This window comes from Magnolia sinica, chromosome 7, assembly GCF_029962835.1.
Source record: "Magnolia sinica isolate HGM2019 chromosome 7, MsV1, whole genome shotgun sequence".
Taxonomy (NCBI): Eukaryota; Viridiplantae; Streptophyta; class Magnoliopsida; order Magnoliales; family Magnoliaceae; genus Magnolia; species Magnolia sinica.
Window position 1 is genome coordinate 79,669,776 of NC_080579.1, and position 118,290 is coordinate 79,788,065.

General features: G+C 40.3%; 4 protein-coding genes and 2 long non-coding RNA genes across 21 annotated transcripts; 4 read left to right on the forward strand and 2 right to left on the reverse strand.

Moving 5' to 3' along the window:
• Nucleotides 1-13,018: 13,018 nt before the first annotated feature.
• LOC131251497 (aldehyde oxidase GLOX-like) lies at nt 13,019-14,617 on the reverse strand. Its single transcript, XM_058252247.1, has one exon. The coding sequence runs from the start codon at nt 14,552-14,554 to the stop codon at nt 13,019-13,021; it is 1,536 nt and encodes a 511-aa protein (XP_058108230.1). The 5' UTR covers nt 14,555-14,617.
• A 5,894-nt stretch (nt 14,618-20,511) lies between these two features.
• On the forward strand, nt 20,512-25,361 carry LOC131251499 (uncharacterized). The gene is made up of 3 exons (XR_009173893.1): nt 20,512-20,687; nt 22,458-22,537; nt 25,008-25,361. It is a non-coding gene; the product is annotated as an uncharacterized LOC131251499 (long non-coding RNA).
• A 100-nt stretch (nt 25,362-25,461) lies between these two features.
• LOC131251498 (probable hexosyltransferase MUCI70) lies at nt 25,462-26,764 on the forward strand. The gene is made up of 3 exons (XM_058252249.1): nt 25,462-25,666; nt 25,929-25,996; nt 26,070-26,764. Exons 1-3 carry the CDS (start codon nt 25,488-25,490, stop codon nt 26,300-26,302), a joined length of 480 nt encoding a protein of 159 aa, XP_058108232.1. The 5' UTR covers nt 25,462-25,487; the 3' UTR covers nt 26,303-26,764.
• Nucleotides 26,765-45,906: 19,142 nt separating this feature from the next.
• On the forward strand, nt 45,907-51,169 carry LOC131251500 (uncharacterized). 9 transcript variants are annotated; one of them, XR_009173895.1, is made up of 6 exons: nt 45,907-46,104; nt 46,487-46,581; nt 46,761-46,838; nt 46,958-47,222; nt 48,281-48,406; nt 49,291-49,426. XR_009173895.1 is itself a non-coding variant. In XM_058252250.1 (4 exons), the coding sequence occupies exons 2-4, from the start codon at nt 47,443-47,445 to the stop codon at nt 49,534-49,536; spliced, it is 306 nt and encodes a 101-aa protein (XP_058108233.1). In that variant the 5' UTR covers nt 46,845-47,222; nt 47,438-47,442; the 3' UTR covers nt 49,537-49,949. The 9 variants fall into 9 exon arrangements, 2 of the variants coding, with proteins under 2 accessions (XP_058108233.1, XP_058108234.1); XR_009173900.1 differs by lacking the exons at nt 45,907-46,104; nt 48,281-48,406 and adding exons at nt 47,438-47,604; nt 49,433-49,949 and having other exon boundaries at nt 46,308-46,581; nt 49,291-49,335; XR_009173899.1 differs by lacking the exon at nt 45,907-46,104 and having other exon boundaries at nt 46,308-46,581; nt 46,958-47,057; nt 47,151-47,222; nt 48,287-48,406.
• Nucleotides 51,170-87,230: 36,061 nt separating this feature from the next.
• Nucleotides 87,231-94,966, forward strand: LOC131251502 (uncharacterized). Of its 8 annotated transcripts, none has more exons than XM_058252254.1 (7): nt 87,234-87,331; nt 88,410-88,593; nt 90,139-90,309; nt 91,023-91,112; nt 94,099-94,348; nt 94,453-94,554; nt 94,634-94,966. In XM_058252254.1, the coding sequence occupies exons 2-6, from the start codon at nt 88,420-88,422 to the stop codon at nt 94,521-94,523; spliced, it is 756 nt and encodes a 251-aa protein (XP_058108237.1). In that variant the 5' UTR covers nt 87,234-87,331; nt 88,410-88,419; the 3' UTR covers nt 94,524-94,554; nt 94,634-94,966. The 8 variants fall into 8 exon arrangements, with proteins under 8 accessions (XP_058108236.1, XP_058108237.1, XP_058108238.1 ...); XM_058252255.1 differs by having other exon boundaries at nt 94,490-94,554; XM_058252256.1 differs by having other exon boundaries at nt 94,099-94,218.
• Nucleotides 94,967-95,794: 828 nt separating this feature from the next.
• Nucleotides 95,795-97,434, reverse strand: LOC131251503 (uncharacterized). The gene is made up of 2 exons (XR_009173901.1): nt 97,303-97,434; nt 95,795-96,435 (listed from the first exon to the last, which is right to left on the reverse strand). It is a non-coding gene; the product is annotated as an uncharacterized LOC131251503 (long non-coding RNA).
• Between the last annotated feature and the right edge of the window lie 20,856 nt (nt 97,435-118,290).

Genomic DNA, 118,290 nt, shown 5'->3' on the forward strand with positions numbered 1-118,290 from the left:
ACTTGATTTTTGGATATGCCTCAATTATTTGGATCAAGCACTGTGTGGCAGACCCGAATTTCTAAGCCACCTATTCTCAATTAGCAGATCCAAACCTGATTACTGCAATGTAATCTATTTGAAGAAGAGTTAATACTGCCACTGCAAGCCTTATGTAGATATAGCAGCAAATCATTGTCCAAAACATATTGCAACTCAATTTTCATAGTCTATCACACTAATAAACCTATAGAAATCATTATCCAAAACATATCCAAAAACGTCCACAAAAACAGAAAGTAAAACCAGCTAGTAAAGTGACCACTGTATCCGGTAAGCATGATCTTAGCGCCACGAGATGAAATAAATGGCGAGGATAAAAATCAAACAACCGAATATAATCCTTATCAGGGCCTCAAGTGAATGCGGTGTGTCTGCAACGCCATCTCCCGGTGTGTCGTTGCCACCACTGTAATGACAGTAATATGATGGTGATCTTGAGCTCCCTACAGGATGGGTGCTGCAACTGGCAATGCAATGCCGTCCATGCGTCGATCCGCTGTTCTCGTAATCCTCTTCCAAACCGCCCACTGCTGCATTCTGATGCGATGAAACCTCGTAGAAAGCAATCCATTGAGTAAATGCCTCCGACGCCGATTTGTAGCCACGAAAGCGGGCTGAAGAATATCCCTCAACCTATTGACGACACTCCTCCCACGTATAATAGATCCCGAGTCGGCGACCATTGAATACAATGTACATCTTTTTACCCATCTGCACATTACGAAATGTTATGTACAACGTCAAACCATTTGTATTAATAATGGAACATATTAAGATAAAGATGACTATTTGTATATAACCACATCAGATAAGCGAAGATATAACGATTCTTAGAGCATACCTAAAGCGATAACTGAAAGTGTTAAATCTGTGTAGTTATCCTATACAGAGTGCAAATATGAGCAGCATAGTCATAGTTAAAACGAATTTTCTAGCAGATTAAAACAGGTAATGCAGGTTAATAGGCATCAATGGATGGATCATTAAATACACATCATAATCCAATATATATATATATATATATATATATATATATATATATATATATATATATATATATATATATATATATATATATATATATATATATATATCATCCAAAATAACCCACATTCATCCAACTAGTCAACACAACTAGCACGTGTAGCCAAAAAAAGTTTTGTCCAAAAAATCACTTGGCTGATCAGCCAATGAAAACAGAAACCCATACAGTCAGGTGAAGGGGACTATGCTCAGTCAGACGACTGATCTGGAGCAAGCAGCATCAGCACAAACTCCAACCTCCTATGCTCAGGGAGAGAAAGGAATGAAACATATTGTTGTTTATCTTTCGATAGTATCCTTGTTGTGCGTAGGATCTCATGACCTATAAGGCCCTCAATCTGCTCCAGAGCTGGTATAACCTGTGACATATGTACCATGTCCTTTCCTTGATGTATGGTAAGAGCCAGTGACTTGACAGCTTCAGCAACGTCACTCATTCCTTTGCCTATGATATCACAAGGACGATTAATTCTAGCTCTCTTTCTTAAATTGGTTGTGCTTCCTATGTTGACCGAGTTGTTCTCATTCACAGTCGGACTTCGGTTTGCAATATGAGTACCATTACAACTTTGATACGACCACTGGATATTAGGCGCACTATCCCCTACATCGTCACTTGATAACACGAGAGTATCGTCATTCAGATCGACCGACGTTGTCGGTGAAATATCAGGATCCCTGGACCTTCTCAATGGCTGAGTATTACACATGTTTCCTGTGGAAGCATGTAATCTAGTTGCTCTGTCATTACCGAATAAGTATGTTAGGTCATCGTACCTTCGCACCACTTTCCCCTAAACATGTTATGTGTAAGGATGTGACTAGTGACAACAACGAAGAAAAATCAATATAAGTAAACATACATGAGAAGATAAGTATAACTTAGAAAGAAAAATAATTGCTGAATTTATATAAAATTTTATTTCAAAAATAGTCTTACCCGTATGTAATCCTCCTAAACATCGTCCGGAGCGGTCACTATCTTCAAGTCATCGTCCCATCCAAACCTACTAGCGTTTAGGGTGTCCCGAACCTCGAAATACAGCCTCTTCAATGTGTGGAGGCTATTCCCAACATGTTTCTCTTGAACTGATATTCCTATTGTACTCATCACAGTCTCCATGACTATTTTGTAGGTCTCCTTCTTAAAACCATTGGCACTCTTTCGGCCATTTGCAACAACATCTATCAGCGTATCAATAAGACAGTCATCCATTTCATCTGTCCAGCGCATTACACCACTTGACGATCCATTTCCATCAGGTGATTTTAATTTATATTTCCTCGACGTCCTTCGTGGTGTAACACACGGGTCTTGATCAGTTTGTTTTGTTGGGGTGGATTGGTTGTTTAATTTGTTTGGTGACATTTTCCTATCACTAACTTCAATTATTTACAAATAGTGATATGAACAGATTTAACAAGCATTATATCCTTGCATACAAGTCATATAATAAAGGCAAAATTCTCACTAAGATGAAGGGAGATACATACATTTCAGACATGATACAAAAGTTGAAAGAGAGAATAATCATATTTTCAAACATCCAAAATGATGCTAATCTAGACACATGCTTATAGATAACTAAGATTACAATCACATATTTCTATTACCTACTACAAAATGATAATTTAGCATGCGATTATCATACTTTACGACTCACAGGAAGAGATTCATTCCGCATCCTCTCAGCAATATTGTCTCGAAACATCACCCATTCATCCTTTTCACGTTGTGTGACATTACCCTCACATGGTGACAGATCTACACTCTCTGTTACATTCATTGAGGTGACCTCATCTTCGAGTAAACCATCTCCTCTAAATAAATGGATAAAGTTGTGTAACACACAACATGCGATCACTATCTTCACTTGTGTTATAAAGTTGTATGGTAGAGCTAATTTGAGGATCGAAAACCGAGCTTTGACTACTTCAAATATCCGCTCAATAACATTTCGTAATTAAGCATGTCAGTAGTTGAAAAGTTCTTTCTTATTCAAAAGATTGCGTGTCACGCCCCAAATTCAGAAACCAGGCTCACAGAATTTTCGATCTCCGAATCCGGTGCCGACAGCCTCCGTAGTACCCCATTCTCGGCTCCCGACACCCATATGCCGGATTCCTATCCTGGGATCCTATAAGGAGGATTTTTAGTATGATTTTTTTTGAACGGTTGATCTGTTTAGGCGATTACACATTTTGTACATGATATCAAGGTGATGAACCTGTTTGATATATCACACATATTATGGTGCACTAGCTCAATATTAATGAGGGAAACAATAGCAACTCCAACAGCTCTTGCATGCATCCAAAAAAAGTGTAAGTCATCTATATGAGCAAACCACAGCTCGTGAGTCTACTGCGTGCCGGGAGTAAAACACGGCTTATCAGGGCACTCCCGTAAAGACATCCAAAACAACCATAGACATGTTATCAACCGAGCATGTTATCATATGTGAGCAGTTTGTCAATTAAGAATGTCATATAACTGCATAGGTTATTATGAACATGACATCTATAATAGGCATATCACTCAACAAGTGACCATGAATCATTAAAATAGTCAATCATTATGAACAAGATAATAAAATTTCATTTTCTACTCTATGGCGTACAATGGAAAGGCAATGGCAAAGCTGGCATGTGGAGTCATAGTAAGCCAAATGTCATATGCTGAGGATGCAATGCAATATGCAATTCAAAAGAACTAACAAGCTGGAGTGTGTAGTCGGGATGATAGTACGTGGTATCACAAGCTGTGGGGTTCATCACAAGGGACTTCTATCCAAACCAGTCCCATACCTAAATTTGGATAGCTAGACTCAATGTGGCAAACTCCTGATCTCAGGTTGGTCGCGCGCCCCAACCGAAATCTTGGCCATTGCGAAGATACACATAATGATTTGGTTGCGCACCACCAGCCCGAGTGGATAGTGGATGGATGAATGAATGAGTCAAGTACTGAGTATGCAACTGCTGCACAGTAGCCCGCTAACCACTGGTAGCTCGCCTAGGCCCTTAGGCCCCGCCCACATCAGTGTCCACCCACATGTGCTCACTCACGTGAGCAACAGTGACGGGATGTCATCATATCAATACCATACATCTCTGGGATCATCACCGGGGTCTAGTACAATGCTGTCAGCTATACCAAGGTTATACAATGCAAGGCATGAATGCTATCTGCCGTATCAAGGCTATGCGATGCAAGGCATGAATGCTATCTGTCGTACCAAGGCTATGCGATGCAAGGCATGAATGCTATCGGCCACACCAAGGCCATACGATGCGATGCAAGGCCTACATAGCCAATGTCATATGCAAGATGCAGCTCAAGCATACCAATCCACATATCAATCCAGCTCATCTCTGGAGCATCATATATCAGTACAGTTCTCTCTGGATAATCACCGGGGTCTAATACACTATACACCACATTGCCGCCCTACACTGGACACACAACCGTGCAAGTGGAAGAGACCTCACTATCCTCCTGACTAGTAGTCTGCCAATATCTACCCGTCACGTCGGTAGCGGACTCATTTACGAGCTGGTCAGACTCAGCCTAGCAATTGCCCCCACCCTCAGGCGGGTAGGTCCATACCCCCTTCCAACCGACCAAGACACAGTGGGAGACGGGGCATCTTGGTATTCGACCCTCATGAGCTCATGCATGCACTCGGTCTAAGCATTGGAGCATCCTCCATTGTACCATAAGGGTTTGGGGACTTTCACCCTGGGACATCCATTCGATGTTCAATCCTGCCATTCACGTTATATCTGCAGAGGCTATAACCCTGATGTCACTAGGGCATACAGTAATCATAATCACATAATACAAGATGCATGAGTCACTCAATCCAAACATGCATCAATCCTACGCATACCGTGCGCTCATGTGGGACAACTCTGCCTATTAGGGAGTCTCATAAACAACTTGCCCAATGACATATGCAATGATCAACCACATCTCATATCAAGCATGCAGATGATGTGCCTAATAATTATGAGGGCCCAATGATTTGGGTTAGCCCACTAAGAGGAGATGAGAATGGGCCTAACAACGGGCCTTAGGGAGGGGTACAATGCGGATATTTAACCATCATTGCCCTTACAATGTGGACATTTAACCATCATTGCTCCCAAGGCATTGCCCATTTTAATACCAACTAGGAAGACGAATGGGCATCATAAACATCTTTACATACATCATGGAGGAATCACACATCACAATTGGGCCTCATATGCATCACATTGAGCCTCACACAAGGGCCTCACATACGTCACATTGGGCCTCGCTCACGGGCCTCATATACATCACTTTGGGCCTCACACAAGGGCCTCATATACATCACATTGGGCCTCACTCATGGGCCTCATATACATCACTTTGGGTCCATTGGGTACCATTTGGACAAAATCCAAATCAAACAAGAGCTAAAGCAATGAAAAGCAGAACATCCATATTGGAGACTGCAATACTTGAAAATGAAGCACGGGCACCTAAAATTAAGCAAACAGATTTAAATGTTAAAAAGCCAAAAACACCAAGCTCTTTTGCAAAATGACCAAAAACCACTAAACTGCATGAAGATATAGCCAAATGCAAAGGCAGTCTGAATCTAAGACAAATGATTGGTGCTCATCTTTTCTTGGGCAATAAGAACCTTCTCACTCCCATTGATAATAAAGTATCCGCCTTAGTCATATCATATGGACATTCCCCAAGTTCTGTTAGATCTTTTTCTGAGTTTTGGGTACAACGTACAATAACTAGACCGCACAACATTATAGGAACCCGAAACATAATACCAGTATAATAAAGGAAACAATAAGCATATAGAATATGCATGAGATAAATGTGAAGCATGTGAAGCATCTTCCTCTTCCTCCAGTTGACCTTCCATTTTAGTTATATTTGAAGCATCTTCCACTTCGAACTCTTCTGCTTCCTTCGGCTGTCCGTCCATTTCAATCATATTAAAATTTCGTTGGTCTAAAATATTCCTGCAAAATGATAATAGCCTGGCAACAGATATAACTGTATCAGCAACTTGATGAAGACCTAAATCATTTTGTTTAATATACTTCATCAACAGAAAAAAAATAAAAAAAATAAAAAAATCAACGAACATGGAAGCATGTGAAGGATGCCATCTTGTACTAAAAGCAGAATTGAATGGATTTTCAAACTAATCACAAACACAATATAAAGATATAGACGCTTTTTTTAATCTTTTTTTGGGAACAGTAACATGAATTGCACTTTAATTGCAAATCTCAAAAGAAAAGAGATAGTGTGTGTGTGGCAAGAAAAACACATGTTGCTGCTCCTTGAAATGAAAGGAACACCTCAAATATTCAAATTCCAAAATAGAAACGTGTTAACCAATACACACACATGTGTGTGTGTGTGTGTGTGTGTGTGTGTGTGTGTGTGTGTGTTAGCAAGACAGAATAGGAAACAGCACCTCTCTCTAGCTTCATTGCAATTATGTACGTTAGACCTAGGCCCAACCTGCATGTTAGAGAGAGAGAGCGACAAAGCATATCCTCAGTAAAACATCATAAAATTCCAAGCAAAGCAAATCCGTAACAAGAGACACCTACTTGGGCATCTTGCTCTTCTTTTACAACAGGATTTAGCACTTGGGTCTCCCATACACTTTTCAATCTTCTTATTGTCGAGTCCTACGCAAATGCAAAAAATACCATCAAAGTACTTCCATTAATCATAAATGACATACATAAAAGTGAAAAGGGGAGAAACAATATCTATAGAATCTGTTTCTTACCCATCAAACGATATTAAACTTACCAAGAGATTTGATGACAACATCTGCACATTCTCTATTGTACTTTTTCTGCATCTTGGGGCATCTTATTTGAAAATCAGTTACATAATCCCGGCCGGGCCACTAAACATTTTCAGACCCCGCAGAAGGAGTCCCAATGTCAACCAGTTAGTTCTTGAAGGTAATAGTAATGCGGGGGTATTTTCCCACCGGGCTCGAGTGGGGTTGCCTGTGGGATGCAGGGACACACTCGAGGTGGGTGGCTCGTGTGAGGCGGTACCCATGTGATTTGGGGCCCAAGATGGGGGTTCGGCCGAGGTCCTAACCCATGAGATGTGGGGCCTGGGCTATGAGATAAAGGGATTAATTCACCATGCTCTAACAGTTCGAGCTTTTAAAGCAAGTGGTTAATTGTCTTGCATCAAATTCTCGTGTTCGAGACTCCTCACAAAGGGTGATTAATGTAGGGGCATTTTCACACCGGGCTCGAGTGGGGTTGCCTTTGGGATTCAGGGATACACTCAAGGTGGGTGGCTCGTGTGAGGTGGTACCCATGTGATTTGGGGCCCACCAGGGGGATTTGGCCGTGGTCCTAACCTATGAAATGTGGGGCTTGGGCTATGAGATAAAGGGATTAATTCGCCATGCTCTAACAGTTCGAGCTTTTAGAGCAAGTGGTTACTTGTCCTGCATCAAATAGCCTTCATTACAACATTCTCAGCCTGCAGACAAGGCTGCAACTCTGGCCGATAAGGAAGAGCTCCCCTGCTCACATATCCCAGCCCATAAATCTCATGATAGCGCTATAGATAGTCCTCATGCTTGGCAGAACATGGACGGGTTGTTGTTGAAGGAGCTTACCAATGTATTAACAATAAGGTTCTAAAAGGCAATTATACGAGTGAAGCACTCAGCTGTTGCAAGGGAATGGAAACGAACCTGCTGTTTGGGAGATTCTTCAAGGGAAGCACTCAGCCTAACCAATTTGCTTGAACAAGTATGATAAGAGAAACTATGAAATATGAACGCCATATTAAAGATTTCAAAATAGTTGCCCATCCAACGAAATCATATAAAGCTCATCTTCATCTGCAACAAGCTCAAAGGTTAACCAGCCATTAACAAAATAGTTATAGCCAAAAGAGAGAAGGGTAGAGAGTTCATGGAGACAGATTTTTTCACAGTTCATATACATGAAATTTCAATTGGGATTAAGTTAGGAAAATAAAATGTTGCAGAAGGTATGGCCCTTGATATATCAACTTCTAAAAATATTTACACCAAAATTTGATTGTCCATTCAATATAATGCCTTATATAAGTTACGTGTACATCATTAGTACTTTGTAATCATCTACAATATTTCTCTAACCCATCAATGTAATCCGATCTTGACTTGGCTACCTTCCCATCATGCTTTTGACACAATCTAACTCACGCACATTTTCTTGAAAATGCACACAAAGGAAGCATCACCATTTAACAATCTTGCCATATGAATAATCAACTGTGGGGTATTTTTGATTTATCATTGCAGCAATCCATATGCTTGCACGATTTGGCCAGGCACAAAGCCAATCAAGCCAATCTTAGTGTTAACTCATCTTGGTTACCCTATAGAATATACATGAGATAAACATGATATATGAATGCCATGAAGCTGAAAGAATGAAACATGCCCAAAATCCACATTCATTAGCCACTGATTTTGTTGCTGAAACCACAGTTACCCAATTCGTTGCATTTGAGCCTGGACTGTGAATTAGTTCGAGCAACCTAATTTGCAGTTCAGGTTGCTTGGATTGGATGATATTAATCGAATCAAATCTTCATGGTCCAATTCACAAATTGGCCATGGAGGATGGATCTACAGCAACTCCAAGGGATGACAGCAGATGGTGGAGTTCAAAATGGCAGGTCTGCAACTCCATGATGGAAGGCAGATGGCTTTATCATCTTCCTTTGCTTGGAAGGGAAGAAAAAGAGGAAGAAGAGCTATTTGATAGTTTGGCAGGGGATGATGGTTGATAGTTGATACACACTCAAAAACTATAGGCATGTCAAAAACCAAACTCCTAATGAACCATTCAAATTATACGACCACCATAGACAAAACATGGACCATGAAATTAACTTCATAAGGTTGAGTGGTTCCAAAAAAGCAAAGGAGTTGAATGTGTACCAACATTGCCAAAATTGAGGTGATTCTAATGTTTTTTGAATAAGCTGAATAAACTTGTAACGATGGCATGAAAAACTAAAGGCATCTTAAAGTGGTAGCATTCAACACTAACATCAACCAACAAATAAACTGGCTTATTTTAATGATTAATTAAAATAAGCAAGAAAATATTAAAGTACACAATCCTTTAAAAGAAAACATTAAAGTACAAAGGTGAATTACCTGTTCCGCAAGACTTTCACTGAATGTAGTTTATTGCAAGACCAAAAGCAAACTCTGTAGTGTTTGATAACCCACACCAACAAGTGATTTAAATGCAGCCTGCACAAATTTCAGCTTAAGTCCTCATAAAATATCAATTAGCGGCTTCTTTCAACCAACATTTATGGAATATTTTGTTTTCTTCAACGAGGAAACAATGACAAAGGTTGGTGAAAAGAGTAACAAATTCTTGAGGAGAAAATAAAGTGATGATGGATGATTAATGCTCCAGTTGCGATTACATTGGATGACCGCAAGATCTCATCTTCTGTTCGAGGAGTCGGAGGCACAGATGTTACTGAAAAGTGACTTTAAACAAGGCAAACATTGGCCCCAAGATTTTTATTTTTTTTAAAGCAGGCATATATTACTGCACAACATCTATTCAACATAATCTCATCACACAACTCAATTATAGAGTAGCTAAAGTAGAAACCCATTTTATATGGTTCAAATTCCTCAAGGTAGACCAATGACATTTTGTTCAAAAGAAAGGACTTAGATTACCATTACAAATAACACCATTATTTTCAAAACCGATAACAAGCCCAAATCACGAAATAACATATTGCTCACTTCTTTTGAGCTCTAGCAGTAAAACTGATTTTTTTTCACAATGGACATGACTTGATTTTGCAGAATTTAGTGACTTCTTATCGTTCCTCTGTGGCATCAATGGTTCCAGTCCTGTCGTACTGAATTACACTGGCCAGAGTTGTGGGACATATACCATTACCGGCACGGACCTGAACTATCCAGCCATCACCATAGCCTTTCTAAACCAATCAAGAACAGTTCAAAGAATGGTCACCAACATGGTTGTAAATGAGACTTACATCGTTGGTTGTAGTTCCCCTTTTGGAGTTTCAGTTTCAGTGACACCCAATCGTTTTTTCATTGGTAAAGGTCAGAGGCAGATCTTGACTGTTGTTTTTAATGCCACCATGAATAGCTCCATTGCAAGCTTCGGAAGAATTGGGATCTATGGGAGCAATGGCCACATATCGACTGTTCCATTATCTGTTATTTCAAAGATTGCATCTAACATGACTAATAGCTGAAAAAGATCTGTTGCTGCTGATTTATTTTTTTATTCTTTCCTATTGTGTGTAAATGTTGAAGCATCTTTGTAAAATGTAGCTCCAATGGATTACTTAAAGAATTCAAATAAATTGATTACGTTTCAAATAAATCTGATCCACCAGGTGCATCTTGCATAGCATACACGGGTTTTCATTTTCAACTTGTAGGGCCCAATAGTTCGGGTAATCCAGGCAATTGATCTGTTACATCCTATTTGGATGGACCATTCTCCAAGATTGGAAGAACCCAGTGACCAATATTGGGATTTTTTTCACTTGAATGTGGAGCATTGTTGTATCTCTTCTTAACTGTCTATCTATCGCAACACATTGAAAGGCCAAGATTGTTTCCCTAGTATATTTTTTAGAGCATGGTGAGCAACTCCCTGCACTAATGAGGGCAAGACAGTACTCATCCACTGTATGTGCAGGATCGATCTGAATAGTTCCAAAAACCTTCTATATTGTATCTGGGGCCCACCTCATTTTTTTATATACCATCCAGTCCATTCAAAAGATGGAATCCATCATAGGAAACCCAAAGGGATTTCTAGTTAAATAAAAGAGACCATAGCAGTTAGTCAAGTTACAAAACTGAGAAGAGAAACTAGACTTCATAGTTAGGGATTAGACAAGACAAATCCCTAATGAGGAATTCTACAATACAAATCTCTAAAAAGGGATTCGACAATGCAAATCCCCAACTAGGGATTCGACAATACACATCCCTAATTAGGGATTTGTATACCCTAATTAGGGATTCGACAATGCATATCCCTAATCAGGTATTCTAAATTGCAAAAAGCAACAGTGAGAATGGAAAAACCATACATCATACCTGAGAATCCGAGATTTACGAGCAGCAGAAGGCCGAATTGTAGCCAAGGGCCGAGGAGATAGAGATAGATGAATAGGGTTTTGAGAGAGAGAGAGAGAGAGAGAGAGAGAGAGAGAGAGAGAGAGAGAGAGGAGCAGCGAGTGAGAGTGATAGAGGGCTAGGGTTTTGAGTGAGAGAGAGAGAGAGAGAGAGTCGGGGGCATGGCAAGAGGGAGTGAGTCACGGTTCTAGTTTTTTTTTTTTTTTTTGGTATTTATATGTCACCTTTGCCCCCTCTTGGTTTTTTCTAGCGCCGGCAAAGGTTAACCATATGCACCCGTTTTGCCCGATTTTCTTGTAGTGAGAGTGCATGTGGGATTGGCAAAGCTCTCGCTTTTTTTTTTTTTTTTCCATAGTTATCAAAGTGTTTGCTGTGGTATGATGCTTGTTTTTTTTTTTTTAGTGTTCCTGTAAAATAGTCATGGGAAGCTATGCTCCCTATGTTGTGTTCTCATTCCAAAACAGGCACCATACCACTGCTGTAGTATATGTAACTATTTAGAAAATCATGCATCCTTGTAGGAACTGAAAAACAAAGTAATATAGTTTAATACGTATATACTATGCATGTGTATTTTACTTCCATCCTTTTACAATATTGCATCTTTCATCATGCTTGAGTGACATTCATTTGATACAACCATGCTGGGGATCTCAAAGAGCTAAAATGTGATTTTGTGCATGCTACTTGGATTGAATCTAGCTGTTTATATTGTGAGAAAGGATATGAATCTTAGCAACGTTGTTTTTTTCTTAGAAATGAGGAACTCTGTCCTCGTACATGTAGTAACACATATAGGAGATCCACTGTTCAACTCTTGCATTGTGCAGTAGATGGTTGTATCTCAAAGATGATACCAATCAGACTATTGGTTGATTTCTTTTTAGACACCCACAAGGAATCCTCAAAAATCCTCCAGTTAAATGCTTGGTGTTGATTTGATTTTTTGGGTTATTATCCATCCATGGCAGGGACTGCTGGATGAATGTTCTGGATCTCATGTATAAAGTGCTTAATATACTTCCCCATAAACAGTTTTGTGGAAGTCAATATTATTTCTCATGTAAGCTTCATACACAGGAACTTAGAAATGGTACCTATGTCATGTATGAAGTCAAATAAAACCAAATAAATTGTGGGACCCGCAGTAAATTAGAATAGTCTGACAAGCCAAACCTCTGATTCATGGACACTTTTTTATTTTTAAATCAGACTATTGGATTTTTTCATTTTTAAACGTCCAACAAATGTACAGCAATATTTTGTCAATTATGCACCTAAACTGGTATCAAAATTTGGATAACTTAGTCTAATTACTTGTTTCCTAAGTATAAATTTCTCAGTAATTTTGAACTGCCTGTGTATCATTCATCACACTCTGCCATAGTATCAAAGCAAACTAAGAGAGAGAGAGAGAGAGAGAGAGAGATCCAAACTTTTTCTGATTTCATTTCTTTCAACATAGAACATGCAAATTTGCATGAAAAAAATGCTACCCAAAAATACAAACCGTTAAAAAAAAGCCCAATTAAATCAATCAATGGGGTTTCTCCCATGAACAAATAAAAATGATATTTAAAACCCCAAAAGTGACAATGCAACCCTCACAAGTGTAATTTGGATATCAAACTACCCTTAGGTTGGAACCATCAATCTCTGTGGGAGATAAAAATATCATTCCCCATAAATACAAAATGAAGGCAAAAAAATAAAAAAATTACTAATCAAAATCACTGCATCCTCACCCATATTCCAGGGCTGGGAATCCCTGCATGCACAACAAACAGCATGTAGTAACCAGGCGGTGCGATCGCAGCCGTTGGCGGTCCAATTGCGTTCACCTGATACATCAAGGGCGGTGCCTGCACCACCTGCGTCACCTTCAACACCAGCAATCTCTGATTCATCGCGGTAGAATGCGTTGTGAATGACGGGGCCAGCATTGTAACGGACAGTCCAGATTGCGGCATGTAGGACGTCAATAAAAAATTGATGGTGATCGTCTGGCCATATGATAGGAGCTGGTGGGGCACAGTGAATGTGATCTGTGGCCTTAACCGAGCGTATTGCATATCAAGGTAGGGCGGCGAAAACGCTTCGATGCTGAGCTCTGTCGGGTAATCTACGCCAGTGAAGTTGTAACGCATATGAGGGTTGCTGCCCCCAACGAGGATCCGACCGTCGGGAAGCACAACAGCTGATGAATGGTATAGCCTAGCTATTGGCGATGGACTTAGGATCTGGAACCGGTGGCCCACCGGATCAGATGGACAATAAAGAACGGGTGTGGTGATCGGGTTCCGCGCCAGCTCCCACCCCGATGTGCCATTGGCTGCGCCATTTATGATCAAGACATCGCCTGTGGGGAGCAGCAGCATGTCTCCCATGACTCGGGCCGTCGGCATTTCTTCCATTTCCCACTGGGCCTCAAGATCAGTGACTCTCAGCCGTCCACAGCTTGATAAAGCTGGCAAGAATGTTCCGTTCTCGGCCCGCTTGAATGCGCCACGTGGCGCCCCGCCACATACCATCACCTCGGCTATCGGGCCATCAACACCATCGATATCATCAAGATGCAGCGGGAGCAGTACGGATGATCCAGAGCTGGGGAAATTCCGTGGGTCCCGCCCTGGGATAGGTGGATACTTCCTGACCACACGATTGTTCATGTAATCGAATCTGATCGCACGATCATTTGCAAAGATGAATAGACTCCCGTCTGGTAGCAGGTGCAAGAACGGGTAAAGATTGTTCTCGTCGACGTCCCGTGTCTCTATCAAGAACCGAAGCCAGTAATTCGATGGCTCGGAGGAGTTCCTCGGAAAGAATTCATAACTGAATTGTCGACGTCCACCTACGATGATCACCCGTCCATCTTGCAGAATCTGATTTGTGGCATACCAACGACGGACAGAAAGATAGTGGGGTTTCTCGATCCAATCGCAATCTTCAAATAGTGGGCCACCCACACATGGGGCGAATGTGCGAACCACGCGTTCCCCGTCATTGTATCCGCCGGTCTGTACGAAGGTGCCGTTGGGAAGAACAGAGCCGGATGAGCACCGCGTGTCAGTCTGGACGGTGAGAGGACGAACGGTGTTGGATTGAACGTCGTATGTGAGGGAGTGGGCAGTGCAGTCGATCTTGAGGGCGGTATCGTTGGAGTCCAATCGGCATCGACCCTCAGGGAAATAGAGATTGGACGGTCCGAAATCGGTGCGGTCGAACATGACGACTTGGTTGGTGTAGATGAGCTGCATGTGCATGGCTGAGATGCCAATGCTCTTCTGCAGGAGGCGCCATTCGCCTGTTGCGGGAAGCTGTTGGGAGAGGGATGGGATTGTTGAAAAGATGAAGAGTGAGAAGAAGAAGAAAAAGAATGCACGATTTTCCATGAGAACGGAAAAAAGACTCAGAGCGTTTGAATGGTTTTCTTGAATTTTGGAGGAAAAAGAGGAATTGGAGAGCAGAGTAACAGGAGTGTAACGAGAGGAGGAATTGAATCGTTGGAAGAAAGTATTTAAAGAGGGCGACTCCTTCATATGCCGCGCACAAAGGGTTGAACGCAGATATGAATATTGACCGTTGATTATCTTCTTTTTAGTACATGGGTGTCCCATCTGTGGATCTTACTGTTCAGATTTTCCTGTAATGTCATTTATGGGTGTGCTCACCTGTTGAATGGTCCAGATCTCTCGCACATTTGCCACGAGATAATGATTACCATGAAGGTGTGCAGTTATCATGTTTGTTAATCCCGCGGGAGTACGAAAACAGAATGTATAATCCTTTCTTTATTTTTCATATGTGGACGTGGAGTTCTTGCTCGCCTGATCCAAACCGTTCGTCACGGTGAATGTGCATGCCAGGAAATCTTCAATGGTTAAAGTTTAGAATTTCTATTTATATACTATTAATGGATGGTTAAGATGAGAAAAGCGGCAATGGTCCACGTTCAACTGAAAAATGCAAGCAGATTGGCGGAGGAGTGCTGGAGTATGGTATATTTTTGGGGGTTGTATAGCCCCAGCCCAAGCCCAAGACCAGACTCGATACATCGTGCTTGATCCCAGCCCAATGTCGGGTCCGCCGTGTTGAACCAGCCCAACTTTCAGCCCTACCTTAATGTTTTTAACATCGGTTGGGTACACCTAGATCCATAGCTCAACTGGTAGACTTAGTGGAGATACCTCGTTTCAACACTTGAGGTCTTGGTATCGATCCCTAATGGGGGTGGCTAACATGGAGTGTGTGTGTACACATGGGTGCGTACTAACAAGCTAACCCAAAAAAAAAAAAAAGGCTAACATGGAGTGTGTGTGTACACATGGGTGCGTACTAACAAGCTAACCCAAAAAAAAAAAAAAAAAAACAACGGTTGGGTTGACACGGATGGGCCTGAGTTTTAGGCCCCAGGCTTGAAATTTGGTTTGGCATCTAACGGTTGGAGTGGATTTCATATAACCATTACAGTGGGCCCTATAAAAAGGAGAGTATTTAAAAAAAAAAAAAGAAAAAAGGAAGCATTCATGGTAAGTTGTTCTTGATTTTGACATCCCACCGTGATGCTTAAGTATGTAAGATCCATTGTGAACGTTACATATTTAGTCTCATATTGGGCCTAGAGACAAAAAATCAGTTTGACGTGTGATTCCGTTGAAGAAAACACCTGGGAGAGTAACGTCCACTCTTGATTTTTACAAGGCCCACCATGATTAGGGGTGTACACGAGTCGATCCGAGTCAAATTGGGCTCAACCTGGCCTGGCCCGGTCACCAGCCACACCCAGCCTAGTCACCGAGCCAACATGTCCAGCCCGAACCTAGCCCGGTCAACAATCGGGCCGAGTTCGGGCCTTACAGCAAGTTCATGAGAAAGGCTTTAGCAGGTAATCCACGTCCCATTATAAGGCCCTCGATCAACGATTTAAATAGTTGAACTATACACTCTACAAAAAATCTAATTAGTTAGGACATTATAATTCCTTTTTGTATTTGGATGAATCTAAGCCGTTCAAGTTATACGTCTGTGAGGTGGATGAGTCACTGTCATTTCAAAGATGGGCCATAAACTATCCCAGAAGGGTAAAGAGAAAAGGGATCGGTAGGGTTTTGAAATATATATATATATATATATATATATATATATATATATATATATATATATATATATATATATATATATATATGGGGAAAATGTATTATGCGCTCGACCTCACGACAAGCTCCCGTGAGGTTGAGCTATGTGGGCCCCACCGTGATGCATGTCGACCATCAACACTGTGCATTTGATGGGTCCCCTTTAAATTATGAGATGTCCCAAAAATCAGCCGTTTACGGAACTTAGGTGGGCCATACCATCTAAAATCATGTGAAGACACCGTTAAAACATATAAAAGCACTTGGTGGGGCCCACCTGAGTTTTGAATGCTGCTGAAACTTGGTCTGAACCCTCATCCAAGTGGGACACACATAATGGATGGGCTGGATTTGCAAACCACATCTCGATGGGCCCAAAAAATGATTACGAATGTTTTAATGGTGCACGGCCCCTCCCCACTTCTGTATGTGGTGTGGCCCACACAAGTCATGGATTAACTTGATTTTTGAGACCTAGGCCCATGATGGAATGGTGCATCTGACTGATGGGGTAGATGTTCAAAACGCATCACGGTGGGGCCCACACAACTCAACCTCATGGGATGGACTCGTGAGGTCGAGCGGATAGTACCTTTTCCCTATACACACACACACACACACACACACACACACACACACACACACACACACCCCACTTGACCGAGTTGGGTTTTGGGTCGGGTCGGGCCGAACTGGGACCTATCCGAACTCGGCCTGAACTCAGTTTCGAGCTGAAGAAAATGGCCCGTCCTAGCTTGAACTCAGTTCTGGGTCGGCCGAGTTGAGCTTTTTCGGGTAGAGTCAGGCGAGTTAATCAAGCTAGCCTGGTTCGTGTACAGCCCTAACCATGATAATTATATAAAATCCACACCAATCATTAGATTTGACAAAAAAATTTAGGCATTTGTCCCAAAAATCATACCCATCTCTGATTTACATGGGCTACACTCATGGAAATAGTTTAGAGGGTGAGGGTTGCCATGTACACTGTTTCCAATCATGTGGTCCATCTAAATCACAGATGGAGCCAATTTTTGGGCCCTTGGCCTAACATGAGGTGACTCACCTTGTGGTTGGGCTAGATTTTATATAAATATCATGGTGGGGCCCACATGAGCCACCTCCCAACTAACTTTTGGGTGGGAAATAACTGTGTAACCATCTCGCAGGAGGGAAATAATGGTCTCCCACCATTACAAATACCGCTTTAAATATTCTTCATTCCTATGCAACTCACGTCATTTGATTCCTGAGATTTCTTAAGAGCTACTCGGATTCTTCGCAAAGCCCTCTCTTCCTTTTTCTCGTGCCCATGCTTGGGACAAGGTGAGGTTCTACACCAACTGTTTGAGCCCCAATAGTACCCCCCCAGTTGACTATTTGAGAGACCTGAGTTGCCGCCCATGCTTAGTGTTCATGGCACTGGTGGTGGCTGTGTTAATTATCCAAAGACCCAGACAGTGACCTGCACTGATTGTTTGGACTGATTAAAAGAACTCCTGCATGATCCCGCTCTAACCGTCAAGAGCATCGACTTTTGGTTTCTCTAGTAGAATGGACTTACTTTTGTTTTTGTCCAAGGACTTTTGGACGGCTCAGGGCAAGGCAAACATGCTGCTAGAACTTCCAAACTTTCTGGAGCTTATATAGGATGCAATGCTAAGGCTATTGAGTGTTTGAAGCATTGGTATGCTCTGCCTAATCAATGATTTAGGCATACTAAAGACGAAGGATCATAAATTAAGACACTATTATGTACCATGTAACAAAATAGTTTTTTCTAGTTTTTACCTTTTAATCAATGGGTTTTCCTCAGGGAATGTAAGGGCATGTAAGAAAAGAGAGAGAGAGAGAGAGAGAGAGAGAGAGAGAGAGAGAGAGAGAGAGAGAGAGAGAGAGAGAGAGAGAGAGAGAGAGAGAGAGAGAGAGAGAAGGCTACAGACTGTAAACTGTTAGTTACGGACATGACCCGTAACAATGCTGCTACGGTTTAATCCTTTTAACCACCGCCTCTTCCTAGGCTAGCGGGCTATATAGAGCCCACTGTAATGTGTGTGTTTTATCTTAGCCGTCCATCCATTTTGAAAGCTCATTTTAAGGCATGAGCATAAAAAAGTAGGCAGGTAAAGGCTCAAGTGGACCACATCATAGGAAACAATGGAGATTAAGTTTCTACTATTGATTTGTGGTGTGGTCCACTTGAAGCTTCGATCTGCCTCTTCTTGGGAATCATGCATAAAATTACCCATTGAAATCATTACTAATGGGATGAAGTGAAAACAACAAAATGATAGCCTGGTATAAAACTTGAATGGCCATAAGAGTCCTTCAACGGTTATCAATGAATGACCACTGTTTCCTCTCGTGTGGCCAACCTGAGTGTTGGATACACCTAATTTTAGATTGCATTGACTAAAATGAGCTTGCAAAACATACAAACATATCAGTGAGCCCCACGCAACATCCTTGCGCAGGAACTTATCCGCGTCCTTGAAAGAGAACTTCATTCTCACGGTTTCTTCTCATCTCTCTGTCTCATGCACCAACTTCCTCCATACCGATATCGCATACCACCTTCCCCTCTCTCTCTCTTTCTGAAACTCGGGTTGAATCAGATTCACACAGGTGAAGTATCTCTCTCTCTCTCTCTCTCTCTCTCTCTCTCTCTCTCTCTCGCTCTATATATATATATATTAATTTTGATTTTGGAATTTGCATGTAACCCATCTGCAATTGATAATGGAGTGAATCGTGCTTTAAGGACAATGTAATTTTTACGTGATTCAGCCTCGTAAAACAAAAATAAATAATTATTTTTATTTTTATTTTTCAGTATTTCCACCACATTTTTCCAACACGTGGCATGAAAATTTCATTAAATCTTAAACGTGCTAACCATAACTAGCCTGGGTAGGATGGCTCGCGTTCATCTCCAGGTCAGCATGGATCCACATCATGCGCTGACCAAGGTCAGGCAGAGCTCTTTTAATACACTCTGATCGCCAACAGTCTTCGGGTTTGTGTTTCCACTCCGTGTTCACTATTTGAGAGATAGCATGGGATCAAGTATGCCGTGCGCACGTACTGCGCTAAGTGTCTATAAGCCATGCAACATTAATCACTTCAACAAAAGTCCACTCTGTGCTGAACGATGTCTTGCACTTAGCATGCACAGGCGGAAAGCACTCTGAGTGGTCCAATGGCAGCGTGACATGTGTCCATAACCTCCCAACTAACTTTTAGGTGAGAAATAACTGTGTAACCATCTCGTGGGAGAGAAATAATGGTCTCCCATCATTATAAATACCCCTTTAAATCTTCATTCCCATAACTCATGCCATTTGATTCCTGAGATTGCTTAATAGCTATTCGGCTCTACACCATCTGTTTGAGCACCAATAGTACCCCCCTGTTGACTATTTGAGAGACTTGAGCTGCAGCTCAATGCTTATTGTTCATGACACTGGTGGTGGCTGTGTTGATTATCCAAAGACCCAAATAGTGACCTGCGCTGATTGTTTGGACTGATTAATAGAACTCCTGGGTGGTCCTGCTCTAACTGTCAAGAGGGTCGACTCTAGGTTTCTCCAGTAGAATGTACTAGTTTTGTTTTTGTCCAAGGACTTTTGGACGCCTCAGGGCAAGGAAAACATGCCGCTAGAACTTCCAAACTTTCTGGAGCTTATATAGGATGACATGCTATGTCTATTGAGTGTTTGAAGCATTGCTATGCTCTGCCTAATCAATGATCTAGACACACTAAAGACGAAGGATCATAGATTAAGACTATTATGTATCATGTAACAAACTAGCACTACACCAAAAAGGCCATTTAGGAACGAGCCTGTCTTTGGTTCTGAAACGGCTTAAAAGCTGTACCAAATGTGGAAGCAAATATAAATCCCTAATTTCATCACTAATCCCCTCACTCCCTACCCTCCCGGCCTTCTAACGCGATCTCTCCCTCTCTCCCAGCCCTCTCGCGCGCTCGATCTCTCCCTCTCTACCGGCCCTCTCCCACGAGCGATCTCTCCCTCTCCCTATTCCCGACCCTCCCTCTCGATCTCTCTCCCCATCTGTCTCCCTCCGTCACGATCTCTCTCTCTCTCTCTCTCTCTCTCTCTCTCTCTCTCTCTCTCTCTCTCTCTCTCTCTCTCTCTCTCTCTCTCTCTCTATTTCCCTCTCTCCCTCTCCCTTCAACAGAAACAGCTGGAGTTCGGATCGGATTTCGCAGGTGTGAAGCGGCTGGAGTTCGGATCTGGTCCGTGCGCTTAGGGATTGCATCCAGTCCATCCATAAGGTTTGAATCCACAATTCCATGATTTTCCTTACTCAGTTTCTGTTTTCCCCTAAATTTCTATAGATTTTGGTTTTGATCGTTTTGCATGTTCTAGACTGTTAATCTGATGTGGCCATGAATGGGGTTTTTTCATGCATGTCCTCTTCTATCAAAGCTTCCTATTAACTATGCCCTTTCCGATCTTGCATGACAGCCTTCCAATCCTTGTTTCTGCCATGGATGGCTTCATCTTTGTGGCAAAACCTGTTCATGAGTCGGATAGATAGGACCATGAATGGGGTTTTGTCATACATATCCTCTTCCAACAGAACTTCATATTAGTATTTGCCTTGCATCTATTGTTTTCCACTATATACATTTGTACATTTCTGTCTCGAAGAAATTGGGGCTTCGTTGCGTACAAGAGTTTTGATCCTATACCCAGCATCAACGGCTTCATTTCATCTCCCAAATCTAGTGCTAAGGGTGGAATGAGTTGGGGATTAGTGGTGCTTTGAATTGTAGCAAATTCCATAAAACAAGGGATAGTTGGATGGTTAGGATCTTTGAATCTGACATATTTTGGGGATTGTCGAACATGGGCCCCACTTATGCTGAATGGGTCCATCACTATACCGTTTCACAACCCAATGCATCATGTCCTTGTAATTCCTCCAAAAGTTAATATGGTAGGCTTGATAAAAGCTGAAAGCTTTCTGGTTGTCTCCTGATCAATTCCTGATGCATCCAACGGTTCATGTTCTCAGATGCAATGCGATTTATAATGGGATATCCTGAAAACAAGAACTTAAGAGCGTGTTTACAAAAGTGCTAGATATTGCAATATCCATATTCGATATTATTGAAAGTACCACTAAAATGGAGGTTTTAATACATTTTTCTCTGGCCCGTTGAAAGCATACCAATGGCAGGGAAGGGCCTAATATTGCACCTGAAATTTCATTTTGATGCATTTTTATTTTTAAATTTTGTTTTTTTATGGCAAGTTTTGATGAGCGGTTCAGGTGATCTTCATGCTAGGACTCTGCTTCTTCACAGCTTGGATGTTATAAACACGTGACACATCTACTTACTGCATGTGAACGTTGCATGCATTGAGTTGTAGGTGGACATTTTTCATTTAAAACAAACTTGATCTGTTGCACGTATCGAACTACATGACTCTGGCAACTTGTTACCTGATATGTTGCTGTACTGAATTATAGTTGAAGCCTGGTGCTATCTCATACTTACCCAGTCTTAGCTTGTTAGTCAACCTTGTATTGCTTAAACAATAGTTAGGTAGTAATGTGGAGTTGTGGATATTGCTTGTTGTCGCAGTGTTATATCACAGATGGATCTGGTAGATTGGAGAGCCCAGTTAGATTATCAGTGCATTGATGGAATAGAAGATTTTCACCTTGATTTTATTAATTTAGTTGGTCGAGCTGTCAAACACCATTCTTAACAAAAAATAATAATCTGCAGTTCGTTGCCAGTTTAATTTCTGCAAAAGGGATCAGCAATCTGCAGTTCATACTCATAGGCTCAGCTTCCTTCAGTTTTTGCAACTTCCGACGTTTGAACACCATTAAAAGTGAATTTGAATGCCAATGAGAATGCCGATGGCGATCTTCTTAGGCCTCCTGCTTTATGAATTTGAATTTACTGTAACGTGTCTGTCAAAACTACCTTCTGAATTGTTTATCTTCATGATCTCCAATCCATTCAATATGGCATTGATTTTTTCAGGATCACTCATATTTGAAGGACCGACGCATACACTTGTGACTCCCGAACTGTTGGGGCCCACAAGCATTGTCATCTCTAAGGTAACTGCATTTTTTAAAAATCTCGTCTCCATCCAAGTATTTTTCCTTTAAATGTTGCTTATATAGCTGCTTGATCTCCAGGAATATTGAGACCTTAATCTTGGGTAAAGGGCAGTTGGGCAATGCTTTTTTTCCATTCATTAACCTATTCTCAACCTTGCTTGCCATCCATGTCTGCCTGTCCTGGTAACATGCATGATCACGCATCATTAAAAGAAAATCTGCATAGTGGCGCTGTGCTTTCATTTCTTTGACTGGATTCTAAATGGCTGCATATGTTATCTAAGTATGTGTGTTCTCTGTCAGTAGAGACTTGGCCCATGCCGGTCCCATCCCTAATTGTACCATATTTGTAGCTGTCCCTTGTGGAATTTCATGTAGACTTTCTCTTCTTCTAACTTTCATGGCTTATTGTTGTGTGTTTTTAACTTTTTATCCATTTAACCCACAAACATCTTTCGAGGTTATCTCATTGTTTTTCTTATTCTGTAAGATTATAAAATAATGGATATTGTATATGGTGTCTTTATGGGAACTTGATTTCTCACATGCAACATTCCCTGTTTCTGGAAACTCTTTGCTTTAGAGGTATTGATATTTTCAAACAGCTTCACCATGGGTTTCAATATCCTAGTTCTATAAAATATAAAGTGATTTCTTCATGGAATGTTTCTTTCAGGGACTATCTTAGCCTAAGTTCATCAGATGAATCTCCGGAAATAGACTAGAGTAGATCTAGTTCTTAAAACAAGTTGAGATGTGAAGCAGAAGAAATATCACATCTAGGTTTAAATCATTTTGAAATATCTATTATTTACATGCACTACACCAAAAAAGCTATTTAGGAACAGGTACCTCTTTAGATCTCAAACGGCTTAAAACCGTGTCAAATGTGAAACTGTTTTATACCTTTCCAAAACCAACACATATCCCTAATTCCAGCCCCAATCCTCTCTCCCACCCCTCCCGGCCCTCTCACGAGATCTCTCTCTCTCTCTCCCGCTCCCCATTCCTCACCCGCCCTCTCGATCTCTCTCCCTCGTTGTGGCTCATCTTCCTCTCACAGCAAGCCTCTGCCTGAGCATTTAGGGTTTCTGTTTCCTTGTCTCATCTCTGCATTTCTTGAAAATCTGCTTCTGCTTGCAGAGCTCTCATTTTGATCAAAACGATCTAAGTTCCGATTTTCCGTTCTCCGAAAATTTCGGGTTTCTGTTTCAGATCTACGCTTGATGAATTCCGGTTTTATTTCTGATTCCAAAACTCCTCATCGACATTCCACCATTGATGGATCCATAGGACCTGTGAATCACGTTTTGCATGTATCGTCAGCTGACGGTGGTGTGATTTTAGTCAATCAAATCGTGTGGTGAGGGTTTAGCACGGTTTGCACATGAATATGGTCACTGTTTTCTGATCAGATGGTAAGAAAATGTCTTGATTGTGATCTACGTTTGGATTCGTGATGTTCTGTGGTTAAGGTTGTTGTGGGTGCTTTTGGTTGGATTCCGATGGCGATTGGGTAAGGAAATTTTGAATTCGGTTTCATCTTCTGGAATTTGTTTTTGGCATGGATGGGAATATGCCGAGCGGGAATATGATGTCTAGTCCCTACGTAGTGTTGGACCTACATGGATCTTTGCATCCGCACCAGCATACGCAGCAACACCCTCATTCGCTTCACTAGCAGCACCTCCAAGATGGATTTCCTCTCTCAGTCGGGGCCCACCTCGGACATCGAAGCTCCATGGGTGGTGATCGGGCCAAGAACTGTACGAGTGATGAGGATGATGGTGGAGGGAAGGGGAAGAAGAACTCCCCGTGGCAGCGGATGAAATGGACGGATCAGATGGTGCGGCTTCTGATCACTAATCCTCTGTACTGTGAATTATGGTAAGATACTCCACTGGCTCCACCATCCTGGCTTGACCTCTCATGCTTTCTGACAGTAATCTGCTTCCAATAGCTGTTCTCTGTTGATCCACCATCCTGGCTCGACAGATTGTTTAAAGTTTTTTCTGTTTTGATTTCTGATATGAATCATAAAACTTGTGTATGGATATCTCAGTTCAATTGCTAGTATATTTATTTGTGATTTGTTGTTTGATACCTCAAACCCCGTAGTTGCTGTTTTGGGTTAGGGTTTTGGGCTTTGGCTGCTTTGGAGCAGCTCCTGTATTTTTGCTTTCTCTCTGCGTTTACCTTTTTTCTCTTTGTTTTCGTTGTTTCCATGCCTTGTTTTTCCTCTTTCCTTCAATAAAGGTACCATCTTTCAAAACAGAAGAAGAAGTAGAAGCAAATTTTCTTTGATCCATGCTTAAATAGTTCTAATGGGGATGTGAAGTGGGTCTGGCTGCTGTCTCAGTGAATGTGAGTGAATTGTTTGTATTAATTTTGAAGTTCTTAATATCTGTTACAATTCTAAATTGGTTCATTTAAGCAAGTAAACTTGTTGATAACTGTGCTTTTTCAGATGAAGATGTACTAGAGGGCCCCAATGCAGACCAAAGATCTTCTCAGCGTTTCACCGTTGTGTCCAACAACAACAATATCTCAAGTCAGTACGATTCCCCCCTAATATCCAGGGAACAAGATAGTAAGAGGGAAAATAATTCTTCTTTACTGAAGATGCGGTCATTAATTATTGAAAATAAAACCTTGCCTCGTCCTCTTCGCATTCGTCCCCCTACCATTCATGCAGGGGCCCTTCCTCTGCCTCGTCCTCCTGCCATTCATGCAGGGGGCCTTCCTCCTGGACATCCTTGTGAAAATTTCACACTTCCACCTCCACCGGCAAATAGAAAACAGACTGGCCCACATCGTAAGTTTGAGTCCCTACAATGCTCATATTTGGATGTTGAAATTATTGTAGTTATGAGAAAGCTGAATTTTGTTGCTTCTTGTTTTTTCTCTTTCAGCTTGTCCTGTCTGTAACCTTCCTGTTGAGCAGGCCATGGCCTTTATGCCGACTACTCCATCAGTTTCTCCTATACTTGAGAATTTAACATACATTACAGAAGAAACTCCAATTAGTCCACCACCATTTGGAGGCTCTCCTTTTGGTGGATATCCATCTCTGCAACAGTGGAACGAATCTTTTGATATAAAAAAGTCCATGAGTGTACACTGTGGGTATGGTTTATATCTCCTTATTAAATGTTTTATGAATTTTTTTAAGTGGTCAAGTTTTTCTACTAAAAAAATGATATTGTTTAATCGTTTTTTCGTCCATATCTTTGATTGTGTTTATAAGTGTGTTTTTGAGGAACAAAAAAAAAGGAAAAAAGAAAAGAGAAGATTTTTCTTATAGCTATGAATGTTGGGATTTCTTTCAATTGATTGATTACTCATGTTGTGTTTTAACTGACACATTTTGTCATTACATTTGTTAAAGGATTAATGATGTTGATATTCTTGAAATGGAGGAATGCCGTGGAATAGTTGTTGCATCAGCTGTATTTGGTACTGATATGAGCATTAGAAGTTCAAGCGAGTGTAAATTTTCTTCTTTCCTCATGAATATGTCATTTACCAGGAAACTATGACATAATACAACAGCCAAGAAATATTAATGAGGCTGCAAAGAGAAATGCTTGCTTTTATATGTTTGTGGATGAAGAGATGGAAGCATATATAAAGAATTCTAGTGCACTTGACAGCACTAACAGGGTGGGACTATGGAGAGTTGTTGACGATTCTCCATGTGTGAGATCTGTGGCTGCTTTGTCAATTTCAGTTTTGAAACTTCTGCTGAAAGGTGTGTTTTAGAATCTAAAGGTCATATAGTGAGTGAACACATCTACAACTATGAAGGTATGCTTTAGAATCTAAAGGTTATATATAGTGTTAAAAACTAGTGGATGGCTTGGAAAATTCAGAGAAGTTATATTAAATTCAGATTTGATAGTATAATACACCCAAAGTTTTTGTAGTTATGGCTGCATCTCTCCTTGCAGTTAATTTCTGAGTGCAAGAGCTAACTGATTGTTAACCAGGTATGATTGCCCAGACCATGTGAATCCTGCAGAATATTTGGCCGATCTCATATCAGTTGACTATAGTTCTGCTGAAAGTGTCTATTCTTCTCAAAAGAGGATTGATGACCTTGTTGAGGCATTCTCACAGAACACATCAAATATTCTATATGCAAGTCCAATTACCAAAAATGAGGCCTTGAAGATCCCAACAAAGTTTGGCAGGAAATCCCAACAAAGAGGATTGATGGCCAATGTTTTTTTAGAACTCAACAAATGTCATTTTTTTTTGTGCTCCTTTGTTGCATATAATCTCGAATGTTTTCATAATTTGCTACTCAAGAGTAAAATAGTCAGGTGATTGAAAATCTACTTTGGAAACAATTTGTGGTTTGGAAGTTGTCCCAGAATATGATATTCACAAAGCGTGTGAGTTTCAACAAGAAATTTTCTGTATGTATAACATTTAGCTTCATATAACATGATGACACCTTTCAATTGAATTCTAAGACAAATTTTAAGATTTTTATTTTTTTTTATTAATTCTATAGCTTTTGTGCAGACACCTTAATGGAACAGTCATCTTCAATTCTAAGTCTCTCCTAAGTTCTTCTCTTCTATCAGCTTCTGACTTCGAAATGATATTTATTCTTAGGCTTCTCGTGATGGGCCTACAAACAAAGTTCGGGCAAGAATGTCTATTGCATCAGCTATAATATTTGGTTCAGTCTTTTGGTGAACGGGAAAATCTCAGACATCCATACAGGACAGGATGGGACTACTTCAGGTTTGCATCACTCTGGCTTTCTTTAAATTCCATGCCAGTTCTGATGGTTGATGTGTTGAATAACTAAATTATTGGATATCAGTTATAGTACATATGATTTAATATGTGACCACATAACTTGTGATACTAGAAATAATATGCTATTTAGATGTTTTACTAAATTAGTATAATCCAGTCAGCGAAGCACATGTAAAATGTAACAATAAAAAATGAAAAAGTGATTCTAGCTAATATATTGAACCCTGCAGTAGTGTTTCCATTTCTGGTGAATTTTGATTTGTTACACACAAATCCTAGATGACACTCCAATTGGACATGCAAATCCAAGATTTTGGCATGATACCATATCAACCTTGGCATTGTGCCAATGACCAGTTGACCTAGGACTGATTTCATTTCTCCTTTGAAACTGAATGTAAATAATATCATTTGTCACTCAGGTTTTCAAATGGTAACATGGCTCATTTCATGCAACTGTTTATTGTTTTGTGAGTTCTTTTTCTTTGTTTTGTGAGTGCTAAATATAATTTTTGCAAAGCTGTCAAGGTAAAGAACAATTTTGGATGAAAAAAATAAATTATGAGTAGAAAAACAGCATTTAAGAGTGTCGAGTTTCTTTCTAAGGACTAGTTGTTTAAGCCTCATTGATTAACCAATCTTTTGTGACCAGCTTCTTTGACAACTTTCATGGTTTATCTGTCTGATTTCCTTAGCCCTGTTTGGTTGCCACTTAAAAAATGATTTCAGCTTCTTTGACAACTCATGTTACCAAGCAAAGGAGACAGATGCTCTCGTAAAGCTAATCATAGGTACAGTGCGGGTGGTGGTTCTGAGCTATGTATAGAATTAATATTTCATCATCATCCTCATCTAAGAGTATGCATTGGGGAATGTTAATGTCTATGTTCCCTAGGCTGTTGTTGGCTGATTTCTCATACCCTACACACGGATCTTCTCCTAATTTAATGATAACTGATCTGCAGGTGGACTTTTGCATTAGTCATTGTCTATTTTGCGGTATGTCCTACTCTTCATTCTCTTTGTTCTATAAGAGTATGCATTCAATCAGGCCCCTTTTTTTGTTAGTAGCATTGCGATATTTGTAGGTATTTATTATCTAGATAATAGAATGGATTTGTATGTGCAATGTCTATTTCTAAAATGGTAAATGAATTCAATTGAAGCTGAATACAATATTCAAGCCATTTTCAGCTTTACATATACGATTGTTGATTGTAGCTTGGCACTGTGATATCTGCTCATGGATGCTGGATGTATTCAAACCATCTCATGGAGAATGAGGAAAGTGGTGGATTCTTGAAAACAGATTTACAAAGTAAATCGGCAACCGCAACTTTCAGGACAAATAAAATCAGGGGTACCATCAAACTGCAAAGCTGTCATGAGAAAGAGGAGATCGAGCGAAGAGCTGGGTTTTAGGGTTATCTGATGCAATCTGTATATCAGGTTAGTTGGTCGAAACTGTTCGATACTATTTCCAAAGTGCTGTAGGCTCAACACAGGGCATTCACAGTGACAGAAATAGATTGGTCTCATCAGTGCTTTATTCTAGTTCCTGATAGTTTATACCATGTACAAGTTTTCATTTATTCGATTTCTTATGGAGTGCATTGCTGCAAAGTGCACAATTAGGAATTCTTCCTTGCCACCCGTGATATAGTCTTGTTTATCATTTGGGTGTTGTTAGGTGAGATTTCTGGTGAATTTGTCTTGAAATTGCATACTAAAGTCGATCTGTTCATTTGAAAGACTTGTGCAGGTGCTGTCATGCTAACGGGCATCATTTTCTGGGGTCTTATAGTTCCGTTTCTCTCAATCGAACATTTCAGCTTGAATATGGTGAGATTTCTGTTCTATTCATTCCTTTGGTTTTTCTAAAAGGTTAAATACTCCATCATAAATTGGTTTGATGTGTACTACATTGAGTTGACATGGTTGATTGTGTGCTCATTTCTGCAAGCACTTGTCACTTTGAAATTTTTAGGGGCCTAGCTTATATTCACAGTGTACCCAGGGTTTGTCATAGGGATGTGAAGCCTCAAAATCTTTTGGTATGTGTTTTCTTTATTAGGGATGTTTACTGAATTTGTTCTGTTTGGGAACTACAATTGTTTATCTTACTTGGTGAATTTTTGTGCAGGTGGATCCTCTCACCCACCAAGTTAAGCTTTGTGACTTTGAAAGTGCAAAAATTCTGGTACATGCACACCTTCGTGCTTTTTATGGTGTACTTTCATGCTTAAAACCTGACCAGTGGGAATATATCAAGTTCTGCATATCATCACAAGGGGAAAGCGAACATATCATTTTAGACTTTTAGTTGATGCATTATCTAGGCTCCTTGATATAGTGAGGGAATTAGGTCCACGAAGAATCATCACGGGTGTGTTACTTTGATCTTCTTTGTCTACAAAATCTTACCTTTGATAATTTTTTATGTTAATTATGACTTCTAAGTGGTACCTGATATCATTGGCATTTGCAAGCATGAAACACCCAGTTGGCTTCACACAGCAATTTCCACTAACTCAACCACTGTCACAAATGTTGTAGGCTGTGGCTGGTAAAGGACATGAAACTTATCAACTAGAAGGCAGCAAGAAGTTCTTCGATGATAGGGAAGAGTGCCAAGAAGCGTTGCAATATGTTGATGAGCTTCATCAAGCTGGGATAGACAAGCGAATTTCCATGGCAGTAAGTTGATCATCAGTCTTACCTGAGTATTAATTGAGCTTACTAGGCCAAATTTCATTACAAAAACCACTTTTTTTCCTTCGCAACATCACTTCATAGATTGGGATTTTAATTACCCGGTGGGTGCTATATCATATTCATGGTGTGATCACCTTCTATAAGGTGTTAGCTCATAGGATTAGGATTTCATGGCCTACTCTTATAAGCTACTTGTTCAACGATCTTACTTCCCAATCTCATAAAGCATTAGTTAATGATTTCTATTCATGTACAGGTTTGAGGAGCAAGAGGTTCCTGGTTCAAGGTCATTCTTTACAGAGATTATTTCCTCGATATTGGATATTAAGTTCTTGAAGAATGGGCCATTGTAAATTTATTATTGTAAATATATATAATTTTTATTATAAAGTTCCTATATTTGGTTAATATTAATTTTTAATTGTACTTTTTCTTTGGGTTTTAAATATAAAAGGAAATGTAGGCCATTTCTAAATAATGAAAAATACCGTTTCTAAAATAAGGCAGCATTAAGAACCGTTCCTGAAATTTAATATCTGGCCGTTGGCAACATTGAGAACGGTTTAAAACCGTTCCTAATATAAAAAATTGACCGTTTGCAACATTAAGAACGGTTTAAAACCGTTCCTAAAATTCCATTTCTAAAATTTCAAACAGTAGCCGAAACGGTTTAGAACCTTTGCTGATTTGCTGCGACGCCTCATTTAGGAACGGTTTAAACCGTTCCTAAATGACAATTTTTGTGTAATGTACTTTTCTCTAGTTTTTACCTTTTAATCAATGGATTTTCCGTAGGGAATGTAATTAAGAGCCTGTAAGTAAGCACAGCCTAGAAGTAGCATGAAAAAAATGAGAAAAAGCTAAGGATTGTAGGTTTTTAGTTACGGACATAAACCGTAGCTATATTGCTACGGTTTAATCTGATCCCTCCCCGGCTAGAGGGCTATGGAGCCCACTACAATGTGTGTTTTATCTAAGCCGTCCATCCATTTTGATAGCTCATTTTAAGGCATGAGCATAAAAAAGTAGGCAAATAAAGGCTCAAGTGGACCACATCGTAGGAAACAATGGAGATAAGTTTCTACCATTGATTTGTGGTGTGGTCCACTTGAAGCTTCGATTTGCCTCTTCTTGGGAATCGAGCATAAAATTACCCATTGAAATCATTACTAATGGGATGAAGTGAAAACACCAAAATGATAGCCTGGTATAAAACCTGTATGGTTATAAGAGTGCTTCAACGGTTATCAATGAATGACCACTGTTTCCTCTCGTGTGGCCTACCTGATTGTTGGATACACCTAATCTTAGATCACTGTAACGCCCTGAAAATCGGGGGTCGAGCAAGAGCCCAACTCCCGAGTCCCAAAACATCACTTATGCAACATATATGATGATGATTAAATGTTATCTGTATTAGTGCATTAAACATGTGTGGGATTATACCAAATCAGTGTATCATACTCCAGAGGCAATTAAATAACGTAAGCGGAAGACTGAGAGATGTATCTAAGCATATATGGAATGTATAGACCATTGCCGGTCTCCAAAGTATGAATACATTGCCAGGTCAAATAATTACATGTATTAGTTCAAAATACAAAATATCAAAGATAGTCCAACTACAAATGATAAGCCCTACAGCCCCTGTCGATCAGGACAGTCTAAGTAAACCCGTCTGATAACTGCATGTAAGAGAACTCCTCCTCGTCGTTGTAGAAATCAGGCTCCACCTCATACGTCGCATCGCCATCTACAACTAAGACAGTCCGGTTGGTGTTTAAAACATCGTCCCAGAATGTGGGAGTGAGTGATCAACTCAGTGGAGCTATAAGGCAAAGGTTAACATGTTATCAATTCAATCAAGCAGAAATGATAAAGCAGTACAACAATCAAGCCCTAAATACTCTTGTTAATGCAAAGATTGTATGATATGATGCATGCCCTCGCCTGCACTCCCTCTGCGAACTTCATCTCACGGTCGCGGCATGCACCACTCCCGACACATGTTACTTCATCGCCAAAGCACCGTGCAATGCAATGTTATGATCATATTAACCAAGTTCTTACTTAGGTTTATTCATACAGCAGGGTTGGGAAGCTAAGGTACCTCCCTTATATCAATTCCCAAACAATGATCCATTCTAGGGTCGTCAGTCCTAGTAAATCTCATACGATGTTACGGTTCTAGGTCACTACAAAGGGGTCGTCACCTGATCAGTGTAGGCCTAGTTTATACTCTAGTTGCTACAAAAAGGCTCGTCGCCTCAACGCGGTCTCAGAGTACGCTCAAGGTCACTACAAAGGGCTCGTCACCTAATCAGTGCAGGCCGACAGCTCGAATACAGTGTCCCATACCACCGTATTCGACTCACGAGTTTGGGTTGCTCACTAGTCACTACGGGGAGGCTCGTCACCCCAGCATAGGCCGACAGCATGACCACGGTATCCCATACCACCATGTCCGGCTCATGAGTCTTAGTGGATCGTGGTACCATGGTTAAACGGGCTTTCCACTGGTGAGTTTGGTACCTTAGGTTCAAGCAGTAACATCCATACATGGTGAACATACATCAGGTCAATCAGGTTACTTGACGAGCTCGACTAGTATGAGCATACATCAAAATGATCGACATGAAGTGCATAAGCACTCCGTGTGGCCTAACCACTGTCGACAACCGAGGTACAACTCGGATTCATCGAAGACGTCCTGAGTGGCGAAACGACCACGGCCACCAAACCAGGACCTGTTACTGATTGCCTGGACTATACCATAGTCTCAAACATACTTCAAATACAATAGGAATACGTATGCGCTAGTCCAATACAGCATGTAGCAACTAACTTAAACATAAGTCTCATTTGAGCATTTCAACGAACACAGTGTACATAATAGCGTACATAGGCATTTCAACCATAAAACATGTAGTAGTGTATAGATACATAAAGGAAAACTATAACCATGGTTAAGGGAATTGAGAATCCTATCTCAACACCCTCATTACATGCATTCCAACAAGTATTTCCTCGTTGAGGCATTTTATCAAACACTTAGACTACACACATTACATGCATGTAATGACTTAGTTAAAACACATGTTATAGCAAATCCTTTCACAAGGAAATGTCACGCATACAACGATCATGCATTTACAATCAATAATCATGGCAAGCACAAATCATAAATCCATATTCATTCAAGCATATCAACAAACACATGGATTTCACTATATTCAACATAGTTCATAGATGTGGTAAAGTGTGGGAAACATCGCATCTAAGCATGTGATATCATTCAAGTCAGGCATAAATCATTAACTGACATTGAAAGCCTTGAAAACCATAACCTAAACATTTATAGTCTGCACATTTCGCCGGTAGACTCGTAACGGACTCAATTTAAAAGCTAAGTCTTTGTCTACGGCACCACAACAACCTATAACAGGGAATAGGTTAGCTATTCCACCATTTACACTATTGAAAACCCTAAAACAGATTAGGGTTAGGTTTTCTTACCTAAGAACGGAATCGGAAACGCCGGAATAGCGACACGGGAAGAGTGGTTAAGCGCGTGGAGTAAGGGGGTTGAATCCCAGGAACAAACTCCAGCTTTCTCTCTTTTTCCTTCTATTTTTCTCTTTTCTCTCCCCTAGGGTTTAGAAATTTGTATGGAGTGAGAGAGAGAGAGAGGGTTTTAAGCCTTTATATAGGCACAGGACTGATGGAAATGGCCCCAGGGCCAAGGTATACTTAGGTTATATCCAAAGGGTGTCTGTTTCAGTCCAACGGAGCACTTCTGGTGGCCTCCCTTCAGCATGCGGTCGGACTTAAGCTTTCTGACATTGGATCTAGGTCAAGCTGAGTTTTCGGTCCGAACGGATTTACAGATCGACCGTGGCGGACCAATTTCAGTTCGACGATCACCGGTACTCGATCAGGGCCACAAGTGCACCGACATGAGTTGGAAATTTTTCCTGATCCGAGGGTGTACTTGGGTCAGATTCTTATGGTTTGAATCTTTAAATTTAGCCTGTAAGCGAACGACTCAATTCACTTAAGTTTCAGTTCACTTGCTAAAGATATTCGCGTTTCTCACAAACTTCGCTCCGGGCTCAAGTTGTGCGTTTCTGGGCACTATTAGGACTTGATTTCTGAGGTGGTTGTCAAGTCCAGTACTGCAGTCATAACTACATAGTTTTGTAGTAATCGGACTTTTGACGTGTTGTCCAGGTCCGATACGGAGTTTCAAGGTGCTCCTGAGAGCAACTGGGTTTAGGGATTGATCCTAGATTTCAGGGTAATGCAGCATTAACGATTCTATACATTTTGAGTCTTGCAGTTCGTGTTTATAGTGATCAGTGCTAATTTCACAGGTAATCTGGTTCAGCACTAGATAATTATCGTCTAATTTCTAAAGGATTTGGTCCTTAGTGATTTCTGCCTGAGGTGGTACTCGGGTCTTTGTATGGATTTTTTTGAGACGTTACAATCGCACAGCCTAAAATGAGTTCACAAAACACACAAACATATCAGTGAGCCCCACCCAACATCCTTGCGCAAGAACTTGATCCGCGTCCCTGAAAAAGAGAACTTATTCAGTTTCGTCACTGAATCAACTCTCCCAAGCTCCTTGCAGGATCCATATGCAATGTATGTTTTGGGTCCTAGGTCAGGCTTTAAGCAAACCTTAGGAAACTTTGTGGCAAGATTGAGAAAACCATATTTTGGATGGGTATGATCATAAAATGGGAGCGCTGCAATGAATTCAGCACCATGCCTTGGCAGACACTCTTCAAATGAACAATTTTAGGTGAAAAAAAAAAAACGCATGCTGCATGCTGCATATATTGGCAATTATGTCCATAATTAGTTTTAGACAATGCAAATACATAAATTTTCACCATATTAGCAAGCAAGATAAAGTCTATGGAAATAATCCAAGCACTTTCAAGAGACAGAATGAGAACCTTTTGAAAATTTCTATCCAGGTCTTGCAAGGGTTCTGTCCGCATGAAAAAAGATATTAGATACTCCAACAAATGTGCGAAATAGTCATTGTACTACTTGCAAACACAAAACATGCAATAAGCTAAAAAACATTAATATAATAGTGATTATTATAAAAGGATGTAGTGGATATGCAAAAAGTCCCTAAACACATTCAATTGTTCTTATGAAAGTAAAAGCCAGAAGGTTACTTAGCCATCTTCAGATTCTTAAGAATCTTATGCATTTGTGTAAACACATCCAAGTAAGTAGAGTGTTCAATGCTCTCCAAATTTAGAGTTGATGTACTCATTTAAACAATTCATGCATATGTAGGTATTGACTAAAAGCTTCCTGATGATACAAATCCAGATTCGTGTCAGTACAATATTATCTGATATAAAAACTGCAACTAATTGGTGGAATGCTTTAGACATCTAAACAAGATGGCTTCTTCTTTTTCATTGCCAAATCACAGAGGGTCATTTCACAATCGGAAGTTGAAACCCAGACGCTATACATTGCAAATGGGGCCTGTCAACTCTATAACATGGGACTAGAGAACCTAGAGCAAACATAAGCAAACCCCAATAAGATTTTGAGGTCTATGAAAAGCATGCATTTTGTGACAGTTCTTATCTTGTTTTTCACAACAATTCTTTATCTTATTTTCTTGTTAGATCTCAAAAATTGTACAGTTTTCATTTTAGTGTTAGATCTGACTAGGCTACACTGTGTGACCATCCTATAGGGCCTGTTGAATCAAGGCCAGGCCAGGATCAATCGGTTATCAGGCCTGGAGGCTCAAACCCATATCAGGACGAAAGCAAACTGGGCCTGAACAATCCAGTCCATTTGCATCCCCAGTAGTAGTATTGAGAATACTAATGAGAAATTCTAGGATGATCCACTAGCACAGGTGTTCTTGATGCGGCCATTTGTAAGGTGGGTCCCATCGCAAAAATGCTCACAACAAAATATCGGGCCCATTCGATTATCAGATGGGCCACACAGGTATAAGAAGCTTAACAGTCTACATTTACATGCGGACCACCTGATGAATGGATCTTATTTATCTCGACACTAGTGCATATGCACCGTGGCCCACACCTGATTAGTGGCACAGATCCTTCCGATGTTTACCAAATTAGTGTGCAAACGACCCCTTCAATCACTCCACCTCAAAATGACCTATCATTTCACAAACGAAGAATCATATTTCTGAGATTTCCATTTCATTATCATAATCAGGACTGGTGTGGAGATAAAAAAAAACTTATTTTCTTTCATCTTAAAATCCCCAAATCCCCAATTTGTAAAATCAGAAAATCCCCAATTTCAAAAATCTTCAAATCCCCAAAATCCTAAAATCCCTAAATCTCCAATTTGTAAAATCAGAAAAACCCAATTCGGGTTCCACATTCAAATCTGTTAGCCCTAAAATCTCTAAATCCTGAAATAAGGGTCCACATTCAAATTGGGAATCTACAAACAACTAACTCCCGAAGCATTAATATTGAGAGAGAGAGAGAGAGAGAAATACTTCACCTGTGTGATGTCTGATGTGGTACATATATTTTTAATCCTGTACACTTATAACTTCATTTTTTATTTTTTATTTTTTAAAGGGAAGGTGGATGGACCACTAATTTTATTGAAAAAAGAAAACTATACATCCATTCGGTGGGCCCCGACAAAAAGGAATTGAGCTGCGCCTATCGTACAAGCAAAAGAAAAAAAAGGCCACCAAACCAATGGACACAACAAACTAGGGGAAGGGGTTAGGAAGACCTGACGAACCCTAGCCCCACCTTATCAAGGAACACTAGCCTGCGGATATCCTAGGGCAGCGACGAGGCGTAGGCGAAATAAGAGGAAGATTGAGAAGCACTCCCAGGTCTAGCTAAGCCGTTAGCCGGGGCATTGCCTTCTCTGAGGACATGCTGAAGGCTCAGCTGTCCGTAGTTCCCCATTTTAGCAATCCTCAAGCTCCAATTCCGCCATATATCCAAGATGGGTTGGAGGATTGATTGAGAATGCCCACTACTAATCTGGAGTCCAATTCCACAACTATTCTAGACAGCTCCATAGCAAAACAGTAGATAAGCCCGTCCCAAACTGCTCTGAATTCAACTAGATTGTTGGAGCCGGCACTGTAACCCGCTGTGAAGGCAAAGAGCACATTCCTATTGTCGGACCTGCAGATCCCCCCACCACCTGAGGTGTAGCTCATCTGATGATTGGATCGACCAGACCTTTTTGTTCTAGAGACGATCTTGATGTTATTCTAGGCTATAGACCATAAATGGTAGGGGCCACCAGATGTACAGCTTGGATCCTGCACATGTGTAACACACGTACGGAAACAAGAGTGCTTGTTGACTGAGATAAGATCAATAGCACCAAATCGTTCCCATTAGAAATCCCATCTAGTCAAAGTCAACCCAGCACTCTAGCAGTTTGGAGCCTCTCTCTCTCTCTCTCTCTCTCTCTCTCTCTCTCTCTCAAAACATGATGCAGGGAAAGCTGTTGCTCTTACTCTTCATAACAGCAGCAGCAGCAGCTGAAGAAGGTAAGTTACAATTCTTCCACTGACCCTAGCATTTCAACACAATTATAGAATTACCCTGCCTGACAAGCCACCTTCTCCACAGATCTACTCCAAAATGTTGGCTTTGAATCCCCATCGTTGAACGTAACGACAAACTCCAAGACACCATTCATGCTCTTGACACAAACCAACCCCATACCTGGCTGGACCTTTAGCGGGACAGTCCAGTATGTTACAGCGGGCCCCAACATATCATTGCCAGGAAATGACCACGCCATACAGCTGGGCACTGATGGGAAAATAAACTAGACATTTAGAGCTAATGGAACATCGATGGATTACGTACTTACCTTCACGCTCGCTCTAGGAGGCGACAACTGTTCTACGTCTACCACCATGAATGTGTCCGTTCCGGGTAGATCATCACTGGTTGCACTGGAACAAAGGTGTGAAAGCAAGGAGTGGGAGAGTTGTTGAGATGTGGAGCCACATCTGGACAGGGGTGCTCGACAAGTCGAGGGCTGGCTCTACTCAAAGTCCAGCGAGCATCAGTTTTTTGGTTCCGAGGTGCTTGACCAGTCGAGGCCCATGCTCGACCAGTCGAGGGTCCATTCGACCGGTTGAGCAGCCTGCTCGACTAGTCAAGGTTACGCAGATTCGTTTTGTGGATTTGATACAGACTGTGGAAATTTGAATCGGTTTCGCAAAGGTGCGAAAGAGAAGCTGCCTAAACTATAAATAGGGGTCCCTAGGGCTTTTCTAGGGTTATGGGAGTTATTCTAAAGTGTGGGCAAAGGGTTTTCTCTATACATCTAAAGGGAAAAGGTTATTATAATGCTTGTAATCTTGTTTTCTTCATAGTGGAAGTTTGCACCCATGGTTTTTTACCCTTGTTTGGAGTTTTTTCACATATATATTGTCTTGTGGTTTGTTTGGAATGCTTTGATTCTTCTTCTAGATTATATTTCTTCTTGTTTATCGTTTGTGGGTGAGACCGGAGATTGGATCTCATTTCACTGCGTTGTTGGGGTGCTACGCAACAAGAGTCATGCTTGCTACTTGGGGAGGTGGGGTGCCAACAACGGACCAATCAATCTCAACCTTCATAGCCAACCGAATGAAGCCAATCCCAATATCACATGTGGGCCTGTAAGACCTGAGGCCCCAAAATCTGGTTCATACACTGGATAGTCGTTGGCTGTAGGTCCATTGGCCCTAAGAATGTTTTGACTTGATCATAATGTTGTTTTGTTATCTAGCAGCAAGCCGGATTTCAACCCGATGTCCGAATTTTAAGATACGGACTTAAAATTAAACAATCTGAGAAATGACAATCATGTCCTTATTTTATCTGGCGGAGCCCCATCATCGAGTTTTCAAAATCTGTTAGGTCCGAGAGCCTAACCGTTGTGACTGTAGTCAAGTTACGGAGTTACTGGCGAAAACGGCATGTCAATAGGACACCCGAATTGTAAGTTATGAATAGATATGCACATGTATATTTTAATAAAATAACTCAAATGACCTCGATGTTTTTAAAATCCTTGGAATATGTTAGTTCAAATTACTTAAATAACATTGTTACATTGTTACCATAAGCTTACACTTCTCAAAAACATCACAAAACACCTCCCAAACCTTCTTTTTAGACAAAAACTAATTTTAAAACCAGTTTCAAGTCCATAAACATAAAAATTCTCTTTCAACATCCCATTTCCAGCACTCTCTTTCTTGTTGAGTGTGAAGTTGAGAAGAAGAAGAAAAGGAAATAGAAGCTGAGGTTGAGAGCCAATCCTTTGATAGTTACAGGTGAGTTCATAGATTAGGAGCACGCATATATGTGCACACGTTGGGGTTGGATTTTCCTTGAAAGCCCTATAAAAGACTAGATTTTTTTATTTAGGGTTAGGTTATTGCTGGATTTTCCTTGAAAGCCCTATAAAAGATTAGGGTTAGGTTATTGTTGGATTTTCTGATGTAGTTGGTTAACTTATTGCTGGATTTTCCTTCAAAGCCCTATAGAAGACTAGCTTTTCTTATTTAAATTGGTTAGGTTATTGCTGGATTTTCTTAAGGTTATTGCTGAATTTTCTAAGTTAGTTGATTAGGTTATTAATGGAAGATTAGATGATAGAGATGATTTAGTTTTGTTTAAATTTATACGTATTTCCATAGGTTTCTCTCTTTGTCCCTTACAAAGTCCGCGAACCGTCTAGATACAGGATGCATTACATGAGACCCTATGAGAAACTTAAAATTCATGAGGAGACCACATGAGGAAGGTCATCCTATGCTTGTCTTGAAAAACATGCTATATTGTGATTGTGTGTGGACTCATGCATACCGTGATTGTAAATGAGATGAAACATACTTTGTTATGACTTGAGTTGGACACCACACCAAAAATGTGTAATTCAACAGGACATGATTAGAGGGTCCGTGGGTGAAAGTCTCTAAACCCCGATTGGTACCATTGGGAGTAACCAATGCCTACACCAGGTGGAAGAACAGAGCGCTAGAATGCCGAAATACCAAAGTAGGCGGCGACTCCCACCAACGCGTGTCGATTGGTTGAGAGGTTTGACCTGACCTGCTTATGGGCAAGCACAAATAGGTTGTGTGTGACGAGCTCGTAAATTGTCCGCTATCGTTTTGCCAAGCGACTTATGACTTCTCGTTGTTAGGAAGATAGTGAGGTTCAACACAAGTGGGTTAGACTAGTTCAGCCCGTGAACTATGTAGTCCCACCTCTATAGTTGACCACGATGGAAAAGGTCTATACAAGTGGGTAGCAATTATATGCGAGTCTCACCTCTGTTTTAGACCTTGGTGATCCAATTGAGAAATGTGGAAAGTGGTAGAAATGTTGAAAGAGTATGTATGTTACAAGTGGGTAGAAGTCCCACCTCTGTATATAAAAATGATTTGGAACATAAAAAGTGGCATAATGCATTGTATCTTTATTTTATTATTATTGGTCCAGCAGGCCTGTGCATTATATGAGCATGACATGAAACATGCATTTTCACTGCACACGCACTCACTGGGCTTAGTAGCTCAAGCTTTCCTTTCATTTTTTTTTATAGGTGAGAGTAGGGAGCTGCAGGAGTAGAGGCTACAGATTCCAGTTGTCCTTTTGTTTTGTACATATCATTGTATATATTCTTTAGTAATACCCTAAATATGTACATCAGGTATAGTAAATATGATATGGTTTATGTTTTGGCTTTGCCTTGATGTGCTCAATTGTACACAGTAACATATATTGAATATGATGAAATTTTGAGAAATGATACGTGTTTGTCGTCTTTACTTTCAGAAATCCTCCTTGTGGAGCCCCACTTATGGGACTTAGTATGTGATAGTTGGAAGTCCCAAAATCGGAGTTCTACGGAGGCTATCAACCAAAATTTGGTGTATAGTAATCATGGATTACCAACACTAGATTTAGGGTTGACACGTTTATTCTTAAGGCGATCAAGATGCCAGTTGAAATCCAAGGTGAGTTGTTCTCTCCCACTTGGAGATAGTTATTTAATGGTTTAGATGAAATAATATGGGCAGTGATTTGATAAGCCTATGCCGGTCTCCATGGCGTGTGGGCTCCATTGAAGATGACCCCGTGCAAACATCAAGCTAATCATCTCATGTGGTGGGCTGCACTGTATCTAGAAGCACAGAATGCTGGCAATTTCTTAAGATGTAAATGTAAGGCCCACCTAATGGATGGAGATGCCTGTTAATTGGTCAAGACACACAAGCCTATCGCTCTATTTTCATCAGTGAAGAAGGAAAAGAAAATGAGCTATATTATGTTGGTACTAAATGAAAATTAGGAAAAGGAAAAGGGGCGTCTCCAGGGCATCCCACCTATACCTGCTACATATGCCAGTTTGGTTGGAGCAAGATCCAAGCAGTCCATGGATCTGACCATGCAACAGATCTGGCCCAAAATCAGGTTGTTCCATTCTTCAGGTGGGCTACAATGTTAGAAGCAGTTTAATGGTCTATAAAACATATGAAGAAGCATTTTCAAGCCATCAATTTATTTCTAAACTGTGGATAAGAGTAATTTTTAGGCCAAGGCATCTTTAGAGTGGGATGTAAATGTGCGGTCTTGTACAGGTTTGTGGGCTGAGCAAAGCTACAAGCCTACAGCTAGCCCTTTCATTCTCATTCAGTAATACTAGAGCACAAAGTAGTACATCTTCTTACCCAAAAGGGGGGGGGGGGGTTTATCTATCAAAGTGTAGCTCCCCAAAACTGGGGAAAAAACAAACAAACAAAGACCAGTAACCAGAATATCAAAACATGTTATTCTCTAGTAAATATAGAATCCCTTCACATTCCCAATCATTTCCAATTTTAGTATTTTCTGCTGCTACTCTCCTAACGGATAATCCGATGGTGGAAATTCCAAACAACTTGCTGATAAATGGTGGATTCGAGGTGGGGCCCGCTTTTGTGACTAACTCCACTGAGGGCATTCTACTGGATATTTTTGGGCAGTGGATATTATTTTCTATGGTGTGGCCCACTATTTGGTTGGATCTGCTGGAATTTTCATTTGTCTGATCTTCGAATAGGATTCAGCTGTGGGACAGGTTCGATGTCATATACATACAACATATGCCCCACAATTCTCAACTTTATCATTTTTTAAGAAAAACAAATGGGTGTAATTTTTTTAATTTCATCCGTGTTTTTTTATTCTTAGAGTCATTATTTCATAAAATTCTCACTCCTGAAGAATGAATTTTGTGGTAAAAATTCTTTTTTTTTTTCTAAATTTTTTAAAAGATGACTCCTCAAGTACGCATAGCATGGTCATATGGCAGTCTAGACTGTCCAAATCATTAACCTAGCCATGGATGGAGTTCGTGCAACAAATATATATATATATATATATATAAAATCAAAGTTTTAGCAATCTGATTTCCCTTTGAATTTGGACCACTCACAATTTTACTTTTAATCATATATTTAATAGAAGATTGCTCAATCATGGTCTTTATAGCTGTACATCAACACCATTGCCACAACTGAGGAGGACAATCAAACATAGTAATGGTGCAAAATCAAGGAGAAAAGAAAACTTGGGATGCTCTAACAAAGTGTGCTGCATTGTTATGGGCGGCTGGCCCTGGCCCTGGCCCCAGTAACCCAACCCTCATGGGTGGAGCTTGGGCTCGTAAACTTGGCTTAGGTGACTATATCCAGGATGGATGTTGCCCTGATAATACCTTAATACTATGTGCGGCTCACACTACACCAAAATCGCCAAACTGGTATGGTTGGCGTTTTGGTTCAGAAACGGCTTTAAGCCGTTCCTGATTTGAAACGGTATTGAACCCTACCGGAATAGTTGTTGTTGTACGTTGTTACTTTCACTTTTTTATTGGTGTGTCCCAATTGAGTGTTGGATATTCTTATTTCTTAGTATTATAGCTTATTGTATTATTTTGAAACAGATGGACGGAATGGATTCTATTAAAACCCTCTGAGTGGACCCCACATGGCCCGAGGTCACATTTATGTAAATCTGCTGTAGACTACGAGATCATTTTCATTGCCAAAATGCCCTAATCCCTCCAAAACGCCCAAAACGCGAGCTCCCTCTCCCTCTCTTTCGATCTCCCTCTCCCGATCTCAACCATCTCTCTCGATCTCCCTCTCTTTCGATCTCCCTCTCCCGATCTCCCTCTCCCTCTCCCAATCTCCCTCTCTTTCAATCTCCCACTCCCGATCTCAACCCTCTCTCTCAATCTCCCTCTCCCTCGATCTCCCTCTCCTGATCTCCCTCTCCCTCTCTCAATCTCCCTCTCCCGATCTCAACCCTCTCTCTCGATCTCCCCCCCCCCCCTCGATTTCCCTCCCTTTCGATCTCCCTCTCCCGATCTCAACCCTCTCTCTCTATCTCCCTCTCACTCTCCCTCCCTCTCTCGATCTCCCTCTCCCTGCAACATCCACCATCCCACGACAGTCCCCACACATGGAGTGCTTGTTGATCTAGATCGTTGAGTCTCATCCGCTGGATGTTGTTAGATTTATAAAGTTGAATTACATCAGGTTTTGAAGGTAAGTTATCACCCTACATTCCATAACATATGTCAATGGATTGTGCACCTGCATTATAGTATAAGAAATCAATGTCAAGATGCCTTTTGGTAAATGAGGACCGTTGATGGTCTATATGGTGATGAATTCTCTGATCAGAGATCCTCACTGTCCATATAGGTGGGCCATCAATGAGATTTTCACAACATATGTGGGCTATATGGATGAAGACGATCTTGGATCAATGAGGTTTTCACCTTATGGGCCGTTAATGGTAGGGGCGTGCTGAATGATCAGTCCGGATATGGTACCAGGGGGCAGAATGGATAAGCTTCTTTTGAATTTATTACCAAGAAAATCAACAATTTAAGCTTTTTATTTTATTTATTTATTATATATTAAGGTGAACTATGGTGGTATCAGGAAAATGTGGGGCCGAGTGAAATGTTCAAGGAATCCAACCCATCTATGAGACACGTCACTTCAGATCACCTCTATGATCCAAAATTAATGTGGGCCACGTCAAAGGAAATGAGCAGGAAGAGAATGCCCACCCTTGAATTTCACAGTGGCCCACCTCCATCATATGATAGCCTGAATTTTGGCCAGACCCTTCATTAGATGGATTGGATGAAGGATTTGAACAGTCAGATCGACCTTTACATGTCAGCTCATAATTTAGCTAATTTGGCTTACACTGTCACAAGTATGTCATAGAGCCTATTTTGGATATATATTTTAAAACCTAATATGATCTGCTGCATATTTTATGAATGCACCTGCATCTTACTTTTCACTTTAGGTACTTTGCCTTTTGGTTTGCAGTACCCCAATTCTTCTAGTCTTCATTGTTTCATAAGCAGCTTATGGTTGTGCCGTTTCTGCATGTCATGTTTTTGAGATTTGCTAGTTAACCTTGCAAGTGATAGCGTGTGGATCTAACCATAGAGCAATGAAGAAGCATATGATCCATAGTGCCCATCAATCTGAAACAAGATGCACATATTAGGAAATGCTTGTTGGTACTTCCTGAGATTCCCGAGAGCAAGGATTTTATTCTCTGTAGCCAGCCATGCAAAAGATTGAACTCCAAATAGTGTGAGGCGCTGGCAAAATCTAACACAGCGAGTCTCGGCCTCATCACAAGAAAAAATGGTCTGAGAGAACTCAATCCCAATTCCTTGCTTGTCAACTATCACTTTTCACATTTTAGTGTAAGAACATCCCACTATGAAACTTTGTAAGCTGCTCATGCATGAGCATGGCTACAATTTGTAGTGGGATGCTTAGGGTGTATTGGGTTTTGCCAGAGAATATCAAAGAGTCATTTGAGATAATGCCTACTAGTTGTGGCATAAAGGACCAAATCCTTTTTCAAGATGTCATGTGGGATGTTAACAAGTTAGCATATTAATCTTGCCAAGAGGTGTCCACGAGCTCTACTTGTATAGGGCATTCCCTGCCGTTGCCTTCATGCATCCTTTCCTTTCAATGTAGTTATGCATCCAAAATTCCATACTGTGAAATCATCCATCCACATCCATGATGCGTGCATGGGCATCCATGTCTGACATTGATATTCTGAAGAACATGACATAAGCACATAATGTATTATTGTTTCTTCTACTTCTGAAGGTCTCCTGTATTTCTGGCATCATTTTTCTTTCTTTCCTGGTAATACATTATGTGACTTTTCAAAAATAAACATAAAAAATTAATGCATTATATCAGGTCAGCTTATGAAACTTCAGATTCCATGACTGCAGCTGCACCCCATGTAGCCAACCATATTATATAGTGTGTTTACTTACCCTTTCAAAGAGAATATAGGCTAATTAGTTAGAGCAGTTCTATTTATTTTTATTTGATACTTGTTGATATCACACAGATGGTTGGGAAGAGAATGCATTAAGTGGTTGTGATACTTGTTTGAGACTTGATATCACACAGTTCTATTTATTATATAGTGTGTGAATATAGGCTAATTACTTACCCTTTCAAAAAGAATATTGGCTATTCATGTTGTTTATCCATTGATCGTTTGGCCTGAAACATCAGATTGCTAAATGGGTTTTGATTTTGGTGTGCTGTTATTATGGCTTTTCTGTCTTTATTAATAGCTTTTTGTTTCTATGATCTTTAATAAAATTGCAGATTATTGAATCTCTGATAAATGGGGTGGATTTATCTGAAGAGGAGGCAGAAGCTTCTCTTGATTTTTTACTGAGTGAAGCTACGGAAGTTTTGATCAGTGCTTTTCTTGTTGTTTTGAGAGCCAAAGGAGAGTCATTCGAAGAAGTGAGTGGAATTCCTTTCTGTTCTTGGATTTGCAGCTCGTGATTTTCGTTTTATCCTCTCAGGCATAAAGAGGGCTTCCGAGTCTTACAAGACAGGAGAGATTAGTGCAGACATTGTCCTGAATGTGTCCAATCTGATGAAGGATATTCGCATTTGCATGGTATCAGACGATGACTTCTCCGAGGTAAATGTTGTCACCAATTGCTTATGTTCTAAAGATATTGTGGCAAGTATACTCAACAGTTGATCTCAATTTTCATAAGCTACTAAATTAATTGACTTGGAATTCAGCTAGAGCAACTCAGTTTAGTTGATTCTGAGTATGAAATCAAATTGCATTTCTATAGAATTTCTTATGCGTTGGTTGACTGGCCAATTTCTTCATCATGTTGTGGGTTTTTAAGCCTGGTATCAGTATATGTTTGCAGATTGTTATTGATCTTTTGTACTTGACGACATTAGGTCGTAGAATCTATCTGTGATAAATCACTAGAACTAGTACATATCAATGCCCATGCCGGCACCATCTCTTAGAATTGTTCTTTGTTGCATGTTTGTGGTCGCAGGAAGAATGTGAGGATCTACGTTACAGAATGAAAGAAGGCCATCTTAAAAGAATGGAAGACACCTGTTTCTGCTCACACCACTGCCGAGATTGAAAGTACTATCATCAAGGCTTCCTGGCTCATCTAGATCAGTACTAGAAAAAGTTCCTATCATGGACGCCTCCTGTCGTACATTTATTAAACTAATTGTATATACATTTACCATTAGCTCTAATATTAATCTAGTGGAAGAAAAGAGCTATTCAACAAGTGAGAAATTGCTATTTTGATGCAGGGAACAAATAAAAGATCTTAAGCCTCTGAAACAGGGGATGCCCAATAAAGTTGAAGAGTGCCCTCGTTCTTCTTCTTTGTATCCTTTATAAGTATAAACTGTTTTATTTCGAGTTGTATGGCTTCTTTGATATCTATTTTATCTAGCGATTGAGAATCCATTGAAGGTTTTTTCATTTATCCTTAAGTGCATTTTAGAAGTCCCACCGCTGCAGGTTTGCAACCCCGAAGAGTGGGCTCTACTCCTTCCTATAGCTTTAATTTTAGATGAAACGAATGAGCTAAGAAAAGAAGGGAGGTTCGTCTGATATGTTCTAGTTTTGCATATGGTCATTCCTCACAGCTTCCACACTTCATCAACTGAAGATATTTCCACTATGTTGTTAAACAGTTCTACTCTAAGCTTAAGGAAAAGATTCATGCAAAGGAAGTGGAGAAAACTACCATGCAGGCCAAATCTAAGGTGGTACCATTTTAATTCTAATCTACAAGCTGAGCAGTGATTAACAATTTGGTTGTTTTTTCTTTATTGGATTGAATGATTTTGATTGTTTCAAGTCTGTATATGATGGCAAAGCTGGGAAGATTCTGAACTCGTTTCATGTATTTGAGGGTGTCCATGTGCATGGAATTTCTTGTATCTTTCTTGATTTAAGAAACTGTGTCCATCTGCAACAGCTGCTATGAAGATCACTAAGTTTGGAGAAAGGAGAGTTAAACTATTTAGCTTACAAGTTGAAATGACATCTGATTATCAAAGTTCAGTGAAAGCATGTGTCAGCTTGATGCTAATCCATATTTTCTCTAAATTTAATCATTCGGTCATGGAAGTTTGCTTCTTGAAGGTACCAATAGTCGTTCTCTGTTCTTTTCTTCTTCTTTTTTTATCCTTTTTTTTTAATCCTTTTGATAAATGTGTGATCTCTCTTAAACCAGTTTTGATGTTTTTGTTCTTAAAATTATTTGCTGGCCTGTTAGTAGCAGGCCTATATGCCTTGTGAGCATGAGGACGTAGGACGTAGCAACAACTCTGTGTCTATGGGACATTTCTAGATCCAATATGGTTGCTGAAGTAAAATGTCCAGGTTAGTTTTCTCAGAAGCAAAATGTTCAGAAATAAGTTGTTCCTTCTTTCTGATTGGATTTTGGAGGGATCAGGTTTTGGTAGTTAAAAGGCAAGAATGCAATTTCTATGAAATTTACATTTTAAAATGATGCTAGATTAGCTAGTCAGACCAATCTCGTGCTTTTGAGTTAACCGCCATTCTGGAGTTGCATGATCAATGTAATCCCATTTTTTTTTTCATTATTTTACATAGATAAGAATAAACATACATAAAATGTCTCATTTTGGATTGTGATTTTGTGTGCTTTTATTTTATTTTATTTTTTTCAATACCTAGCAAGTATTTGATCCATAGTCATATCATGGTCATCTGCGTTGATTATCACATTTTGTCATGAATGCTGCCATTTCTTTACAATTAAGATCTATGTTGTAATTTCCCTATCTTTTTGTAGGGTCAGATTTCTTTGTAAAAGTTTCAGAGTGGAAACTGCAACAGAAGCAACAAAGAGAGCAACAAGAAATAGTTGATTTAACAATGGGAAACAATGAGCTTGGCAAAGATTCAGAATCTTTGACTTGTGAGTCTATCACTGCTTTCCACTGTCCCATTATTTTGTCTTTAATGTCTATCAAGCATTACCATAAGCTACTTAGCCCTTGTTAATAATGCTGCCTATCTGCCTATATGAACTGTTGCAGAGCCAATAATGGATGGTAGCAACATGCAACTGGAGACTTTGGTATCAATTTGTATTAGATCCAATTTTTAACACTACTTCACAATTGTTGTCAAGTTGAATGCTTGAATTCCAGCTTATAATGGGTGGTTGAATCATTTCTTTCATAAGCCATAAAAATTCCTTCTTTCCCTAAAAAGTGGAATAAAAAGTTATTGGCCCCACACTGATAATTCTATAAGAACTTGCATAAACTTGAAATATTTTTTTTCTTGGAGAAAAGAACTCATATATGGGTCGGTCCATAAGAATCCAATATAAAATGGTGCATGTCTGACATATGGCCTCGAGCCATTTCTCAAACATCACTTCATGGTTCTCCAGTTACTCCTAATTGCCTTCATTGTCATTTCACAAATTGTAAACACAATGGATCTTCTTGAAATGGGTGATGATCAACAATTATATAACATGGGATGAACATGTAGAGAGATAAACATCAATGGGGATAGAGAACCCATTATCTTAGCATTACCTTTGATAGGCCAATGACAGCTGATGTGTTTCAGTTGTATGATCACTACACCAAAATCGATTAATATTGCCAATACAATCTATTTTCTATGAGATAGCATGATCACTCCCAACAGATGGTTCGCCACACAAAAAAGGATATGCCTGTCCATGGGTGATTGTAAGTCTTGGGCTGAACTATCTATTGGTGTGATATTTGTAAGTTGTGATGTTTCTTATAACTTGAAAATTTTCTTTTCATCTTCTTTCAGTTCATCCAGAGACTTGGAACCCAATGTGGTCTGTGGCAAGGTAAGGTGAAACTAAGTTTCTGTTATGTTGCTGGAATGCTGTTTGTTTGGATTTTGGTAATTGGTTTAACTGCTTTCACATGCTGACATGTTTAAGTTGCAGATATGCAGCTACAGGTTTCTTATGCTCCTCATTTCGAGTCTGTTTCTGATATGAAGGAGAAATTGGAAGGCAAGAGGAGAAATTCTAAGCCGACTAAACTGTGAGTTTCTTCCAAGATTGATATGTGCAGTCACTTGCAAAAATTACCTTATTGTACCTTAAACAAGCTTGCTCTTCTTTTTTCCTCTTCTTCTATTTCTACAAATTGCAGCTAGAAGATCCAAAGGATCAGAGCCTTCCAAGCAAATGTAAGGCTTATATTGCTACAATTATTCTTATTCATAATTCTCAAGGGATCATACAGAATCAGCAAAAGCATATGGTGTGATATTTGCAAATGGCATTGATTTTACCTAGTCATGAACTGATTGTTTTAATCCATTTTCTCTGTTTTTGTATTTTTTTTTTTTTTTTTTTTTATGTTCCTCTTCATGTCAGGATTATTCCATTTTCTATCCCTTTAATTACTAATGCATGATTTGGGTTTTCTTTATAATGTGTAAGATTTTCTTTTGAGTTCCTTAATTCAATTAATATGCTTAATATGTTTTGTTTTTCTGTTTTTTTTTTTTTTTTTGGAAATACAATTAATTTTTATCTGGAAATTATAGCAAATGGACCAATAAAACCTGTAAGTAATTTAAGGGATTTGTGTCTTTGTGGCAATCAGTCCATTGTAACGCTTCTTGCAGTAAGATTCATGGCACAAGAGTCAACTTCATCTGTCAATTTCGTGTTTTATTTTTTCCTTCTTTTTTTTCTACAGGTACTCCTATGAACATTTCTATGTGATGGATCACCTGGCAGGTTGGCATATGCCTGCAAAAATCAGGAGAAAGCCACATATGCCAAATTCTTTTTGTAAAGTGGTGGATCACCTGGCAAGTTGGCATATGCCTGCTGTAATGGTTCGTGGAGCAAGCATGCCTTTGTGGCTTGCGAAACTTCTCCCAAATTAAGGAAAGAGAACCTTTGCTTGCTATCAGAATGGACTTCCACAATTATTATTATTATTATTATTTATTTTGGTTTCTCCCTAACAATGACCATGATATCGCTGTTTTTGCTATTCAAAAAATGTATTTTTTTTTTTTTTGGGCGCAGTAATGATGACAAGGTCCCTTTTGTCATTCAGAATTACTGATTGACCACCATGCATGCGATAGTGTGTTGGCTATGGTTCTTTTATTTTGCACAAAAAGCTTCTATCTATTATTGCAGTGTCCTCAATTTCAGCTTTGCATATTTTAGCTAACTTAGTCACCCTGATCATCTCTGCACAGCTATACTGCAAGCGAGCTAGACATACGTTCAGATAAAACTCCTGAAGAGAGCGCTCTTCTTGTAGAATCTAGAAGGGAGTTCTGCTCCATATTCTATTTTACATCTTAGGGAGAGACTTCTTAAGGGTTTTTTTTTTTTCTTTCTTTAGTAAGAACCTCCGAAGGATGTATTCTGGTTAATTTGCTTTTGTGGAATTCTTTTGCTATGTTTTTATTATTTCAAAATTCAAATGCTCTCTCTCACACACATTCGCGTTTTTGGATATTAGCATGCATTGATGTTTTTCTAGATTTTTTCCTGCTCAGCAATCCTATCCAATTGTATAAGTAGCGGTGGGCATGGCATTGTTCTTCTTGATTTGTAGATGAGGGGTTATGGATATAAATCATCTTTTATTGAAAGTAATTCTCTTTCATGGTAAGGGACCTTTCTTGTTTCAAAGTTTGTCTAAGGATGTTCATGATGTTTGCTTATTTCATGACTTGGGAAATCCCTTGTATAAATTAGCTTATGTTTTTCTTTGGATTAATCTTTCTTTTGATGGAATGCAATAAACTTCTATTAATTTATTTCCCTTGACCCTAAATTTCGTTTTTATCAGGGTTTGAAATTATTCTTAAAATTCCGTCATAAAATCTGACCGTTGGCAACATTAATAAGCATTCAAAACCGTTTCTAAAATTGTGCCCAAAATGTGACTGTTGGCACCAGAACGGTTTAAAACCGTTTCTAAAAATTGAAACAGTACCCAAAACGGTTCTGAACCGTTCTTGATTTTCTGCGACGCCTCATTTAGGAATGGTATTAAACCGGTCCTTAAAGCATTTAGGAACGGTTTAAAACCGTTCCTAAATGACGATTTTGGTGTGTCACCTTCATGAGTATGTTGTATATCCACGTCACCCATCCTTTAAGCAGATCCAAATCATTGGTGGACTACACTTTAAAAACTTTTTGAAGGCCACAAGTTTTGGATTAATCTGGTCTTTGTATTTCCCTTCATTGAGGTCTGGCTGACCTTATCAGTGGGTTGGATGGCAAATAAACATTAGGGATCTACTTTTGGTGGGTCCCGGGTTGCCTTTGTATTTTAATAATAGTGAAAAGCAATATTTTCTGTTTTATGAGTTTTCAATGGTTTTGTGTAGTACTTTATTTTTCATCAGGTTTACTCGCATACATGTAGCATCTACCACTGCTTCCCAGAATATTTTTTTGTTAGACTAAAATGGATACGGATCTAGTTTGTAGCTATTTTTACTTTTGGCTTTTTACTACAGAATTAGGCCTACTTTTGGATACTAATTTCTTCCGTAGCTTTTTTTTTTCCCTATGGGCCTGGTGATTACGAACTAGATCCGTAGCCATATTAATAGCTACAATTTTAGTTCGTAGCCTTTGTTCCTTTTTTGGTATCTCATTGACAAACAGATAGACTTACATAAGAGATGTACCATCACATTAATAATAGATTAGTATTGCTAAAGGAAGATCAACTAAATATATTTTTGAGTGCAAGTATGATTTCTGTACTATTGAATCCATAATGAAAACACATGGTGACTATTCATTGGCCCACATTGAGGCACTGAAAATGGGTGTAAATGCAAGCTATGACTAAAGGAATGATTAATTAAAAGCGAAGAGTTGTTGCCTCATGAGGGTGAAAAAGGAGTAAAGAAAAGTGAATAAAAGACCACCACTGCTAGAGTATTACAGAGCAAATTATTTAAAATTTAAAGTTTTTATAGTTATTAAATCTCTTGGCCAAGATTTTCATTCGGCCACTCGCCATCTTCATCGACTCTTGCAGCCTTGCAAGCTCTCGCTTCGTTGATGCAAATTTATCTTTCGATTTGGAGATCCGAGAGTACGAAGAGTGGTAAGCTTTATATGCAGCTTTCAAATCTTGTTCCTTCTCTTTCTCTGATGCTTCCATCACTTCCAATCATTTTGTCAACTCCTCCAATCGCTTCTTTAGCTCCTTGATTTGCATCCGGATCGATTCCTTCTCAACCGTGGTCAAATTTTTGTCGGTGAATAAATCCTTGACCCGATGAAACTGAACTCTGAAGTGATGGAAGGAGGTGGTTGCAGTTGAAATCATCTGTTGAAGAGGTATCATAGAGGATTCAGTTTGATCGACCTCAGCTTTGGCTTCTTTATAGCTACAAGTAGTTGTTAGAATTTGTCTCAACGAGTTGATTTGAGGAGAGAGGTCGATATCAGAAGCCTTTGTAGACTCCAGTTTGTCGACGAGAGTAGCCAAAGCCTCTAGTCGATTATTGACCAGAAGATCGGTTAGATCGAAAATCAACATCGTCTCTATCTCCTTCTTCAGATAGTCGAGCTCCGATTGCTTATCGGAATGTGAGTGTGAGGTCGAAGGAGTGTCAATTGCCATTGAATCTTCCTTAAGGGTCTGAACCAGAGAATTATGCAATGCCTCTAAGTCTTCCAATGATTGAGGAATCAAATTGAAGTCCATCCTCTCTGAAGAAGGGCGAGAAGATTCTTCGACTTGTGGAGAATCAACTATAGCTAGATTTTCCTTTTGCTATAATTTCATAGAACAATTAGTTGATATAATGCTATATTCTTAAATTTAATTGAAAGAAAATAAAGGTGGGTTACAAATAATTACCATCTTCTTTGCCTTTCTAGCAGCTCCATTATACAAGTCGTGTGAGAACATTTAATCTCTCTTCCAGAAGCCTTTCCCTTCTCACAAGAAGTCTTTGACCGTTTCATGGACCTTAAATCAACAAACATATTCCATTCTTCTCCGTTCACACTATTGAGACAATTTCTTTTTCTCTCTGCATCCTGATCATACATATCGTCGTAAAGGTAATGCCTCATAGCTTTAAGGCAAAGATGATTGCCGCCAGTTCCAAGCCATGAGTAGGGTAGTTTTCCTCGTGTTTTTTCAGTTGCCGGGAGGCATATGCGATCACTCTGTCCCTCTACATTAGCAAGCATCCTAAGCCAACCCAGGAAGGGTCAGTGTACTTAGCACTTGCTTGGGTAACACGAGTACCAGTGCAGATGTCAACTTGTCCTTCAGCTCTTGGAAAGCCGCCTCTGCCTTCTCGCTCCAGGCAAACTTGATGTCATTCCGAGGGAGGTGGGACAATGGTCGAGCTATTTTCAAGAAGTCCTTGATGAACTTGCAGTAGTAGCCGACGAGTTCGAGAAAGCTTCTCACTTTCGTTATTGAATTGGGTTGCTTCCAATCTTGCACTACTGCCACCTTGGCGAGGTCCATGGCTATGCCTTCCTTTAATACTACATGCCCCAAAAATTTATCGTCTTCTTTCCAAAAGTCGTACTTTCAAAATTGCGTAAATAGTTAATTTTTCCTGAGTGCATGGAAGATTGCCCTCAGGTATTCTTCATGGTCTTCTTGACTCCTTGAGTACACTAAGATGTCATTGATGAATACAATGACGAATCTTTATAGATAAGTCTTGCTCGGGAGTGATGAAGATTGCACATCCATCCTAGGTCTTGAGCCCAACTGTAGGCGAGCTCGAGAGACCCGCTCCCCATCCTGTTCAGACCGTATGGACATCTCCACTAGGTCGGCGTACGCATGTATGTTGGCATAACACTTCTTTGTGCGTATACCTGCTTGTAGCCCCTCAGAAAAATGCCACATTTTCATTTGTTCATCTGCCACTATTCGAGGAGCATATTTCGATAGCTCCATGACATTTCTCGTATTTGGCTACTGACATCCCTCCCTATTGGAGGCGGAGAAATTTACCCTCCTCGTTACGGTAGGCGAGTGAGAAGTACTTCTTGAAGAAGCGCGACTCAAACTCGTCCCACGTCCATATGAAACCCACCGGGACAGACCTCAGCACACTGTCCCACCACAAATCTACCACCTTCTCGAACACGTAAGTGACATGTTCAACTTGCTCCGCCTCGGAGCAATGGAGTGGCCTAATCATCTTAGAGACCCAATTTAGTTAATACTCGGCGTCTTCGGGTTGGTGGGTGCCTGCAAAGGTAGGTGGCTCGAGCCTCTAAAAGTGCTCAAATAAATTGCTCATTATGGCTGTGGTGAGGGCCTGCGCGGTCTACACCGATCGGGCCGCATTTATACTTTGGGCAATGGCTCCCACAAGTGCTGCTAGAGTCCGTTGTTGTTGTTGTTGTTGCTGCATTAGGAGCATCATTTGCCCTATTATATCCGACGTTGGGGTTACATGTGGGGTAAAGGATGCAGGCCGAGTTTGGCCAAAAGCTGGCGGCGCATCTGGGATTGCCTCCCGTGCAACATCCCCCACACCAAGTGAGTCTACCCATCTTAGGTGACCTTGCCCTAGTGAAGGTTGTTGCTGCACTGCCACACCTTCGGACTCTAGGCGTAAGTCGGGGCCCTACTGCTCGCGGGGAGAAGAGCGATCTTCCTCAACTAATCCGCCATGCTGGAGGCAAACTAAGTAACGATCTCCATTAGGAGGCATCTCTCATATCCATGTTACAAGTGTGCGTCAGACTCATAAGGAAATTATGTGTATTCAAGCACAACATGCAACCCAAAAATGTCTTCCAATGGGGATGTATGACAAATCATCATATGCCATAAAATATTTGTGTAATTCAAATAAAGCAGGACGATTTCATTGCAACAGATAAGTGTTACCGTTAAAGTAAGCTACCATAACGAATACATCGTATAAAACTAAACTCTAGTCACTACGTACCAACACAAATAAGAAAGGAAACCAAACCCTAACTGTTTCAGGTTAGGTACACAAGCATCTAACAATTAATAAGCTAAGGAGGGGGTGCTCCCTCCTTTTGTACGTTGCACAATATCTGCTTCAGTATGCGGTATATCTTCGTTTCGACCAACTTTAACTCAAGTGCGTCCAAGCGCTCTTGTATTCTTCGATGAGAGAGAGGCTCGGTCTCATCTCTAACCTGTCCTTCGCTTTCGTCTCCCCCTTCACTTTTTTCCTCCTCCTCGCTCTCACCCTCCTCATCGGCCTCATCCTCAAACTCTTCGATTTGAGCCATACATTGTTTGGGGCCCACCTTCATGCGGTCTAGGGTGCCGTCGCTATTCACCTTTGAAGGGCAAGCTTCTTTTATAACGGCCTCATCAACGCAATACCTGCGACCAAACCTCACATAAGTTCCTAAAATCAAATCCACCCATTTCACTACATAACATAAAAGATTCAAAAACAAAACAGTGTTTTTTTTAAAGCTTTTCTTAATCAAAAACAAATACTAACGTCGGAACTTTTCCACTCGACCCACTACCGGACGATGAACCAGACGGCCCACCAGCAAGCAGCATTCTCATCCGTTTACTCAATGGAAGATTATCGATGTCATCCATCACAGATTCACCATCATCATTAACTTCGCGCTTGATTCTAGACCGAGTCGAATCTGCAGCCGAAAACCGTGGAGGCACATGTTGGTAAATTCCACCATCGATTTCCATCTTCATAGTAACGCCACTAGAACGCCGATCCATGCTTGCAAGTTACGCTTCAAATGTCGAAATCAAACTACTGAGATTCAGAGGCATTTCTCAAAGCACAACGCATTCTCTCTGGAATTCGTACATTTTAAATAGATAGAGAGGGGGGAGGATTCTGGTTAGGGTTTTCTTTTTCCCTCTCTTTTGGTTGGTGGAGAAAGGATTGAAGAAGAAGAGAGGAGCGAGAGATTGATTGGAACTCAGAGCGGTTTGTCTGTGGGGAAGGATGGAATTTGGGATTTGGGGAGTGCGCGAAAGACGTTTTCTCTGCTTCGATTGGAAGTCGGAGCGGTTTTTTTTTTTGAGTGGGGAAGGATAGAATTTGGGATTTGGGGATGGCAAGGAAGGCGTTTGCTCTTCTCCGTGGCGCCAGGGATTGGAGGAGAGGGGCCTTTTGGCGCTCCCGAGGAAGAGAAATTAGTGAGCCGATTTGCGCGGGAAGCGGATTGGCTAGTGTACCACACCATCGATCTGGCTGATGTGTTGACGTGACTGATCCTGTGGGTCCCATCATGAGGTATGTATTATATCCCAACCGTCCTTTCATTTGGCTAGCTCGTCCAAAGGCGTGAACTGAAAAATTAAACAGATCTCAATGCTTAAGTGGACCACACTGCAAAAAACTGTGGGGGATTGAACGTCTACCATTGAAACCTTCTTGGGTCACAGAAGTTTGGATCGTTATGATATTTGGTTTTCCTCTTCATCCAGGTTTGTGTGACTATGGTGGGCCTACGAATGTTTTAATGGTTAGAATAATTGTCCCACTATTATTTCTGGTGTGATCCACTTAAGCTTTGGATATTAATAAATTTTTGTAACATACTCTAAAATTATCTAAAAAAAATGAATGAATGGCGTGGATATAATAAATACACCGTGTAACTTTGATCTCCTTTGAATCGTTCTGCAACTCGAAGATCGAGGAGCTGCGACGCTCGTCTTTGCACGACACGTACCCACACCATGTAACTTTGCTCTCCTTTGAACCGTTCGTACAACTCGAAGATCGAGGAGCTGTGACGCTCGTCTTTGCATGACACGTACCCACACACCAGCTATATCGCTGGTGCGTGGTACACCTGCCAAATCGGCTTCCGTTTGCGCTAGGGGATTCCACTGCAACATGTGCGCTGGATTCGGTGATCGTCCATTGGGTGGGGCACACCTTTGTACGGTCGAGATTACTTTCGATCGAGGGACGCGCGGGGAAACGGATTGGTTGGCGTACCTCACACCAGCTATTTAGCTGTTGTATTGACGTTAGCAAGTACTGTGGGTCGATTACGAGTTATGTGTTATATCCAAACCGTCCTTCCATTCGGCGAGCTCGTTTTAAGGCTTGAGACGAAAAATAAGACAGATCTAACTATCAAGTGGACCACACTGAAAAAAGCAGTGGGGAACTGAACGTCTACCATTAAAACCCTCTTTGGGGTCACAGAAGTTTTGGATCAATATGAAATTTATTTTTCCTCTTAATTCAGGACTTTGTGACCTTATGAATGGATTGGATGGAAAATAAACTTTATGGTGGGCCCTACAAATTTTTTAACAGTGAAAATCATTATCTCCTCTAGTATTTGTGGTGTGGTCCAGATGATCTTTGGATATGATTCATTTTTTGGATAATGCTCTAAAATGATCTCTAAAAATAGATGAACGGTGTAGATATAATAAATACATCATTGTGGGGCCCATGTAACTTTGATCTCCTTCGAACAGTAGTCTTCTCTGAGTTGTACGAACGGTTCAAAGGAGATCAAAGTTACATGGCCCCACAGTGATGTATTTATTATATCCACACCGTTCATCCATTTTTAGAGATCATTTTAGAGTACTATCCAAAAAATTAATCAAATTCAAAGATCAATTGGACACCACAAATAGCAACAGAGATAATGATTTTCACGGTTAAAAATTTTGTAGGGCCCACTATAAGGTTTATTTTCCATCCAATCTGTTCATAAGGTCAAAAGGACCTGGATGAAGAGGTAAAATAAATAAATAATTTCATATTGATCCAAAAATTCCGTGAACTCCAAAAGGGTTTCAATGGCATATGTTCAATCCCCCTCTGCTTGTTTCAATGTGGTCCACTTGATCATAAGATCTATCTTATTTTTCCTCTCAAGCCTTACGACGAGCTTGAAAAATGGATGGACTGTTTGGATATAACACATACCTCATGATGGGACCCACAGAACTTGCTCACGTTAATACACCAGTTATATAGTTGGTGTGTGGTACACCAACCAATCCGCTTCCGTCCCCGTCAGTCCGGACGCCGAATCGCTACTAGGGGTGTACATCGAATCGAACCGAGTTGAGCTGGCCTCAGCTCGAACTTGGCTCGGCTCTGTCCTCAAGCCTGACTGGCCAGCTTGGCTTGGTTCGGTCAGCAGCTCGGGCTAGCTCGGGCCGAGTTCGCCATTGAGGCATTTCCACAAACACCTGAACTGTGACTTCAAAATCCCATTGTTTTACAAACAGAAGCAATGGTTTTACAGGTATTTTATCAAACACCTTCTAAGCAACATAAACCAAGAAAAATAGAGAAAAAGGGTGTTTGTTTCATGTACATACCTTCCTTGCCACCAACCACATTTCGTTGAGTCATTTTATCAAACAGTTGGTGAGCAACATCAATGGCAAAGTAACCGAGTCACCGAACTGGTTCGATCCGAGTTCGATTCGAGCTGGATTTGATCCGAGTCGAGTCGAGTTGGGGCCTGCTCGAACTCATTTTCGAGCTCAAAAAATCAGCTCAACTCGGCTCAAACTCAGCTTCGAACCGAGTCGAATCGAGCTTTTTCGAGTTGAGTTGAGCGAGCTAACCGAGCTAGCTCGGTTCGTGTACACCCCTATTCGCTCTTGACATCGTTCGTACCAGTTTTGCTATTAAAGTGACATCACTATGATGTATGTTGTGTGTTGTATCTGCACCGTCCATCCATTTATAGAGATCATTTTAAGGCATGAGAGAATAAGCACATCCAAAGCTCATGTGGACCCCCTCCAAAGAAAAAAATGGGGATTGAATGCTTACCATTAAAATTTTACGTTTTTGCTAATATTCGTGTTTTCACTTCATGTACATCTATGTTGTTACCATATGAATACGTTAGATCTTCAACAAACATTATGGTGAGCATAAGAAGGTTTCAACATTAGGTGTCACTGTTTTGTTATTTTATATGTTTTGTTGTTTTCTATGGTGGGGTCCACTTGAGCTTTGAATCTATTTCATTCTTTTGATCATGCCTTAAAATGATCTCTCCAAATGAATGTACAGCGTAAATACAACACATATATCATGGTGGGGATAGTCTACACGGCACATGCGGAAACTTGATGAATCTATAAAACTATGACTAAGTTCTAATGAGGAATGATTAAGACCAATTTAAAAATCATACTATTAAAAATACTGTAACGTCTCGGGAAAATTCCGTACAAAGACCCGAGTTCCACCTCAGGCAGAAATCGCTCAGGACCAAATCCTTTAGATTAGACGAAAATTAATCAAGTGTTAAACTAAATTATCTGTGAAATTAGCTTGAACCACTTTAAATACGAACCGCAAGACCCAAAACGTGTAGAATCGTTGACGCTATATTACCCTGAAACTTAAAATCAATCTCAAAACTCGGTTGCTCTCGGGAACACACCGAAACTCTGTATCAGACCTGCACCGCACGTTGAAAGTCCAATTACCATGAGACTATACGAATATGACTGCCTTACTGGGCTTGACAACCATCTCAGAAATCAAGTCCAGATAGTATCCAAAAACGCACAACTTTAGCCCGGAGCGAAGTGTGTGAGAAACACGAATATCTTTAGAAAATGTACTCAGATTTAAGTAAACTAGGCTGTTCGCTTGTGGGCCAATTCTAAGGTTTCAGATTGTCAGAATCTGACCCAAATACACCCTCAGATCAGGGAAAATTTCATACGTAGGTCAGTTTACTTGTGGCCCTGATCGAATGGCAATGACCGTTGAACTAAAACTGGTCCTCTGCGGTCGTTCCGTAAATCCGATCGGACCGAAAACTTAACTTGACCTAGATCCAATGTCAGGGAACTTTCCCTAGATCGTATGCAAAAGAAGGGGCCTCCAGATGTGCTCCATTGGACCAAAACAGCCACTCTTTGGCTATAACCTAAGTATACCATGGCCCTGGGGCCATTCCCTTCAGTTCTGGGCCTATATAAGGGCCTTTACCCACCCCTCTCTCATTCCATACGAATTCTAAACCCTAAGAGAGAAAAGAGAGAGAAAGTGGAGAAGTGAGAGAGCGAGTGTGAGATAGTTCTTGGGATTCGATCCCACTACTCCGCGTACGTAACTACTGCTTCCGTGTCGCTATACTGGAGATTCTGATTCCCTAACCTGTTTTAGGAATCCAAATACGTAAATCGGTGAAATAGCTAACCCGTTTTATTGATTAGGTATTCAAAGTCTAGTTTACAAGGCGAGAGTGTTCAAACTGAATCCATTACGAGTTTACCGGCTAAAGGTGCGGACTATAAACGTTTAGGTTATGGTTTTCAAGGCTGTCAATGTCGGTTAATGATTTATAACTGACTTGGTTGCCATTTCTCATGCTAGATACGATGTTTCCCTCGCTTTACAGATATATATGAACTATGTTGAATATAGTGTAATTCATGTGTTTGTAAAAATGTTTGAATGGGTATGGAATTTGGATTCGTGCTTTCCATGATTATTCGTCGTGGATATATATGATTGTTGTATATGTGACAAATCCTTAGTGAAAGGATTTGCCCTAATACATGTTATGACCAACATACGTCATGTATGTTGAAGTGTGTAGTCTAAGTGTTTGTAAAAATGTTTGATTGGGTATGGAATTTGGATTTGTGCTTGCCATGATTATCCGTCATGGATATATGATTGTTGTATATGTGACAACTCCTTGGTGAAAGGATTTGCCTTAATACATGTCATGACCAACATACGCCATGTATGTTGAAGTGTATAGTCTAAGTGTTTGTAAAAATGTTTGAATGAGTCTGGAATTATGATTTGTGCTTGCTGTGATTATTGATCGCTAATACATGATTGTTGTATACGTGGCTACTCCTTGTGAAAGGACTAGCTATAGTATGTGTTTTTAACAAATTTATTACCTGTGTGCAATATGTGTGGTCTAAGAGTTTAAAAAAATGCCTAAATGAGAAAATGCTTGATGTAATGTAATTACTGAGGGTGTTCAGATAGGATTCTCAATTCCCTTATATATAGTTACAGTTTCCTTTATGCCACCTATCTTACTACTCTGTGATTTACAGATGAATGCCTATGTATGATGACATGTGTGGTATGTGTTTGTTGAAATGCTCGAATAGGATTTATGTTTAGATTTGGTTGTCACATGCTGTCTTGGAATATCACATGTGGATGCTGTTGGTTAGAGTGTAATTGGGGCTACGATGTAGTCCAGGCAATCGGTAATAGTTTACGATCGGTGGCCGTACTGCTTAGCCATACGCCTGATGAATCCGAGTCGTACGCTGTTTGTCTATAGTGGTTAGGCCACGCGGAATACTTACGCACTCCATGTCGATCAAGTCAACGTACGCTCGTACCAGTCGAGCTTGTCAAGTAACCCGATTGGCCCAATGTATGTTCACCATGTATGGACGCTACTGCTTGAATCTAAGGTACCAAACTTACCAGCGAAAGGCCCGTTTAACCTTGGTACCTCGATCCGATAAGAGTCATGAGCCGGGCATGGTGGTATGGGACACCGTGGTCGAGCTGTCGGCCTACGCTGGGGCGACGAGCCTCCCCGTAGTGTCCAATGAGCAACCCAGACTCGTGAGCCGAATACGGTGGTATGGGATACTGTATTCGAGCTGTCAGCCTACGATCAGGTGACGAGCCCATAATGACCTCGAGTATACTCTAAGACTACGTTAAGGCGACGAACTTTTCCGTAGTGACCTCGAGTATAAACTAGGCCTGTACTGAGGTGACGAGCCACTCCGTAGCTACCTGAAACTATTCTTCGTATGTGATTAACTAGGATTGATGACCCTAGATGGATCAATGTTTGGGTAAGTGATATGAAGGGAGGTACTTTAGCTTCCCAATCCTGCTGTATGAATATGCCTAATTAAGAACTTGACTAATCACGATCATGCATTGCACTGCATATGCTTTGGCGAGGAAGCGCACGTTTCGGGAGGATGCCATGCGCGAATGTGAGATGAAGTCACTGAGGGAGTGTAGACGAGGGCATGCATCATTACCGCATACCATTCTTGCATTAATAGGAGTAATCTAGGACATGATTGCTGTACTGCTTGACTGAATTGATAACATGTTAACCTTTGCCTTATAGTTCCACTGAGTTGATCACTCACTCTCACTCTGGGACGGTGTTTTAAAACACTAACCAGACTATCTTAGTTGTAGATGATGGCGCAGCTTATGAAGCGGAGCCTGATTTTTATGACGACGAGGAGGAGTTCTCGTATATGCAGTATTCTAGCGGGTTCATGTAGGCCGCATTCTGATCGTTGGGGCTATAGGGATTTCATGATGTAGACGGACCTACACATTTTGATATTTTGTATTTTGAAACAATACATGTAATTGTTTAACCTGGAACATGATTATACTCTGGAGACGCACCACCACTTATATGTTTTAAACATACCTATCATGGTCTTCTGCTTGCGTAATTTAACTGTCTCTGGGGTATGATATGCTGATTTGGTATAATCCCACTCATGTTTAGTGCACTAACACGGATAACATTTAATCATCATTATCCATGTTGCATAGGTGATGCGTTGGAACTCGTTAGTTGAACTTCTGCTCGACCCTCGATTTTCAGGGCGTTACAAATACAATTGCCTACCTTAAATCAATTTACCAATTAAAGTTAAGAAGACAACTAACAGTAAGGCTTTCAAGCTAAAGTGAGTCCAATTACATAAACTACAAATGATGTTCCAATCAAGCAACTAATTTATATATATACTATACTTATGTGTACTTAATAAGTACATAATATACAACCCAATCAAAGCATTCATATAATTTAGCTAATTAAATATGTAAGCATGAATTAGAATTGCAAATATTCATAATCGCAAGCACAAGCATGTATAGTGGTTCGATTTCCCTATTCAACTCCTGATGGACGTACTTTCCTTAAGTGTACCAGTATTTACTATCGGAGGTTTTAAATTTGCTTCCAATCTAACATTTACATGGTTTCTCTTAGGCTAACCACTAGCCTACATGTACACTCCTGTGTTGAAAGCACCATTTTTATCCGTGTTGATGGCTCCCATAAGAAACTCTAGCTGGTTTTTTATCGGCTAACTAACAACCATTAGCGGTCTTAATTCAATGAGCTACGTACACTCCTGTTGAATGATTTCACGAAGACTAACACGTATGCACCCGTGCCCAGTAAACCATGTACACACCGGTGTTGGTGAATTCAACCCTACAAAAGAGCTTAGGTCTTATACATCACCACCAAAATCATAAATTTAGAATGGTAGCTGTTTTAAATTTGGAACAGTTTTAAATTGTTTCAAACGTTTTTTTAAATATATATATTTAAAAAAAAAAAAAAACAGCCCTAAAGAGTTTGTCCGCTCGATACCTCAAATTCCCCAAATCATCTTACGTCTCTCTCATGTTCTCCTCCTTAAAAAAACCCACTGACCGACCCTATCTCCCTAAGAAAACCCCAATCTCTCATCTTCTCCCTAAAAAAACCCATCTCTCTTATCTTCTCCTCAACCCACCGACCATCTCTCTCTCTCTCTCTCTCTCTCTCTCTCTCTCTCTCTCTCTCTCTCTCTCGATCTCTTTAATTGAAGATGGTCAGTTCTGCATCCCCGCCGACATTGGCGCTGACAGAGGCGCAAGAGTTCAGGACAATCAGATCTTTGAGTTCAAGGAGGCATTTAGCATGTTTGACAAGGATAAAGACGGTCAGGTCCCTTCAATCTTCACTTTTCCCCTGTTTTCTACTGGAAAATCTATTGATGTTATGATTTTTTATAGATTTTTTTACGGTCAAGGTTTTTTTTTTTCCGTTTGATTTGATGTTGATTTCATTAAATCTTATGGTTCAATGCTTCAATTCGTTGCAATCAGGCTTGGCAGAGAGCCATGTGGTTGGAAATTTGCTTATTGCATTCCCTGATGAGTACCACGTCCAGTGAGATCTAGTCATTTTGCTCATTGTAAACTGTTGATGCAAAAATCTGGTAAACCTTCATTGGACCTTCGAGCACCTGCACACGAGGAAAACAAAGGAGACCCTGGCTACAACAGGGGGACCCTCTAATGCCTAAGTCAAAATATAGCAAATTGGGTCCAGTAGAATTGATGGTTCACTGGTGCGTACCTTTTACTGTAGATGAGGCTTCTATTTATAGGCTACAAGTCAATTACGCGGAGAGAGACGCTTCCTGAATCATAGGCGTGCGTTTAGCAATTGTTTCTCAACCATTTCACGAGATCATTGGCGATGATAAGATCAAGTGGTCGACCTCTGAAGACACATGTGGTCGAAGACTGAGGTCGAGCATCCGAGCTGATCTTCTCAACTATGCTGAGGAAGAGCTCCTCGAACTAGGCTCTCCTATGGGCTATGGTCAACATGTTATATCCGAGCACCGGAGGTTATATCCGAGCACTGAGAGTTGTATCTGAGCACTGAGGCCGAACTCCCTTCCCTGGTGAAGTATAGATGACATCGGGGATGACCATCCTCTTTATCTTATCATACGGTGTAGGGACTTCACCGTAAATTCCGAGTTGCACGACCCCGCATATGGGATCACGGCTCGGATGGTCCTCGGTAGATCACAGACAGATCTCCTTGCAGGAGCTCGAAAATGGACAGGACCGTGAAAAGGCCCGGAGCTCGTCCCCTTTCACAAGAAGCTGAAATACTTCATCTTCTGGTGGACGAGACATCGGGCGGGCGGATCTCCTAGTGTTCAATCGATGCTATTCTGGCCGATGAGGAGCTCCTTAGTTATGGTCGGCGCCATCCGACCATGTGACATATATTGATATCCAAGCAAATGTCATCTTTCGGATCAGTTTGTTTTTGCCCATAACAGTAGCCCCCCTACTTTTGAGCTAACTACGTAAGCTCGGGAAGTAAGTCAGTGTAATGAGGTCGGATTGATGATATCTGTGTATGGGAGGTTGAGTCAGTTCGTCACTAATGTGGAGAGGGACGATGAACATGGAGATCGATGAGGATTTGCAATGATGGTTGAGCACGGTCGAGGCGGCATGCATTGGCAAGGCACCTTTTTGGCTCCCGACCTATGGGGCGTGGACAAGTAGTGTTGCTTGGGAAGCCGGGTCGTCCATCAAAGGGGAGGCCTCCACGTGGCTTTGAGCGCGTGTTGAGGAGCCTCTTCGGCTACTGATTAAATGCAGGCAATTAATACATGCGGTCGAGCTGGTTATAAAAAAGGGAGGAACCCTAATGATTCTAGCCATTTTCTCCTGCTTCTTCTTCTCAAGCTCCCGGACTTGGTGATTTCCGATAAGTCGGAAATCTTCTCCTTCGGTGACCTCTGCTTCTTCAAATCTTCTCTATTCTTCCATTTTCTTTCATTTTTCCCCTTCGTTTCTGCTTTCCGACCATTTTTTGACCGAAAATGTCCAATATATCGGATGATTGAGATGAGCCCATGGCCTTCGAGGGCGACTCAGAGCCGGAGGATTGGGACTTGCCGTTGGGGACTTCCCAAGATCTACTGTCCCCGATCCCGCTACTGAATGAAAGGGCGGTGACCTAGTCCTCGGCTGAACGACCGACAAATGCTGAAGCGGGTCCTCCCTCGACAGAAGGAGAAGAGGCTCGGTCCCCTACAGAAGGATCCAAAGAGATCTGCCTGTTTGGGTTGAGACTCAAGGAATCTGACGTGGTGCAGATTAGGTCGGAATATCACATCCCTAATTCGGTGATACTTCGTACTCCTATACTTGGTGAAGTTTCGGGTGATCCTGGCGAGGCGAGGTGGTTGTGTTCCTAGTAGCCTTGCAGTGTGGCCTCAGACTTCCCTTTATCGCATTGTTAGGGAAGTCATAACTCGTCTGAGGTTGGCCCCTGGCCAAATAATCCCAAACGCTTGGAGGCCCTTACTGGGGGCTTTTATACTATGGTTTCAACTTGAGCATACCGAGCTGACCGCTGATGAATTCCTCCATCTCTACCAGACGAAGTCCAACCCGAAACATGCAGGTTGGTACTACTTCTCAGCATGGCGGGGCAGTGGAAAAGCCCTCATTACAGACAACCCGTCTTCCAACAAGAACTGGAAAGACAAGTGGTTTTAGGCGTCTAGAGACTGGGAGGCTCCGGTGGTTGCTGGACTGTAACCTCGGGTTTCAACCCGCTTTACGAATCCAGGTCGGGTATATCCGAACTGCTGACATTGTAATTTGCATTCATTTTTTTTATTCTAACTGTAGTAGCTTTTTGTAGTTCTGCCCAAGGAACCTGCTGTGGTAACCAAGTCAAAGCATAATCGGATTGCTCGCGCGAGATTGGCGGACGCTTCTAATAGATCTTAGAAGGTGTTGATCACTCTCGAGCTCCTTTATCAATTCGCTCTCACTTCATCCATCTTGAGAGGTAGACAGACTATCATTTCTTCTGAACTTAACTTTTTTCTTTTCTTTTTATTTCTAATCAATATTTTTGGTTACGCAGTAATGGTTGATCTCCCTCGAGCCGCCAAAAGAACTCATGTCCCTTCTGATGCCGAGGAGGGCGATTATAACCCCCACCAAGCAACGGGCGAGCTCTTTCGTAGTGGTGGAAGGGAGATCAACATCGGGTGCTAGTCAACCTACGGTAGAGCAGTCAAACTTGGCTGCCATCGAAGGGAGGGCTCGGGACGCCCCCACAAGTGCAAATCCTCTGGTGGCTCCAGAGGTGGTGGACTTGGAACCCTCCCCCGTACAGGAGGTTGTTCCCACCACTGAGGCTCAGCCCCCCCTCGGCCCCAGCTCAAGAGGGAAGTTTGTCTGGTCAGAAGGCAGACGAAGCTCAGGAGGTCCCCTTTCCACAAGGGTACTACACATAGGGTCTTGTCCCCTAGGTGGCCCGACACGTTCCTGAGGCCGAGATCATGGCTTTGATGAAGATGCATTCGGTCACCTTCTTAGGTGAGGTGGCCGCGACATTTTATAAGGTATAGCTCTTTCCTTGCATTATACTAGTTTTCACAATTTGATGCTATCTGATGTATTTCTTCATTTTCTTTTTAGATTGCTCTTGCTGTCCTGTCTGCCCGCTGAGCGGTGATACGTGTCGGGGAGGAGAGCGAGGAGACCGATGCGAAGCTTCTCGCCAAGACCGCAGAGGCCGTTCATCTTCGCTCTACTTTGGAGAAATTTGGGGAGGAGTTGACGGCTTTGAAGATCCATGCGGAGGAGGTCAAGAAGGAGGCAGCTCAGGCGAGGGCCGAGCTAGAGGTGATGCGGTCGCACCTAAACAGGGTGAAGGCTAAGGCCATTAGGCTGAAGGCTGAACTAGCCGAGGTGAAGGTCAGCTTAGCAGTGAAGTTGGTTGAAGTTAATGCATTCATCCCTTTTGCTCGAGCGGCAGCGGTAGGGGAATTCAAGGCCTCAAAAGAGCGAGCAGACGAAAATGAGCTACTTTACAACTATGGGTATGATAAATGTCTCGAGGATATCAAAGAAAAATACCCCGAGCTTAGCCTGAGTGTCCTTCAAGACAGTTATGCCGAGGACCCAATCCCATAAGGAGCCGAAGACCTGACCCAAGCAGAAGTCGAGGCCTTGATTTTAGCAGAAGCTTAGCAGCCTCCTCAAGGGGACTAGCCTCTCCTAACCCTTTTCCTTGTACTCCTCCTAATGTAGTTTCTTCTCTTCTTCTAGTATTATTATTATTATTATTTTTATTTTTAATATCAATGAAACTATGATTTTTGGTTTGCACATTCTTCGTGTGCTATGTTTTTAAGTTTTAGTAGGTCAGGTGTTGTGTGTTAGTAGATTGGTCATGTTGTCCTGAAGGTCGAAGTGTTTGGGAGGTGTTTTTCCCTTTTCTTTGTGGAAGACCTGCCCTTGCAGGACACAAGAAGAATTAACTACGCCGACCTATTCATAATAGGCCGAGCAGCTTGACGAGTGGACTATTTTCTGTCAAAGGAAATATCAATCTACTCAGCAGATTTACAGCTTTACAGATTTACAGATTTACAGCTTTACAGATTTACAGATTTACAGCAGATTTACAGCTAATATCTACAGCAGATTTACAGCTAATAGCAGATTTACAGCTAATATCTACAGCTTTGACTGATATGACAGTTATACAGATTTATTCCTTCCTTAATTAGGATATATTAGCTGTACAGTATATTTAGATAGATGTATATATGGTAGGGGCTGAAGATCAGCTTGTATTTCTTCCCTAAATAGCTTGTAATCTACCTATATAACGGGCAATTGTCAATGAAGAAAGACAGACTTTTTCAAAAAGACTCTAAACTGTCATGGTATCAGAGCTATAGCTCTAAATTTCCATTTGTCTCGTGCTCTCAAGTTTCTTAGTCTCGGTTATTCTTGTTCTAGTTCTGTTGACCTCATGTCTTCCGATAAGTCTGATGTTTCTTTGATTCGTTTCAATGGCAAGAACTACTCTGCTTGGGCGTTTCATTTCAGGATTTTCGTCAAAGGTAAAGAGCTGTGGGGACATGTTGATGGCAGTAACCTAGCTCCTGACAAAGACAAAGACAAAGACCGACACGCCAAGTGGGAAGTCAAGGACGCACAAGTTATGGCATGGATTTTGGGATCCGTTGAACCCAACATCAGCTTGAACCTTCGATCTTCTCAGACTGCAGCTCAGATGTGGACATACCTGAAGAAGGTCTACAGTCAACAAAACACTGCTCGTCGTTTCCAGCTTGAACATGAATTGGCCACTCTTCAACAGGATAGTCTTTCTATCTCTGATTTTTACTCTAGATTCACTAATCTTTGGGCTGAATACACTGATATAGTTTATGCTGACTTACCATCCGAAGGTCTTAGTTCTGTTCAATCTGTCCATGAAACTACTCAGAGGGATCAATTTCTAATGAAACTAAGGTCTGAATTTGAAGGCACCAGATCCAATCTTATGAACCGAGAATCTGTCCCCTCCTTGGATACATGCCTAAATGATCTTCTTCGCGAGGAACAACGCCTTCTCACTCAAACCACCATGGAACAACGACGATCTACATCTGTTCCTGTAGCCTATGCAGCACAAGGCAGGCCACGAAGCAGGGATATGAGCACTGTTCAGTGCTTTTGTTGCAAGGGATTTGGTCATTATGCTGCAAACTGTCCCCGAAAATTCTGCAACTATTGCAAAAAGGATGGCCATATCATCAAGGAATGCCCAACTCGACCCCCCAAGAAATCGGAGACAGCATATACTGTCTCAGTTGGCTCTTCTAGTGCGGGTAGTTTGGTGAATACAACACAAAGTGCTCCTGCTCCTGCTCCCGTTTCAGTCCAACCCGTGACCCCTGACATGATTCAACAAATGATCATTTCTGCATTTTCAGCTTTAGGACTCTCAGGTAAACCCTTCACTACATCATCTCCTTGGTACTTTGATTCCGGGGCTTCCCATCATATGACAAACAATGCTGCTTCTCTTACCAATGTAAACAAATATTTTGGAAATCTCAAAATTCATACTGCTGATGGCAATCATTTACCTATCACGGCCACTGGTGATGTTTCCTCCTCTCTCACTGATGTCTTCGTATCTCCCGGTCTTACCACCAATCTTGTGTCTGTCGGTCAGTTAGTTGATAATGATTGTAAAGTAGAGTTTTCTAAATCTGGTTGTATTGTGCAGGATCAACAGTCAGGGCAGATGATCGCGAGGGGGCCTAAAGTGGGACGTCTTTTTCCTCTTCAATTTCCTTTGTCTTCTTTTTCTTTGCCTTTTGTCGCTTGTAATTCTGCTCATGTTGATTACCGAGCGTGGCATAAACGTCTCGGACATCCAAACTCTAATGTACTTCATGCTTTATTGAAATCTGGTTTTCTTGGGAATAATGAAACACCATCTCTTAGTGTTGTTCAGTTTGATTGCAATTCTTGCAGACTTGGCAAAAGTAAAACTCTACCCTTTCCTTTTCACACACCGCATGTTGTCAAACCTTTCGATCTGATACATAGTGATGTGTGGGGTATGGCACCAGTCACTTCGCATGCTAATTACAAATACTTTGTCACTTTTATTGACGAATATAGTCGTTTCACATGGATTTATTTCCTTCATTCCAAAGACGAAGTGTTTTCTGTTTTTAAGATTTTTCATGCATATATTCAGACACAATTTTCGGCCCATGTCAAAATCCTTCGTTCTGACAATGGGGGTGAGTATATGTCTCATTTATTTCAGGACTTCCTACAGAATCATGGCATCATCTCTCAACGGTCTTGCCCTTCGACACCTCAACAAAATGGAGTGGCTGAAAGGAAGAACCGTCACCTTCTTGATGTGGTTCGCACTCTTCTGTTAGAATCTTCCACGCCCTCTCGATTTTTGTGTGAAGCTCTTTCCACTGCTGTCCATCTCATTAACAGATTGCCTTCTCCCACATTGAACCATGACTCACCTTTCACCAGGTTATTTGGTCACCCTCCAACTTATTCTAACCTTCGTACCTTTGGTTGTGTCTGTTATGTTCATCTTCCTGCACATGAACGCACAAAACTTACGGCTTAGTCAATTAAATGTGCTTTTCTAGGATATTCAGTACAGCAGAAAGGTTTTCTTTGCTATGATCCAAATCTGTGTCGCATTCGAGTTTCTAGAAATGTGATTTTTTTCGAAAATCAATATTTCTTTTCTACCCATCAGGATCATGTTTCTCCTTCATTTTCTGTTTTGCCTATGTTTCCTAACTCTCTTGCAGATCCAGTCCCTTCTAAACCTCTCCTAGTGTATCGACGACGCTCCACCGCCACTTCCCACCAACCTTCAGCACCTCCTGAGCCCCCTCAAGCTTCTTCCCCGACTGCTGCTCCTGTTTCAACACCTGCACCTCCCTCTCTCCGACTCAGTACTCGGGTTCGTAGACCCCCAGATAGGTTTGGTTTCTCTTCTCCTTCATCCTTCACAGCCACTTTGTCGTCTATTTCTCTTCCTTCATCTTATAAACAGGCAATGGAGCATGAGTGTTGGCGAAAAGCAATTGAAACCGAACTTCTCGCACTTGAAGAAAACCAAACATGGGATGTTGTTCCATGTCCCTCCTCCGTGAAACCCCTTGGCAGTAAGTTCGTGTTTTCTATCAAGCTTAATTCCGATGGGTCCATAGATCGTTACAAAGCTCGGTTAGTGGCACTTGGCAACAAACAAGAATATGGTCTCGACTATGATGAGACCTTTGCACCGGTCGCCAAAATGACCACTGTCCGAACTATACTCGCTCTTGCTGCATCCCAATCCTGGCCCTTACATCAAATGGATGTTAAGAACGCATTTCTCCACGGTGATCTCAAGGAAGACGTTTACTTGAAACTTCCCTCTGGTATGCCCACTTCCTCACCTACTGATGTTTGCAAACTGAAACGTTCTTTGTATGGTTTGAAGCAGGCAGCAAGAGTATGGTTTGAGAAGTTTCGATCCACTTTGCTTAGTTTTTCTTTCACTCAAAGTCAGTATGACTCCTCTCTTTTTCTACAAAGGACATCCACAGGTATCGTCGTCCTCCTTGTTTATGTGGACGATATCGTCATCACTGGCTCTGACTTGGAGGCAATCTCTGCGGTTCAGACTTTGTTGAATTCTACATTTCACATGAAAGATCTTGGCCAGCTCACCTATTTCTTGGGTTTAGAGGTGCATCATCAACCGCACGGTCTCCTCTTGCATCAGCACAAGTATAGTCAAGATCTGGTTCAGCTAGCCGGTCTCACCAACGCTACCTCGGTTGACACCCCCATGGAACTTAATGTGAAATATCAACGTGACGAAGGGGAGCTTCTTGAGGATCCTACTACCTATCGGAAGTTGGTTGGTAGTCTTATCTATCTAACCATTACCCGACCAGACATCTCTTATGCTATTCATACCGTCAGCAAATTCATGCAAGCACCGAGGCATCTCCATCTATCTGCAGTCCGCCGCATAATTCGCTACATTCTTGGGACACCTACTCGTGGCTTATTCTTCCCTTCCGGTTCTTCACTTCAGCTACAAGCCTATAGTGACGCTGACTGGGCTGGCTGCCCAGACACCAGGAAATCTACTACCGGCTGGTGTATGTTTCTTGGTGATGCCCTTATCTCTTGGAAATGCAAGAAGCAGGACCACGTCTCTAAATCATCTACTGAGGCCGAGTACCGAGCCATGTCTGCAGCATGCTCCGAGATCATTTGGCTGCGTGGTCTCCTCACAGAGCTCAGTTTCATTCCCGTACATCCTACTCCACTCCATGCTGACAACACTAGTGCCATCCAAATTGCCGCAAACCCAGTCTATCACGAACGCACCAAGCACATCGAGGTTTATCACTCAATCAGGGAAGCCTATGATCATCAAGTCATCACTCTTCCACATATCTCCACAACTTTGCAGATCGCCGATATCTTCACAAAATCCATGCCACGTCAGCGCCATCATTTTCTCGTTAGCAAATTGATGCTTGTCGATTTACCAGCATCAATTTGAGGGGGGATGTCAAAGGAAATATCAATCATCAAGACATGGCCTATCAAATATGCCATGTGCCGCTCTATCTGCACGGTTGATCTGATTTACAAGATTTTGGTACAAAAACCATGCATAGATTTCCCATTTTTAGCACGCGAGTTTTGATTGCCTTTGTGGAACTTAAGGTTTATTCCTTCCTTAATTAGGATATATTAGCTGTACAGTATATTTAGATAGATGTATATATGGTAGGGGCTGAAGATCAGCTTGTATTTCTTCCCTAAATAGCTTGTAATCTACCTATATAATGGGCAATTGTCAATGAAGAAAGGCAGACTTTTTCAAAAGGACTCTAAACTGTCATTTTCCACTTGCACTAAGAGAAGTCTTAGTAGTAGGTCGTGTAGTCCAAGTAGAAAAATCGTCAAGTAGAAATTTGAAATTCCCATTCTCAGGAATTCTTATTATGGATAAGTAGACAAGCCATTCTGACCTTATAGGTCGGTTATTTTCGATCTGAGACCTAATTGGTCTTTATGGACAGTAGCTCTTCAAATGCTCGGCATTCCATGAGTGCGGTAGAGGTCATCCATCCATATTTTCAAGTCAGTATGTTCCTGGTCAGGTTATGCCCATTATCTTATAAGGCCCTTCCCAGTTCAGCACTAGGGTTCCCGAACCGGCTTCCTTGGTATTTTGGAAGGTTAAACGGAGTACTAGGTCTCCCAGTTGGAACCTTCGCACCTTCACTTAGGAGTAGTAGAATCGGGCGACTTGCTGCTAGCGAGTCGCAGTCTTCAGCTGCACTTGCTCCCTTTCCTCTTCGAGTAAGTCGAGGCTCAAAGCCATTTGTTCGACGTTCTGAGATTCATTATATGATTGAATTCACGCAGTAGAGAGCCCTATCTCGACTATAATGATGACCTTTGACCCAAAGGTTAGGGAGAAGGGAGTTTCTCCTGTAGACGTCTGGGCAATAGTTCGGTATGCCCAGAGGACATAGGGAATCTCCTCGACCCAGGCTCCTTTGGTCTTTTAGAGCTTAGTTCTGAGGTGATTTTTGATGATTTTGTTAACTGCCTCTATCTGGTCGTTGGCCTGAGAATGCCGAGGTGAAGAATAAGCATTATAAATTCCGTGATTTTCACACATGCCTTAGAACCGATCATTGTCGAACTGTTTATCGTTGTCCGAGACGATTGTATGTGGAATCCCGTATCGGCAGATGACATTTTTCCAGATGAATTCACTGATCTTTTACTTGGTAATCTTGGCCAGCGGTTTGGCCTCGGCCCATTTGATGAAGTAATCGAATGTAACGACAACGAACTTTGTCTGTCCTTTACCTGTTAGCAATGAGCCAATGATGTATATCCCCCATTGGGCGAACGGCCATGGTCCGGTCATGGGGGTCAGCTGCTTTGGCGATTAACTAGGTATCGCCACGAATCTTTGACACTTGGCATCTTTTCAGATGGTCGGTCAAAGGTATCCTTTTCGGATGACCTTACAGGCAAGGGCCTGGCCGCTGGAATGCTTGCAACAAATTCCTTCATGTATTTCTCTCAAGACGTACTGAGCCTCCTCAGGTTGGAGACACCTCAGTTAATGTAGAGAAAAACCTTTTTGTATAGGGTGTCTCCTACCATGGTATATCGAGCCAACCTAACCCGGACCCTGTGCGCCTCGAGCGTGTCTTCAGGTAGCTTGCCTTCTCGAAGATACTCGGTGATCAAGTCCATCTAGCTTGGGGTCAAGATGATGGGACAAGCTATCTGAAGGTCGGGCTCGTTGATGCTCGGGTCTGATAGAAACTCAATGGGTATTGATCTCGGGATGTCATCCTCGGTCGTCGTGGCCAACTTTGCCAATGTGTTTGCCGTAGAATTTTCCGCTCTGGGAACCAGGATGACGTCGCATCTTTGGAACTTGCTGATGAGTTCTTGTGCTTTCTAAAGATAGGCGATCATTTTTTTCTTCCTGGGACTGGTACTCATTGGTGACCTGGTTGACATTGATCTGTGAATCACTGTGGACTTTTAGAGTATGGGCCCCCATTGTTGCTGCTAACCTGAGTCTGGCGAGCAATGCTTTGTATTCGGCCACATTATTCGATTTTTAGAATCCAAATCTCAAGGCATATTGCATGCAGGTTTGGTCGGGTGCGTCAGGGACTATCCCGACCACGCTGCCTTTAGAGTTGGAAGAGTTGTCGACATACAACGTCCAGACCTGTTGGTTGACTTCATTGTTCGGGTCAATTGGAGCTTCTAGGTTCTATCCATTGGTGAATTCAAGTCGGCTACTGCTTAGCCCTTGATGGCGGTCCGAGGCTGATATCTGATATCAAACTCGCTGAGCTCGATTACCCATTTTGTGAGCCTACCTGACACCTTAGGCTTCTGGAGCACTTGACGAAGAGGTTGGTTTGTTGGAAGTATGATTGTGTGGGCCTGGAAGTAAGGACGGAGACGACGAGATGGCACAATCAAAGACAGGGCGAGCTTCTCAATGTCGGGGTATCTGGTCTCGGCTGGGATCAATGCATTACTGACATAATAAACTAGGAATTGCTTTCCCTCTTGTTCTTGGATGAGGGCCGAGCTGATTGCCGCGGTCGAGACTGCTGGGTAGAGCAGTAGTGGCTCTCCTTGCTCGGGCTTTGAGAGCAGTGGAGGTGAGCCTAAGTACTGCTTGAGCTGTTGAAATGCTTGCTCACAGTCCTTGGTCCATTCTATCTTGTTTTGAATGCTGGGAAAGTTCTGATAAAGATGGTGGCTGAAAAGAAAATTTCTTTTCCAGTGTACCCAGGGAAATATGCTTCCCTTATGTTTCCTTGAGTTTCTCTATAGTTCCACCTCTTTCATAAAATGAAAATCAGACCCATTTTTTTCTAGGGAACATGTTTCCCACTTTGTAGATGGTTTCCTGCAACTAAGTCACAACTTAACTTCACGCCTCTTTAAACTTTAAAGGACCAAAATTTTGATAAGGAGAGACCAATGTTGGCTTTCCTCATGGCCATTTAAAGGATGTGACTGCTATCATATTTTACTTTTGGGGTTGTATAATCTATATTTGAGATCATGACCCACAATTCAAATTTATGAGTGTTGCACAATGTTCCACCCAATAATCAGGAATGATTTCACACACTTCTGTGTTTTATAATATATTGGACTGACAAAATCCAAGGTGGGCCCCAACTTTATCATCCAATTTTCTTGAGGATTTATTAAGAAAGCGTTTGGCTTATTATAAGATGGACTTGCATAGATAGAGTGATTCATGCCATTTTAGTCTTATTTCATGGAGGATCCTCTCTCTCTCTCTCTCTCTCTCTCTCTCTCTCTCTCTCTCTCTCTCTCTCTCTCTCTCTCTGTTTTTAGAATACATTCCACTACCAAAACCAGACACTCTTGTAAAATGCCAAAGATCTTGCTGCAAAGAAGGATACAGCTGCTCTGGAGGAGCTTTCTCATAGAGAGGTTTGTTCAATTAGTTGTGTTCTACTATCCATATTCATTATTCAATTTCCACTCTTGCGGTCTCATCTTACCTTTTCCTTGCTTACCATGATTAGGTTGAGAAATTTATGGCACGATGGAGCAGTAATAAAGCCTTTAGAGATTATAATGAGAAGGATATTGCCATCACTGTACAACCAGAGTCCTATTTGAATTTAATACCATTTTGAAAAAAATTAAAAATTTCCAGATTCCTATTTGAATTTAGCACCATTTTGAAAATGGTAGTGACTCATCCTCACACATGTCACGGACGTACAGCCATCCAGCCCATTCAAATTACGAGGCCCATTGTAGATGGATCATATCTCTAAATTACAGTAATCAAGCAACCCTAATAATCCAAGTAGTGGCTACAAAATGGATGGTGTAATGTAATGAGTGGCCCAACTTCAAAGGGAAAAATCACATGGTTAATACTATTTTCTCAGTATAAGCTATGCTCCATCCACAATTGGTTTACTTTTTAAATGATGGTGAACTGACATGGGAGTCTAGCCCATGAAAAATGTAGGCCTAGAAATTAAGCATAATACAAACAAGTTGTTACATGTTTTCATGTATGATTTCTAAAATTCCCTTGCTTACTGACCAATATAAATGCTGAAGATGTATTGTTGACATTTGACATGTAGAAACATCCCATTTCTGCTAACTGTGGTAGCCTTTGGAAAAAGGTTATAGCCAGTACAGTGAATTAATAAGGGATTGAACTTTGGATGATGTGATGAAGGAAATGGGCTATCTTATTTGGAATGGCATATCTAAATTCAAAGATGGGTTGCGAGGAGTTGGTGAAATCTTTTTTTTTTTTTTGCATCCAAATCCTTTCTTTTGTCTTTTAATGCTTTCCAGAGTTTCAAATAAAAGAAACACAACACTTCACTCAATGACGCGTGTTGTCAGAAAGGCCATAATCGTTATTGCTTCCTCTGCATGTCTTTTATCTGGTCACAAATTTGGTATTATTGAATAACTGGTTAAACATTCTTTTTTTATTTTTTCAACCTATCGAAAAAAATAGGAACGGTTTTCTTTCAAGTACCATAGGCTTAGATGCTTTTAGAAGTACATCTATTAAGCATTGATTCTATAAAATTTGATATTTCATTGTAAATAGTTGATCAATTCAATAATTCAATGGTATGATTTTACCAATCCCATATTAAATGATCATTTCTTCTTCTTCTTCTTCTTCTTTGATATGTAAATTGGTCTCGAACCAGAGACATCAGTGTTGAAATGCCCTATCTACCAGTGAGCTACAGGCTCAAACCCTCAATCATTTATTGTTCTGAAAGCAGGTGGTCTTATTTATGTCATGTTAACTCATGTACAAAAGTTGACTATCACAGGGAAGTGATGATGGGTCTGATGCTTCATGCAAATGCTAAACAGCTGATAAAGAAACAAAAGTATAATGATGCATTGGATGTTCTTGCCATGAGAGAGGTTAGTTCCAATGCCCACTGCTCCTTTTATTTTATTTTTTAAACTACACACCATCACACCCACACACACCGCAATGGGTACTTTGTGTTATGTTTTAATAAGCATATCTATTAGTTTCAGCTTAGCATGACATAGGCCAACTCCATTGCAGATACTCTTATGAAGGCCTCTCTAAACCAGCCCTTTGCATTGCAGATACTCTTATGAAGGCCTCTCTAAACCAGCCCTTTGCATTGCAGATACTCTGTTTGTTTCAAAATATCTTTTTAAACAGTCGTTTCTCTTATTCTTTTCTCCATTTCCTTTTGCTCTCGATTTGCAGCAATGTCTTTCCGAATGTTAAGATTCTTCCGATCCTTTGCTAGATATTTCCTTGTTGAGAAAATGCGATTCTTTTAGATCTAACTTCTTTCAGTTTATGTATTAGTTTTTTTTTTTCTTTTTTTTTTTGGAATTTCATGTCTTAAACCGCTAGATCTGATGCGATCTTTGTGAAACTATGACATGAAACAATGGAGATATTGTTTATGTGTTTTTCTAGGTTTTGCTGTCCGAATTGGGAACGATTTTATTGGAGTGGATTTGATTTTGTGACTTGAATCATTCTTTACTCGTAGTTGTGGGAAGTTTCAGTGAAAATCTTGAACTGATTACATTTGTTCTTCATATTAGGGCAATTTTTTTATGAAAATCTTTATCATCTGCATATAACTTCTAATTAAGGAAAATCACAGGAGTGATATTGAATTCTGTGTGTTTTGTAAGGATTTTGTCCGAAATAGGACAGATTTAGATGAAAATCTAAACTTCAGTTACTATGGATGGATCACTTGGAGCTGTAAGCTTTTCTCCTCCAAATTATGCCAGATTATGTTGAAAATATGGATCACTTGCATTCTCCAAAAATGAGGGGATGTTGTGACAGAGGCTTCTTTCTTTTTTTTCTTTTTTCTTTTTTTTTTTTTTTTTTTGTAGGATTTTATCTCCAAAATAGTACAGATTTTGCTGAAGATTTTAGTTGAACGCTTTGGATTTACATATAAACCTTTCCTCTGTTCAGATTTGATGAAGATATTATGATCATCGACATTTTCATCCAAGTGAGGGAAATTTATGACAATGATCCTGAATTTCATTGCATATTGTAAGGTTTATTCTACTAATTAGGGAAGATCTTCCGCTCATCTGGTTTTCTTCATGGTAGCTTATTTGGTTTTCTTCTTTTTAGAAGTCTTCTCCATAGGAACTATTTCTTAGTTGACTAATTGAAGCCTAACTTGTTCATATAGGAATCATGGATCGTTTGGGATTAGACTTGCCCATTGAGGGTGACGAAGGGATAAAATGATCTTTTCATGAAGTCACATGCTTTACCAGAGACAAGATTTGATAGGTGTAACCATTACATCTTTACATGCATTTATCATGAAAAATTGTAATCCAAACATGACCTTTTTTTTTTTTTTTGTTAGCTTGTTAGTGCACACCCCATTGTTAGTACACCCCACTGTTAGCCACACCCCATTGGGGAATGGATACCAAAACCTTAGCGTTGAAAGGTGGTTATCTTCACTCAGACTACCACTTGAGCTATGGATTGGTGCGTAATCCAAACACACCCTTAAAGGCATGTGCTCTGCTTCAACTTCCAAACCCCTTTAGCAGTGTGGCTTCTTCTAGAAACCAATGCTATGAAAATAATACTTGGGAATCAGTCTTTTTCTTTTTCTTTTTTTATTTATGAGAAACTGATTGAATACATGAAAACCAACCTGCAGAAATTGTAGTTGGGCTCTGCACTCAAAGCCTGGTGAAACACAGTTGACTGGGTTGAGTTCTGGGGCAATCAGCAAGTTTCTGATCATTACGATGATTCTATTAACCGCAATTTTAACTCAATTAAGTTCATGCTGTGTATTTTTTTTTATATATTTTTTTATCATTTTCAAATATAGATATAAGTTTTTATAAGAGACAGTTAACAAGTTTTATTTTTATATTAAATATAAATATACTAGCAAAATATATTATCAGATATATAAATATTTTAAATTCTTCAATTTTATTTTATTCAAATGTTTTGTACATTCTCCTGCTTCCTAAATATCTCCCATTGTCTGTGTGTTGATGGAAGGAAGGTAGAGATGGGATCATAGTAGTTAGTATGCTTTTTAAATGCATAAATCACTCGTCTTTTTATGTCTTCTTTTTCTTCTCATTTTAGGTTCTATCATTTAGTCTACTTTAGTAGCATAGCCTACACAATAACTGGGACGTGATGATGGTGATGAGTCTTCTCCAGTAGCATGCTAATCACACTTTTCTCAAACAAGTATGCCCGGCTTTACAGCCTATGCTGGATTTTATGAGGTCTGCTCGCAGAAAAGGGGGGAGAGTATGTTTTCGTCTTTGCAGCATCTGGAGTAGTTGGTCGGCTTGTTGGCCAACTTGCCAAGATATATGGTTGTTATGTTGTTGAAAATCTTAAACATACTGCCATTGTAGGTACCCTGGCCCAATGCTCAAGCATGTCTGATCAGCTGGTGGCCCAAAGCTCAAGCTTGTCCAATCAGCTGGTGAGCTACACATGTACATTGAGTGTAGACCATCAGCAACATCTTTTAAGTGTCAGTTTCTCTGACTTGTGCATAATTGTTGCAATGAGCGAACTAGCCTGATCTTTGGCTTCCTTTTCCATTCTCTACTCTTATGGCATTTGTAGGTTGATTCTGATTTAAATCCATTATTCCTTCCAGATACATTGACATTGTGGAATCATTGTGCAAAAGCGTGACTTGGAAGCATTTCTTTTAGATCCTTAAAAACGGGAGGTAATATGCATATCTACATATATTTTGGTGATAAAACCGTAACTTATATTGATAAACACCCAACCAAACAGTTTTCTGTACATATATGGCATGAATAGAATTTTTGTATAGGAAGGGTGTTTTACATAGAGAGTAAAGCTGGAGACAATTCAGGTTCCTTTGATATTTTCATTCTTTTTTCTCAATAGTCTCATTTGTTGATCAAGCTTAGTCTACAAATGTGGGTTTGAAGCTCATCATGTTGTGTGCGTGATATCCAATCTATCCATCACATTCGCCACCACATTTTCTCCTTATATCCCAAAACTCAGGCCCATTCAAGATTTATGATTCAACTACATTGATCGTTTTGGTGGTTTAATCCGAACTACCCAAAATTTATTTCTGGATCTAACTTTGCTTTACACTATAGTTTGAATGTAATCATTATCTTAACTAGGAAAAGTGAGAACTAGCTTATATTTTAATAGATTTACTTTGTATGATTTGGGATATTTTTGGTTAACACAGATTTGATTTTTGTATCTTACATTTCTATAGCTAATATATATATATATATTTAAAGGAACTGGCTTGTTGCTTCTTTATTATTATTTTTTGTTTTTTAACACTAAATGGCTACAGACTAAACCATAGTAATTGACATGTAGCAATTGCTACTTTTTAGATACGGATATAGTCTGTAGCAATTTCTTCAGTAGCTATGGTCCGAAACCGTAGCTATATAGATATAACTATGGATCTAGTCTATAGCCTTTGCTCTGTTGTTTGGTAGTGCTAACCTTTGATGTTGGTCATTTTTTTATACTTCTGTTTTACACAAGCAATAGATTGGATGGTTTATATCATCTAAGGTGAGAGATTAGTGCTTTTAGAAGTGAGGCAACTAAAACATTGATGGGTTTGGGACACACAATTCAATTGACAGTAAATTTTGGCATCTTATTTGTGCAAGTGTTATAAAATGTTAAGTTAATTTTGGTTTCTAGAGTTTATAAGAAAATTTTGAATATGCATTAGATGAAAGTCAACTTGAGTTACATTCAACGTCTTTAACCGCATCCTCTTCTCGTATTATCAGCGAATGGTTTCCTTGACCCCTAGTGAAGTCAGTTTTACTTATAGTACGGACTTTATACTCACTAGAGGAATTCCCAAGTGAAACATCAGTTGCAGAGTGGATCATTATGCTTGCATTGTCTTGGCTGGGCTAGATATTTGGCTGATGTTGTATGTTCAGATATGGATTCCTTTAAGAAACATAAAGAAAAAGAAAAAAAAATGAGGATTCTATGTATGTTTTGTCCTTTTTTCATTTCCTAATTCCTTTTATGTGCTTTATATGTAGGCCTTTAGTTGCTTTGATATAGTATACATTCAATAAATAACATACTCAGGCAACTATTCATTTGTCTTGTTTATTCGTGGGAACTAAAAACATGCATTTTAAAATCTACAGTCTTGTTTGACTTACCTCTTCACATGGTTGTTCTCTTAAACTTGAAGATTGAGACTTTGGCAGTGACTGTTGTAGATGGGTACCAATGCTGCTTGGTGGAAATGATGTGGACAAAGAGGCTTGAGATAGTTGTATTAGCTGAGCTAGGAGTAGACCACATGGAAGATTTTTTTTATTTATGTATTTATACAATTTTTAACTTATTGTTGTAAATATTATACATCTTTTATTGTAAAGTCATACAATATTTGTTTAATGTTCATTTTAAATTGTACTGCAACATTTTTTGGGTTTCAAATATTTAAAAAAATGTAAGTTCCAATTGAAAAAAATATATATAATTTACTGCCTTTCGCCAGTAATTGCACGGCATTTACTGGCTCTTCCTAAATAAGGAAGGGTTCAAAAGCATTCATAAATAAGGAAAAATACCGTTCTTAAAATACTGTTCCCAAAATTAAAAGATTTAGAACCGTTTCGATATTGAAAATTTGCGATGGTTTTCAACCGTCCTTAATTTTTTGTGACGCCCAATTTAGGAATGGTTGAAAATCGTTCCTAAATGGTTCAGGAAAAGTTTTCAACTATTTATAAATAGAAATTTTGGTGTGGTACATGAACCTATCGAGTTTAGGTCACAAATTCTTACACTTAATCTTATATAAGAAAAGATTGTATGTGGACTCTTACAAGTGACAACTCGTCAAATTGAGCTCCTTTTGAATTTTGATCTGTCGTCTTGAGATGCTTGTTCAATGCTCTTCCGTGCATAAATCGACTTCTCAATTAACCTTTTGTACGCTTCATTTCTAGTGCCAACATGCTCGAAAAAGGGACCAAATTAGCGAGCATCGATCGAGCGCCCTGTTTTAGTACTGCAACGACCTGAGACTTGTACCTTGGCGACTGTGCAGGCGTTGCGATTCCAATGCTACATGACACGCTCTATTACGACACCTAGATTGGAAGTTGTAGTTTTTTGAGCAATTCAAGATGGACCGCGCAATGCACACATGACGCGAATCCCACTTACACAAATCCCAATGTAGTCCAATCAATTAATCAACCCCATCATCACTCATCTCTCTCTCTCTCTCTCTCTCTCTCTCTCTCTCTCTCTCTCTTCTCATTTGTCAAACAATCCCATGTCTCCCATTACTCACCCATAACATTGCCCATGCTAAGTCACTCCTTTCTCTCTTTCCCTCTTTCCATTCTACCCCTCCATCTTTTCATAATTTCCTCTCTATCCAAATTTTTTTTTTTTTTTTACCATGAAAGCTCTCAAACTCCTTTCATTTCTTCAATTTTCCTAGCAAATGAGAGTGAGAGAAGAAATTAGAGAGAGAAAGAAGAGATTAGAGAGAAAGAGAAGAAATTATGGAGAGATAAGATAGAGAATTGAAAGTACTTAAGGGAAAGAGAAGTGTTTAATAGAGAATGTTTAATAGAGGAGCTTCACCATCCGAACCATCTGATTGACGATCCGGCCCAATTCTGTTGTTCATAATCATTGAGTGCTCGGGAGGACAGACTCTCCCTTTAACTTTCTTTCATTTTTCAAGATACCATAAGGGTGAGACCCACTTGATATATGTGATAATTATGTGTGGAGGGCCCCATAATTGTAGGGGCCAATCCAATGGCTAATCTCTTCCTTCTTTCTTCCCTCCTTTTATTTAATGTTATGGACCATTGTGGAGCCCACAAGTGGGCCACACTGTGAAACAGCTTGCCCCGCAGGCTATGACAGCATTAACCACTTTTGTGTGCCAACTGTGATATTGATTCATCATTTAACCTATTGATAAAAGCACATATCTGAATGATGGAAGATACAAGAATCAGCTTGGTCCGAAGTTCTTTGGGCCCACCATGGGCAACCCAACCTGATGGATGGGGTGGATTGTCCACACGTGGACCACACTTGAGGAAAAAAGAAAAAGAAAAGAAGACTAGAGGACACTGGCACCTCACAGCGTCCGGAAGTAACCAGCGCCCAGGTTCTGCCTAGTCCACGTGAGAGGTGGGGTCACCACTCGTGACCCCGCCATGATTTATATGTTGAATACACACCGTCCATCATTTTTCTAGATCATTTCAGGCAATGAGCCCAAATTTGAGTCAGATGCAGAGTTCGAGGGGCCACACCATAGAAAATAGTGGTGATAATGACACCATTGTTGAAACTTTGTAAGCCCGTTATGATGTATATGTTGAATCCACACCGTCCATCAATTTTGATAGATCATTTCAGGAAATTGGCCCAAATATTAACCAGATCCAGATTTCGTGTGGGCCACAGCATAGAAAAACAGTGATGATGATGACACCCGCTGTTGAAACTTTTAAAGGGCCACTGTTATGAGTGTGTGTAGTGGGACCCGTCAAAGGCATGGCTTCTTGGGTCCATGGCGAGCTGGAAGACGAGATAAATGGAACGGATCACCTCATTGTGGTCCCATTCATCAGAAAACACAAAAAATGTAGAAAAACAAAAAGCGCATCACATATTGGGCGCTCCTGCCCACTGACGTGCAGGGCGGAATCCCCTTGGGCGTGAACAGGGGGTCCCACTCGTGGGACCCAGCATGACGTGTACGTGTCATTCGCACCGTCCATCCTCTTTGCCACCTTACTTTAGTGCCTGGGCCTAAAAGCGAAGAAGATCCAAATCTTAGGTTACCCACACCACGGATAGAGGGTCAGGGGCGCTGCCCCCTTCCTGCAGCCAGCAGGTGGGCCACTCGTGGGGCCCACCTTAGATCTTTTGTTGCATCCACGCTGTCCATCCTCTTCTCCAGGCCATTTTAGTGCTGGGACCCAAAAATAAGGCCTATCAAAATCTCATGTGGACCACACTATAGGGAACACCAGGGGATCACCACGTCCCCAACCGTGGGTCCTTTCTCAAACTAAACCATTCTGTACGGACACACTACACGCTCCAACCTGCTTTTAGGGCCTCACGGACTTGGGTGAAGAGAACAGTACCAAAAAAAGGATCAATGCGGACGGCTGCATGTGTTTCCCGACCGCGACGCCGACGGCTAAAAGCCATCAGTTAATGACAATAAACCGTCGGCGAAACAATCATATTAGCCTGAGAAGTGCAATATAACGCCCACTACAGTATTTGTTTTTTTTTTTTTTTTTAATAAATTATCTACACCGTTCATTCATTTTGAAAGCTCATTTTATGGCAAAAAATTAGGTAAATTGACGCTCAACCTAACTTTGTGGGTTGACGTTACTAAGTTCTGTGGGTCCCATCTTCAAGCATGAGTTATATCCAAACCGTCCGTCCACTTGGTGAGTTAGTGCTAAGGCTTGATCCCAAAAATAAGACTGATCCAAACGTCAACTGTACAACAATGTAAGCAGTGAGGGATTGAACGCCTGACATTGAAACCCTTTTGGGGTCACCGACTTATTGTATCAATATGATATTTGTTTTTTCTCTTGATCTAGGTATGTGTGACCTTATGAACGGAATGGTTAGTAAGTAAACGTTACAGCAGGCCCAACTAATGTTTTAATGGTGAGAATCATTGTCACCATTGCCATTTGGGGTGTGGTTCACTTGAATCTTAAATTACTCATTTTTAGAATCAAGATCTAAAATGATCTCACCAAATGGATAAACGGTGTAGATATGATAAATACACTACTGTGGTCAATGTAAATTTAATTTCCTTTTAACCGTTTGTAATATCGGAAACCGAGGAGCGTCAGTTACGTACGCGGATTTCCTGAGAAGGGATTTCGCACGAAGTTCCTCCGCTGGGAACCCAGGTGGGCCACTGTGATGAGAAATCTCTCCTGTCCATCCGTTTTGTGAATTCATTTTTGGATACGAGGCAAAGAATGAGCTGTATCCAATGCTCAAGTGGGTCGGAAACGTGATAATCAAACGTTCACAGTTGATATATTCATTGGGCCACATAAGTTTTGAATCATGTTAATATTTGTGTTTTCAGTTCATCCTAGTAGGAATGACGTTATTAACCGTATAGATGGCATGCAAACATCACTGATGAACCCAGAGAGGTTTCAACGGTAGGAACTTCCCTAACTACCTTTTCCTTTTGTAGGGCCCACTTGAATCTTTGATCCTGCACACTTTTGGTCTAATTTCTTAAAATGAGCTCACAAAATGGATGGACAGAGTGAATTCCTGACAAACATCACGGTGGGCCCACCTAAGTTTCCAGCGCTATGGGGCAATGGCTAATGGTCGGTGCTACGTGGACTCGAACATGATGTATGTGTCTCATCCATGCCGTCCATCCATTTTTCCAAATAATTCTATGTCTAAACCCAAAACTGAGGTATATCAAAATCTCAAGGGGGCCACGGGGTGTTGATTGAACTTTCACCATTAACAACTTCTTGGGACTACAAAAGTTCTGGATCAAGTTGATATTTATTTTTTACCTTCATCCAGGTCTGTATTACTTAACCTGCACCTACATCCAGGTCTGTATGACCTAATCTACAGGTTGGATGTGAAATAAACATTACGAAGGGCCTTGGGAGGTTTTTAATGGTAGATGTTCAATCACTACTGTTTTCCCATAGTGTGGTCCAGCTGAGATTTTTTTCTACCTCATTTTTAGCATGGCTTTTTAAATTGATGTATAAAAATGGATAGACAGTGTTGATAAAGCACATAGATCATTATGGGCTTATCTAGCACGGACTATTAAAATAATGGAATAATGATTTCATGTGGTGTGGTTAACTTGATATCGATATCTGATAGCTGGATATGCTTCATTTTTGGTCTAACGACCTAAAATTATTTTTAAACCTAAAATTATTTTTAAAAGTGGATTGACGGAGTGGATTTATCTAATGTATAAAGGTGGGCCCCACGAAGTTTACTCAGAACGCTAGTCCGCCGTCCGCTTCCCGTCTCGCCCAAATCGGCTCCTCCGTCTCTCTGTTCCTCTCTCACCCAAATCCCTATCCTCGTCTCTCTGTCGCCCTAACCCCCTCCCTCTGCTTTCTCCCTCTTTATCTCGATCTCTTCCCACTCGCTCTCTCTCTCTCTCTCTCACGGCTGCCTTGGGCTCTCTCCAGCCGCAGCAACTCGATAACCCATCAGGTATCTCGATCTCTACGCTTTGCGAGGTTTTTTTTTTTTTTCACTGGTTATGGTGGGGATTTACTAGATCTAGTGCCAGGGTATGTTCACAGCGGGACCCACCTGATGATTGATCTGGATCTCACATGTGTGTCACCAACATTTCTCTGCTGCAGTATTGACAATTTGCAAAGAGATTGAGAAAGGGAGCAAGCATATGATCCTTGGCCCCATGTTCCTTGATGTGGGACCCACCATTCATCTATCTAGACTGTTGAATTGTTTTAGCTCGTCTCCACCACCTGATTAAGAATTTGCAAAGACAGACGGAGAAGGGAGGCATTAGATGATTCCTGGCTTAGGTTCCTACAAGTGTGGTGCATGGTTCAGTCACACTGACCATTCCTGGCTTATGTTCCTACAATAGTGCTTAGAAATCACACTCCAAATCAAGGGCCTTGATTTATATAAGTAAAAAAAAAAACAAAAAAAAAACACTAGGTTTCCTCATTGATGGTGTTAAAAACCTAACTAATATCTTTAATGCATAAAATGAGAGCCGAGAGGAGCAAATGGACATTTTTACCCATGCAATTAGTTATTTGAAGTGAAAGAAATCTCAGGCATTCAATCTACATTGTTTGATGTCATGTGGCCCACATGAATTTTGATTCTGCCTGATTTTTTTGAGTCCCCTTCAATTGTAAGGTTGAGAAACTAATGGGGAGTATTTTTGGTATCATGACCTAAAATGATATGTCAAAACGGAAGGACGGGGTGGATGTAAAGCAAATACATCAAGATGGGCCTCACAGTCAGGGATACACCCCCCTCGGTGGACCCCACATACTTCGACTACAGAAACTTCTAGTGGCTGGGGTGGATGTAAAGCAAATACATCAAGATGGGCCTCACAGTCAGGGATACACCCCCCTCGGTGGACCCCACATACTTCGACTACAGAAACTTCTAGTGGCTGGGAGGGGCACCGGGTTTTAACCAATGAATCTGCATCCGAATGAGCAAAGCTCTCTTATGGTGGTTTTTTTTTAAAATTATTATTGTTATTATAAAAATTTTAATTAATCATTATTGGCAGTCATAGGGCAATGGATGAATCGATGTGGGGGCATCTTCCGCTGTTGGTGAGATCGAATTCAAAGGAATCTGTGGAGTACATTCTCCAAGCACTGTGGCGCACTCGCACCACTGGCCTCGACTCCGCTGACAGAGATATCATCCGTGATATGCTTCAGCTCCCAACTGACTCCGACCTCGACCCCGTACGGACACCATATTCCACCCCTTTTTCTTCTTCTCCTCAATCTCTCTGTTTCTGAACACCCACATCAATATTCTGCTCTGGGTGTTTCTCTAAATAAATGAGCTTCTCTTAAACATGATGGTGTTGTTTGTTTCTGTACATACAGATTTTATTTTATTTTATTTTTTCCATGGTTTCTCTGGTATAATTTCAAAATGTAAATTCAATAACCAATGGCTTAAAAATATCCATGACTGTAATAGGGATTTTCTGTCTTGAGATGATTCCCCATCATCTCTTGTTATATCCTCCAAAAAGAAAAAGAAAAGAAGAAATTATAAGGTCACAATGAAGTTGGATGAGCAAGGAAATGACTCGAAAACATACACTTCACCTGGTCGTAGGACATGGATGTTTTCCACAGACCTAAATGTCTGACTTTTCAGATTCAAATCCTTTCTAATGTATGGATTCTCCTTCAAATATTCTGTAAAGGTCTGTTTCTTTGGAGACAAAATCGTCGAAAAGAATATGAATTCCTCTTTTCTCTGCTTTAGAATCCAAAACAAGGGGGAAATCGATTATTTCCCAAAGAAAACCTGTTATTTGTAGATTTCCACTGTGTTTCTACTCTTGAGGTCATGGGTTTGAGAACCACATGTGGTGCGTGTGTATTCACCTTTCAATTTTTATTTATTTATTTTTGGTAGATTTCCACTGTTACATGAGACAGCTCTTGCTGTTTGAATGTTCACATTTTAACATTTCCATTAAAAAGAACACCCATAACCAAACAAAGGAATTGTTGTTGGATTCCACAGTTATCCATTTCCCAAGAATTCCACAGGGGTTTTCAATTTCCATATATTGGATTCTCTGTATCAAAATAGGTCTAGAGTCTACTTACAATCCTATTAAAGCAAGCAATTATACAGCCAATGACCAACTTGAGAGGGTGCCATCTGCCATGAGATATTGAGGCTGGGCATCGCCTTCATGATGGGATTATTTACGAGCAGGAAGGTAAGCTATGGCTTGATGTTGTGTGTGTGCACTCACATTTTCTTTGTTTGTTTGTTTTTTTTTTTTTTAATTATTATTATTATTATTATTATTATTATTTTTTAAAATCCCAGTACACAGGGTTGTTGCTCTTATATCCTTGAACAGGCTCAAAATGTCTTGGATTACCCTGCTCGGATTTGCTGCAACACAAAGAAGAAGTGTTTTTAGAATCTTGTTTCATAACAGGTTAAAAGTAGTGGTGAGTCAAGATTGCAATCTCTTAGTCAAAGGAGGCCTATTGGCAACTCAACACGTGTCAACAACAACTCTAAAACCATGATACCCAAAGTACTAAAAACCTGAGCAAATGTTAAAAAATACACCAAAAATCTATAAATGCTTAAATTACCTAAACGTCCCGTTAAATTGCACATACCCAATCCTTCTTTAGGCATGTCAAGGGATGAATTCTTTCTCATTCTGATTCAAGGATGCTAATTTATGCTTGACTTTGCAATTCCATTATGTACCATTGTTCATTTACATTTTTAATTTGCAGCTCTTGGTGTGCCTTCGCATACTAATGCGAAGGTGTGTGTACGAAAATTTTAGCAAGGATGAGATTCATAAGCTGTTTCCTCAAGAGGTCTCACCTGAATTACAAAGATTGCTTACCCTTTTGTTGCAAAAGTTTCAGCGGGAGTGGCGAGATGATGCACTCAAGGACCAGGTTTGTCATTTCGTTACTGTTTCTGAGTTTCAACCCTTCGATTATTTCTGTAATGAGGAGCTTCATGAGATTGGTCAAATCCATCAATAGAGTTTCCGAGCTCTTAGTTTCTTCAATCCCTCTACCATAGTGGGTGTTTGGGTTACACTACAATATGTGTTTGCCACTAATTACTGAGTTGCAGCATATCATCCATGATAAACATGGCATTCAATGCATGCAAATCCAGACCACCAAAGTGGATCATAGCTTGAAGTCGCACTGACCAATGTTCTTAACCATCTTTGTTCGACTACGGTATTTGGACCATTGACCATTTTATTTGTAAGCGTGAATTTAATGGCTGCCAATCTGATGGTTATGATTTGTCTGATCAGCCTGATTTTCAGGCAATGCTTTGCCCACAATGTGGCCCACTATTTGGATTGATGTGCAGGTATGCCATATGTAGCATGGACAAGTTGCCACAACTTATGCCTCATGATTTGAGCAATTCACTCAGAGGAACCCTTAGTTTATTTCTATCATGTCTATCAACTTTTGTGATCATTAGATTTTATGGATGTATGGATACAAAACCAAAGAAGCAATTCAGGAGGTTTTTTTTTGGCTTATAAAAAAAGTATTGACATCATATCGATCGATTTGTATGATACTGTGAGCTAAACTGCTGCTTTTTTTTCCTTTTCTTTTTTCTTATGAAACCTTTTCAGGTTTCTTTGCCCCGTTTGAAGGCAATGACATGGAATATGGCAAACCATGATGCAGAATCCACAGATCATGTTGCGGTTATTAATTTGAAGGTATTCAAACAATTTATTTTACTTGGTGCCAATGTCGATATACCACAGAATGATATGGGTCCATATGGGGCTTGTGTGGGCAATGCCCATTTTGCAGAATTGGGGACATTTGGCACATCCGGAATATGCGATGGCACATCATGGCAGGATGCACTAAAGTCTCCTGTTTGTGAAATCTGCTCCAGAATGAGGATGTGAATAGAATGGCTAGGCCCATTGAGAATTACATAGAGATAAGGGTCAGACCTGTCATAATCCCAATCTCATCCGGAGCTGTGGAGACATGCTCCCATCCGCATTTGGTGATTTATTAAATTAACCAATTTATTTCAGGTTGCAGTCAAAGTCTATGCCTAATTGTCTAGTGATAGTGATACCATTTTTTTTAAAAAAATATTTATATCAAAGAGTGGCCCTGATGGGAGCTAAAATGATGGATGGCTAGTTGAAACAGTTAGGTCATGTGCTAAGAAAACCGGAGGTGGCCTTGATAAGGAAAGGAACCTTGACTAGGGTTGAAGGTCCTGAAAGGAGGATGAGGGGAAGATCTGAAAGGATTTTGATTGAGTTGGTGAGAACTGAGAAGAAATATGAAGGCTTGTTCACTCACCGAGGATAGGACCTAAGATAGGAATGGTAGGGCCTAAGATGATGATGATTTATGATTCAAAAAAAAAAAAAAAGGTAAAAAAACATTTTAACAACTACTTATTTTTGGTCTTACTCTAGATAAATAATACAAGACTAAAACTGTAAATTTTAATACAATACGTATAAAAAAAAAATCATAGAATAACCAGGGTATCCCAAATCGGTTACGTATCGGCCGTAACGGCCGATACGTAACGGTAACGGTGGGACCCGTTACGGAACCGTAACGGCTGTAACGGGCCCTAAAAAAAAAAAAACTCACCATTTTTTCCTTTATTTTCTTGTTCTTCTTCTCTTTCTTATTCTTCTTCTTCTTCTTCTTCTTCTTATTCTTCTTGGCTACGGCTGCAGCTGCTTCTTCCTCTTCTTCTTCTTCTTCTTCCTCTCTCTCTCTCACTCTCTCTCTCTCTCAATCTCTTCTCTTCCCCTTTCCCTCTTTTTTTCTTTTCTCTTCCTTCCCTCTTTTTTTCTTTTCGTTTCCCTCTCTGCCCTTTTTTTTTTTTAATACTGATGTAGGAACGTGTCACGCAAAGACGAGCGCTCTCCTCGAGCTCCGAGTTGTACGAACGGTTCAAAGGAGATCAAAGTTATATGGGCTCCACGGTGATGTATTTATTACATCTACACCGTTCGTCTATTTTCGGAGATCATTTTAGAGCACCGCCCAAAAATGACTTATATCCAGAGATCATCTGGACAATATCTTTTTTTTTTTTCACTTTAATTTTTTGTTGTTTTTTTAATAAATAATAAAAATTTTTATATTTCAAAATCCCAGACCAAGGGTTGGGCCCCACCTTTGAAACCCAGCCCTATATTTTCTTTTTTCTCCCCCTTTTTTTTCTTTTCTTTTTTTTTCTTCTTCCTTTCCTCCCTTTTTCCCCTCTTTCAATTTTCTTAAAACCTTTTTTTTCCCCTTTTCTTTTCCCCCCCTTTTTTTTCCCCTCTTTTTTTAGGAATGTCAAAATTAAAATGTTTTAATGCATATGCAATTATTATTAGTATTTTTTTATTTTATTCCCTATAACAGTCAAAGGAATTTTGAAGGACCAACATGGAGAAACCCCGTCTCTACCAAAAATACAAAAATTATTTTTTAAAAATAAATCAAAATGGTAAAAGGGATTTTTATTTTCCAATTATCATTTTTTCCTTATTTTTAATCTAGTCCATTTTTTTTACCTTTTAACATTTTTGTTTTAAAAAATTAAATTTTTCAAATCTTAGGTGGACCACACCATGGAAAATGGTGGAGATTGCCATTAAAATTTTCTTAAAGTCCACCGTACCGTTTATTTTTCTAACTTATTTGGGCCATTGCTATAAAGGGAAAACCCATTCATGGTTAAAATTTTCTACCCTAATAAATTTTTAACGGTGAACATTTAATTATTGTTGTTTCTTATGCAATACACATCATGATGGCCTCATTTTTGGGCTCATGCCTTAAAATTATTTGGAAAATGAATGGACGGTGTGGAATGACCCACATTCAAGGTGGGGCCCAAAAAATTTGACACTCGTGTGCTACACTCCACTGCTTATGAAAAACTCTAAAATTTCAGGTTTTCTTAAAATTTGACAATTAAATTATGGACTGTAATTGCAAACCAAAATCAAATTACTTAAATAATTTTAATTATTAATTTTATTTTTTTTTTAAAATAGGGCCTTTTGTTTTATTTTATTTTTTATGATTCACATCCAATAAATGCCACCAATTTATAAGTGGGAAAATAAAAATTGAATGAATTTGAGGCTAATTTGGAAAATAAATTGGTCCTCCAAGTCAGCAAATTGAAGACATTATTCATTCGAATTTAATTTATTTTTTTAAAAATATAGGGATATTATATCCAATTGTTAAGTATATAAATTACATTTTAAAAAAATTAAATAATGAATTTTGTAGTCAAATTACTTGAGCGGTTAAAAAAATTAAGAAAAACTATGTATAAATGGGTGAACTAAAATTTAATTTTTTTTCAAAATTTCTATGTTTGTCGTCCCTTCAATATTTTTTATATTTTTTTCAAAAAAAAAGGGGCCCACATGTGGGATGAATCCCCATTATCGGTTTCGGAGGGTACCGTTACGCCAACCGATACCGATACGGGACACCTTGAGAATAACATATGATATAGTTTGAGCTCACATTGGGATTGGATTGAAATTGCAAACATCATGACTCGACTCGATCCAGTATGTGAAGCATGCACCATATGCAATTAATATGTCCAAGCCTTCTGGTCTTGAGTCATCATACTCATGACCACAACTAAGTTTATTAATACACTGTTGGTCATTTGTATTTATTGTGAGGGCATTTGTGCAGCTTCAAGATGATACACAGTCTTTATCAGGGGAAACAGAGGTCAAATTCCAATTGGCAAAAGATACAATGGAAACAATGCTCAGGTCCTTGCACTATATAAGGAATCAATTGTCTAATACTGTAAGTATTGTCACTGATAATGTGGTGGAAAAGTTAGTGAGGTTTGCTAATCCTAGATGCCAGCAGGTGGGCCCCACCATGTCTGAGATCCTAGCCACTCATCAGGTGGGCTCTGCTCTCAATGCCAGAAGTAAGACAGTTTGGAATGGACAGCCCTAATTGCTGGATTTTGTGTTTATTGTGGGTGGTTGGTTGCATTTCTTTTTCTAATAGTCCATTTTTCTTCAAACTCAGGGACTAGATTTGTTGATCCGCCTTCTTTTCAAACCAGGGTACAGCTGCTCTGTGGCCTGCTGGATGAGTAGCTGGGGGCTCACACATGGGACCAACTTTTAGGTTGGATGTAGGGCAGCAAAACTCTTTGATAGGTTCAATTATCTGATTCGTGCCATTGTCTTATGATGCATGGTTTCAGGGTGATACATCAAACGGACATCTGCAAGGACCAGAAACAAGTTGAACGCTGTATGTTGAGATGAAATGACTGGCAAGGTACGGTTAGATTGGATTGGCTTTCTTAAAACCATAGAAGGCCATGCTCTACAAGTGGGCTATAGAAGAAACATCAATTCAGTTGACAATTATAGCATGCCAAAGCAATTATCATTGAGGGCTCCTGAATTTGTATTTTGATCCATTTTATAGTGATGGCATCATTTAAAAAATTTGCAAATCGAGTCACTACTGGTTTATGGTTATACTTGTTGTATTTGGCTCGTCTCCTTTGTTAATGAAATCGTTACCCTGAGCTTTGCTAATCCCACACATGCCAACCTGTCATGTATGGGAGAACCAGGCTGTGCATCAAGCGGGCGCCCTTGTGGAGATGTATTGGCCCAAACATAGGCCATTTTGCTCAGCAGATGGGCAAATAAAAACAATGGATTGTTTCAGTGTACAAGTTGGCCTTCTGATAAGTGGACCATTCTAATTTTATGGGCTAGTCATCAGACACAGTGGGCCCATCTGATGGTCGGCTAGGATGTCAAACACACATGTAGCTGCAGGTGGTGCGTGGAGAAGTGCCTGTGGACTTGGAAATGCTCACATTATCCCCTTGTCGAGCAAAAACCCACAGGCATACTGTTCTTGAGCTCAATTGGCAGCACATACCATTCTCATTCCAGCGTCCTGCATTGCAAACTCTCCTGTAAATCAAATGCTCGCAAACAGCCATTCTCTGTTGATTCTTCGAACTCTGCTGATGATATTTTTATGAAAATTGCAACAAAAATAAGCAACATCATATTCAGTCATGAAAATTGGTAGAATAGTAATCTCTGGGGTTGCATCTTGGTGCACTGTTGGATTGAATTGTACTAACTAATTCAATAGAGAGGAAATGACCACATTGCAATTACCGTCCTTTGTATTCATAATGGACAAAGCGGCCATCAAATTGCGGACGCATTATTTTTCAAGTCCAACTTGAAAGTAAATAATGGCAATTCGGAGTGTACTCCTTTGATTGAACTGATTATTGCAATTCAATACAATGGTGCATCCAAACGCATCCTGCAAAATAGGAGTGGATGGCCAAACACTGATTTTAGGAACTTAAAATGCCAACTTCGTATTAGAATAATGCCTCACTGGCAGCTGAATTATTATTGAAACAAACAGTTGCTTCACCCAATTATATTTAGGGCACTCACAATGAAAACAATACAAGAAAACAGAACCCCACTCTTGACACCGGATAACGATCCACATGAAGTAGCGCGAAGAACCACATCATCAATCACAGGGCCGCAAAATGCGAAATCCTTTGTCTGCTCCTGAGTGAAACTAGGGAAACTGATAGGAGTTGTATTTGAATCTGCTTTGAGCAACATAGAGAATTTTTGGGTAGTGCCCGTGCCATTGCTTTGTAATGTGAAGTTTTGAGCAGATGGGCCTCCTTGGGCTTCTACTATGAAATTGCCTGTGCATGAATTGTTGGTGTCAGCCATCACAAACTCCAAGTTGTAGGTAGAACCCTTCTTGAGCACCACTGTTGTTCAGATCCCGGAGATATCGCCTGAGACGATCTCGATTGCAGCATTGCCTTTTGGGACTAAGAAGTGTTTGGAAGTCTATATATTTCACTATTCCCATCACAGACCACTGTTGTAATGCAGATTGAGTGAAATCTGTCTTCTTCCAGTAGAATGCCCTCAGTGGAGTTAGTCACAAAAGCTGGCCCCACCTCGAATCAACCGTTTATCAGCAAGTTGTCTGGAATTTTGACTATTGGATCATCTGTTAGGAGAGCAGCAGCAGAAAATACTAAAATTGGAAATGATTGGGGATGTGAAGAGATTCTATATTCACTAGAGAATAACATGTTTTGATAGCCTGGTTACTGGTCTTTGTTTGTTTGTTTTTTGCCCCCGTTTTGGGGAGCTACTCTTTGATAGATACACCCCCTTTTTTTTGGGGTAAGAAGATGTACTACTTTGTGCTCTGGTATTACCAAATGAGAAAGAAAGCTACAGCCCACAAACCTGCACAAGACAGCACATCTACAGCCCACTCTGAAGATGCCTTGGCCTAAAAATCAGGCTTATCCGCAGTTTAGAAATAAATTGATGGCTTGAAAATGCTTCTTCATATGTTTTATAGACCATTGAACTGCTTCTAACATTGTAGCCCACCTGAAAAATGGAACAGCTTGAGCATGGTCAGATCCATGGACTGCTTCGATCTTGCTCCAACCAAACTGGCATATGTAGCAGGTATAGCTGGGATTCCCTGGAGACACCCCTTTTCCAAATTTTCATTTAGTACCAACATAATATAGCTCATTTTCTTTTCCTTCTTCACTGATGAAAATAGAGCAATAGGCTTGTGTGTCTTGACCAATTATCAGGCATCTCCATCCATCAGGTGGGCCTTACATTTACATCTTAAGAAATTGCCAGCATTCTGTGCTTCTAGATACAGTGCAGCCCACCACATGAGATGATTGGCTTGATGTTTGCATGGGGTTATCTTCAATGGAGCCCACACGCCATGGAGACCGGCATAGGCTTATCAAATCACTGCCCATTATTTCATCTAAACCATCAAATAACTCTCTCCAAGTGGGAGAGAACAACTCACCTTGGATTTCAACTGGCATCCCGATCGCCTTGAGAATAAACGTGTCGACCACGGGCCCACATGTGATATCGGGCCGGCTTCATTCGGTTGGCTAGGAAGGTTGAGATTGATTGGTCCGCTGTTGGCACCCCACCTTCCCAGGTAGCAAGCATGGCTCTCCCACTCCTTGCTTCCATACCGCTGTTCCAGTGCGACCAGTGATGATCTACCCAGAGCGGACTCATTCATGGTGGTAGACGTAGAACAGTTGGCGCCTCCTGGAGCGAGCGTGAAGGTAAGTACATAATCCATCGCTGTTCCATTAGCTCTAAAGGTCTGTTTTATTTTCCCATCAGTGCCCAGCTGTATGGTGTGGCCATTTCCTGGCAATGACATGTTGGGGCCCGCTGTAACATACCGGACCGTCCTGCTAAAGGTCCAGCCAGGTATGGGGTTGGTTTGTGTCGAGAGCACGAATGGTGTAGTGGAGTTTGCCGTTACGTTTAACGGTGGTGATTCAAAGCCAGCATTTTGGTGTAGATCTGTGGAGAAGGTGGCTTGTTAGGCAGGGTAATTCTGTAATTGTGTTGAAATGCTGGGGTCAGTGGAAGAATTGTAACTTCCCTTCTTCAGCTGCTGCTGCTGCTGCCACGAAGAGTAGGAGCAACAGCTTTCCCTGCATCATGTTTTGAGAGAGAGAGAGAGAGAGAGAGAGAGGCTCCAAACTGCTAGAGTGCTGGGTTGACTTTGACTAGATGGGATTTCTAATGGGAACGATTTGGTGCTATTTATCTTATCTCAGTCAACAAGCACTCTTGTTTCCATACGTGTGTTACACATGTGCAGGATCCAGGCTGTACATCTGGTGGCCCCTACCATTTACGGTCTATAGCCAAAAATAACATCAAGATCATCTCTGGAACAAAAAGGTCTGGTGGATCCAATCATCAGATGAGCTACACCTCAATTTGGATATTTTTGGGCAGTGGATATTATTTTCAATGGTGTGTTCCACTGTTTGGTTGGATCTGCCGGAATTTTCATTTGTCTGATCTTCGAATAGGATTCAGCCGTGGGACACGTTCGATGTCATATACATACATGTGCCCCACAATTCTCAACTTCATCATTTTTTAAGAAAAACAAATGGGTGTAATTTTTTAAATTTCATCCGTGTGTTTTTTAATTCTTAGTCGTCATTATTTCATAAAATTCTCACTCTTGAAGAATGAATTTTGTGGTAAAAATTCTTTCTTTTTTTTTTCTTTTTTCTAATTTTTTTAGAAGATGACTCCTCAAGTACGCATAGCATGGTCCTATGGCAGTCTAGACCGTCCAAATCATTAATCTAGCCATGGATGGAGTTCGTGCAACAAAAATAATAAAAATAATAAAAATCAAAGTTTTAGCAATATGATTTCCCTTTGAATTTGGACCACTCACAATTTTGCTTTTAATCATTTATTTAATAGAAGATTGCTCAATCATGGTCTTTATAGCTGTACATCAACACCATCGCCACAATTGAGGAGGACAATCAAACACAGTAATGGTGCAAAATCAAGGAGAAGAAAACTTGGCGTGTTCTAACAAAGTGTGCTGCATTGTTACGGGTGGCTGGGCCTGGCCCCAGTAACCCAACCCTCATGGGTGGAGCTTGGGCTCCTAAACTTGGCTTAGGTGACTATATCTAGGATGGATGTTGCCCTGATAATACCTTAGTGGGTGTTACCCTAACTGTGTGGGGCTCACCTTCATGTTGTATATCCACGTCACCCATCCTTTAACCAGATCCAAATCTTTGGGGGACTACACTTTAAAAATTTTTTGAAGGCCACAAAAGTTTTGGATTAATCTCGTCTTTGAATTTCCGTTCACTGAGGTCTGGCTGACCTTATCAGCGGATTGGATGGCAAATAAACATTAGGGATCTGCTTTTGGTGGGTCCCGGGATGTTTTAAATGGTTGGTGTCCAATCACCACTGTTTCCTTCGGTGTGGTGCATATGACATTTGGATTTGCTTAATTTTACGTCCTAAAATGAGCTGAAAAACACATGAACAATGTCGATAATACAAGATACCATCAAGGTGGGCCCCACGATAAGGGTAACACCTACTATTATTAACACGGTGGCACCTAATTTGCTTCCATCACCTCTTCTTCAATTGCGACTCCTCCGACTCAGGATTCAGACTTGAAATTGAACTTGGTAGTAACCCTTGAAACACTTACCTTTGAAAATGGTAGGTACTGGTCAAAGCCCCGTGGGACCTGCCATAATGTATTTGTTTTAATAATGTCGTTCATTCATATTTCCGAATTATTTCAAGATATGAACCAAAAATGAGGTAAATCCAAAGCTTGAGCAGACCGCATGGTAATAAACCGTGGGGATTGAACACTTATTGTGGGCAACGTAAGTTTTGGGTCAAGCTGGTTTTTGTATTCCCTTCTTCTAGGTTTGTGGCCTTGCCCGGGAAATAAACGGGATCAGATTAGGTGGGTGTTACCTTATCATGTGGGGCCCAACTTGGTATGCTTTTTGTATATCCACACTGCTAATCTGTTTTCCTGTATCATTTTAGGATGTGATATAAAAAAAATAAAGAAGATTCACTTCTACTTTCCTGAAGACGCCGATGGTTTAAATCCGTTAGTGAGCAACGCTGACCCCACCTTTCCCGACGGATCGTCTGACGGCTCTGAGCCATTGGGGAATGTCACTGCCGACGGTTGTTAACCGTCGGTGTTGCCCTGTTTTTTTGGCAGTGCAAAGCGTGAGTATCAGCCTTGTCCTAAGCTCGTGGCCCACTAGACAGGCTTCCACGGTGATGTATGTGTTCGTGGCCCACTGTCTAGTGGGGTCCACCGTGACGTATGTATTTGAGGGGTCTTCTGGATAGTGGGGTCCACCAGGATGCACATGATTATTCAAGTGGCCCTCTAGAGACACCCTGATCCATAGCTCAAGTGGTAGACTGAGTGAAAGATACCTCGTTTCAACACTAAGGTCTTGGTATCGATCCCTAGTGGGGGTGGCTAACCGTGAAGTGTGAATTGACAGTGTACTAACAAGCTAACAAAAAAAAAAAAGTGGTCCTCTAGACAAGTGGGACAACTTGAATGTAATAGTGAGCATGTTGTTGGCTACCGTTGGAACATTTATAGGGCCTACCATAATGTTTTGTGCCCATACCATTGGCCCGCCTTAATGTACGGGTTGTATGGGCACCATGGCCCTACCTTGATGTATGAATTGTATTCACGTAGTGAAACCCACCCTGATGTGTATAATGTGTCCATACCATGGGCCATCTTGATGTATGAGTTGTGGCCGTGTTGCGGGTCTACCTTGAGGCAGGTATTGTGATGTGACGGGTAGCTCACCTTAGTGTATGTATCTGAGGGCCATGTTTAGCTAGTTGTGGGCCATCCTTCTTGGGCCTCATTTGGGGATAGATGCAGGGTCCATTTTGATGATGGTTTTGATCCTACCATCATCGTTTGTGGATCCTACAATTTATTGTCCTGTTTGGGTGCCAATAGTTGTAAGTTTTGGCCCCCTGCGTGTGGGCTTGTTGACTGGGCCCACTGGCTTGAAAGCCCACTCAAGTGTAGCTCGTTTCCAAGTGGGTTTCCCCTATTGTGAATGATGCATGGCCCCATCATGATGGTTTAATGTTTTACATTTGTGTTGGTACGACACTACCTTAATGATTTATGTAGTGTTAAGTTAGTGATTGGTGCAAGGTTTACACTTGTACTTGTTATTGCACTTTTTTTTTTACATTGATGTGACACTTTCTTTATATTGAGGATGCAGTTACTCCATGTTAGATGTAGCATTTATCTTACTCTTGATTTAGCATTGCTCTTATGTTTGGTATAGTACCTCTATTATGCTCGATGTGGTATTACATTATTAAATCTCATCTGCATCATGTTGCATGACTTGGATGATGGCTAATTCATGGTTTTTTAGTTGCCTATGTGCGGCAAGGACACATTGACGACTTTACAACTTGGAGCATTTTCAAGGGACCCATATGAGATGGGGCCACCTTGCATGTATGTATTGCTTGCATGACATGGTTGCATAACTCAGATGGACTTATGCATTCATGCATTGCATGATGCATTTGCATCCATACCCTAATGACATCAGGCTTGTGGCCACCACAGGATCATCGTGGTTGGTAACTTGAGTATGAACATTAGAAATTTGGTTACATTTACTGGGCACGTAGGATCTCCCTGGGTGAAAGTCCCTAAATCCTGTAGAATATATGATGCTCCAACGTTAAGACCGAGTGGATAACATCAGCGCTCAAACACCAAATACCAGTAGGCAGCGTCTTCCACTGTTTCGGGGTCGGTTGGAAGGGGGTGTGACCTTATTTGCTTGGGTGAAGGGAGCTATTAGCTAGGTTGAGTCTGACCAGCTCGTGAAATGGGTCTGCTATCGGCGAGCCGGGTGGAGATTGACATATCACTAACGAGGCGGATAATGAGGTCTTTTTCACTCGATGGGTCATGTGTGCGATGGGGCGGCAAGCCAGTGTTAGAGTGTACTAGACCCCGATGATTCCAGAATGAGAATTATACTGAGATATGGATTAGACATCTGGATTGGTATGTTACATTGCATCCTTAGCATATGACATTTGGCTTCGTAGGCCTCTGCATTGCATAGCGTGGGTATGGCTGATAGCATCTATGGACTTGTCAGTCTAGCCCTTTATTATTAAGCGTACTCTGATATTTGTATGCTTGGCACATGCATTGCGCATACACACATGCACACACTCTCTAAGCTTCGTAATAAGCTTACGCACGTTGTTTACGTGCAGGTTATGATGGACCATAACAACATTAAGGCAGGAGCATATGCCTAATCTTTTAGACTTTTGTTATATTATGTATTTCTCTTCCAGCACTGTACTAAATTGATATTATAGTGGAAATGTGATGATGTCTTTAGTTTTGGTACACTTATGGTTATGCTCATGTGAAAAAAAATCACACTGAAATCTTCCTTGTGGAATCCTAGGATTGGAACCTGGCATATGTGAGCTGGGAGCCGAGAATGTGGTGTACTAAGGAGGCTTTCACCGCAGGATTCGGAGCTTGAGAATTGTATAAGCCTGTTCACTGAGTTTGGGGTATGACATTGATGATCCGTGTCTATCTGTGTTTTTGATCTTCAACTTCCAAGGGCTCAACTAACTATATGACACACTGACTCACGTGATTGATAAAACATGTGCACAAATCAGTGCACTAACAATCTCCCCCTTTGTCAATTATAAGACAAAAACTTAACCTAGGCCTTGTCATGGTCCATACCAATGACAAACCAAAATAACTAAAATATTATATGTTAAATATAAAGATTTACAACTCGAGTATACAAAGACATGTAATACTTGCATTGCTCCCCGACAATTACTCTCCTTATCTTCATCAATTCCTTACAACAACAAACAAATCTTATAAAACAGTAGTAAACTTATTTTGGTGGGATTTGATCTTTCTCTCCATTTTTATCAGTATTTGAAAAATAGTTAATTCCATTAATATACCAATAAAAGCAAAATATGAAAAAAAAAATCTTTAAATCATACATATTACTATAAGCACATACTAATAAAGGATTATAAGGTGCATATAAACATTAAATACATGAAGCATGCATATATGGTCATTTGAAAAGATATATCATTTAAAATAACAATGACCAATGAAAGTTTTAGCAATAAACATGTGATACTAAAGATATGGAACTTTAAAGCTAAGACTTTCTAACATTAGGACTAGTTTAAAAATTCTACTATTAAAAACACAATTGCCTACCTTAAATTAATTTACCAATTAAAGATATATAAGAAGACAAATTAATATTAAGGCTTCCAAGCTAAAGTGGGTCCAATCACATATAATACAAATGATGTTCCAATCAAGCAACTAGTCTATATAGATAGTGTACTTGTGTGTGTTTAACAAGCACATAACATACAACTTAATCCAAGCACTTATATAATTTAACTAATCAAACACATAAGCATGAATTAGAATTGCAAATATTCACAACTGCAAACACAAACATGTAGAGTGGTTCAGTTTCCCTACTCAACTCACGGCGGAAGCACTTTTCTTAAGTGTACCGGTATTCACTATCAAAGGTTTTTAATATGGTTTACCTCTAACCTTTATATGGTTTTTCCAAAATCTAATGTGGAACCTTGATTTAATGTTCGGTAATCCAAACCATTGATCCGGTGGCTGTGTTGTGGGTGGACAAAAATCTCACCACATGGGCAATTTCAAACCTTCAACAAACAATGAGCTTTTCTAACTCATTGGCTATTCGACTCGGCTATATACTATATTATTTGGTATGTAAACCCTATATACGATCCAATCAACATCCTCACCAACTCCGCTTGTGATTATTTTATCTTTTGTGCAAGAGCATTTGCATAGAGATTATTTATCTTTTATTTTTTCTCTCTGAAGGCTAGTCATGCATTCCTGTTACTTCATTTTTGTCCATCAACTATATTATTGATAAGGTAGAGATGTATGATGGGATGTACAATGGAATTCCAGTACTACTACATTTTGTAATGATATTTTCATGTTTTACAATTAGGGATCTGTGTCATTTTGCAGGATTTGGGATCTGTGTCATTTTTCTAGTGGTCAAGTACACTTGAATCATTTCCTAAGTGACAAGTGGTGCTTCTAATGATTCTATTAGAATTTGCGGTTTTTATTTATTTATTTATTTATTTATTTATTTTAATTTCATCTAATATAATTGTTAGCCAATTTAGTTATTCATTTATTTATTCTTCAGTTTCAATGTCTTTATGAGAATTGCTCTAGTATTGCTTCATAACTTTCAGGGGCAGTCTTAAATTGCCATGGTTTCGTAGGAGATGAAAGCATGTCCTTTCACCTCAACAATGGGAAAGTCTACTTTCACTAGATGTAAAGCTCCGAGATGGAGTGAAGTTTTTTGTAGAAAGTTTGCAGTTGAGTAAGAATTTCATTGTCCAAATTATGTTGCGGACTGATCACCTAAAGTCAATTGTGGCTTTTACTTGTGACCTATTTTTAAAAGGGTGAAAATTTTGAAAACAAAAATTCCATAGGCATACAGAAGGGTCATACAGTATTTCCAACTGCATGTGATCAGTCATCAACTGTGTTTCTTGGGCCTCATCCATTCCCCTTGATATTATTTTAGTGTTCTTGGAGTTTTCTCATTCATCCTATTTATGATGTAGGGTGTTGACCCAAGCATCGGGCTCGAGGTTTGGCCTTTCCTCCTAAGAGTGTAATATTTTCTAGCCTCTATAATTTTTGAGTTATGCAAGTGTGGAGTGGATAAGATAGTAAATTTGAGGTTCTAGTTGGCAGTATATCTGCCTTTGTTTTCTTGCATTTTAAGGGGGTGATGATAATTCACTTGTATTTTTTTCCTATTGTCTACTGGCCAAAAAAAAAACAGTTTTCCATTATCTCTGCACCTAACATGCATGCGCACTATTTTGATTCTCTATTCACAATTGGTACTTAAACAATCCTTGAATTGAATGTAAAGTAAAAGTGATGAGAGTAAACTTAGCTGGAAGGGCTTCTAAAATGTATGCTTCCTTTTTTAAAGCATCTACTTTTGTTTTTATTATCTATAACTGTTTGTATCTCAGAATCATTAAGATGTTTAATAACAACATTAACAAGGTTCTCTGTTTTAGATCACATGGAAGAACCTTCCATGTGTCTATGCATTGTCTTTTTTTCTTTTTTTCTTTTGGACAGATGGTGCGCATTTTACTGACAAAATGGGAAAAAAAAAATACATAAACAGATTGGGATCAAGTCCTAATTACTGCAAGGTAGATTGATGGGCATGAGCAAGGAGAGGAAGAAGAGAACAGCAAGATCAGGGATGAGGACGAGCAGGGAGTTGAAGAAGATGTGAGCTCCTTTCAGATTCCCATTCTCAGGCCTAACTGTTGGTTATGGATTTGTTTGCGGCCTTCTGTTAGAATCAAGCTAGCATTACTGCTGGGAAAACAACATCTATATCCAGATGGGTGTCCCTTAGCCTATGGTGGAAGTGTCTTCCTTCAGAGAAATTAGTGTTGGGGACCACCATCTATATGGTCTGAGATGGCCCACCAAAGGGACTTACATGAACATCCCTCTGATTGATTTTTAGGGTTACAATATGACAGCTTCTCATACATTTGGAGGCAAGATCATGTCCATCACATCTGGCTCTAATTTTAACCGTGGCCTATTTGCCGAGAACATGATTGCTTTCTGTTGGGGTGATGAAACTGGAGTGGGGTTTTGAGCTTGATTTCTAGACATGCAAGGTTTCAGATGATTTCAGCTGGTGGGTTTCTGTTTCTGGCCCTTTTTTGTTTTTAATTTACAGGATGTTTCATCATTTCTTGAATTGCATTCTTTTTTCTTTCTTTTTTGAAAATTTTCTCATTTGTAAACATGCACAATTTTTATTTTCTTGGAATATTTTGAATTTCTTGAAATTTGAAAATATTTATTTTTACTGAATTGTCTTTGTTCCTGATAGCATCGGAAGATCTTATAATTGTAGTTAAGTTTGAAAATATTTTCATTCCTGATAGTGGGGTTCCTAATAGCATCATAATTTCTTAATATTTGAAAATACTTGTAAAGCATTGCACTTAAAAAGAGCTATATTTCGATTTTTTCTTTGATCCTTTTGTGGGTGGATAACTGGATATTAAGGCGTGTCCATCTTAATCAATTGTTTACTGCTCTGCAACAATGAAAGCTGATTCTTAACTGTCTTCTCTCTTCATAGGACAAATCATTTTAAAATTTTCATAATGATATTGTTAAGTCATGATGTATGTTGGTCATCTTAACATGTATAGAAAATTTTATTGGCATTACTCATATAAAATATTTTCTTTCAAGAAGTGATTTGAATAAACCAATATCGGCCTATGTATGTGACAATTTTGCTGCCACTGATCTTATTTAATTGGTACTCCCCTTTGTTGGAGGATTAATAAAATGTGCCTTTGATAGAAAAACTTAGCAATGTCGCCGCTTCACTATCTAAGGTCAGAAGTTATCCATGCACTCCTCATGAGTTTTTAGGCACTCATTCCAAACATTTTGATCCTCCTGCCCATTGTGCTAACTATTTCCCCAAGATGGTGGTTTTCTACCTATGGCACGATCGAAACTATCTTCTCTTAAGCCAGGGAAGTTTCATGAAAACCACTCCATTCATTTATACACTACCTCATTTTAACCATGGAACTAAGTATCATGATACTAACTTATCTCTAGGATTATGTTTTTTTTTTGGTTAATATTTAACGATGATCTGTTTTCATATTGCATGTTGCCTGCATGTTAACCTACATCCAGTAATGGTCATCAATCTGTAGACTTTCAATTACAACATCTGTTTTCTTTTTAAATGTTGCCAGCTTCTTTACTTATGTTTGCCTACATCAAATGATGGTCATCTATCTGTGGACTATTTAATTACAGCTTGCATTCTTATCTTTGAGTTTGGTTGCTCCATATAGTTGTTTTGGCGGACAAGGCACTGTTATGGTTCTGGAATTTGGCTTAACCATTTTCCTTGATTGATTCCCTGTATTTGTATGTCATTAGCTTTCTTCATAAATTTATTTTATATTTTAATTTTCTTATACAATTGAGAGGAGAAGGGTTTGTCTGAGAGTAGCTGCTGAGCTTCGCTGGAGAAACCAAGAAAATGCAGACTCCTCTCCCTTCCCTTTACTTGCCAGTCCTTCAAGACAGGAATTGAGTACTTCCGAGCAGATTCCGCTGCCCATTCAAGACCAAGACCCACTACTTGACATTTCTGATTCCACCCGTGATCTAGTGGCCACAATCGAAAAATCCCCATTTGCCTGTTGAACACCCCCTTGGAATCTCCCCAGATATATATAAAAAAAATAGCCACCTATGACTTGAACCTAACCACTGTCGAGAAGAAATTCCAAGATTTGATTGGATAAAAAATATGCATAAAAAAGGTTTGTATTTTGACACAGATATGCATAAAAAAATATCCGTTTGTATTGGATCGTTTGGTCAGTACATTTGAATGAAAACCCATAATATCCTTATGTAACATCAATACTTTCTTCTCTAGATAATTTTGAATTTAGTATTGTATTAAGGTTGATGGTATCATATTCATATAACGATATAGTATGCTAAAACAATGTTTTGAAACTTGATTCGAAACTGCTTCCATATCTAACTTTCAAAGTCTATAGGTAATTGGAGTTAGAGGTTTCATGCTAGAAAGTTGACTCTAAGACTAGCTGCAGTGATGACGAAGGGATGAACGTGATGAGGTCGATCACTATCTTCCTCAAGGATAACTACTTCGAATCCACGAAGTTTCTCTGGACTCCTCACAGAGACTTCTCAAATCCACGAGGAAAGAGCAAGAAAATAGAAATAATATTCTAGAAATTTTGTAAATTGATTGATGAATGAATAAATGAGTTTACACCTCTTTAAATAGAGATACTAAGCGATGGAAGAAGTTTTGGAATTAAACTACACCTAAAACTCCTAGAAATTGTGACTTACTATAAATAGTAAACTTACTATTTATAGACGGTCATGATTCCTACTAGTGCGCATGGTTTTTGGCCAAAAATAATAAGTATCCTATTTGCCCGAACCATGATGTTCCCCTAACTATTATAAACACTTTTCATGTTAGGCAAAACTCCAAAAGCCCAACGGATGAAGAGTTGTATCCAAACTAAAACTTACTATAAATAGTAAAAACGAAATTAAAATAGGAATTCGACCGTCGATCTGATGGTATTTCGCAAATTCGGCATAGGCAACCCATCATAGCGGGTTGGGTGGCTAAAGTAGCTCGTCCTACCCCAAAATCATATATGGTACGTCCAGTAACTCATTCCGGTTTGCGATATACATTCGTTTTAAGTTCTAACTGTCCAGATCACTTCTGTCGTCGACCGAGCATTTTCTTATCCATCTTGGCCATGAAATTATCCGTGACCCACTCTACATCATGCAGGCCTTGGATTTAGGTGAAGCAGTTAGAACTCACAATCAAGATCTCTTTGAAGAATGTCTCTTCACTTCCGATCTCAAAGTACAAGTGTTACTTCTTGAACACGATGTGAACTGTAAAATCTTGGCTTAATTTATTCTCTTTCTTTGAAATTGAACCCAACTAGTATGCTATAAGCATGCTAAATGCTTATCTCAGTTCCTCATCCATGAATAACTTTTTTTTTTCTTTGGATGAGTAATTTATAAGATTTTATGTTTTGTCTGAGTGCATAGTTTTATACGTGGATAATGGGTTGTATGCCATGGGAGTGAGAGTTGACAGTCCAATATTCAAAGATTAGTAGAGTTTACATTGAACTAATCCCCATGTGAGTTGGAATATCTATCACACACATTGGATCCAATCTTTTTTAGAATCTTAAATGGTCTAGCACTGCGTGCTTGTAACTTCTTAACGGTACTTTGTGGAAACCGTTCTGGCCTTGTCCTAACCAATATTGCATAATCACTCTCATTAAACTCTTCAATTCTATGATGCAAGTCAGTTGAAATTTTGTCTTGATTATTACTAGCATTAATTTGTCTCCTGATCTCCGCATGCAACTCATGAATGTGATGGGAAAATGCATCGGCTGACTCTGAGGGCGTCTGGGTGACCGACATAGGTAAGAAATCTATGGGCAGTTTAAGTTTGTCACCACTAACAATCTCGAATGGACTCATAGCAGTAAATCTATTAACTAAACTGTTATATGCAAACTTGGCGACAAGTAAGACTAAGCCCCAAGTTTTAATGTGTTCACCCACTAAACATCGTAGTAGATTTTTGAGACTTTGATTCACAACCTCAGTTTGGCCATTAGTTTGAAGATAGTAGGCAGATGAGAACAGGAGTCTTGTGCCCATCATGTGCTATAATATCTTTTAAAAATAACTAGTAAACCGGACATCTCTGTCAGACACTATAGTCTTAAGTAAACCATGTAATCGAACCACCTCCTCAAAAAAAATCTTAGATATGTTGGACACATCTTAGGTTTTTGAAAATGTAACGACCTTGGAAATTTTGTGCTAATCTTTCCTTAAGTAGTTATTTTTGGGGTAATTAGCGCTATACTCGATTGCTTGTGAAATTCGCATCAATCACTTTAAATTGTATCTGCATGACTCAAAACTTGTAGATTAGTTAACGCTATGTTACTCTGAAATCTGGGATCCATCGCTAAATCCAGTTGTTCTGGAGAATTTTTGGAAGTTCTGGATCGGACTTAGACCGCGCGTCGAAAGTCCGATTGAGATGATCTTAAGCTGTGGCGGTCACTATGTTGGGCTTGACCATCACCTCGAAAATCAAGTCCATGCGATGTTCTGGGTCGATTTGATTGAGTTCGGAGTGAAAAGTGTGAGAACGGTTGGAAATTTATTAAGCTTTTATGAAATCTGAGTCGTGTCGCTTGCGCGACGATTTTAAGCTATCTGACCGTTGGATTCTGACCCAATTTTACCCTCTGATCAGGGAAGGTGGCACAGGCATATCCTTGTGCTTGTGGACCTGATCGAGATTCTGTGACCGTTGAATTGAGTGTGGTCCGCCACGGCTGATCTAAAGAACTAGTCGGTACGAAAACTCAGCTTGACCTAGATCCATGGTCAAAGAGCTTAAGTCCGACCTTTCGTGGTTATAGGCCCACCAGAAGTGCTTCGTTGGATTGTAAGAGGCAGGTTTTGGTTATACTCTAAGTATACCTTGGCCCTGGGGTTATTTTCATCAATATGAGGCCTATTTATAGTCCTTAAACCCTAGCTCTCTTTTCCATACGAATTTTTCTCTAACCCTAGCTTGGAAAGAGAGTGGAAAAGAGAGAGATAGTGAGAGAGAAGTTGGTGAATCATCTTGGATTCTTTCCTGTTCTTCTACATCCTTGAACCTTCACTTTGAATCGTTATTCTAACGATTCTGAGTTCATCTTGGGGTAAGTTAACCTAACCCTAATCTGTGTTAGAGCTTAGATTGGTCTTGGTGTTGTTGTATCTCATTTCTATCCTTATTTTAGGGTATTCTAACGCCGTTGACGAAGACATCTCGTCTAAATCAGTTCGGTGTTCTTTTCTGGCTTAAGGTGCGGACTTTAAGTGTATAGGTTATGGTTTTCAAGGCTTTCAATGCCAGTTAATGATTTATTCTTGTTATGGATGAGATTTCACATGCCAAATGTTGTGTTTATGTTGCGTTCCTGATATGCATGTGTTATATTGAAATTTGTGTATTCTATATGTATGTATAAAGTACCGTATACGTATAAAATATGCACTTGTGTTTGCCATGATTATTTGTCATGTATGTATGCTAGATGTATGTATGACAACTCCTCGGTAAAAGGAATCGTTCAAATGCATGTATTTCAACATACGTCATGTATGTTGTATCATGTATTCTAAGTGTTTGAAGAAATGACTGAATGATCTAAAGTGTGATATTTCAACCTAGTATGGGCGTTGAGAAGTGATTCTCAACTCTCCCACTAGTGTGTATGATTTCCTTCTTCCTAGTTACATTCCATGTTATTTAATTTCAAGCATTACTTTTGCTTACATTTATGTTAAGTTGATATTTTTCAGATACTTGAGTACCACTTGATTTAAGTTGTTGTTCCATTACTGTTTTACATTCAATATGAATATCTGTTGTAGTGTAATGTGTGTAGGACTATGCATTAGTCCAGGAAATCGGTAATCGGCCTTAAGATCGTGGCTGAGGTTACTTTCGCCACGTAGGACGTATTAGATGAACCCGAGTCGTATTAGAGTTGTCGGCAGTGGTTTGGCCACGCGGAGTGTTTGCGCACTCTATGTCGTTCAACCCAACGTGCGCTCGTGCTAGTCGAGTTCGTCAAGTAACCCGATTGTCCGATGTATGTTCACCATGTATGGACGCTACTGTTTGAATCTAGGGTACCGAACTTACCAGTGAAATCCTATTAACCATGGTACCTTGATCCGCTAAGACTCATGAGCCGGACATGGTGGTATGGGACACCGTGGTCGAGCTGTCGGCCTACGCTGGGGTGACGAGCCTCCCCGTAGTGACCAGTGAGCAACTAAACTCGTGAGCCGATTATAGTGGTATGGGACACTATATTCATGCTGTCGGCCTACATTGATTGGTGACGAGCCCTTTGTAGTGACCTCGAGCATGCCTGGATACCGCATCGAGGTGACGAGCCTTGGTGTAGTAATAAAGGTATGAAAGGCGTGCATTGATTGGTGACGAGCCCTTTGCTACGACCTGAAACCATATGATCGTATGAGATGTCTAGGACTGACGACCCTAGAATGGATCACTGTTTGGATGGTGATATGAGGAAGGTATCTTAGCTTCCCAATCCTGCTGTATGAAAAGGACTAATAATAACTTGGTAATCATATCCATGCACCGCATTTGCATGTGCTTTGTAGATGTGGCGCACTTTGAGGTGGTGTCATGCGTAACGTAAGATGAAGACGCTGAGGGTGTACGCGTGAGGGCACGCATCATTTTGCATACATCCTTGCATTAACAAGAGTACTTAGGATTTATTTAATTGTTCTGCTTTATCATTACTGCTTGATTGAACTGATAACATGTTAACCAGTGCTTTATTGTTCCACTGAGTTGATCACTCACTCCCACGTTCTGGGGCGGTGTTAAACACCCACCAGACTCTGTCTTAGGTTCTGATGTTGCAGATGTGGATGCGACTTCTGAGGCAGAGCGGGAGATGGATGATAATGAGGCTGCTTTCTCTTATATGCAGTTTTCAAACAGGTTCTAACGATCCTTGTTCTGATGTGCGGGACTCTGAGATTATTTTTGGGAATTTAAATGATGTAATTTGATACTTGTAATTTTGTTAAGTAACACTTTCATATGACCTGGTTGGTAAATGTACTTCAGGGATTTACACTTGTACACATATATTTCTATAAGTCTTCCGCTTGCATTATTCACTTATCCCTGAATTATATCTGTGTTTTGGCTTAATGTATTCCATGTTTTATACAATAATACAGTCAACATACATCCATCATTAAATATGTTGCATAAGTGATGTTTTGGAACTCGGGAGCTGAGTTATGCTCGACCCCCGAATTTCAGGGCGTTACAGAAAATGGGAGAAAGTGGGCCAATTTGGAGAAACAGTCCATGACCATAAAAATGGAATCGTGTTTTTTAATTGACTTGGGAGGCCCAAGCACAAAATCTATATTGATGTCTTGCCACAGTGCATGTGGCATTGGCAATGGTGTATACAATACAATATTCTGCTTCTTCTATTTTTTCAGTTGACATGTTCGACATTTCGCTACGTCTTGCTTGAGACTTGGCCAATAAAATCTATCCTCCACTAGGGCGATGATCTTATCTCAACCAAAATGGCCAGTTATATGTCCATTATGAAGCTCCTAAACAAGGAAATCCTGAAGGAAAGTGTGGGGAATACAAGGTCAATCTCCTTTGAAAAGGAAGCCATCTTTGAGCACGAACTCACCCGAACTATGCTGGTCATGTAAAAGTGACACGTATGTTCTCCCAAAATCTAGGCACATAACATACTTGTCTTTCAATCACTCAAACCTAATAACTTCTACACTCAATGAGTTCAACAATGTTACTCTCCTACTAAGGGCATCGGCTGGTTTGTTCTCGATCTCGGCTTTATATTTCAGGACAAATCAATATTCCTGAAGAAACGCTATCCACTTGGCATGCCTTGAGTTGAGCTTCTTTTAGGAATTTAAATACCTCAAAGCCTCGTGATCAGAAAACAAGACAGATTCTCTCGGTAGAAGATAATGACGCCAATGATGTAACGACTGTAAATATGATGTAAATATGAAAATTTTAGATTTAGATCTATATGCTATGCATGAAATCCTAAAAAAATAATAATTATAGACCCTTGATAACTCGATATAAGGCGACCCAATGTAAGATGTCACACCCCAAACTTGGAAATCGGATTCACAGAAATCCCGATCACCGAATCCAGTGCCGACAGCCTCCGTAGTACCCCATTCTCCGCTCCTAGCGTCCATACACCAGATTCCCATCCTGGGATCCCACAAGGAGGATTTTTTTTTTGTACATTTAACTCGTAATAAGCATAACCACAAGTATACCCAAATCACAAAGGCAACATCATCATCACATATCCACTAATATAAATACTTGAATACAATGCTCAAAGGGAAATACATATATAAAAATTAAAGCTCCAGAAGTCAGATACATGCTCCAAGCTCCACGCTGCTGCAACCTAACATCACCTGCACGCATCTATCGTGCATAAGCTTATAGAAAGCTTAGAGGGTGGTGTAAGTGTGTGCACAAGGTAAGTGCCAAGTATTCAACGCAATGCCATAATCATACAATGTCGAAATAGGCGCAAGATCATGAATCATACGTTATCAGAGTAAGCGAAAATACTGACAAGTCCATGAGTCAAACAATATCAGAATATGCAATACAGATCAACTATACAAATGAGGAACAATATCAAAATACGCGATACAGATCAACTATACAAATGAGGAACAATATCAGAATACGCGATACAGATCAACTATACAAATGAGGAACAATATCAGAATACGCGATACAGATCAACTATACAAATGAGGAGTCATAAAGAGTCAAATATCAGATGTCGAATCTAAACCATATAAATACGGAAACACAGGTAACCCAAAATGTCATATGCCGCGTATGTAATGCGATATGCAGTGTGAATGGAATGACCATGCTGGAGTGTGAAGTCGGGATGATAGTACGTAGTATCGCAGGCTATGGGGTCCATCACAAGGGACTTCTATCCAAATCAGTCCCATACCTAAATTTGGATAGTCAGACTCAATGTGGTAGACTCCTGATCTCAGGTTAGTCGCGCGCCCCAACCGAAATCCTGGCCATTGCGAAGGCACACGTAACAAATAGTTGCGCACCACCAGCCCAAGTGGATAGTGAATGAATGAATGAATGAGTATGCAACTCCTGCTCAATAAGTCCACATATCAGTACTTTCATCTCTGGGATCATCACCGGAGTTTAATACACTCCAACTGGCACTGCCGTATACTCCAATTGGCACTGTCGCTCTCCCAGCCGCATAGTCCAAGTGAGCGTAAGAAACCTTACTATCTGCCTGGCCAATAGTCTGCCAATACCTATTCAGCTATCGATAGCGGACCCATTCACGAGCTGGTCAAACTCAGCCTAGCAATGCCCCCTATGCTCGGGTGGGTAAGGCCACACCCCCTCCCAACCGACCACGACACAGTGGGAGACGCGACCTTCTGGTATTCGGCACTCGGGTGCTCATGTATCCACTCGGTCTCGACGTTGGGGCGTCCTCTGGTACCAAGAGGGTTTAGGAATTTTCACCCAGGGCCATCTATGGCAGCCCGATGCTAGAACAAATTTTCAGTGTCTCGTCTGGCCATCCATGACATGCCTGTGGAGGCTACGGCCCTGATGTCGCTAGGGCGTACAGTAATCACAACACAATGTAAGATGCATGAGTCATACAATCCAGTCATGCATCAATCCTGCACATGCCGTGCGCTCATGTGAGATAACCTCCGCCTATCAGGGAGTCTCATACCGACTTGCCCAATGACATATGCAATGGTCAATCACATCTCATAACAAACATACAGATGATGTGTATGAGAATGTATCATGATGCTATGCCGTCACATACTTATAATCGGTATCCACGATCGGCCTCGACAATGTGGACATTTAACCAACATTGCCCCCAGGGAATGGCCCACATAGAGCCAAACATATAATGGGCCCATGGCCCCACACAAAGACCTAATATACAACACAATGGGCCTTACTCAAAGCCACATATACACAGCAGGTGGGCCCTGCTCATGGGCCTCGAATACATCAAATGGGCCATGCCTCATGGGCCTATTACATATCACAATGGGCCTCGCCCATAGGCTACGAATACATCACAATGGGCCTTGCCCATGGACCTCAAGTACATCACAATGGGCTCTATCACATAGACCTCCTACTCATCACATTAGGTCTTAAACACGTGCTGCATATGCATTATATAGGTATCAACAATAGGCCTTGACAATCGAAATCGGCCTTAACAATTGGATTCGACACTCAGAACCGGCCTCGATACTCGGCCTCGGCAATTAGAATCGACCTCGACGAATCGGCCTATACAATCGGTATCGATGAGAATGGGCTTAACTAGGCCTACGGTAAGGTCACCATGCGGGCGTTTAACCATCATTACCCAAAATATATGGACATTCAACCAACATTATTCCCAAGCAGTGGTCTACATAGAGCCAAACATAAGGTGGGCCCAAATATCCAACAAGTGGCCTCAAATAGTCATCACAAGTGGGCCTTACACATGCAGCACGTGGGCCTACACATCACGGCGGGTCGATACATTGGGCCGCACCATTGGCCTAATATACACATTACGGTGGGTCGCATCATTGGGTCGCACCAATGAGCCTCATATCCAACAAGTGGGCCGCATCAATGAGCCGCACTAATGGGCCTTATACACATCAAGTTAGGCCTCGATAATTGGGCTGGAAACATATCACAATGGGCCACGACATACGGGCCGAAAATACGTCACAATGGGCCTCGACCCATGGGTCGAAAATACATCTCAGTGGGCCTTACCATTAATTATATATGCCATTTGTACAATTTCTGAGTGCTTCCGTAGCAAGCATCGTTCACATCCTGAGTATCATAAATATCTTGAAATTATTCCTTTTCTGGTTGATGAAACTGTAAACAAATCATACTATCATACTTTGTACGAATGAAGTATTTGGTTTACTTCCAAAAACGGTGAAATCTATGTCGTTCCTGTGGAGTCACTTCAGCAACATTGTCTTGCAGGATTTTATTTTTGGGGAGTATGAAGAGGTTAAGAAATTCTATCCACTTGGATTTCATGAAGTTGATAGATATGGTATGCCATTATACATCAAAAGGCTGGGGCTGATAGATCTCATTGCGCTGCCGAATGTAACAACAATTGAACGTTTCCTGAAATATCACATCATAAAGCAAGAGAAAACATTATACATAAGATATCCTGGATTCTCAGTTGCTGTGAAGAAGCATGTAGCGTCCACCATGGCTATCCTCGATGTGAAGGGATTGGTTGGTATCCATAGGGATTTTTTTTTTTTTTGTTGTATGAGTTTTCAGTGTTTTTGTATACAATTTTGATTAATTTGTTTATGGGATGGAACTATTTTCATCATAATGAAAAAAAAAAAAGAGTTTTCAATGTTTTTGCATACTCTATTTTCCGTTAGGTTTAGCTGCATAGAAGTAAACATGACTATATCCGTAGCCAAAGATTAATAGCTACGGTTTTAATTCGTAGCCTTTTCTCCTTCTTTTTTTTTTGGGGTATTGCATTGACCCACGTGATTGACCAACACATGCACTTACATAAGAGATGTGCCATCGCATTAATAACGAATTATGTATTGCTAAAGAAATATCAACTAAAGATTTTTTTGAGCATGATTTCTTCCAGTATTGAATCCATAATGAAAACACATGGCGACTATTCATTAGCCCACATTGCGACACTGAAAATGGGTGTAAATGCAAGCTATGACTAAAGGAATGATCAATTAAAAGCAAAGAGTTGTTGCCTCGTGAGGGTGAAAAGGGAGTAAAGAAAAGTGAATAAACAACCACCACTGCCGGAATATTAATTGCAAACCAAATTATTTAAAATTTAAATTTTTTTATAGTTATTAAATCTCTTGGCCAAGATTTTCATTCGGCCACTCGCCATCTTCATCAATTCTTGCAGCCTTGCAACCTCTCGCTTCGTTGATGCAACTTTGTCTTTGGATATGGAGATCCGAGTGTACGAAGAGTGGTAAGCTTTATATGCAGCTTTCAGATCTTGTTCTCTCTCTCTGATGCTTTCATCACCTCCAATCGCTTTGTCAACTCCTCCAATTGCTTCTTCAGCTCCTTGATTTGCATCCGGATCGATTCCTTCTCAACTGTGGTCAAATTTTTCTCGGTAGATAAATCCTTGACCTGATGAAACTGAACTCCCAAGTGCTGGAAGGAGGTGGTCGTAGTTGAAATCAACTGTTGAAGAGGTATCATGGAGGATTTAGTTTGATCGACCTCAGCTTTGGCTTCTTTATAGCTACAAGCAGTCTTTAGAATTTATCTCAACGAGTTGATTTGAGGAGAGAGGTCGATATCAAAAGCCCTAATAGACTTTAGTTTGTGGATGAGGTAGCCAAAGCCTCTAGTCGATCATCGACCAGAAGATCAATTAGATCAAAATCAACATCATCTCTATCTCCTTCAGATAGTCGAGCTCTATGCCAATATGCAATCAGCGTATGCTCACGATCGCCAAATCCTGCACACATTTCCGATGAATCCCTTTGCTCACAGAGTGTGATCATCTGCATTGAAGGCACAGGAAATTACGAACGCAGATTTCTTAAAAAGCCTTCGACCACCATAATGTTTGTGAGAAATCCAAACCATTCATTCGTTTTAAGAGCTCATTTTAGCTAATGCGACAGAAAATATAATTCATATGAAACTAAACTAGTCCACACGAGAGGAAATAGTGGGGATTCAGTGACCACCGTTTGAAAAATTAGTGTGGCTACAAGTTTCATATCATGCTAAGTTTTTAGTGTTTTCACTTCATTTGAGTGGAAATGAACTTAAAAATGGTTTGGATGGTATATAAATATTAAGGTAGATCCATGTAAATTTCAATGGTAGGAAAATCTTTTACCAGACCTCTTGCATATATGGCCCACGTTGAGTTTTTGATCCATCTAATTTTTTATCTC

Excerpts from the sequence above, each read along its gene's own strand:
- LOC131251498 (XM_058252249.1), top strand. The coding sequence starts at position 25,488 with ATGGCCTTTATGCCGACTACTCCATCAGTTTCTCCTATACTTGAGAAT. Across the intron at positions 25,667-25,928 it reads TCCATGAGTGTACACTGTGG|GATTAATGATGTTGATATTC; the intron begins GTATGGTTTATA and ends CATTTGTTAAAG. Across the intron at positions 25,997-26,069 it reads TGTTGCATCAGCTGTATTTG|GAAACTATGACATAATACAA; the intron begins GTACTGATATGA and ends GTCATTTACCAG.
- LOC131251497 (XM_058252247.1), bottom strand. The coding sequence starts at position 14,554 with ATGCACATGCAGCTCATCTACACCAACCAAGTCGTCATGTTCGACCGC.
- LOC131251500 (XM_058252250.1), top strand. The coding sequence starts at position 47,443 with ATGAAGATCACTAAGTTTGGAGAAAGGAGAGTTAAACTATTTAGCTTA. Across the intron at positions 47,605-49,290 it reads TGGAAGTTTGCTTCTTGAAG|TTCATCCAGAGACTTGGAAC; the intron begins GTACCAATAGTC and ends ATCTTCTTTCAG. Across the intron at positions 49,331-49,432 it reads CCAATGTGGTCTGTGGCAAG|ATATGCAGCTACAGGTTTCT; the intron begins GTAAGGTGAAAC and ends TTTAAGTTGCAG.
- LOC131251502 (XM_058252253.1), top strand. The coding sequence starts at position 88,420 with ATGGATGAATCGATGTGGGGGCATCTTCCGCTGTTGGTGAGATCGAAT. Across the intron at positions 90,310-91,022 it reads ATGATGCACTCAAGGACCAG|GTTTCTTTGCCCCGTTTGAA; the intron begins GTTTGTCATTTC and ends AAACCTTTTCAG. Across the intron at positions 91,113-94,098 it reads TTGCGGTTATTAATTTGAAG|CTTCAAGATGATACACAGTC; the intron begins GTATTCAAACAA and ends GCATTTGTGCAG.